We start from the raw sequence: 132,579 nt of genomic DNA, 5'->3' as shown, positions 1-132,579 counted from the left end.
GCGGACAATCCCTTCTTATTGAATCTTTCTATTGGGCTGAGCGGCCTAGGGTCCAGCACTGTCTCTTGCAGTTGCAGTGGAGCGATGTACCCTTCTCTTTAACCTCCTTGGCGGTAACCCCGTGTGTGACACGGGGTAAGCCGCCGGAAGGTGCCGCTCAGGCCCTGCTGGGCCGATTTACATAATTTTTTCTTTGCTACACGCAGCTGCTTGTGCATAACAATCGCCACCGGTACCCGCCGATTCCCCGCGCCGCGCCGCGCCCCCAGACCCCTTTCGCTGCCTGGCCAATCAATGCCAAGAAGCGCTGAGGGGTGGATTGGAACACCCGCTTACGTCATGACGTCGGCGACGTCCTCGCGATCGCCGCCATGGCAACGGGGAAGCCCACACAGGGCTTTTTAAAGTGCTGCGCTGCCCCCCTGGCGGATTTATTGTACCGCCAGGGAGGTTAAACCAAACTGTATGTATACTGTATATATTGTGGTATGCACCAGCACTTTTGTTGCATTCATATGTAATCATGCATCTGTCTTCTACACTGATTGCGCAACAGATTTATTTATTGTCTTTTTTACGCATTAGCACTTTATCCCATCCAAGAGTTACTCCACTGAGTACTGTGATATTATGTAATATTATTTGTGATAGCGATTAAATACCCCGCTATTATGGTTCTGCATTTTTAATTGTTTGAATCTGTTTATGGTTTAATAAATGATTGCATCTACAGATAAATCTTGGTTTGGTGCGGTGATTTGAGGCTTAGCTTTTCCTGGTTTGACATGTCATTTTTATGCTGTTCTGTACATTCAGGGTATAATGAAATAGCAGCTGAATCGATATATTGGATGGTGCTTGTCCGTTGTGTATGTGGTTCCCTGTAACAGCAGGAACGCAATGGATCTGGAAAGTGGCGCCGCACGTTGCAGCTCATACAGTGAAGCATACAGTCAATGAAAAATATGCTTCACTATCACCTCTGCACCTGCCGCACTGTGAACGTCGCACAGGTGGTGCATTTGCAGCCACTACCCCGCACTGCACCACTGTGACTACAGCCTGAATCTGAGAGCAGAGCACAGAGAAAGTTTGGAGATTTGCAGATTATGCCTTCTCAAGGACAAACCACATCTTTAGGCCCCGTTCACACTGCGCATTTCGGGAACGTGTGCAGGAGGCAGACACGCACAACATCAGACAGTGCATAGACAGCACTGTCTGATGTTCACACCGCATGCGTTCCGGACCAGTGCGGTCTGGAAAGGCACGCTGCACACATTTATTGCTGAAACGCGCGGCTGACCCATTCACTGCAGGTGAATGGGATCAGCCATGCAACGCATAGAAACGTGGATGGCGTGCGTTTGTATGTGTTGCGTTCCGAACGCACGGCCATCCGCGTTTCATAATTTGAACGTGGCCTTAGAATTATAAATTACACATTCTAGTCTCATGTGATGCCCAATCCAATAAAGTTACGCGGAGTTCTTCTCAAAGTGTTTATTTATAAAATAAAGATTCAGACAGAATAATTGTTTTATTCAAAATGGTTTTTAATGCTTAGAAGATGACTTTTTAATATAAAGAACGCACATTAATAAATCAACCACTTTAGACCAGTCATAGTTTTAAAATGGAGTCACATTAGCAGCTGTCAGCTGTGCTTCTGTTTCTAAACAGTCTGTGTTTAGGCATGGATGATGTATGAGGAAGTAATCAGCATCTCATATGTGATATTTGGTGCCAGATGCTTTTAATCAGACCTGCAAGAACTCTGTTTAAAAACAAGACAGAATTAATTTATACAGACACACCCACACATTCACGGGTTAGGGCTATGCGCTTGGTTTCCTAGCGATAGGGCTTTCTTAACTCGAAATCGTACAACTCCACCCTATCTTAAGTAAAAGAAACAAATTTGTCTTTTTCGGAATCTAGACAAATGAGAGAGTGTATTTTTAGAAGCGCTGTGGCTATTTAGTGTTTCACGTCTCCATATGTTCTTTCCTGGTCAAAGTCAACTAAAGATGCCTTTCTTCATACATTTGCCAATCTTTCTCACCTCCGTACGCACATCCAACAAGCGCATAACAAGCACACAACCAACCGCACGACCTGACCAACCACACGACTTGTATGTCCACACGTCTAACTAACAAACTCATTTACATCCTGCGCATGCAAGTGGAATGATGGACTGCACGATATGGCCGTACAAGTACAAGTCGTTCAAACAACTGCACAATATCAGCCCAACAGTTGTGTGAGTTATATCCGATGGTGGGATCGGGCAAACGGCCTGTTATCAGTCACTCGCCTAGTTGTTTGCACTTGTACGCATGCCTGATTATTGCCCAACAGACTAAAGTTAGACGAAAATCAGGCAGCAGGTTGGTCCTTATGTACGAGGCTTAAAACATTTCACAATGGCCTCAGTTCACTAAGATCATGCTGGTGATAATAAGGCAAGAGAAAACTTACCACCACACATCGATCGGTATTTTCAGTGTTAATTCACTAAAGAAGCTTGCCTTATTAAGGTGTAGAGATACGTTTTCACAGTGAGAGAGTTATCTTATCACTTCAGTCCCTATTTCACATGCAGTTAAAGAGACTCTGAAGTCACTTAAAAAATGGGTTTTTACCTTTTATGTGGGTGAAGCATGTTTGCCCCTGCTAAAACGCCACTATCTGTGGCAGAACAAGGGTTTTTTACCCCCAAATCCTAGGGCAAAAATCCATGACTTTCCTGGTCGTGGATTTTGCTGCCCGGGGAGGCAGAGCTTTGGGCTGTAGTTCTGCCTCCATTCGGGACAATCTACCCGTGGATCTCCGCCTCTCCCCACCCCCTCAGTAAAAGAAGACTGAGAGGGGGTGGAGAGAGGCGGCGGTCAGCGCCTATTGGCGCGCATGGAGGCAGAGCTACAGTCCAAAGCTCTGCTTCTAAACGGAAGGTGCCCCGCAATGTGCCCCAGGGTATTCGGGGGGTAAAAAAACCCTTGTTCTGCCACAGGATAGCGGTGTTTTAGCAGGGGCAAACATGCATAACCTAAATAAAAGGTAAATACACGTTTTTTTAAGTGGCTTCAGAGTCTCTTTAACTAACAGCCTGTCTTTAACTTTAGAATTCTGTAGTTATTTTAAGGATTGAAACGTTAACGATCTCTCCTTAGCTTAAAGACAGAAGATTTAAGTTTAGGTTTGCCTGAGGTAAATTGTTAAGTGAATACTAAATGCCTCATCACCATGGTGATAACACTAGAAGCAGCTCAGAAACGTTATTAAAGACAGGAGTTAAGCTTAGTGAATTGAGACCAATGTATCTGTTTGCACAGGTGGAATATTTAGTGGGGAAGAACTGATTAGAAAAATAGAATTGCATTGTTATGCTGGGAATACACTGTTCGTTTTTGAGCCATTTAGATGGCTCGATAGATCATTTCCGACATGTCCGATCTCCCGCCGATTGTTTCGCTGCTTGATTCCGCATTGAACACAATGGAAAAATATAAGAAAAACAAGTGGAAGATAAGAGTAACGCCTGCGTAATTGAGCAGGGAATCGATCAAGAGGGAGAAACGATCGGTAAAATCGAACCGTGTTTGCCCAACATTATTCTTGGTACTCAAGGACCAGAGGTGCCTCCACAGTACCGTATACACTCTTCTTTTTGCGGTGATCCAAACATGCACTGCTGCCACGGATGGATCTATTCCTTTATCCCATAAACAGCATGAAAAGAATAGCGCAACGCTATGTAGATCACATATAAAAGCAATTTTCTCAAATAAAAGTGATCCACTTCAGAGTCCTTGCAATAGTGGCAATATCCACCTAAATGCACACTCACAGTGCCAAAAAAAGTAAAAGGATCCTCTCAGTGGTATCACTCCAAACAACTTTAATTAGTAATTAAAGTAGAACAGATACAATTGTACAAAGTTCACTTACAAGCTGAGGCTTCTAATCCACTTAGGACCCCCCTCAGTGGTCATGGCTTCCCACTCTATAGGGGCCCATACACCTAACGATTTTCCCGCCGATATACAGCCAATCCGATCACAGTGATCGAATCGGCTGTGAAATCGCCGCGCACACCGCTGACAGAACGATCAATTTCCGTCCGAAATCGATCGTTCCCGTCAATTCCCGTTGATCCGTCCGTGCGGAAGATTTTTCTCGATCGCCGGCGGGTCGGGAGTGCGTCAATAGCGGCGTTCGAATGCCTGACGACCGACGCAATACAGCGGGTATACATTACCTGCTCCGGCCGGCGCGAGTCCCCTGGTCTCTGCTGTCTCCTTCTCCGCTCCGGACCGTTCCTGCAGCTACACAGAACTTCCTGTCCCGGAAGGAAGTTTAAACAGTAGAGCGCCCTCTACTGTTTAAACTTCCCCTGGACAGGAAGTTCAGTAGCTGCAGGAACGGTCCGGAGCGGAGAAGAAGACAGCGGACCAGGGGACTCGCGCCGGCCGGAACAGGTAATGTATGCGGGGTCGGGCAGGTGTGTGGCAGCAGCGGCAGCTCCACAGATTGTGAACGGTTTCAGGCTGAAATCGATTCACAATCTGTTTGCAGTAAAGGTGGCCATACGATCCCTCTCTGATCAGATTCGATCAGAGAGGGATCTAACTGTTGGTCGAATCTGATGGCAAATCGACCAGTGTATGGCCACCTTATGGTCTCTATTCACTAAGCTTTATCAAACACTTTATCAGAAGTTTGATAATTTACTTTCATGGGTAAAATCTAATTTTGAATTCACTAAGGTGTTTATATATTTATCAAATGTTTTATCGATAAAACTTTAATTAAATCTATAACACTTTAGTGAATTCAAAATTAGATATTACTCATGAGGTAAATTATCAAACGTTCGATAAAGTGTTGGATAAAGCTTAGTGAATTGAGACCAATGTTGTGGTACTCTGAACCCTCTGTACCCACTCTGGGAAGTATGCAGAAGGCTCAAACTATTACCAGCCAGGAAGTCAGCCAAATTTTCACACAAACATCACAGTGGTTTGGCTTGATTGCTCTTGAAAGAAATGGGAAATAACTTTCCCATGAACCCCACCACTAGTTGTGACCGATGTTCTATATAGTACATGTAACAAGTAAAGCTGCTGCTCTGACTTGCTGGTTCATTCTCCTCTGTTCTTCAGCAACATCGTTTTTCTCTCCAACAAGCTCTTTATTCAACAGCCATTTGTCAGAAATAATTGTCTTTTTTTCCAGTTTCTTTCCTGCTGCAAGCTAACAAAACTTTAATAAATTGTTTCCTATAGACAGCAAAAGCCGACTCGGAGTGGTAAAGTCTATAGCATTAAATTGGACCATTTAGTCAAAAAACAAGTTCCTGGCAGTTTAGCGAACAATTTGTTCACACCTTTGTTAACAGCCAAGCAATGAGCTAGTAGAAAGCTATAAAGTAAGAAAGTGATATAAATATATACTGTAGTTAGGCAGCAAACTGTAGCGAGTTATACGGTGGTATGAAAAGGCACTTGTCTGTTGTCTCCTTTTCTGATTTCAGTTATTACTACATATATTTCATTTGGAATAGTTTATGTTTCCCAAACTAAATGTCACACGCAAGACACACATTTCTTTAAAAAAAAAAAAAGTAGAATGCCAGAAATATTTTTTCTTTATGACATCCCCAGCGGGTTAGTTCATCTTTGAATTAACCTTTAGAGGACCCAGGACCGCCTAACACCGATCGGCGTGCAGTCCTGTGGGCGGAGTTTGCCAGAGATTGTGTGCGCCAATGTGTGCGCATCCCCACTTGAATGACGGAGCTCTGCTCCGTTATCAGCCTCCTAGCGGCGATCGCCATCTAATAACCGTGTGCATCACTGCGATCTAAGGCAGCGTTGTACTGGGGACAGCCATGTGACACAGCTGTGCCCCTGGGAGACACTACAGTGGTCGGCTGTTATAGGCTGAAGCCTATCTAGTTAACCACTTAAGCCCACAGGGTTGAAATTTTTTTTAAATCCGAGCAATTTTCACCTCCCATTCATTTGCCAATAACTTTATCACTACTCATCACAATGAATTGATCTATATCTTGTTTTTTCCGCCACCAATTAGGCTTTCTGTGGGTGGTAAAAACGGAAAAAAATAATTATTTCTCAGTTTTCAGCCATTATAGTTTTAAAATAATACATGTCTCCATAATTAAAACTCACGTATTGTATTTGCCCATATGCCCCGGGCATTACACTGTTAAAATTATGTCCCTATCACAATGTATGGCGACAATATTTTATTTGGAAATAAAGGTGCATTTTTTCAATTTGCGTCCATCACTATTTAGAAGCCCATAATTTATTAAATCATATTGATATACTCCTTTGACATGCATATTTAAAAAGTTCAGACCCTTAGGTAACTATTTATGGTTTTTTTTTTTTTTTATTATTGTAATTTTTTTTTAAATTTTTTTATTTAAACTTGTATGTGGGTATTTTTTGGTGTGGGAGGTAAACAGGGAATTGTAAATGTTTGTAAATGTATTTTATTCAGTGTAAAGTGTTTTTGGCATAGTTAGCTATTTGGCCACAAGATGGCCACAATCAAAAAGTCCTGGGAGCGATCGATCTCGCTCCCAGGCAGATGAAAGGAGACCAGAGCTCAGAAAAGCCGCAGCGTCTGAAGAGATGCTGTCGGCTTTTCTCCGGGGGGGGGGGGGGGGGGGGGGGTCCGATCAGCGAAAGGGATTTATAATCCCTTTCACTGATCGGTGGGCTAGCGGCCAGCAGCGGGGGCGTGCACGGGGGGGCCCGCGGGAGCGCGCGCGACCCGCGGGAGTGCGCGCAGCCTAACTGGACGAAAATTTTTGTCCAGTTAGGCTTAAGTGGTTAACCAACGTTGCTGCACCAATGGGCCTGATGTGCAGGGATCACCCCTGGAGTCACAGGGAATCTTCAGCAATCATGAAAGGTCCGCACCATCCAGCGTTCAAATTTCTTTATTATTAGCTCTGTAGATTAAAAGACATCAGTAAAAACAGGTCTGCATGATCATCATGCAGACCTGTTTTTACTGATGTCTTTTAATCTAAAGAGCTATTTAGGCCCCATTCACACTTGCGTTTTGCCTTGCAAACGGACCGGATCCTGTTTGGATCCTGATCGGATCAGGACCTGATCCTGATCGGAACCGTACGGTTCCGATCAGGATCCGGTCCGTTTGCATCAGGCATGCATCAGGCTGCCATCAGGATCCGTGGGCAAAAAATAGCGAAATTAAATAAAAAAATGTTGGGGTCAGCAGAAGGTGCACCTGGTGCACCTGTAGAATCAGGTTCCTCCGCTGTAGGCCTCACCTCCACCTCCGACATTCTGCCAAAACAGCTCCAGCACGTCTGTCACTGCTGCTTCACTCCAGACATGCTTGGCCCATGTGTCCCCATCCGAAATGGCCGTTTGGATACGCATAGGAAGTGGGGTAGAATGTCAGGTTTTTGTAGGCAGTGTGTTCTGTGCCTTCCGTTCCCCATTGGTTTCTGTGTGCCTGATGGTGCTGTCAGGCTCCGGTCAGGCTCCGGTCAGGATGCGTGGGCCGGAGATCCCGACCCAAAAAATAGCGCATGTTGGAAAAGAGTCCGGAGTCCGGATCTGATCCGGCTCCGGTACGTACGGAACGGACGCATGTGAACGTCCGCATAGACATTACATTGCTATGCGGAACGTACGTTCCGTTTGTACAGTATGCGTTCCGGATCCGATCAGGAAAATCCTGATAGCGAACGCTAATGTGAACCGGGCCTAATAAAGAAATTTGAACGCTGGATGGTGCGGACCTTTGATGATAGGCTGAAGCCTATGACAGCTGATTACGGTGATTGGCTGGCGGGGGGAGGGAGGGAGTGCTGGTGAAAAAAAGGTAAAAAAAAAAAAAAAAGTAAAATGTATTTATAAAATAATGAAATAAATAAAAAATAAAATCCATTTATAAAAAAAAAACAACAACATTGGGGGAGCGATCAGACCCCACCAGCAGAAAGCTCTGTTGGTGGGGAGAAAAAGGGAGGGGGAATCACTTGTGTGCTGAGTTGGATGGCCATGCAGCGAGGCCTTAAAGCTGCAGTGGCCTATTTAATGATAAATGGCCTGGTCTTTAGGGGGGTTTAAGCCCGTGGTCCTCAAGTGGTTACAGCTAAAGTGAGTCACATCAGCCACATCCATATGCACTAAACACCTTCCCACAGTCACTATCCAATCAACATTTTCACATGTACATGTAAATAAGGCGCCTCGGATATTTGGTTGCAGGGTAAGGCCAAAAAACGGCTCGCCTTTTTCCTGCAAAAGTCCCGGCAGCGTTCATTACTATTCCCCCTCTAGTCCGCCGTGGACTCTGGGCTATTGCTGCCAGCCGAATTATGTCGTTTTTATATAGTAACTTGGGCTTCATCTTTTGACAACGCTCAAATTACTGACCGAGCACCGCTATAGCCGTAATTCATCTCATTCACCTAATTCAATTTATGGTCCATGGTGGTGACTGGTGCACCCAAATTTCCTGCACCGTTTTTGCCTGTCTTGCTTTTTTACACCCCACAGACTGACCAACCACACAGCATCTTCAAATGTTTTACAACCCTCTCTACTCTTACTTACAGCATCCACTCAACATCTTTTCCTGTATGGTTAGACAGAAAAACAGTGTTGTCCTATACACAGCAAAAAGTACGTTATTCCCTGAGGAAGTGGATCACATATGGGAAAAGCATCTAGGAGGTCAGATAACAAGTCCAAAAATGCATACCTACCAACCTTTTGAAATAAGAAAGAGGGACACTTAAGCTACACCCCTGCCACACTCCTACACATACCATACAGATTTAAATAGAACCCAAGGTGGATCCTTGGGGGCAGATGGGACACAGAGGCATGTTCTCTGCCTCCTGACATGCCTCTGTGTCCCCACACTGCCGCTCCCTGACCTATAGCCCCCCGAGATTAGCGACAATATTTGTCCCTATCTCGGAGGAAAACATTGAGGAGAGGAATTCCCTGTTTAAAAACACCCGCCAGGGTTTAAAGAGCTGCCATTGGGCAGCTCTCTCTCCTTAGCCACTCCCTCGCCTCCCTGCACGCTATGAGAGACACACAGTCTCTCAGTGCAGCACCGTGACCCAGAGGTCATGCAAGTGAAAGTGGTCCATTGTGGCCCAAAGGAGCGGCGGGCATCAGCGGTTTTTGTGGCTACCTAATCTGCTCAGCCCTGCGGATCAGGTAGCCTTCTTTTTTCTTTTCTTTTTTTTTTTGAGCCCACCTTTAATTAATTTAATTTTGAGCTCCCTTTTATAGGAAGAATGATTTTTTTTATAATTTAAACCCCACTGGTCCTTTCTATCTTGGTTCATTTTCCTTCATATTAACATTTGAAAATAAGAAATATATACATTTAAAGGCTGGGAATAAAGTTTAGAGTGAATTTACAGTAGAAAAAATCCATATATTAACATGATAAAAGATCTGTACATCAGTCCTGAAAGAGGGACAAACAAGGAAGAAAGAGGGACAGGATTCCCATGTAGGGACTGTCCCTCCAAAAGAAGGACACTTGGGAGCTATGAAAATGCACTTCTGACAGAGGGAAAAGCCATAGCTGTACACAGAGGAGTAGCAACAGGCAGAGGTTGTGACCACACCGGGGTCTTGGACCAGAGGGGCCCATTGCCCTTTACTCACATGCTTTACTAAGGCACTGTACAGTTACCTATACAATTACACCTTCACTGTACATATGTGCTATACACACACACACACACTACAGATACGCACACAATGTACTAGCCTCCAACTTACACCGTTCCCACTTGTCACTAATTTGCTAGTTGTGGTCCTTATAGCATAGATCAATATTCAGTCATCTGGAAATGATTGTAAAATTTAATTTGGAAAGTCGGTAAATATATATATTTTTTCCTACGTAGATGAATGTTAGATAACTGCTCCTTACATAAAGAAAATAAATGTGTATTCCATGGCATCCTTCTCTTTAGGGCCTTTCTAAGTATTAGAAGACAGACCAAACTCTGCACTTTGTGTTGTGGAAGATGTTGGTGCTACAGTAAATGCACAATGCTAATGCGCAGTAATAATAATGGCCTTGCCACCCTGTCTGCTGGATCTACTGCTGCAGTTTATATTTTTATCATTTTTCATTTTCATGGACTGCCAGAGACAGTCTCGGACTCTCCCATTCATAGTCCTTGCCTTTTATTCTAAACAGATCTGGTAAGGCAGGGAGCAGCCTCGCTGGTTTCCTATGCTTAGTTGCAGGTCAATGCTCAGTGCCTGTGGTGTAAAGGTCTCTGACCAGCTCAGTTTTTCTGCTCTTTCACCGATACACAACCCTGGGCTCCATCATTACTGTGGGATACAGTGTGATTCCGCTGTGGATAACTCAGTTAAGGTACACATACTGGGCTACATTTCATCCTTACTAGCCTGTAATTATAGTGGAATAAGCCTTACTCTGTGTTTGCTTTCAGCTGCCTCCTAACGAGTTGACAAACTACCAAAAGAGATCTGCAGGCCTCAAAATGTTTTAATAGGTTAGGGTGAGTATTATTGTTAAAAAAAGTGTGCCATGAGGACTTTTTGGTCCCCATTTTCCCTTTATTATATCTTTCAGTACTTTTGACAGTTGTTCTTGTGCAGGAGGCAGGGCCGGCGCTACCATAGAGCCAAAGGGGGCAATTGCCCCAAGGCCCTGTAAGGGCCCCCAAGGCATCTCCCTCCCTTCTTAACTGTTGCTCCTTGGGGCCTCTGCAGAGTCTTTGGCAGAGTAGCATCTCACCTGTGCTCGGGGGCAGGTGAGAAGCTACACTGCCAAAGACTCTGAAGGGGCCCCGGGGAGCAACAGTTAAGTTGGGTGGTGATTGGAAGGGAGGGTGAGTAGCCAGCTCAGGGGCCAAGGAGGGACATTTCTTGCAAAAAAAATGGCTCCTAAAGCTGCTTTTTGGTCTATTGGGGGGCCCCCGGATTTTTGTTCTGCCCCAGGGCCCCACTGTTACTAGAACCGGACCTGGCAGGAAGGAATGGAAGTCCTGCCTCATCCAGGACAACTCATGATGCGGATCAAGGGCTTTCCAAATAACTAAGAGAACTGCTATCCCTGTACTGCGGGACATGCCAAGCTTAGTCATTACCTGGACGGTAAGCAACCATCATATAGTTACATTCTTTAAAGCAGCTATAAAGCTAGAAAACCACTGCCCTTCCAGCTGTGAAGGAGGAAATATTGAGGACTGGAAAGCACCATGGATGGAAGCACACAGGGGCGTCATCCAGGGGCGCCTCTAGCCATTTCACTCCAGGCAACTAAAACCTGTAGCGCCCCCCCCCCCCCTCCACCGCCCCATGAATATAATTGTAATGCGGCAGCGTTTCACGAAAAAATAATCATAATGCGGCAGTGTTTCACCAGAAAATACACGTATTGTAGAAGCGTTTTACCAGAAAATAATCGTAATGTGGCAGCGTTTCACCAGAAAATCATCGTAATGTGGCAATGTTTCACCAGAAAATAACCATAATGCTGCAATGTTTCACCAGAAAATAATCATAATGCGGCAGCATTTCACCAGAAAATACACGTAAATGTGGCAGCGTTTCACCATAAAATACGCAATGTGGGCAGCGTTTCACCAGTAAATACCCGTAATGTGGGCAGAAAAGGCACAGAGGAACACAGCAGCAGCTGCCTGCAACTTACACTAAGCAGATGCAGCAGAAGCAAGTAATAGAACACCCACGGGGCGGGAGTTAGTTCAGGGGCTGGGCTTAATCCAGCAACATGGCACCCCCAGAACCAATGGCAATCCAGGCAATGGCCTCGCCTGTACTGCTTATGCCTAAAAGCAGCCCTGGCTGCATCAAGGGGGAGTTAACCAACCCCCTCTCCTTCTTAGTCATGGTCCGCTGTGCTTGAAATTCAAGTTCTGTTCTGAATCATTCCAAGCAGCATTCTGATTTAGAACACTCATCGTGTAGCTGAAGGCTGTCCAACTCCACTCCTTGAGGGCCATGTCAGTGTTTAGGTTGGACTGAGAAATAGAGAAATATGGGATGAAACTTTCCTGATTCAGTCCCATTAATTAACCTGTGCTGTGCCAAAAATGTGTGACAACCTTGGTCCTTGAGGACTGGAGTTGGACAGCCGAGCACCTTAGCTGCAAGCTAATTTATCATTGATAATGTTAATTTCTTCCTCTTCCTGAGCATTAGCATACTAGAGAATTATTTGCCCCTCACTGTTTCAGACTATTCAGCAAACCCTCTTGCTGCCCGTTACAATGGTACCATTGCCTTTGCACCACAGCAGAGAAGCCTATGTGACATGGTTGAGGGAGGTAGTCGCTGGTGTGGGTGAGCTACTTTATTAGAAACTCCAGACAGCTTGGAGGACCCCTGCTGGGGCGTGGGAGAGATCTGTTTAGCTGTGGTAATATTGACAGACTGGTAAAGATGCACAGTATACAGTCACGGCCAACATTTTTGAGAATGGCAAAAATATGGCACAAATACAGGTTTTCACAGAGTTTTCTGCTTCAGTTTTTATGGTGATAGTAGGCATATTCTCCAGAATTGTATAAACAGTGATCAGAGGAATTGAAAAGTTCTTCTTGGATTGGATAATAAACTTATTCCCAGAATCCCCATTTACACTGCATGTAGCCCTTCTGCAAAAAGACCTGCTGAGATCATTTCTGTAATCGTCACGTTAACATAGGTAAGAGTGTTGACAAGTATAAGGCTGGAGCTCGTTCTGTCATGCTGATTGAGTTAGAATAGCAGACTGGGCCCATATCTAATTCACTTTTTCTCCTAGAAAATAAAATGTGGACTTTCCTAGGGCTTCATTTAGCCCCCAGTGTCCTCCTGGTCCCCCAGATTCCTCCTGGGTCCAGCTCTGGTAATCCGGCTGCTTTGGCTGAAGTCGCCCGTGCACGTCCCGGCGGCTGTCGTAAGAGTCTCTTTTGCAGGCCGGCTTGATGGCGCGCAGCATGCGTGGCTGGGGCACGTACAGGTGACTTCAGGATCACGGAAGGGACCAGGAGGACGTTGCGGGACCTTGCGGGCTACGGGGGGCTGGATGAAGTCCAAATTTCATTTTTATGTAGGGTCCCTTAAAAGACCAAATAGGTGTCTCTTGTGGCCTCAGATTGTATGAACATGAAGCTTCATGGCATCAGAATTATGAGCATTAAGTACTTTGAAGGAATTTGTATTGCATCCATCATTTCACCTGCCTTAAAACGTAGAATAGTTCCATCCATCAAGTGATGAATCTAGGAAGCACATTACACTCTCAAGAATGTAGTGTTTTACCAATATCTGAGAAATCTCTCAGGGCTTAAGTATGTCCTTGATCCTTCACAATGATAATCAGTTCTTCTACATTTTAAAGAGCAGAATGTTTTGAAAGGTTGGAAAAACAGCACAAATCCATAAAAGCATTTAAAAGGATGAGGTTACTTTTGAAGATTTCTTCACAAAGTGCTTGAAATGTAGCCCATGGTGAATATAAGCACACACTGCATTATTCATCGTGCTTTGAGAAGTGAATAGGGCAAGACCACAGCTCTCCTTGATCTGCATACAGCTTGTGCATAGTGGCCTTTGCTGCATGCTCAGCCCCTGCCCTACAGACACCACACTAAAGTTGGCCATACAAGCATCGATTTTTTTACCAGCAGATTTAACAACTACAATTGATTCTTCCGGTTATCTGGTAGTCATAGCCGTGAGGCTATGCTTTGTTTCACTTGACATTATTAATGTTTTTTATATATTGTTTATGCACTATTAGCCCTGTTGGCCTTTGTATGTCCCCTGACAAAGCCCCCTAAGTGTACGGGGGTGAAACATGTTGGTTTAGGTGTTGGGTGGTTTATGTTTTTTTTCAAACAATCATTCATAAAGAGGGGGGTACGGAGCAGGGGCGTAGCAATAGGGGGTGCAGAGGTAGCGACTGCATCGGGGCCCTTGGGCCAGAGGGGCCCCGAAGGGCCCTCCCTCAACTACATTATTAGCTCTCTATTGGTCCTGTGCTCATAATAATCACTTTTATAGATAGTGGTAGTCATTACCAAACTGTTCCCCATCCCCTTCTTGTACCTCTGACACTGTAGTTACCATTGGAAGATGTTGGTATGCCGTATCAATTGTTATGTATAGAGTGCTTGGGGGGCCCCATTGTAAAACTTGCATCGGGGCCCACAGCTCCTTAGCTACGCCACTGGTACGGAGGTAACAACCCTGTGATTCATAATAGACCTATTGGTTATTACAGGGGCTATCTAAAACGTGAATATCCTTCATCCCTCAATGTTGTCTTTGTCATATATAAGCAGTACAAAGAGCACTGCTCTTAAAGTGGTTTAAAACTTTGACATAACATTCAATAAGAATGTGTTTTCCTACTTTTTATTACTCATACAGTTATCATATTTGCTTTTGTGCACTCGTAATACTGTCTGTTTACAAATTACAAGTTTCCAAAGTGTAGTTTTTCTTACCATGAAAGCTGGCATTGCATTTTATTATTTTTCTATTATAACTGCTTTTTATTATATATTAAAATCTTCTAATGAGCTATTCTGAACACTGTGTGTGCCTGAAGCAGAGACAGTTTCTCTGAGAGCGTTTGTTTACATTCCAGTGTTGATACATTTGTGTTTAACAAGTAAAAAAAGATACTGTTCTCTCCAGTTTGGATGCGGATTTGAAGCTGAATAGCAGGAGAAAGTGCTTTGTTGAACATTTCAGTGATGTTCTGCTAGAATTTTTTTTTGGGATAGTAGCTTTCAAGCTGTGTCTTTCAGACCACTTTAAATATTTATATTAAATGTAATGTTTTATATAGTGTCTCTTGTAAAAAGCATAAAAATGTGTTGGGATATCTTTGACACAATGAGACGCATCAATCGTAATTTCGATTGGTTTGCCAAAATTGATCAGAATTACAATTGTACTGGATGGTATATTTTGGTCGATCAGATACGGTGGTCGATCGATGGGCCATAGCGTTACATTGTATTGAACAGTGCAATGCTCTCAGTTTGAAATATTTTCAATACATTTCACGGTACTATCTATTGAAAATCTGTGTGAATTTAATGGGGGGACTCGATCTGTCTCTGATAAGGTTCAATTTAGAGAGGGATTGATGTGTTTGCCACATTGGGCAAAAATCTATGAATGTATGGCCACCTTAATTGTAAATGTCTTGTAAAATATAAAGACTGAGAGCCATGCTTCAGGTTTAAACAGGTTGGGTAGCTATAGACATGCGTGTCTTACTCCCACATGTCCAATCAGGATGTGCTTGTCCTTGATGGCAGAAGAAACCTATTTGACTGTTACGAGTTGAATAGGTACACAGGGATCCTGTGCCGGAATGGTGAGCTGTGGTGGAATTTAGGGCATCCATGCAGCAAAGACATCTGGAAAAAAGGGTGCAGGGGATTGCCTCTAGTAATATATCAGTATATTTAACTACTCTCACACAGAACCCACCCTCTACCAATACCTAACCCTTAACCCCCCCCACCGGTGGTACCTAACCCTTTACCTATCCCCTGTCCGTGTCACCTAAACCTTTCCACTACACACAGATTCTAGATGCAGAAAAACTAAATCCAATGAATGTCTGTGTGCACGCAATTTTTCTGATGCAGATTTCCCATAGGAATTCAATGGAGTCCGTTTTCTGCATCCAGAATCCGCTTGTAGTGGAAATAGGCCCTAAATGTCCCAAAAAATTATAGGCGCCCAAATTTCTGCACATTGCCGCAGTGCCCTTCTTTCCAAGGCACCTGCAAGGCTCTTTTTTTCCGGCTTTGGAATCTGGGAAGCCTCTGGACCATTCAGAGGCTTTCCACTACTGAGGTAAGGATCTAACTTTTTTTCCAGGTCAAGTGGGATTAGAGGGGGTGGGAGAAATCTTGGTCAACACTACTGAGCAACATGTGCATTTGCCCATGCTGATTGAATCAGCTATTGTAATAGCACCCTCACCGCGATGTATGGGATGTTTGGTTACCATGGTTGCAGATGATCCTGCCATGCGGTCTATATAGACCAATCAGTACAAGGCTTGTGCTGGCACCTGGGCTAGTGCCTGCCCATCATTACGTTTAAGAGAAAAGTGCCGTCACTGCGATGTGCGAGCAGCGCAGCAGTTGCTAGGGTGACCCAGTCATGTGGTCTTTGCAGACCAATGAACACATGTCTCTGTCTGGTTGCTGGGGTAACACCTGCCCTCTGCCACTTGGGTTACCCGCACCAGGAAGAGTAGGATGCCGCATTTACAGGCACCAGCATATCAGAGATGGCTCAAACCTTAGATTTTGAGTCCGTGGACCACGGACGCGAACTTACGCAAAAGTCAGCGGACCGGCGAACTTGGGCGAACCGCAATAGACTTCAATGGGCGGGCGAACTTTAAAAACTACAAACACTGTTTCTTGCTACAAAAGTGATGGAAAAGATGTTTCAAGGGGTCTAAAACCTGGAAAGGGGCATAATGGAGTGGGATACATGCAAAAAGTCCCTGGGAAAATTACGGATTTGACGCAGGCAGGGTTATAATCCCTATAGGGCGGAAATCACATTGCATTCCTAAATTGGAGGCATAAAGTGCTTGAAAACATCTTGCGTGTGTATACATGGGTCAGGTACTGTAAGTAGTGTACTGCTTCACACTGACAGACCAAACTCACTGTTTAACACACTGCCACAAAGCGTTGTGATTAGTTGACAATCCCAGGACATACACTGTCAGTCCTCTCGGCAGCAATGTTTGTGTAGTGATGGCCGTCCAGAAGTACTACAAGGTAAAGTATGCGCTGTTCCCATTCAGACAGTTACAGGCTTAAATAGTGGCCAGCATAAATTCATTCTGATGACCCGCTGCTACTTAGTAGCATTTCAGCTTCCACACCAGAAGATTATGGATGGATGGAAGCTGTACCTTATGACATATCTCTCCACTAGGTACCCGCTGCTACTTAGTGGTCTTTCAGGTCCACACCAGGAGAGTATGGATGGATGGAAGCTGTACCTTATGGCATCTCTCTCCACTAGTTTCACTAGGTACCCGCTGCTACTTGTTAGTAGCCTTTCAGCTTCCACACCAGGAGATTATGGATGGATGGAAGCTGTACCTTATGGCATCTCTCTCCACTAGTTCCACTAGGTACCCGCTGCAACTTAATAGTGCTGCCAGAGAAGATTGTGCTGTACAGAGATCATGGAGTGTCAGATGGACAGCTCAGCACATTTCAGAATTATGAGATCCCGCAGTTACAGATCTGCTTTGGTACTTCTGAAAATGATTCCCCTTGCATAATTGTCATCGTACTGCAGAAAAGGATCAGCACCAATCTGTACTGCTCCGTGTCCGGAGCATTTGTCAAAGGGCAGAAATAACATTGCATTCCTAAACTGGAGGCATAAAGTGCTTTAAAACATCTTGCGTGTGTATACATGGATCAGGTAGTGTAAGTAGTGTACTGCTTCACACTGACAGACCAAACTCACTGTTTTTAACGCGCCGTCGCAAACAGCTGTTTGTGTAGTGATGGCCATGCTGGTGCGCACGTTGGCGAGAGTGCAGGCAATGGCGGTTTTCCAGCCCATATGGTGGATCATGAAGGGGAATTGACACATGTACATGCCTTTTGTTTTGTTGTTACAGCCACAGTGCTCAAGTAAACGGACCAGTGTAGCGTCATGATGTCACGTGAAACAAAGGCCTAGATGGGATGGGAAGTTAATTATAGAACTTTATGATGGTAGCAAGCAGACTGGCTCACTGTACTGCCTATGATTTTCTTTTTGTTTTTCTTAAAGCATGTTTGTCAAATTTATCAAAAATTATTTCTAACGTTATTATATTTGTGTGCTGCTTTTATTAATGTGTGCATACCATTGGTGTTTGTGTTTTGCGATTAGGTGCCTTCGCAAAGCAGTTGTCCCTAGTTGGGTGTTGGGCTTCCTATGACTCAGTCTCTTTTGGTAGAGGTTGCAGATGGCATTACTGGTATCAGAGGCACACAAACAAAAATAATGCCACACTGGTGAGCTTTGGAATGTCGGCGTTCGGGTGGTGGCAACAGCAGGCATTGAAGGGCGTTGGCTGGATGACCCCAAGTGTATCACTAAATGCATCATGTGTGAATAACTCCTCTGACATATCAAGTGGAGCAGCTGTGTTGCTAGTGGTAGTGTTAAGTTTTTGTGGGAAATCAGAAGCAGAGCAGGAGGAGGACGGTGCGTCACGGAGGTTCTGAGCGGAAGCTGTAGAACAGGGGTCTCAAACTCGCAGCCCGCGGGCCATTTGCGGCCCTCGATACAATATTTTGTGGCCCTCCTTATAGTTCGCTTTAGTGCTCCCAAGTAATCCGCCGCATCCCCACCGCTAAACGAGTGCTGCAGAGCCCCCAAATCGCCTGGGGGGCAATCCGCCGGCATTTCCTGGAAGGGGTAGAGCTTTCAGCTTCAGCTCTGCCCCTCCTGACGGCAATCGCCGCACAGATCGCCGCCTCTCCCCGCCCCTCTCTGTGAAGGAAGAGTGAGAGGGGCGGGCAGAGGCGGCGATGCGCCGCGATTGTGAAATTCCATATGCGGCCCAGCCTCATCCTGACTTTGCCTCCTGCGGCCCCCAGGTAAATTGAGTTTGAGACCCCTGCTGTAGAAGATGTGGTGCACTGTTTAAGCCAGCCAACAACGTCCTCAGAATTTTGGGGGTTGAAGGTATGTGCCTTCTGTACACTGTACTTTGGTCGAGGGCCGCTCGAAATCACGCCAGCACGACCTCAAAAATACCTGCACGATGGCCTGCCTCTGCCTGTTATTTTTCCCATATTGGGGGTATGCAGTACTACTAACAATATTCAATAGTGCTATACAGTGTGTGTAATCACAAAGAGGCACACACAGTGTCAAATACACTTGGGGTGGTTTCAGCAATAAAAAACAGCCTAGCTAACTGTCCCTGTCTCTCTGTGGGCTGTATGCAGTGTCAACCACAAAGGGAGCTATGGTTTAATACGTTCAATCACAGATACAGTGAAAAGGTATGCACTGGTATAATGGAGTGTGCTGTCACACAGGTACAATGGGAAGGTACACACTGGTATAATAGAGTGTGCTGTCACACAGGTACAATGGGAAGGTATGCACTGGTATGATAAAGTGTGCTGTCACACAGGTATAGAGGAAAGGTATGCACTGGTATAATAGAGTGTGCTGTCACACAGGTACAGAGGAAAGGTATGCACTGGTATAATAGAGTGTGCTGTCACACAGGTACAGAGGAAAGGTATGCACTGGTATAATAGAGTGTGCTGTCACACAGGTACAGAGGAAAGGTATGCACTGGTATAACAGAGTGTGCTGCCAGTGGTGGGACTACAAATCCCAGCTAGCCTGGCAGGCAACTGTCTATGGGCTCTATCTATGCAGTGTCACCCACAAAGAAAGCTATGCTTTAGTAAGTTAAATCACAAATGCAGTGAAAAGATATGCAATGGTATGGTAATAATACAGTGTGCTGCCAGTGTGGGACTACAAATCCAAGCTGGCCTGGCAACTGTCTGTGGGCTCTATCTATGCAGTGTCACCCACAGACAGCTATGCTTTAGTAAGTTAAATCACAAATGCAGTGAAAAGATATGCAATAATACAGAGTGTGCTGAGCCTGGCTGGCACAGTACAGTCAGCAAATAGGCCCAGCTATGACAGGGCTGTATCTATGCCTGTCTGTGGTCACACACACAAAAAAACACAGATCATAAGAATATTAGCTCTCAAAAGAGCTTTTTGTGGGGTGCTTTCATCAACAACATTGAGCGAGGAGCAAGCTAACAAGAGCCTAACTAACGCTTTCCCTATCTGCAAATGTCTCTCCCTTCCTCTCACTATAGCAAGATCAGCAGAGTATAAACATGGCCGACGCTGCAGCATTTTTATAGGGGGGGGGGGGGTCCGTCGGTGATTGGCTGCCATGTGTCTGACTGTGATGTAGAGGGTCAAAGTTTAGCCCAATGACGAGGTATAGGAGGCGGGTTGAATGCGCTATGTGTCCGTTACCCGCCGCGGGTGCGGGCAGCTGATATCCACGCATTCTACCCGCCGGGCAAACCGTTCGGGCCATCTCTACAACATATGTGGCCTGCCCTCAATATATATATTAGTCTACTAACCAGGAGTTCCACTTCAAAATTACTCGCAGCAGTAACCTTGCAACAGGAGATAATATCTGTACAAGTATTTATATTCTTGGAAGTGTACTAACCATAACTTGATTTCCAAATTGCAGGAAAAATATTCATGTCATCTTCATTTTGATAATTCATGCAGATTTATTGTCTCAAATGGAATTTCACATAGTAGGATGCACTGAATTACCGATACTCTTTATTCCCTGTTTTTTTATCCTAATTACCTGTCACAGCACTGTAGAGCAGAAGAGCTTCTGCCACACATGGTTAGGCTCCTCCATTCTCTGCCAGACACAAAGGTACATTTTTAAATTAACACTGTCATCCGTTCCCTTCTGGACTGATGCCCCAAAGCTCAGCTACGTTTCATTAACCAGCTCTGCAACTTCCACCTTCCTACAAAAACATGTATCCGTTTCCTCAGAAACCTCGAGTAAAAAGTATAAAACAGGAAACACACAAATTAGGCCTCATTCATGCGGTTGTGGGCACTTTAGTGCGCACTTCAGTGTGCTTTTTTAAGCATGTTTTGCTTATTGTAGCAGTTGTCAATAAAGCTTTGTTTTCATATGTAAATGTATTTTTTTTCCAAATAGGGGTAAAAACCGCATGCGCTTCTGTGTGCTAAAAAGCGCACCCTGTCACTTGCATTGATGTGCGCTTTACAGCTCAACGCACAGAAATGCATGCAACACCACGTTTTTGTAACGCAGCTCAGCGCAGCGCATAGATGTGAACCAGGCACATTTAATTACATGGGAAAATCAATACCTTGCAGAACGCAAGGGCCAATGCGCTATGAAAAGTGCACAGAACCGACCCTGATGTGAATGAGACCTTACAATAGTGCCAGTTTTGCCGCATACCGCAAACGCATGCTTCCGCACTGGCCAGCGTAGTTAATGGCTCAATAGAGAACTGCACATCATTCGCATTTATTTGTGTGTGCATTTTTTGCCACGATTTTAAATGGCACAACAGTTTGCTTCTTCTTGCATGACGCGAGCCTCCCCACACTCAATACATTGGGGCGCAATCTGAAAAACTGCAAATAATCATAGAAATCTCAAGTGGAAACTGTGGTCCCAGAGCATCGAAAACCACAAAATTGGAGACGCAAGTGTGCACTCAGCCTTAAACTAAGCCTAGGGTGAAAACAAGCCTTAAAGGAAAACTGAGGAGATAAACCATTGAATCTATCCTCCTCCTCCTAAAAAATACTTTTTTTTTTTTTTTAGAATCCCCAGTTTTATTTCCTGTTTATAATGTACGTATTTCAGGTGTACTATTTGGATAACTAGTTAGATACTTAGTTCAGTAGAGGGAAGCCAATGCTACTCACAGCCCAAACACTCGCATTCATCATTTTTGCAACCAGGCTGTACTGACACTTAACTGAATAAAGGACAACTGAAGTGAGAGGTATATGGAGGCTGCCATATTTATTTCCTTGTAGGCAATGCCAGTTGCCTGGCTGTCCTGCTTATCCCCCGCCTCTTCTACCTTTAGCCATAGACCCTGAACAAGCATATTCAGATCAAGTGTTTCTGACATTATTGCCGGATCTGACAAGATTAGCTGCATGGTTGCTTCAGGTGTTATTCAGACACTACTGCAGCCAAATAGATTAGCAGGGTTGCAGGGTTAACTGGTATTGTTCAAAAGGAAATAAAAATGGCAACTTCCATATTCTTCTCACTTCAGTTGTCCTTTAAAGGGCACTGATCACCATAGATTTTTTTTTTTTACAATGAACTGTAACATTGAGGGGGCGGAGGATGGGATGAGCCTCACTACTTACTTACTGGGTGCTGCTTCTCTGGTCCCCAGCCAGTACAAGATGCACCATCTTTTCCTTGGATCTGATGCATTTGGCACATTTTGTAGTTCTCGACAGTGTCTCTCTCTCTCTCACGCGCGTGAAGGAATCTATGCTTGGAGATGTAGTACATTGATGCATTGGCTTGAAAAAGACACTGCTGGTTAGTACAAAGTCCGGCAAATGTGGCCAATCCAGGCAAATAATGGCGCATCCTGTACAAGGCGGGGACCAGAGGAGCAGTATCCTGTAGGTAAACAGTGAGGATCACCCAGACCCCCCTCCTCCTACGGCACACTTATTTACAAACCTCCCTTATGGGGAGGTTTAGGCTGTATTCACAGTGGGACGTTGCATCTTAATGTGACGTTAAAGTCACAACGTGTCTGCGTTAAGAGGTAACACACTGCAAGCAGTGAGTTACCACAATGCAACATTTTTTAACACAACTTTAACCACTTTGTCCTCCTTGACGTAGAACTACGTCAAGGCCATGTGCGCTCCCGTGGCCGATCGCGCACGTGCGCTCCCGGCCACGGATTGTTATCCCAGGAATCAATGAATCGGGCCATGGCGCCCGATCACTGATTCCTCTCCCCCGCAGAAAATGCAACAGCTTCTCTCGGAAGAGTCTCTTTTTCTGCCTCCTATGTCCCTCTAAGCGTACATTGTACGCTTAGAGTGACGTCATGTAAACAAACTCAAGGTTTGGCCAAAAAGTAAAACTACATCTAAATGTTAAAAAAAAAAAATGCACATATATTTACCCAAAACAAATACTATTTACACCCCACCCTACCAAAAATACCCACATAAAATGTTTAATAATAATAATAATAATAATAAAAAACATTACAATAAAAAAAAAAAAAAATATTTACCTAAGGGTCTAAACTTTTTAAAAATCTATGTAAAGATGAAATATTTCTATTTTTTTTATTTTTTACAAGCTTGTAAATAGTGATGGATGCAAAACGGAAAAAATGCTTTTATTTCTAAATAAAATATTGTCGCCATACATTGTGATAGGGACATAATTTAAACGGTGAAATAACCAGAACAAATGGGCAAATACAATACGTGGGTTTTAATTATGGAGGCATTATTTTAAAACTATAATGGCCGGAAACTGAGAAATAATGAATTTTTCATTAAAATGCATTTACAGTAAGGTAGCTCTTAGCAAAATGTACCACCCAAAGAAAGCCTAATTGGTGGCGGAAAAAACAAGATATAGATCAGTTCATTGTGATAGCGATAAAGTTATAGGCTAATGAATGGGAGGTGAACATTGCTCGGATGCATAAAGTGAAAACGACCGAGGGCTTAAGTGGTTAACGTTGCACTGTGAATGGCACATAGGATTAGTATTGCAGTGCGTTTAGCTACGTAACACGCGACCACAACGTACCACTGTGAATTGTTAAAAAATATTTTTATGGTGCTCAGTGACCTTTAAGTTTGCACCAAGGCAAACAACTCAGTGCATATTTTTTTCATACTGACAAACCTAACTTTTTGAGATAAGAAAGAGGGACACTTAAGCCATGCCCCTGACACACCCCTAATCACACCTCTGCACACTCCTAGTCATCAGAAAATAAAGCCAGCGCTCACCACATGGGCTGCATTTGAATGACTTCTCACCTCATGTGCACCACTTATACAGCTCAAATACACACTCAGTAATCAAACAGATGCAAAACATATGCATAACTAAATACTTACCATGAAAACAGGAAAGCACAATGGGAGCTGCTATCCTGGTAGTTACAAAATTATGGAAACAAAATATGGGTAAAAGGCTGCGCATCCCTGACCTAATACTACAGTTGAATGGTTAATTGCTGTGGCGTACACCGCCCCTCCTGGACTAAAATGCACGCCCGCATCCAAACAATGCAATACTGGTTTATGGAGAAAGTTTAGCTTCGATTATTGTTTGCATAAACCAGTATTGCATTGTTTGGATGCGGGCGTGCATTTTAGTCCAGGAAGGGCGGTGTACGCCACAGCGATTAACTATTCAACTGTAGTATTAGGTCAGGGATGCACAGCCTTTTCCCCATATTATGCTTACATTCCTAGTCATGCTTACCATAAAGATGTCATGAGAAAAATATGTTGTTTTATAATTCAAACCACACTGGTCCTTTCTAGCCTAGTTCACTTTCCTTCACATTAACATTTGAAAAGAAGAAATATATCAATTTAAAGAGAACCCGAGGTGGGTTTGAAGAATGTTATCTGCATACAGAGGCTGGATCTGCTTATACAGCCCAGCCTCTGTTGCTATCCCAAACCCCCCTAAGGCCCCCCTGCACTCTGCAATCCCTCATAAATCACAGCCACGCTGCTGACAAACAGCTTGTCAGAGCTGGCTGTGTTTATCTCTATAGTGTCAGTCTGCTGCTCTCCCCGCCTCCTGCAGAACTCCAGTCCCCGCCTGCATCCCTTCCCTCCCTGCTGATTGGAAAGAAGGGATGGGGGCAGGGACCGGAGCTATGCAGGAGGCGGGGGAGCAGCTGAGACTGACACTACAGATGTAAACACAGCCTCACAGCACAGCTGTGATTTATGAGGGATTGCAAAGTGCAGGGGGACCTTAGTGGGGTTTGGGATAGCAACAGAGGCTGGGCTGTGTAGGCAGATCCAGCCTCTGTATGCTGATAACATTCTTTAAACACACCTCGGGTTCTCTTTAAAGGGAAGGTTCAGGGAGGGTGGGTAAAAAATAAAAATCAAATTCCACTTACCTGGGGCTTCCTCCAGCCCGTGGCAGGCAGGAGGTGCCCTCGCCGCCGCTCCGCAGGCTCCCGGTGGCGCGCCCGACCTGGCCAGGCCGGCTGCCAGGTCGGGCTCTTCTGCGCTCCAAGGCCCGGAACTTCTGCGTCTCACGCCGGCGCTCTGACGTCATCGGACGTCCACCGGGCTCTACTGCGCATGCGCAGAACTACTGCGCATGCGCAGTAGAGCACGGAGGACGTCCGATGACGTCAGAGCGCCGGCGTGGGACGCAGAAGTTCCGGGCCTTGGAGCGCAGAAGAGCCCGACCTGGCAGCCGGCCTGGCCAGGTCGGGCGCGCCACCGGAGACCACCGGGAGCCTGCGGAGCGGCGGCGAGGGCACCTCCTGCCTGCGGAGCGGCGGCGAGGGCACCTCCTGCCTGCCACGGGCTGGAGGAAGCCCCAGGTACCGGTAAGTGGAATTTGATTTTTATTTTTTGCCCACCCTCCCTGAACCTTTCCTTTAAGGATGAGAATAAAGTTTAGAGTCACTTAACCACTTGAGGACCGCAGTGTCAAACCCCCCTAAGGACCAGGCAATTTTTCTGAAATTGGGCCACTGCAGCTTTAAGGCTAGGTTCACAGCGCTCAGTTGCGTTGCAGAAAAATTCTGCATATCAACTTACTGCCCATACGATTCCATGGGGCTGTTCACAGTAATTTATCGCGTTATTCTAACTTGCTGCATGCAGGTTTTGCATTAAAGTCTATGTCCAGTCTCAGTTGCAGTTCACACACATTTTAACACATGCGTTATACAACTGACCACTGTGAATCCAGCCTAAGGCCTTGCTGCAGGGCCACACAACTCAGCACACAAGTGATTTACCCCCTCCTTTTCTCCCCACCAACAGAGATTTCAGTTGGTGGGATCTGATCGCTCCCCCAGTTTTTTTTGTCAATATTTAACTATTAAATTTTACTATTTTTTTATTTTTATGTGTCCCCCCTCCCCCCACCAGCATGAAACGGCTGTCAAAGGCTTTAGCTTATGACAGCCGTTTACTTCCCTGCCTCTGGAGTGTCCCCAGTACAGCGCTGCCTTAGATCGCAGCGCTGTACAGGGTAATTAGACGGCGATCGCTGCTGGGAGACTGAAGGCGGAGCAGAGCTCCACCATCCAAGCAGGGATGTGCGCGCATCGACGCGCGCAATCTCCTGCAAACCACGCCCCAAGGACCTTCCGCCGATCTGCATTAGGTGGTCCTGGGGCTGCTGCCGCATCCACACCCATCGGCGTGACGCGATCGGCAAGTGGTTAAACACATTTTTCAGTAGATGAATTACATAGATTTACATAGATCTGTACATGAGTCCTGAAAGAGGGAAAAATGAGGGAGAAAGAGGGACAGGGTTCCCAAATAGGGACTGTCCCTCCAAAAGAGGGACAGTTGGTTGCTACATACTGATAGTTTGTTTTGGAGTGATTGAGCAGCAGGATCACTCACTAAGTTCCGTTGTAACCGCATGTATAGCTAAATACACAGATGCGAGTGCTGTCCTCTGGCAGGGATCTGGAATTGATTCCTTGGGTGACAGTTCGGGACCGACACTGTACCTGTGCCCCCAGATGCACTCTGTTGCTATGGAGATGGTTAGAGGGATGAGCAGTGGCACATGAAGGAGCAGGATGGGTAAGAATGGAGGCCAATGGTGTTGGGCAGCGTTCAGCTGAGATTATACCACATGCCAAATTTTTCGCTGACGCATCATGAAGGATCGGGAGCCGCTGTACACACTAAAGTTTCTCGGCAGAGTTATGTTATGCTAACATCTGCCTGAAATATGCCTGAAGAAGGGGACTAGATCCCATATAATTTAACTTCATCAGTTAGCAATTAAAAGGTATTACTTTTACAAGACTGTTTTTTTCTGCCTACTGTGTGTATGAATTTTAAGGGTTAATTCACACTGTATGTAATTATTAGCATGTAATGGGTTCGTATGAGAAGCAAAATGCTAGAATAATGTACATTGTGTTATTCGCCGTCTAACAGTCTCCCAGTTGCGGCAATTGCAACTGGGAGACTGATGGCAAAGCGGGGCTTCGTCATTCCAGCGAGGATGTGCGCATGTCCCCACCCCTAGCACGCCGATTGGCGTGGAGTGGTCCTGGGGCTGCCGCTGCGTTCACGCCAATTGGTGTGGAGCGGTCGGCCAGGGGTTAAGCGTGGCAACCGCCTGAGGAAAGAAGCTGTTTGTGTACCTGGAAGTATTTGTTACAACTGACCAGTATCTTACCCCTGTAGGCAGAAGCTGGAAGATGGCAAGAATAGAGTATTAGAAGTATCAGAGGCAATCTTGGTGACTCATTCTGCAGCTGCCACCTTAAAGGACCTGCACAGAAGGCAAGCTACAGCCAATTATTGTTTCTGCTGTCGCACCTTCTATCATATGGAGATGGATTCGATGATTATAGTAAAAAAATGCACCATTACTTTCTGTGGTAGGCCAAACTGGTTCAACTGCTGTAGGTGGTACATCATCTGTTGGTTTTTTTGATGATGGTAAGTGTCACAGGAGCCCTAGTGGTCGGAACGCAAATTGCCTTCCAATCGGTTTCAGCACACGGCTCATGCAAGCTGTAGTCGCACGAAAATCGACAGAACTTAAGCAGCAGCCCGACTAGAAGGGAGCCTGTGAGGTATGGTAATTACAACTTACACACTATTTCAGGGTATCTGCCACCACCACTGGTATGGGCCAGTGGACCCAACTGACTGACTAGTCCTGCAAATAAAAACGGTTAAACACGCTTTATTCTGTCTGGCTAGTAACATCAGTAGCGTCTCTTCAGAAGTCTGAGTTCAGTTTCTGTGTATGCTGAATAATAGGGTAGCGGAACAGTGAATGACTTTGATAAAGTCTTTTATTCACGGGCAATATAAATAATTAATATATACAGACAATTATTAAAATCAACAATTATTGAAACAGTAATAGCCAGTATGGAAAATAAAAGAAAGGGAGAAAAAATACTTAGTTTCATGAAAAGATGTCCTTTTGTGGGACGAATCGTAAAGTCCTTGGTAAAATCCTTTGTTTCAGCTCAATTTAAAATCCAAGCAAAATGGTTTCAAGTTCCGCAAAGTTCTTTGTTTCAGAGCAAAATTCAAAGTTCAGCAAGATGGCCGCCAACCATGTGTCCTCTGGCTGGCAGCAGACCGTTCTCATATAGATGAAATTTGGAGGACTGAGGGAAGGGCCCCTCGCAGATACTTTTGATGAAGCTGGTTTGGGGGTGTGGCAATGCCGGCCCCCTCTGAATTACCAACCAATGACAGGTCATTTCCTCTGAGAGATTTTAGGTTTTAAACTTACAAACTGCCGTAACTCACAAACGATACACGTCATATTTAGGGGGATAACAGATTCATACTTGTCGGAAAATACAGATTAATATGACATCAGACATGGCTAGTGCAGCGGACCCAGTTCTTGAGAAGGGTCATACCTCAATAACCGGACGGGCTATCACAATGAATTTCATATCAGCAAGATGGCCAAATTTTACCGAATAAGACTATATGAATTTCATAGCTGTGCGATGTATGGTTGCCATATAATCGACAAGAAACCATACCTCATATACATTCAGATGAGCCGTGGTGACGGATAGTCTGGAGTGAAAGCAGGTTTTGAATAGCCCCCTGCTGGGATTAGCTTCCTTGGCTCTGAAAAGACTCCTGGTTTGTTAATTAACATCTGAGTGTTACACCTCTGGCTTAATTAGCAAGTCACAGGGCCAGACTTCCTGCCAGCTGGTAAAGGGGGGGGGGGGAAACTGCCTTTTTTAAAAAACCAGTAATGTCAGTCTCTGATTGCTTGCCCGACTACAATAAATGGCAATCGGCGCAATAAACCGATTGCGTTCTCGTTTATCACGGCTGTTCCGTGACAGCAAGTGTTGTTATTCAATTTTAGGTTGTTAAAGATGGACCCACAGGAATTTTAGTAATTCTACTTGGGTCACAAAAGATCCATTTATGATTAGGAGGAGTTCTCCTAAAACCTATCATCATCGCCATGGTCTTAAGGTTATTAAAGGACACTTGATCGAGAGGTATATGGAGGCTGCCACCTTTATTTCCTTTTAAAGATTACCAGTTGCCTGGCTATCCTGCTGATCCTCTGTCTAACATAGCCATCATTGTCAGATCTGACAAGATTAGCTGCATGCTTGTTTCTGGTGTGATTCAGACACTACTGCAGCCAAACAGAACAGTAGGATAGCCAGGCAACTGGTATAGTTTAAAAGGAAATAAATATGGCAGCCTCCATATTATTCTCACTTCAGTTGTCCTTTATGTTAGGTTATTGCACCAGTAGGAATGCTGTCCCACTACATGCCTATATACAGACATATCCCAATTACTGTTGAGTCATCTGCAAACTTTAGAACTCCAATAAAAATGTTTTTGTTTTATGGATTGGTTGTACTGTATACATTTTTTTAACAACATATCAGATATTTTATGTTACCATCTAATAAGAAGATGTCTGTATGTAAAGTGCCATCATGCTACAGTTTTTTATGTAACTCTGTTCAAGCATGTCTGTAGAATTTGCCGAGATAAACTTTTTTTTTTTTTTTTTTTTTGTTGCAAAGCAAACACATTTAATTATTCTGGTATTTATATCTTGGAACGAAATAAAAGTTAGAGATTTTATTGGATTTTCCCAAGCAGCTCAGTGCTTTGACATCTTCTTCCCACTTGAATGAATTATTGTTTACAATGTAAACAGTATAACACGTAGCATAATGAAGTTAGGCGTAATTACACTTTTTGTTTAAATAACATTTTAAACAGATCTCAGTACTACTATACATGTCGGAGTCTGGTGCAAAAGCTGATCCACTGCAATTAATGTCAGTTTGGGATTAGTGACCATTAGCCGCATAGGTCACACACTGACCCCGATTCAATTAACCTTTCTCTTGAGTTTTCTCCCAGGAGATCATTTTTCATATGACTTACAAAATAACTTTACAGCCCCTAGCAATTGAAAAAGTTCTCAGAAATTATGTAAATATAGTATCAATAAACACATTTTAAGCCCCCAAACATCTGCAAAGATCCCCAGGGGAAAAGTTTACTGAGTTAGGGCAACTGACCTGTTAACTAACTTAAAGCGGTATTGTCACCATAAAAATCAAATTTCAGCAGCAACTGGTCTGAGTGTATTAAGTGATAAAGATGCTAATCCTGCATTCAAAACTTGCAAAACTTTTTCTGCTGTTATGGTTTGAAGTTGTCACATACTTTAGGAGCACTGGCCCTAGTGCCAAAAAGTTGAATGCTGGGAGTTCTTTTTGTCTATAATATATTCCTCCTCTTCCATTTATTTCCCTGCCTAGCTGATCACTTGTGTTTACAAGCAAGGCTGAGGTGACTCAGTGATTGGATGTGTAAATAAAAAAAGAGACTCTGGGAGGAGGGCAGCTAATGAATACACAATGCGCAAGAGAAGGGAGGGGGGAAAACAAGAGTCAAGGAGGATATGATGTCAGCATTAGCTTGGCAAGATGGCCACTGCCTAGGATAGGATTTTCTGCTTTTACTTTGTAAAATTCACAGGAATCATTACGTGGATAGCACAATACATCTGTTATGTAAGTAGAAGTAGTATTTATATACTTCTATAGGTGTTTTTTATTTCTAGGTTAGCATGGGTGTCGCTTGCTCTTTATCTTCTTTAAGGAGTTATGGGGCTTCTACCAGCCACATGCAGCCATCCTGTGCCCTCGTAGTCACTCACTGCGGCTCCAGTCCCCCTCCGCCAGCTAGTTTTGTTTTTGCCGACCCCGATTGCGTACATTTTTACACATTCCCCCGCTGATGCAGGAACAGCAACACATACATTTTTACGCGTTGGTGGTTCAATGCGTAAAAATTTACCCATTGAACCACTAACGCGTAAAAATGTATAGGTTGATGTTCCTGCATCAGCGGGAATGCGTAAATATGTACGCACTGCGGCCCGCGGACCCCAAGGTCGGCAAAAACGAAACTAGCTGGAGGCAGGGGACTGGATCAGCAGCGAGTGACTATGAGGGCACAGGATGGCTGCATGGGGGCCGGTAGAAGCCCCAGGTAAGTGAAACTCTTTTTCTTGCCTGATAACTAGGAGTGCAATTTTGTCTTAGGACAAAGGGAAATGGCCTAAGGTAGCGCATACGCTTGTCGGAACAAGTGTGTTTTTAGAGAGCTTTTAAAGGTAACAAAGGTTGGCGAGTGACGGATGTGTTGTAGGAGGGCATTCCAGAGGAGGGGTGAAGCGCTTACGAAGTCTTGTAAACGTGAATGTGAGGAGTTGATTCTAGAGCAGGACAACAGAAGATCATGTGCCGATCTGAGATTGTGATTGGGTTTGTATCTGGAAATTAGTGAGGATATGTAGCGGGGAGAGAGATTGTGGAGAATATATATATATATATACACTTTTTTTCAGCTGGTAATTTTTTTTTTTTTTTTTTTAGAGATTTTGTGATGGAATACTATTTAGTGGGAATAATATGTTTTTATTCACTTGATATGAGTGCACTGGAAACCCCAAATTGGAGTGGATTTTTTTGCTATTGTTACACATTCATGTCAGAGTTAGTTCTCGGTTTCCTTTTTTTTAAAAAAAACTAAACTCTCCAACTGATGTAATGAACATCAAGGCCCCTTTGCATGAGACACTGGCAAAAAAAACAACAAAAACCTGGAGAGGAAATAAGGCACCTCAGCATAAGGAAGAGTGCATTGGACTGCCAGCAGTATAACTCATATATATTTAGTCCTCAACTTTAAAAGTAATATAATAACTGTATTAAATAGGGTATGCTAGGAAACACTTTAAGCCAATAAAAGCTGAAAGAATATACATGAAATAAATGCAATATAAATGTTGGCAAGGCAGATGGTAGTGATTAGTGCATGATTAAGTTCTCTAAACACAAAAATGATTGTCAGATTTTTAAATCTAATAAACAGCCAAAGAAAAGCAGGTTTCCTGCTTAGAACGGATGATAGATACACAAGATAATCTGAACAGTGCACAGGCCAATAGATGCAGCACATGGGGAATGTGATAAAGAGGCAGCATTGTTTTAGCAAAACATTTGAAAATTTAATAATTCATTTATGTGATATTTATCAAAGGGCTTTACTGCAGAAAAGATACAATAAATCCTGGAATGAGAAAACAGTACATCTCGTGGAGCCATTACAATAAATCCTACCAATCCACATCAGGCAGCTGATTAGAGATCATTTCATGCAATGAAGGGGCCTGTATAGAGAGGGATTTGGAGGTTGCCATTTGATAAAAGGATCTGAGCACTGAATTACAAAAATATATAAAAGAAATCTTCTCCCAATCGATGCTTGTAAACACTGTGGGCTGTTGGGGTGCATGAGGTGACCAAATACAGACTCATCTGTACTTGGACTGATGGTGAGCCCCAGGGACACGACACACCAGTACACTTCCTGTGGTGCTCCTTCACAACTTGGATTTACTTATGCGTGAGGTGACATTACTTACCTTCAGCGTGCTGCTTCCTAGCTCCCATCTGTATGTGCTACCGCCATCTTCTTCAGCCAGCTCCCATGACAGGACGTGTGTTCCTTCCTGCCCCGGTGCAATGCTAGGAGATGTAGTACTTCAATGCGAGTAACTACAAGTACTACTACTGTAAATACATTTTAACAGTAAGAATAAGGAAAAAAAACTGAAAAAATTTATTTCTCAGTTTTTGGCCATTATAGTTTTAAAATAATACATGGCTCCATAATTAAAACCCACGTATTGTATTTGCCCATTTGTCCCGGTTATTTCACCATTTAAATTATGTCCCTATCACAATGTATGGCGACAATATTTTATTTGGAAATAAAAGTGCATTTTTTTCCGTTTTGCATCCATCACTATTTACAAGCTTATAAAAAAAATAAAAATAGAAATATTTAATCTTTACATACATATTTAAAAAGTTTAGACCTTTAGGTAAATATTTATGTTTTTTTTTTTATTAAACATTTTATGATAGTATTTTTGGGAGGGTGGGATGTAAATAGTATTTGTTTGGGGTAAATATATGTGTATTTTTTTTTTTACATTTAGAAGTTTTACTTTTTGGCCACAAGATGGCAACCTTGAGTTTGTTTACATGACGTCACTCTAAGCGTACAATGTACGCTTAGAGGGACATAGGAGTCAGAAAAAGCGAAGCTTCCGAGAGATGCTGCCGCTTTTTCTGCGGGGGGGGGGGGGGGGGGGAGAGGAATCAGTGATAGGGCACCATGGCCTGATTCATTGATTCCTGGGCTAACGAACCGCGGGCCGGGAGCACGCGCGCGATCGGCCACGGGAGCGCACATGTCCTTGACGTATAACTACGTCAAGGAGGACAAAGTGGTTAAAGCAGAAGGCTCTTAGGTAAGTTTAATCCCCCCCCCCCCCCCCCCGCTATTTATCACTGCTCTATATATGCATTACTCTACTAAAAAGTCCTTATTTGACTTTAAATGCAATTTCTATCCTTTAAGGCCTCTTTCACAGTGGGACGTTAAAGACGCACAGCAATACAAAGTCTGTGCGACATTCACAGTGCACACGTTGCGTTGTGTGTAACGTGTAGCAATATTTAGAAAGTGCTGCATGCTGTGCGTTTAGCAATACATTTGCTGCGTTATGTGTGTTGCACATGCTCAGTCATTTTTTTTTTTGTTTAAATGTAACGCATGCGCCGTTTTCGTTCCATCAGTATGCAACGAAAACGGTGCATCAAGAGACAACGCAGTGCAAAATAACGTCCAATTTCATAACCTACATGTGCTGCATTAGGGGCATATTGTGTGACTAACGTTGCATCAAACGCAAGGCCCCACTGTGAAAGTTTAAATTGATGTATTGCATGATTTCATTTAACTTCTCTTTAACTTGAAAATGTATTTTCCTCAAATTTCTTTGTTGTATGCGTGAGCAGGGGCTGTGACTGGCGCTGTGTCTAAGGTTGGGTGCACACATAGCAGAAACGCTAGCGTTGCGGAAAACGCTGCGTTTTTGCCACTAATGGAAGTCTATGGGACGCAGGAAAAACTCATGTGTTTTCTACCTGAGTTTTAAACCTGCGGTTTGTTTTTTTTTTAAACGCTGGTTTTGTTGCTTATTATGCAGGAACACTGCCAAAATGCACATAATGAAAGTCTATGGTAACGCAAATGCATAGCTGTGTGTGTGTGTATATTTTTTATTTTTTTTTGCTGTATTTCTGCTTACAGTTGTCTTCCACATGATTTGCATAAATGGAGAGCAAACTGGAAATATTTGTTTAAAGTATTGGGCCAGAGTGCGAGGATCACGTTCTTTACAGTGATTGGACTTGAAGGGGCTCAGGGTGGGAGGAGAAGAGGGCTTATTTGCAGGGAGGCAGCGCAAGCTACTAGCGCTCGCTATGCTACACAACCCGCAGCATAGCCTGAGCTCCTGTGATTACACGCACTATGCAGCCAGTAGCACGCAGCCCATTATATTTAAGGCATGCTGTGGAAATAGGAAGTTACTCGCACTATTTTATTTAGTGAATCAACCCCATTGTGAGGTGTCCTTTAGGAACCCAGCTATATTTTATTCCTGTTATAAAGATATAGATCAATATTCTCAAATGCAAACCAAGCAAAGTAAACCTCCAGCTGAGTGCGTTTTAAAGTTTGCTCCTGCCTTCAACCCATTCTTGTGACAGGAGATAAAGTTTACTTCTCAGGATGAAATGATTAGATGCTGCCATCTTGTGGTAACATTATTTATTACCTTTCTCTGAGCAGCGTTTGTGTTTTGAATAAACCTGCCTTTTCAACAAGAGAGAAAAATTACATTACTTCATCTATTTTTACAAAGGTATGTCTTAGCAGCTCCATAGGAAAGCATTGTACAAGGAAATAAGAAAACTGCTTTGCACAGAAAATCACATTGCGAATCAAAGTCCGATGCAATTTTTGTGTAGACCATAGACTTACATTATATGCAAGTTTAGATGCGGTTTCTGTTATGTGGAAAAAATGCATGCGATTCTAATAAGTGTGCTCCCTGCCTGAGATGTGGGAGGTTTGTGATTCATCAGACCAGGCTGCTTCTTTCATTGCTCATTGAAGCAGTTCTTATGCTCAAACACATTCAGGATAGGGAATCTCACTGGCACTTGAGAAAGAACACAGGTGGAGATGATTAACAGTTTTGCAAAAAAAAAACTCACGCTGATATGCTGCTCTCCATCTACCTGACACTTCCACTGCTTGTCATGTGACTGCAGAAGACCAATGACTGACTGTTCAGAATGAACATGACCCCGCTCCCCCCACTTGTATTGGCCTGAGGAAGTGCTAAATAAAGCTCTTCTCTTAAGAGCTTGTCATTGAGGTAAGCCCCCTCATTTCTTATGATTTTACTGTTTTTAACCTAGTTTTACTAATACCTGGGTGCCTCTTTACCCCTTTATAGTAGAAGTGAGAAGTGTGATTCTACTACAACAAAGAGAGAGATATATCAGTAAAATTACTGATATTTCACTATTGGGCACTGGCCAATACTGATAGAATATAATTATAAATGATAAATAGGAGCGCTGAGTACATAATTAACCACTTTACCCCCGCCCGTACGAATTTCTCCGTCCCTTTTTCTATCCTTTAACCCCCAGGGACAGAGAAATCCGTACTTTCCGCACTCCCGCAGCTGCCCGCGCTCGTAAACACGCCGCCCGCCGCTAATGAACACGCCGCCGCCCGCCCGGAGATCAATGAACGGGAAAATCCATTCCCGTTCGTTGATCTAAGCCCCGCAATGATCCGCTGCTCTCCTATGGGCAGCGCGATGATTGTAAAAAACAAACACTCACAGCCTCCTTGTACTTCCTGCGAGCGTCCAGAAGTTACTGTTGCCATCTTGTGGCCAAATAGTAAAACTACACCCTAAGCATTTTTTACATTGAAATAAATTAGTGTTACAGAAAAAATTAACTCATTACCTCCCACACTCCATTTTTTTAAATAAAAAAAATTAAAAAATTTACAATTAAAAAAAATACATAAATAGTTACCTTAGGGACTGAACTTTTTAAATATTTATGTCAAGAGGGTAGAACACTGTTACTTTATAAACTATGGGCTTGTAATTAGGGATGGACGCAAAACTGAAAAAAAATGCACCTTTATTTCCAAATAAAATATTGGCGCCAAACATTGTGATAGGGACATAATTTAAACGGTTTTATAACCGGGACAAAAGGGCAAATACATTTCATGGGTTTTAATTACAGTAGCATGCATTATTTAAAAACTATAATGGCCGAAAACTAGAAAATAATTTTTTTCCCACATTTTTCCTATTTTCCCATTAAAACACATTTAGAATAAAATAATTCTCGGCATAATATCCCACCTAAAGAAAGCCTAATTGGTGGCGGAAAAAACAAGATATAGTTCATTTCATTGCGATAAGTAATAATAAAGTTATAGACGAATGAATGGAAGGAGCGCTAAAAGGTGAAAGTTGCTCTGGTGCTCAGGGGGTAAAACCCCTCAGTGGTGAAGTGGTTAATGGACTGTTTATTTTTATTGTATATTAAAAAGAGGGACCATATAATGGTAATGCCACTTCTCTGCTAAACTAACAATCACACAGCACACACATACCTGAGTACACTGGTTCCTTAACCACTTCAGCCTTCAGTCATTTTCACTTTATGCATCCGACCAATGTTCACCTCCCATTAATTAGCCTATAACTTTATCACTACTTATTATTATTATTTAGTATTTATATAGCGCCAACATATTACGCAGCGCTGTACAGTGTATATATATATATATATATATATATATATATATATATATTGTCTTGTCACTAACTGTCCCTCAAAGGAGCTCACAATCGAATCCCTACCATTGCCATATGTCTATATTATGTAGTGTAAGTACTGTGGTCTAGGGCCAATTTTTAGGGGGCAGCCAATTAACTTATACTTATCACAATGAACTGATCTATATCTTGTTTTTTCCGCCGCCAATTAGGCTTTCTTTGGGGGGTACATTTTGCTAAGAGCCACTTTACTGTAAATGCATTTTAACAGGAAGAATAAGAAAAAAACGGAAAAAATGCATTATTTCTCAGTTTTCAGTCATTATAGTTTTAAAATAATACATGCCTCCATAATTAAAACTCACCTATTGTATTTGCCCATATGTCCCGTTTATTACACCGTTAAAATTATGTCCCTATAACGATGTATGACGACAATATTTTAATTGGAAATCAAGGTGCATTTTTTCCGTTTTGCATCTATCACTATTTACAAGTTTAGAATAAAAAAAATATAGAAATATTTCATCTTTACATTGATATTTAAAAAGTTTGGACCCTTAGGTAAATATTTACATGTTTTTTTTTATATTAAACATTTTATTTGGGTAGTTTTGGGAGGGTGGGATGTAAACAATGTGTTTATAATGTAAATGTGTGTTAATTTTTATTTTTTTTTAAATTTCAGATGTAGTATTACTTTTTGGCCATGAGTTTGTTTACATGACGTCACTCTAAGCGTAGCATACGCTTAGAGGGACGCACAGGAGACGCAACAGCCAGAAAAAGCGGAGCTTCTGAGAGAAGCTGTCGCTTTTTCTGCGGGGGAGAGGAATCAGTGATTGGGCAAAACAGCCCGATACACTGATTCGTGGGCTAACGATCCACGGCCGGGAGCGCGCGTGCACGCGCGCGATCGGCCGCGGGAGCGCGCGGACGCGCACATGGCCTCCTGGGCGTAGCTAGTACGTCCAGGAGGCCAAAGTAGTTAAAAAACATAAAAAGTGTGTATACACTATAGGTTATATAGTAGAATACTATAGAACAGCAATCTTATGCGGGTTTAAAGGAACAAACCCGAGGACTTTTCCATATATAACTTTTTTTCGCCCACATAAGGACTGTGGAGGACCTGTAGGAGAACCTTAATGAAATTATTTTATTTATAATCCCTAATTAGGATCTATTTAATCTTGATGGTTTATTTTATCCCATCATTTTTATCTCAAATATATATATTTTTTACTAATTGTATTCTACTACATAACCTATAGTGTATACCCACTTTTTATGTTTTTAAGGAACCAGTGTACTCAGGTATGTGTGTGCTGTGTGATTGTTAGTTAAGCAGAGAAGTGGCATTACCATTATATGGTCCCTCTTTTTAATATACAATAAAAATAAACGGTCAATTAATTATATACTCAGCGCTCCTATTTATCATTTATAATTGATTTGTTTTAAAGGAGGGATACAGGGGACATCCCACCAGATTAGGAAGCATCGGGTGGAAGTTATTGACCCCTTTCTTGATATTAGGCTGATCGAGGTGTGTTAATTGAACCCTCAGTTTAAGTATATTGCAGTAGCAGCGCCCCTTGTTGTATTATTACTGATAGAATAGAAGATCAGTAATTTTACTGATCGTCTACTGTCCCTTTACCTAACCCACTTTTAACACTAACTCCCCACCCTCTATCTACTCCTAACCCTAACCTATCACCCCCCCCCCAATCTGTGACGCAATCTCTACCCTTTTGTCGCTATTAGTCAACAGGAAGTATTGCTCGCCACCGCAGCCAATTGCAAGATAGAAAGCCCGATCACAAAACCTGCTCCTGCTGGCCACTGCTTTCACAAAGACAACTATGATTAAGATGCTAGCTTTCTTGCCTTGCAGCAACCGAGTGTCAAAGTTTGAATCATCGTTTAGAACACCATCTACGTAGAGGTATGTTCTATATGTTTCCATATGTTTTTGCTGGGTGCTCTGAATCCAACAATCTTTAAAACCTACCAACAGACCAATTGGTTATGTTGGGGACTAAATATTTTGAGTCTCTCAAAGAAAATAAATTATTTTATATTTACCTGTAGAACAATTGAGACATACACAAGATAAATGCACAAAATAGATCACATTCCCTTGATACAGCCCCATGTTTTATGCATTTGAAATAAGAAAAACAATACAAAAATTGTGCAAACTCGTCAGCGTTTTATTGAAATTGCTTCGATTGAAAACAAAATTGCACAACAAAAAAGAAAAAACAAAGAACAAATGACATAGGAAGATCTTACACCAACAAGAAAAAAAGGGTTTCAGAAGCACAAATGCGAGGTTTTGGTGTAACTCTATGTTTGACCACATCTCTCTGATGTAGCAGGCAGTATCCACATCTAATCCTGGAGCACGCGTACAGATTGCTGATAAATGGGTACACATGCATCAAGAGGGGGTGATCATATCTCTCCAGCAGTGCAAAATATTATAATACGATTGTACTACTTGTAAAAATAATCTGAATTGGATTTCTCATACATATAGATATGTAATATGAAGTATAGTATATGATCACTAATATGTCAGTTCTCCGGTTAACTGAAAAACTGTCAAGGCAAGCTTGGCCAAATGCAAAAAAACAAAAACAGAAGGAACAAAAAACCCTACAACACTGAACATTTGCCTTCGTTAAACATGAAATCAAAACTCCATCCGCCCTGAATCCCTCTCTAGGAGAGCCTCAATTATCACATGCTCACTGTATGAGTTTTCTGAGCCTCCAGATGTCACACCCAGCAAAGCTATTCCTAGTGATGTGCAGATTGCCCTCACCCTGCAAAACGTATACTACTCTAGCTACAAATGCAGGGGTCTAAGCTGGTACACACAAGGCAATTTTCCTATCAGATTGATGGGTGGATCGATAATTCCTGGCGTGTCTGCTCCCAATCAGGATCAATTTCAGATAAGAACTGCACAAAATCGATCCTGTTCCCAATCAGGAGCACATTAGACATGCTGGAAATTATCGCTCGACTTGTTGGTCTGACTGGAAAATTACATAGTGTGTACCAGGCAGGCATTGTCCAATCCAAGCGTAGTCACATGGAGTCAAATGCAAACTTAAAAATGCAGAGGTTTCTGGATAGGAGAGTCTAAGCACCCCAAGTATTTGACACAGACTACAACACTGGGTAAGAGCATGGCTAGGTGAGGTCAGGAGTCAAAGCAAGTCTTAAAACTTTAGTAGCAGGATCTGTAATCCAAGATCTGGAGGTTGCTGGAGTGACTTATCTGGAGCAAAAGGCACCTGAAACACACGAGACCTCGTGGTGTCTGCTGTGTATTGGGAGATGTGAGCTTTCCTTTGAATCCTCAATTTAACAGGCAATAAACAAATATATGGGAACTACATCAGTGGAAAACAAGAATGCTACTAGACACTTGTCTAAGCTGCTAGAGAATGGTCATGTTGAAATGTTACAGCAATAGATGTACAGGTAATATGGCCCTAAATCTATGCAAACACACTACGTTTCTGTAGCCTGACAGGATCGTCCGTGATTGTAGAATGAGTGTCATCCAGTATGCTGATGGATTGTGCAAGACCGCACACATGCCAGTGTGGAAGCGCTAATAAAATAAAAGGACATCTTGATACAATGATATTGTATATAGTGCTGGGGCACAATGGATGTAGTGTGAAAGAAGCCTATTACTTTCAGCCACTGACCCTGAGGATGTATAAACATCAGGTGCCATGAAGTCTGGACATATTATCCACATGTTTGACCGCCAGGCAACTGGCATTTTTGGCAGACTCCATAATGCTCTCACTACAGTGTCCCTTTTACCCAACCAAACATCAGTAGAAACACTCTACACTGAATGTGTACACAGTGTGAAGGGCTCAGACCAGGCACTTTAAAATTAGCAGTTGGCAGCCATGAAAATAAAACTGTAAATGGATCTCCAAGTCTGAAGAAGCAAGAACAACAATGCAATCTCAGATTTGCCCAGCCCTAGAGGAACGGAGCTGCAGCACGGTCCATTTAAGAAAGAAAATAACCCTCTGGAAAAACGTGGATTCAATAGGACTGTTTTGTAGAATCTACTCTTGAAGCACAGCTGGGTACGGAGTAAAATCTGGACTGGAAGGAAAAACAAAATGCTGTATGAGACTGCAGGCTCATCTTTGCAGACAAAACTGACTAATTCACTTACTTGAATTTACATACAAAGGGGAAGGGTTGATTTGTCTATGCTCTAATCATGGTTTACTCATGTCAAAGACTTTCCTGCAGTTTCTGCCCCGAGCACTTTCAGCTGCGCTTTGGGATCTCTGGCGACCCCAAAAAGCACGATGCTGATGAAAGTCAATGGTGGTGACCACAAAGGACTGACTGTCTTGGCGGGTCCTATAGCATTTTCGGAGCAATTGTGCTCTAATGTATGAGATAGGAGCGCTGCAAAACCGCTTCTGAATCGCTTTACAAAAGAGATTTTGCAGTGATTTTGTAGGGGGACTTTTAAATAAAGTTGAAACCACTTACCAGGTTTCCCTGAGGTTCAGCTTCTGGTGCACAGCCCTGCCCCCTAAGACAAGAGGTCATCAGCGCTTCTCTATCTGGAGATAGAGAAGTCTATGACTTCTTGTGCAAGGGGGTGGGGCTACATGACAGAAGCTGTCGGAAACCGTCCTCGGGAGACCCGGTAAGTGTTTTAAACATTAACACAGGACACCAAATTAAAAACCAACAAAAAAAATGCAAATCAGAAGCACTGTACAATTGCCAGCAGTAGACCAACCATTGGAGAAATCGCCCCGTAATCACTGTAGCAAACGCTAGCAAAAAACGGTGGACATTTGGTATAGCGACTGGCGATCTGTAGTGGGCTCCAGGCATCTGCAATGTGCAGTCCTTCCCGTTCTACTCCTAGAATGCACAATAATCTCTATGGGATAAGCTGAGACTGTGTGTGTGCGCTGCATGATACGTTTAATATCTGGGCATGCATACCAGAGAGAAACAGACATACAAAACACGCTGCAATAAAATCTCCTCTAAAGGAATACAGGCAGCCAAAACCCACCAGCAATTCTTGCCCATCTCAATGATATCAAACTGAAATGCCAGCCAGGTTTTATAGCAACCCAACTTAATAAAGCATTTTCTGTAGAACAATTTACAATGTTTTTCCTCTCCCCTCTTCTATAGCTTTTCACAAGCAGTTCCATTGTTGTACTCTTCTAAGAGTGGATTTAGCATCTTTACACATGTCTGATGTAGGATGCGAGATACAATGCATAGTATTTCTCTCAGTCAAAAGGTTTATACTAGTATACTAATACACTAAAATCCAGTTATACTAAACTCACATACAGTAAGGCTATCAGTCCCCAGGTACGGTCCATGTGCCTGTATGACCATACAATGTACGGCCAATTCTGATATAGTACACTGCTTGGCAAGATCCCTTGAAGTTTACTATAAAAAATAATCAACTGTAGTACACAATTATACTCACTAGCCTCCCTCAGCACCCCAGTACCTGCTTCCACAAGCCCCATCAGCTACAATCATCATCGTCTAAGGCCTCCACTCTCACCTGCCGGCACGTCGTTGCGGCTGATGATCCGGAGCATGTGTTCCAGATCTGCCCCCACTGCGCCCCGAACCTAAGGGCACGTAGTGGCCATCGTGATGGCTGAAGCAGCAGCATCTGTGTCCTCTCTCTTCCCTCTCTCAGTGCCCCACTGTGTGTGTTTTATGCCTCTTTGTTTCCCTCTCTCTCTCTGCCCTCCCCCCTCTCTCTGTGCCCCATTGCGTGTGTATTTTGTGCCTCATCATTTGTGTTTTGTGCTTCTCTCTGGCCCATTATTGTTAGGTTACACCGTTGTTAAGTTCATGTAATTTGGTCCAACCAACTACCATGCCCACTACACACATGGCCATGCCCATTTTTATCGGTCTGGTGCCCATAGGTGCCCCGGATCTATTAAGAGGTAACAGGTGGACCAATTCCAATAGTTTCACATTATAAAGTACTAGTCTCTAGTTTAACCTCTTTGGGACCGGATGGCTCTGACCCCTCAAGGTCCAGATCAAGTCAATCAAGATGAATCCCTTTATGGACCAGAGCAGTTTTGAATGGTTTAGCTATGTCTATATTTAATCAACAATAACTTTATCCCCACTTATGACAACTAAATGATATATAGTTTGCTTCAAGACTAACTAGACTTTCATTGGGCAGTAGTTTTTCCTAACAATTTTGTTTTCTACACATTTTAATGGGAAAAAGGGAATAAAAATAGAAAAAAATACAATATTTCTCTGTTTTTACCAATTCCAGTTTTAAAATAAAAAGTGCACCTGTAGATAAAAACCACAAATTTTCTTTGGCTATTTCTCCCGTTTACCACAAAACTTAAATTATGTTTCTGTCACAATTTATGGCAATATTTGGTTCTGAAATAAAGGTGGATTGTTGTTACAGCGTGTATTATTCACGTAGAAATTAGAAAATATTACAAATATTTTTAATGGTAAAAAATTAGGGACAAAAGGTTAGTGGGGGAGGGTAATCAATCTTATTATGTAGAGAGTGTGGTCCAAAACATGGGTGTGGTCTTAAAGTGGGCCTGATCAAACTGTATATTTTATTGTAATAGATTTCACTGCATTCCCATTATTACGTTTTACCCTATAACATTTCCTTATTTGGAAAAATTGGAGCGCTGGATTCCAGGGAGATGTGTAAGTGCTGGGGTCTGAAACGTGCTGAAAAGACCCTAAGATCCAGAAATATTCATACCGCCAGGGAGGTTAAAGTAAACTTGAGACGAACCTTGGCCAACAAAAAAAAAACCATACTGTATATACTTAGGTAGAGGAAAGCCTCTGGATCCTCCAGAGGCTTCCAGTGTCCCCCCCCCCTCTCCCCCAAAGTTAAGAGGATAGCTGCAACAGGTGCCAAACAGGTATGTATAGCAAGCATACCTACAGTCGCCTCCACCCAAACTACCAAATGATGGATGGTAGAGCTGCTGAATGCAATTGGCATAAAAACCTGTAAACTGACAGTACTATACATTACCAGTAATGCTGAAGTATCATGCTGGTGGTGTGTCCTTTGAAGCCAGTAAAGACGATGTTAGCTTTATAATCTGTGGAATGGTCAAACCTCCGAAGGTGCCACCTCTGCGGATTCTAATTTTTTGCATAGCGTCAACTATTTGGTCTCTGAAAGACAAAAGAAAATCAAGAGTTTTGTGTGTGTGGAAAGTGTCTAATTCTGATACAAAGGTGACTGCAGGACATCAAGGATTCCAGTGAATCACTTCTCATTTCACAGTAGGCCATAGAAGGAGCACAAGTTTCTCAATGTCTTTTTCAAAGCTCCTTGTAGTATAACAACAGATCACAATACAGTATGCAACATTTATTATCTAATCTGCTAGCTGCGTTTTAGGTATGCTTATGGTATAAATTCTGATTTCCGTGTAGAAGACAAGCTAAACAAACAGGGAATACAATTCATCTCTTCAAGTTACATAGTTACATAGTTATTTTGGTTGAAAAAAGACATACGTCCATCGAGTTCAACCAGTACAAAGTACAACTCCAGCCCGTCCCTCACATATCCCTGTTGATCCAGAGGAAGGCAAAAAAACCCTTACAAGGCATGGTCCAATTAGCCCCAAAAGGGAAAAATTCCTTCCCGACTCCAGATGGCAATCAGATAAAATCCCTGGATCAACATCATTAGGCATTACCTAGTAATTGTAGCCATGGATGTCATTCAACACAAGGAAAGCATCTAAGCCCCCTTTAAATGCAGGTATAGAGTCCGCCACAACGACCTCCTGTGGCAATGCATTCCACATCTTAATCACTCTTACTGTAAAGAACCCTTTCCTAAATGGCTAAAACGTTTTTCCTCCATGCGCAGATCATGTCCTCTAGTCCTTTGAGAAGGCCTAGGGACAAAAAGCTCATCCGCCAAGCTATTATATTGCCCTCTGATGTATTTATACATGTTAATTATATCTCCTCTAAGGTGTCTTTTCTCTAGACTAAATAAACCCAGTTTATCTAACCTTTCTTGGTAAGCGAGACCTTCCATCCCACGTATCAATTTTGTTGCTCGTCTCTGCACCTGCTCTAAAACTGCAATATCTTTTTTTGTAATGTGGTGCCCAAAACTGAATTCCATATTCCAGATGTGGCCTTACTAGAGAGTTAAACAGGGGCAATATTATGCTCGCATCTCGAGTTTTTATTTCCCTTTTAATGCATCCCAAAATTGTTAGCTTTAGCTGCAGCGGCTTGGCATGGAGTACGATTATTTAACTGGTTGTCGATGAGTACTCCTAAGTCCTTCTCCAAGTTTGATGTCCCCAACTGTCTTTTATTTTGTATGGTACGACCAAAATGCATGACTTTACATTTTTCAACATTGAATTTCATCTGCCATTTATGTGCCCATATAGCCATCCTATCCAGATCCTGTTGCAATATGACACTATCTTCCTGAGAATTGATGATTCTGCACAATTTTGTATCATCTGCAAAAATAGCAACATTGCTCACTACTGCATCTACTAGGTCATTAATAAATAAATTGAAGAGCACTGGACCCAGTACAGACCCCTGTGGGACCCCACTGCTAACAGTCTCCCATTTTGAGTACGATCCATTGACCACAACTCTTTGTTTTCTGTCCTTTAGCCAGTTCCCTATCCAAGCACACAGACTCTTCCCCAGTCCTTGCATCCTCAACTTTTGCACCAGACTTTTGTGGGGAACAGTGTCGAAGGCCTTAGCAAAGTCCAAGTATATCACATCTACAGCATTCCCAATATCCATATTAGCATTCACTACCTCATAAAAGCTGAGCATGTTAGTCAAACAGGACCTGTCTTTAGTAAACCCATGTTGATGCTGAGAAATAAGATTATTTTCTACTATGAAGTCATGTATATTATCTCTTAGTAACCCCTCAAATAGTTTGCATACAACTGATGTTAAGCTTACAGGTCTATAATTTCCTGGATCTGATTTTTTGCCCTTCTTAAATAATGGGAAAACGTGGACTGTACGCCAATCCACTGAGACTCTGCCAGTTGAAAGAGAGTCACAAAAGATAAGATAAAGGAGTTTATCTATAACTGAACTTAATTCCCTTAGGACCCGAGGATGCATGCCATCCGGGCCAGGTGCCTTGTCTATTTTTAAATTTATTTAGTCTTGCCTTTACTTCTTCCTGCGTTAAGTATTTAATATTACAGTTAGAAGATTGAGACTCTTCTGCCTCTATAATTTGCAACAGTGCTGTTTCCTTTGTGAAGACAGAAGCAAAGAAAGCATTTAATAACTCTGCCTTACCTTGGTCATCCACCATTGAGTTCCCACCCTCATCCTTTAGGAGTCCTATACAGTCAACCTTTCTTTTTTTTAGAGTTGATGTACTTGTAAAACTTTTTTGGGTTAGATTTGATATCCCTAGCGATTTGATTTTCAGCTTCGATCTTTGCCAGCCTAATTTCTTTTTTACAATTTTTATTGCACTCCTTATAATTGCTGAGTGCAGCCTCGGTCCCCTCCTGTTTTAGGACCTTATAGGCATTCTTTTTCTTCTTCATTTTATCTTTAACCTTTCTATTCATCCATAGAGGCCTTTTTTTTATTCCTAGACATTTTGTTTCCATATGGTATATGCATACTACAATATTGATTGAGAATATGTTTAAAAGCTTGCCATTTCCCTTCAGTGTCCTCCCCTTGTAGTACATTATCCCAGTTCACCAAACTTAGTGCCTGCCAAATTTGATTGAACTTTGCTTTTCTAAAATTCATAGTTTTAGTGGTCCCGCTGCCCCGTGGCCTATCAGTCACCAGATCAAACGTTATCATGTTGTCAAGTAAAGTGGAAGTCTATGTTATGATGTCCTGCCCCACTTTAGGTGGAAAGAAAGGGGTCACTTAAAATGCGAAGCTCCAGAAGACGACCCTGCACCTTGAAGACGCCCTTGGTTTAGATAATTTCTTGTCTTGGATTCTCTCTTCGAAACCTATGTGCGTCTTATTGGGTGAAAAATAGATCAATTGGGAGCAAGGCAGCTGGCCTCGGCACAGAGCTGTGGCGATTTTTTCGGCGCCAGAGCTGCATGCCTGATTTGGGTGCCTGGGATTTCAGCCTGACACCACACAAATTAGTAAAAAGAATAAAAAAAGGCAGAAGGAGGAATAATTAGCCCACTGGCAATAGCTTGTGCCTAAATTACGTGTCTCCCCAAGTTCCTACAACTCAAAGGTAAAATAGTAAACAGCGCAGGCCAGGAGTTTGTGCAGGAGCACGGAGAGCCTTTCTTTGCTTCACTCTGAGCCCACATGGCCCCATGCAGATAACAAATGAACTCACTGGGAGACCCAGCATAACTGAACTGCCTGCCGAGGATTCACACTGGTCTAGATACAATGAAACAATGGTAAATTTCATCACCAATTCAAATAAGTCTCACTAAGAATTCAGAATTTTCCCATCAACATAATTGGTCAAAAAAATACAAGGACCATAAGGTGCAGCAAAATTAAGTGAAACGCTCTCATGGAAATTCTGGATCTGCATACGCGATTGCCAGGATTTGGGACTTCTGGGAAGCTTTGACAGAAAACTAAGTCCACGAGGGATCCTTTAAGAAAAAAGGACTACAGTATGACGTATAAATGTTGGTCACAGGATCATTTTAAAGAGGAAAATCCTATTTCCCACGGGTCTGTGTTTATTAGGTAGTCTACATGCATTGGAACAATTCCAATATAATCATAAATGTGTCTGCTGTAAGGAATATTATCTTAGTCTCCCCTTGCTCTTTTCTCATACATTGCCGGAGAGGGAAGCTTTATAAATAAATAAATAAAAAAAGCCCTGTTATCTGCCATTTTTTCCCTCCCACATTCCTTCTCGCTGAGTGGCTGAGGAGAGTTCAGAGATTCAGGTTCAGGGAGATTGTGCGAGAACAGACTCGGAAGAAAAATAGAAGCTAAATCACCTCACCCCTTCGGAGAAGTTGCTGAAATCCATTGTAGGCTCTGCTCACGTATTTACAAAGAAAACTAGATATGACAATGCAGTTTTTAGTACAGAACTCAGTGGGAAGGCAGGCGGGCAATGCATATGTTACGGCCAGAACCCGAAGTCTGGCCACTTCGGGTTCTGGCCGGTCAAAACTAGAAGTGGCCGGCTGATTCGGCCAGTGTGCGAAATGAGGGTTGTTTGCGGACTTTGGCCGGCCAGAACGCATTCTGGCTAGATGTGGCCGGCCAAGTCCCGAAGTTCCCCGCCACCTCCTGTGTCCCGAAGTCCTGAGCAGCTAATCGCTTCCTGTCGCCTTCTACCCACCGCCTTCTTCTCCCCAAGCATATCACCGCTCCTCGCAGTCTTCCGTCTCAGGACCGATGGATGCCCTTCTTGCTGCCGGTCTTTCACCGAAATAGCACCGGAGCTGACTTCCCCGCCGCATTTCTTCTTCATCTTCTTCCTGCCAGCGTCCTTCTCTGCATTGTTCTGTCTTCTCTCCGCCGATCTCCTTCTCCGTATCTGTCTACCGCAGGACCCGGGGCTGCCCTTCATTACTGCCAGCTGCAGCTGCTTTCCCTATCTCAGCGCGAGTGATTGGCACATTGCACGGCTCAGAATGGCTACCAGGCATGGCTGTCACGCTCTACTCCGACTCCTGCAGATGCTGCTAACCTTCCATGGAGACTTGTGTCCAGAGAGCCGGTGCTCGACGGGTAGGTTATTTCATCAGCACATCTGCTAGCAAAGAGGCTGCCATTGCTGCATTACAAGATGGTCCAGTGCAAAACTGCACTAATTGACTATCGCTGTTGCCTAGTAAGTCAGGGACATGGAACAAGAGTGTAAGATTCCCAGTCCTCCCTTACTGTATGCTTGGTCCAGGGCAGTGACTAGTGACAGCAGGAGCAGCATGTCAGCTGAGCTTGGATGTTTAAGGATACTTAAAGTCTACCTGAATTCTTGCACAGAACAGAAGGAAAATGTAGAGAAATGCCCCATGTATGTATTTAGAGAGTTTAGCCTGTCTAATTCCCCCTCACAAATGGTAATTTGATCTCTTCCCTGTGTCACCTGACTGCCAAGGCAGATAAGCTCATTGGAAAGCACAGGATGTTAACACTGAAAGCAAGAAGTAGCCACACTGCAGATTTATTGCAGGATTTGTATCAGGTGTAACAAAAATGTTTTTCTTTAAAAATGATTATGCTGTTGTGTATCTTTCAGAGCAGAGAGGAAGTTTTGAGTACCTTTCATGCTGCCGGACAGGACCCAGGATGTACATTTTGGACTTTGGCTGACTGACTTTGGCCACTTTGCAAACTGGCCGGCCAATGTCAGAAATTCCCAGCATTTTGGACTTTGGCCGACGTCAAATCGGCCAGTTCTAGAAACGGCCGGCCAATTCTAGAATTGGCCGATTTCTGGTTTTGGCAGTAACACATACACCATTTCAGGCAGAGCAGGAAAAAAAAAAAGTGTAAACGAGGAATTGACATAAGGCTTGGCTTAAATCGGAGGCAGTAAAGATGGAAAAAGTCTGGAAAAGTTTTCTGTTTACTATATAGGATGTACTGAAATCAAAACTGACAGTATAATACATGTGTTATAGAAGTAGAACAAGTATTTATCTACTTATGTTTTTTTTTTTCTGGGATAGTATGGCTGTACCTCCTGCTTTACTGTCCGCTAAACTGTTCACAACATGCTTCCAAAAAACAAATCAGACTGATATAATACAGTGATTAAATTCAAGAGGACTAAATCTGATAAGACATTCAACCCTTACTTGGTACAGTTATGATGCTCCGACAGATATCTCACAACTCTTCTAAACTGGCTCAGATTCAGCTGGTTAGGAATAATAGTAGTAGGGTACTCCGTAGTTGGGTCAAGTTTAGGATAAACACCCCATTCCTAGATGCAAACAGATGGGAAAACACAAAATACTTATGCACATACAGTATATACAGTATGTACTTCATGCAAGATTTTAAGGGCAGACAGCACTATTATACACCTAAAAACATTCTGGGAGTTGCACCAGTCGCAGCAATAAATAGGTTTTACTACAAAGCAGCATGAAAAATAAAGCAGAAAAAACTGTTTTTGGCGCTAAGGCTGCTTTTCCACTTGTGATCAGAAAGTGATTTATTTGCAATGCAAATGCATTGATTTAGCTATTTTTTTCCCCGTATTCTAATTTGATCTGCATGCGTTTTGCATGTTTGTTAAAAGTAGTGTGTGTTTGTGGTTTTGTTGCTGTTTGAATTCTACTGGCTGTTAGAGATGCATTTTTTTCAGTGTGCCAAAGATTTCGATTGGACTAGAGAAAATAAAGCTGTTAAGCTCATCATTTGCATTCTATTTGCTGTAATAATTTTTTTTATATGTAAGATTTCAGTGCAAATGATTGAATAACCATTTAAAAAAAAAAAATAAGGTTCACCAGTATATAGTATCTCTGTGGGTATTTTTTTTTTGGTAAAAAGAGCTTCTGCGAGTAGTGTGTGTTGGAGAGTATTGCATTTAACCTGAGAAATTTTACCGAGATGAACAACTCTTAAAGTGAATGGGAACCGCATTTAAAAAAATGAGGCAGGTACTTACCCAAGGAGAGGGAAGGCTCTGGGTCCTATAAAGCCTTCCTGCTGGCTCGTCCGGTAGCAGTATTTGACTTAGTCAAATACTGCTTTACCCGGCCGAAGAAGGCTTCAGAAGTCTTCATTGAGCCCAAGTGCTCCTGAAGAAGGGCGGACCTGTACTGCGCCTGCGCAAGCACGCTCACGCCTGTGCAGTATGGGAGGACATCGCTCCCGAAGACTTCCAAATACCCTTTCAGCCGGGGATTGAAACGGGGGGGGGGGGGGGGAGAGCTAGTACAGGATAGAGAGCACCGAGAGAGGAGACGGAAGGCACTATACAACCCAGAGCCTTCCCTCTCAAGTATTTGCATCATTTTTTTTTTAATTGTGGTTCCCATTCACTTTAACTGAGAAGTCCTTAGACTCTTCCGAATTCATGATCCAGTACTAAATCATTTTAATCTGATTCACAACAGCAAAACATAGGCCATCATCTGCATTAACTAAGTGCATAGCTTGTATACCTGACCTAACCCTTATGGCTGGTTCAGACGGACGGTTGCCGAGCTTTTGCTCAGCGCCGCGTTCAAAAGCTGGCATTTAGACGCTAGCTTTTGAAGGCTTTTGGAAAGCCTTCAAGGCTAGCGGTTTGGGTCCCTACACTGGATTCCCGGCGTTTACCGCCTCTGAAAGTTGCATGTTGCTTTTGAGGTAAGGCGCCGGGATCTACCGCCAGGCTTTCATGAAAGCCTGCAAAAGCTTGTCCCAAACGTTCCCATTCACTTGAATGAGAGGGCGGTAGATCCCAGAAAAAGTCACGGCTAAAACGTTGCGGTTAACCTCGGGCCCTTAGGCTGGTTTCACACTGGCAACCGGTGTTGGGGGGAGTGTTGCGGTGAGACAATCGCAAACATAGCCTTTGTGAATTACCCCGGCAATCTCCCTTCTAGCTGCAAGCCAAGCAGGAAGTGAGGCATTAGCGCTCACTTCCTGAGTTTGAAAATCAAATTGTGCGGCAGTATATTAAAAAATACACTTCCGCACCACAACGAAAAGCAATTTGAAAAAAAAAAGATGCAACTCCATAGACTTACATGACTTCCGGTTCGCCAAGCATGTCGCCCGGCAACACGGCGAGTCAGACACTTCTGTCAGATCGCGTTGCACTGTGCCAGGTATAAAATGCAGCTATACTTTCATTGGCATAGTGTTACCCTGAGGCAAAACAGGGTAACGCCAGTGTGAAAGCGGCCTGAGGCCAAGTTCACAGTGAGCTATAGCGGCTGCATTGTAACGCAGAACATCAGACTGCAATGCAAATTGAATGCGATGTTCACAGTACGGCCATTGGAATGTATTGATTGAGCGCGGCATCCTAACGCCCTGCATGCAAGGCAACGCATAATGCCAGTGCTAACAGTACAGTGAAGCATACTTTTCATTAACTGTATGCTTCACTGTATGTAACCGAACTGCTCAGACCACGTGTGGTCACGTTTCCGTTGTTACAGGAAACACAACTCTCACTGTGAACCTAGCCTTAAAGGCATACAGTAGTGTTTGCAGGTAATGAGGTTTACCCTAACAATTTAGGGTAAATGCTTAGGTCACATCAGCTATCCTTGCTTAACTTTTCTGACACAATAAAAGAAAATATTTTGTTTTTATGGGTTAAGCATATCCTATAAATCAATTAGGTTATAACACTATAAAAACGGGGAAAATCCAAAATAAACCGAATATTCATGTAACACCTTGTAACTGGTTATACTAAGTCTGGCCTCCAGAACAGGCATCTCACCACTTTCCACAGAAATATATAAAAGTTTAAAATTGTGTAAGTATTAAAAAACAAACAAAAAAAAAAACAGTTCCCTGAGGGCTCTTTCACATCAGAGCTTGCGTTGGAGAACGCTCAAAGCATACGTTTTGTTGTATGCGTTTTAATGCATTTTGATATGCGTTGCACTGCAGTGAGTGTGCGATTTTAATCCGTTTTCAATGCGTTACAGGACATAGGAAAACGCAGATAATTTTTTTTTCTTTTAGTTTTCAACTTTCTACATTGTTCCTCTGTTGCATTCTGGGACTGATTGCCTGCGTTAACGGATTAAAAACGCGCATAGCGTGCGTTTTACATTGACTAACATTGTAACGCATAAAGCTAGCGTTGGCCAAAAAACTGCGCCTGGGTGCAGTGGAACGCAACGCACAAAAAGGCTGCGTTATATGTGAAAGCTAAAATGAAAGTCTATGGACTTTCATCTCACCTTGGGTAACGCAAACTTTATCCTTTGCGTTGAAACGCAGAAAATCTGCCCTAATGTGAAAGAGCCCTTAGTACCTGCTGTATTTGGCCTCTTAACCTTCCTGGCAGTAAGCACTTTGCTAGCTGCATGTACTGCCCGATCGCCGCTGCTTCATGCCGATTCGCTACCGCGCCGCCCCCCCCCCCCCAGGCGCTGCCTGGCCAATCAGTGCCAGGCAGCGCTGAGGGGTGGATCGGGACTCCCTTTGACGTCACGACGTCATCCCGCCCGTCGCCATGGCGACGGGGGAAGCCCTAATGGAAATCCCGTTTAGAATGGGATTTCCGGACGGGCTTGATCGCCGGAGGCGATCGAAGAGGGTGGGAGGATCCCGCTGCACAGCGGCTGTCATGTAGCTAGCGCTAGGCTAGCTACATGATTTAAAAAATAAAAATCCTTTAAAAGAGAACCAGAGATGAAGAAGATATAGATTTATACATACCTGAGGCTTCCTCCAGCTCCATAAGCCTGGATCGCTCCCACGCCGCCGTCCTCCGCTGCCTCTGTCCCGTACTTTCGGCCAGTCGACAAGCGCAGTGTGCTCCCTCCGTACTACGCAGGCGCACAAATCCGGAGGGAGCCCCATGCGCATGCGTACAGCTGGTCGTGTCCGGCGGAAGTGACGGGACCCAGTACCAACGATACAGGCAGCAGAGGATGGCGTCGTGGGAGCGATCCAGGCTTATGGAGCTAGAGGAAGCCCCAGGTATGTATAACATCTTTTACCATTTTTAGGCTTACTCTCGTCCCTGGTTCCCTTTAAGGACCAGAGACTTTTTTTCTAAAAAAAAAAACAAACAGCTGTGATCACTGTGATTGGCTCCTGGCCAAGATATGGAGCTCTGCTGTCACTGACACCAGAGTAAGTGGGCTGCAGCAGTCTTAAACCAAAACCGCGGTTCGATTTGGTGATCGTCAGTATCCGCGGTTTTCAGAGTGCCCGCTGTACGCTTGGTCGCATGGTCCGCCTACCGCTGTGCCGAGAAGATCCACTGATTGGCCAGAAGCAGTGCATATTTATGATGGTTAATGAGCTGGGCAGCGGATCCACTCGAGCGAGCGGCACACAGCTTCACCAATCGCTGGATAGCGATGGAATGACGGCAGCGGTAGGCGGAGCTGTACAGAGTGTACAGCTCTGCCTACCGATGCAGTCATTCCATCGCTATCCTGCGATTGGTGAAGTGGTGTGCCGCTTGCTCGAATGGATCCGCCCCCCGGCTCATTAACAATCAAATATGCACTGCTTATGGCCAATCAGTGGATCTCCTCGGCGCAGTGGTAGGCGGACCATGCAGCCAAGCGTACAGACAGCGGGTACTCTGAAAACTGCAGATAATACTGACGATCACCAGATAGTCTTCACATGAACCGCCCCCCCCCGCTGCCCGGCTCTTAAGCAATCGTCCGCCGCACATTGTTTATTGTTACGCCCCCAGCCCAGGGTCATCATAGAGGACTTAGTTCACAGCAGGCTAAATGTGCATTGCCTGAAATACAATGCACAGCTAAATGGTCTGACACAGAGCCTGCCACAGCTAGGCTCCACTCCCCTTCGCCGCCATCATACGCTCCAGATCATGTTGTTCAGCCCCCTGCCATCAACCTGACAGACCCTGACCCCACCCTCATACACAGGCCATGCATGCTAAAGCTGGTTTTGAAAAAATCTGTGAAAACAATTGAAATCGCAATTTGAGAGAAAAATCGCAATTTCAATTTTTCCCCAAAATCGTGCAGCCCTAGCTGCAGCACCCCATATTGGCACAAACAATGGGAGCGCACAAACACGAAAGGTGCAGTCTATGCCCTGGCAGGAATCAGCAGCCACAAACGGTGAAGATTTCAACTATGGCTGTTTGGAAGAAGTTAAATTAATACATGGTGGAGTTTTAGTGCTAACAAATAAATCAGGTTTCTATTCTTGCTAACAATAAACACATTTACTGTATGTAAGTATTACCAGGTCGTCTGGGATGGGATCTTTTTGCTGTGGATGTACATTAAAAGACTGGGTAACAGTGCTTCCATTGGCTGGCTTAGCTTCAGCTGTTGTGCTTCCCATTTCACAAGTGTCAGGAAGGTTCACGCTGTCTGGAAGGAACTTTGGAACTCTCAGAGGCGCTGAGGGTTTAAAGCTGGCTACTCCTGATGCACGTGCCTCGGTATCATGAATAGGCAAGATGTCAGTTGGAGCAGTCGCCTTACATGTAGCTGGTGCAGTCGCAGGCAAACAAGCTGCTAAAGGGGGAGTAGCAGTAAAAGCTGAACCAACTTGGATAGCATTTTTATCTTCACCGATTGTGGCCAAAGAGGAAGTGAGCTTCTTAGCAGGATGGGAAATGGCTTCTTTAACTGCATTGCTCACAGCACTGGCAATTTTATCTGGCACTTTTGTGCTGCCAATTGCGGACCTGGTGGTGTTGTGACTTAAATCTTTTGTAGGGTATTGAGGAGCTTGGGAGACTCCATCCTTACAAAAACTAAACAAAGGTTTAGTATTAATTGGCATAAACATAGCCGAATTCAAAGACGGCAAAGGTGCAGGAGAGAATGTTTGTAGAGGACGCGAGTATGGCACAAACACTGGATGTGGTATATTGCTGAATCTCTGTGGTGTGGAATAAGACAGATTGTGCAGCCACGGATATGCAGGCGGCATACAGCTATACAAGTTAGTATTGCATTGTGGGGCAGATGGAAATGATTGGTTGGCATAAACGAAAGGTGATCTCTTGTGAGGTGAACTTGTAGCAGAACCACCAATACTGTTGTCAACAGGTCCTCTGGGCGTTGCCTTGGGCTGCGCATCTTCAGGCAAAAGGTGTTGCTTTTTTGGTTGCAGTTGATAAGAAGACTCTGTAGCTTCACCACCGGCAATCTTTGCTTTGTCCTGCGGTGCAGAACACATTTTAATGACCTCGGAAGAGAGTTCATAACTGCGATTGGACACGCTGATGGCACGGACTTTTATTTTTTTCCCACAAATGTGCTTTCCATCCATTTCCCTTACAGCTGCTTGAGCCAGTTCTGAGGAGGTGAAGATCAGCACAGCATAACTTGATATGAAAAAGAAAGAAATTCTGATGACTGCATGGACACTCAAAACAAATAACACAAAGCATGTCCAGTAAACATCATGAACATGGTGGGGAAAAGGTAAGAGTACCTGTCAGGCTTTTCTACATTTGGGAAGAGGTTATAAGTATTCTCCATTCAACCAGGGATGGTCAGTGAGATGCACAATTTGTATACAAATTTACGCATCTTTAAAATCGTCCAGTAAAATGCTGCCACAGTAGAAAACCGTCTGTTTTCAAGCTGCATACATTTGTATACAAAATGTGTAAAAACTCCCGATTCAACTCAGATGTTCATTATTAGTTGCATTAATTTGAGTTTTTTAATGTCACATGGGCCTTCAGAGCAGAGGTCTCACCTTACTTTCATGTTTGGGTAACTTATTACTCAATGAGGGTAAGCTCAACACAAACAGGAGATCAAAACGGACAGGGGTTCCAACCCTTTAAAGGACAACTGCAGCGAGAGGGAGGCTGCCATATTTATTTCCTTTTGTTGCCTGGCTATCCTGCTGATCCTCTGCCTCTAATACTTTCAGCCATAGACCCTGAACAAGTATGCAGCAGATCAGGAGTTTCTGACATTGTCAGATCTGACGAGATTAGCTGCATGCATGTTTTTAGTGTGATTCAGACACTACTGCAGCCAAATAGCTCAGCATGGCTGCCAGACAACTGGTATTATTTAAAAAGGAAATATGGCAGCCTCCATATACTTCTCGGTTCAGTTGTCCTTTAAGGAAGGGGTCACATTTGAGAATAATTCAGTGCTTAGCAGCATACCAAAAATGTATTTGAAAATGCATCAAACAATTGACTATGGTGCAGGACATTTTCAGGTCTCTGCAATTCCACATTGCATTTAAACAACATACAACCTGCACTATTTTCCCACACAACACGCGAGTATTCTCACCAAAATCAATGGCTACTTTTAAAAACCACATCCCTTAAAAGGAATACTTTAGACTTTTGTAAGAAAGTAAAATTCTTTAACCAGTTCACCCCCTAAGGGCCCTTTTCCACCTGCAATCGCTAGCGTTCACGCTGAACGCTAGCGATTGCTGAATCGCAAAACCGGCGATTCCCCCGACGTTTGCGGCCGCGATTTTGCTATGCTATGCACTGCATAGCAAAATCGCGGCAATTATCGCTCCGCCGCGCGTTCGCGTTCCCGACAAAAGCGAATCGCGGTAGTGGAAATGACCTACCGCGATTCCTATGTTAAAAAGCAAACCGTAGCGATTGTAAAATCCCTAGCGGTTTGCGGTTTTGCGATTCAGCCAGCGCAAACGCGCTGGTGGAAAAGGGCCCTAAGGGTTTTTACCCTAACGGACCAGAGCAATTTTCACCTGTCCGTGCTCCTCGCTTTTATTCCCTAATAACTTTATTACTACTTATTACAAGAAAATGATCTATACCTCGTTTTTTCGTCACCAATTAGGCTTTCTGTGGGTAGTACATTTTGCTAAAAATTATTTTATTCTAAATGTGTTTTAATGGGAAAAATAATAAAATAATGGAAGATTTATTATTTCTCAGTTTTCGGCCGCTATAGTTTTACAATTAAACGTTCTCCTGTGGATAAAACAGACATTTTATTTGCCCAGTTGTCACGATTATTAAACCATTTAAATTATGTCCCTATCACAATGTATGGCAACAATATATTATTTTGAAATATAGGTGTTATTTTTCTGTTTTGTTTTTCATTTGTCCAGTCCATAATTAAAAGCACCTATGTAGTAAAGTAAAAGTAATTTTCCCTCATAAAATATAGATTAAAAAAAGCTGAGTCCCTAAGGCAACTATTTATGTATTTTTTTAACATTTTTTTTACGAGTGTTTTTTTTTTTATGGGGGGGGCGCTTTGGTAATGCAAGTTATTAATTTTATTAGTATTGGTTAAGTATGTACGGTATGTGTCTGTATGTGTAATTTTACTTTTTGGCCACAAGATGGCACTCATGAACACTTTCCCGCTATAGAAACTGTTCACTCCCCCCCCCCCCCACATTTAAATACAATGTGACGGCTTCCTGTTTTATGAATGGATGTGGCTGCTGGTCGAGGTCACGTCCATTCATTCCAGGCATTGCGATTCGGTAGAGGACCGCTCAACACGGAATCCTGACGGAAACGGAGGCGGGAGCGGCGCGCATACGTACGGAGCAGTGTCGGGAACGCGCAAAAGTATTAAAACGTCATGTTGCCGTTAACAGGCTAAAACATGACGTATTAATACATTAGAATGCCGGTAAATGGTTAATATACATGTCCCTTTTTAAGTGCACACACCCGTCCCTGCACTACTCCTATTCACTGCTTTCTCTCCAACGGTCCCGGTAATTATTTATCTAAGTCGAATAATTTTACTGGAAGAGGAGGCAGTGACTTAGAAGCCGATCCTTCCTGTTTCCACCCCTCTTGGGCTCATTGCCACCCCCTTCTTGCACGTCACCATTGAAGGCTTCTCTCTCTGCGCGTGCTCCTTCTGTACCCGACTTGTGACTGTGTGTCGTAGCGCAGACAGCACAGAGGGAGAGCTGCATCAGAGACACTGCGGGAGTTATCAGGGGAGATAAACAGTCACGGTCCATCGACTGCAGCGTCAACTGAGCCATGCACAAGAGCTCTGCACATGCGCATTTCTAATGAGCTCTCGTGCACACTGTATGTGCCCGCCACTGTGACTCGGAAGTAGCTCTGGGGTCGTGGCCATCTTAGGCAGAAGATGGAAAAAAATAAAAAAATTTTAACCACTACCCAGTGGTGGGGAGCTGCGTAAACCAGAAGGATGAAGAGGTGGCATAAGAAGAAATCAGATCTGTTTATTTTACTACTTTTTAGAGACATCACAGATCAGCTATAACACACAACTGTGCAGCAAAACACAGATTCCTGCAGATGCAAGTGTGATCCCTCCCCAACTAATAAATGGACAGAATTGATTCATCCACCAGTATGAATCTCATCTGCAGATGAGTGTCCGTATTTTCTGTTATGCTGATCACCGTTCCATCCTTTTGCTGCTCGATTTCTCATTGAAGTGAATTGAAAAAAAGATAAGAAAATCGAGCGGAAGATAAGAGAATTGAGTGGGCAAAACGATCGGGCGCAGAATCGAGCGCCAGAATCGACCCGTGTACTCCCAGCATTAGATATTCTGTTCGATTTACCTGCCAGATAGATAATTTCATGTTGGAAGTTATCTATCTAACCATCTATCTGCCTAGCAATTAGGCATTGTTCTACTCAGCAGGAGATAACCAGAAGACAATGCACCACAGAGAATGACCAGCCTCTACAGAAAATAGTATGGTGTGTCATGGGCGTCCACAGAAAATTTTCCAGGGGGAAGGGGGGTGCAAAAAGGGGTGGGGAAGAAGTGGTGCGGCGCACTACGCGCCAAAGATTTTGGGGAGGCAGTGCGCAGAAAAATAGAGGTTACGTTGTGCCGAAAAATGGGTGTGGCCATGGACCAGAATGTGGGTGTGGCCACGGGTGAAGACAAATTTACATGAATTTAGCAATGTGGGACATTAGATTAGGGCAGTGGTGGCGAAACTTTTGGAGGCCGAGTGCCCAAACTGCAACCCAAAAGTCACTTATCTATCGCAAAGTGGCAACAGCAATTTAAACTAAATAGAAACGTTTTAACTCATACATGAACATTATGGAAAATTCAAGTTGAAAATAAACTGTGAAGATAAACAATAATTTCATCCATCCTACTCCTGAAAAATGTATACTTTTTTTTTAGTACCTCCCAGTTTTAATTTTCGGTTTTAAAAAGCTAAAAAAGTAGGTTTAATGCTACTGTCTCATGATGATGATTCAGCCCATAGTCTCGCAGTTAGTAATCATGTGACCCCCAACAAGACAAATTCAGCAATCATGGGGCATCCAACAAATCATGAGTCCCCCAACAAGACAAATTCAGCAATCATGATGCCCCCAACAAATCAGGAGGCCCCCACCAACACAAATTCAGCAGTCATGAGGCACATAAATAGACAGCATTTAACATAAATAGGCAGAATGCTCCCTTAATATAGTAGACGCCTCTCACCTGGCTTCTCAATTCTCCTCTGCTGTGCCTGGCAATACTGTTTTTGGCTGGATTAAGGATGATATGTGGGCTGAAAGGCCTTGCGGTGATGCTGTGGTCGGGCTGGCTGGCGGTGACCTGGCTGACAGTGATGCTGGGCTGTGCTTGGCTAATTGAAGTAAATGCTGGCCTAACTGGTGCCGATGCTGTGGCCTTTTTGACAGTGATTCTGGGCTGGTTGGCAATTTTGCCGCCGCCGATTCCCTGCACGTTCCCCACGAGGGGACAATGGCAGGAAATCAAGCGGAAGATAAGCGGCGCGGTGACAAGGGCGAATCGAATTCGACGCACGCGCAGGCGAGCGGGCACGCGCGGGGATGCAGAAGAGGTGATCCAGCGGCTCGATTAGCCGCTGGATCACCTCTTCTGCATCCCCGCGCGTACCCGCTCGCCTGCGCGGGCGGCGAATTTGATCCGCCCTTGTCACCGCGCCGCTTATCTTCCGCTTGATTTCCTGCCATTGTCCCCTCGTGGGGAACGTGCAGGGAATCGGCTCGTGTAGATCCAGCTTAAGAAACATCTGTCTTTCAAACCTCCCTGACAAACCTATACAACAGTTTGTAAAGATTATTATCTGATGGGTGTACTCAGCTCAATAGAATAGACTGTGTAGGTATGCTCTCATAACACATGGAAGGTGGTAAAATTGGTCTGTGATCTTTCGTTTCCCAAAGACTTTTATCTCAGGTGTGTACTTATCTTTATCTGACTATATTGAAAAATTAAGCCTGATGCACACTTTCAATTATGATTGGCCAATCACTGACCAATTTGACCACCTCCATTTAGTATAAGGGTCCACAAGATTTAGAATACTATGAGCTGATTGTGCAGGTTACCCTTAGCACTACATGGAAGTGGTAAAATCAGTATTGTCAATCATAGTCGAAAGTGTGTACAAGGCTTTATTCAACGGGAAAAGGTTCATACACACTTTCAACTGAGGGTGCGTACACACATCAATTTTGATTGGCCAATCATTTTTCCAATTTTACCATCTCAACGTAGTATAAGAACTTACCTATACAAATTGTTCATAGCATTCAAATCTGTTGGCGCTATTACTACATGGCAGTAATAAACCTGGCAAATAAATTGAGTGAGTGTACTCAGCCTTAGGTTGCCTGACACCATTTTTATGTTTGCTTTGAAGGCCTTTTTAAAGAATGATAGGTTCTGGTGACCACCATTAAAAGTGTGAACTGGACAATCTGTCGTAACAGAAAGCTGGTAAAATATTGCCGTGTGTGGTTTGGGAATACTTACAGACTGTAGAATTTAATCCTGGAACTGGTAAGATTTTAGACACTGCAGATTTTGGAAGGTTCTCAGATTCACTGCAGCTAATGACAGAGCTTACATTTAAACACACTTCCAGATCGCTATCATCTTATACAAAGCACTTTGGAACTTTTGCTAACTGAAGTTTTTTGGCTTTGATTTTATTTTCTTAAAGTAATACTGAAGCATGAGAAGAAAATTTAGGTACTCGCCTCTGGAGAGGGAAGGTTCTGGATCCCACAGAGCCTAGTCCTCTCTCCATGTCCTCGTTACAGCGATGTCAACCCCGTTCAAATTTGCTGCACCGGAAGCTCTCGGAAGGCTTTCGAGAAGCACTAATGTCGCTGAGTGCTTCCGTAAATCCCTGAAGTTGGTTGAATACCTTCAATAGTGGGTGACTGGGCTGGAATGAGAGCATGGAGAGAGGACTGGGAAAGCTCTGTGGGAGCATACCTATGATTCAGCTGCCAGATTCAGCCGCAGGGTAAAGCAGATTAACAGCTCACCCTGCTCCTGCACGAGTCCCGGTGGCATTAATTACTATTCCCCCTCCAGGCTGCCTTGGATAGTGGAGGAAAGATGTAATAATGCTTCCAGCTATGGCTGTCAACCAAATGAGTGTTTTTCTAGTAATTTGTGCTTCATCTTTTGATGGCGTCCAAATTACACACTGAGCGCTGATATAGCCGTAATTCCTATTATGGCCTATGGCGGCGCCGGCTGCGCCCAAATCTCCTGCACTATTTTTACAGCGCTTATCTGTGGGATCTAGAGCCTTCTCTTTCCATATGTGAGTATCTGCTTCTTTTTTATGCTTCAGTGTTACTTTAAACTAACGGTTGTGGTCTCTTGAAAGTACAGGCCTTAAAGAGGAACTTCAGCCTAAACAAACATACTGTCATTAAGTAACATTAGTTATGTTAATTAAAATAGATAGGTAACATAATCTCTTACCCACCCTGTTTTAAAAGAACAGGCAAATGTTTGTGATTTCATGATGGCAGCCATCTTTTTGGTTGTAATGAGGTGACAGGGAGTATAATACACAGTTCCAACTGTCCTGTGTCCTGATCACCCCTCCAAGCTGCTAAGCAACGTGAACATCATAGCAAATCCCATCATGCTTTGCACAGCATCAGGGAAAAAACCCGGGCTTTTTGTCTTTGATGGGTGGAGCTTAGATACAAATACAGCAAAAAATGATGCTTTGGTAAGAAAAACAAAGTTCTTATGCTGTGAAACTGTTAAATAAATACCAAGCATTTTCAGTTTTGCTGAGTAGATTTTTAGTCCGGAGGTTCACTTTAATGCAGGTTATGGAAGGTGTGGGAAGCTTGCATCTTCCTGTCTAAAAAGTTACATCATGATGATAGGGGGTGGAGTATGAATAAGGAGAGGAATGGACAATGCAGAGGAATATGGATCCAGCATGAACCTCTGTGTTTACCTTAGGTAGCCTTGCCTTGGGTCGAGTATCCTTTAAGCCCCATCTACACAGTACAATTTTCAATGGATCTATTAGATAATTTCCGACTGGTCCGATCGATTTTGGGTACTTAACGCAAAAACGATCTGAAACAATTTGGACGTCTATACACAATGCACGTTCTTATCAGATCATTGGTTGATCTGATGGAAAATGTTACCGTGTAGATGGGGCTTTAAAAATGACTGAGGTTTTAGGTCTGTGGGAAGCTTCGCTGTTCAGTGCATGAGCACGTTACAGGCATCCTTTGCATAGCCAGATTTGTGTGTTCTATGTACATGCATTAACACATTTTAACCAATTAACCTTCCTCAACGTAAAAGTTACGTCCAGGAGGCCATGTGTGCTCCCGCAGCCGCTCGCACGCGCTCTTCCGGGCCGCAGTTCGTTAGCCAGGCAATCAGTGAATCGGGCTATGGTGCCCGATCACTGATTCCTCTCCCCCGCAGAAAAAGCGACAGCTTCTCTCGGAAGCTTCGCCTTTTCTGGCTCTAACGTCCTCCATGCGTCTCTCTAAGCGTATGTTACGCTTAGAGTGATGTCATGTAAACAAACTCATGGCCGCCATCTTGTGGCCAAAAAGTAAAACTACACCTAAATGTAAAAAAATAACAATAATCATAGATTTACATTTAAAAATGACAATTTACATCCCACCCTCCAAAAAAATACCCACATAAAAAAAAAAAAATTACCTAAGGGTCTAAACTTTTTAAATATCAATGTAAAGATGAAATATTTCTATTTTTTTTTTTATTATAAGCTTGTAAATAGTGATGGTTGCAAAACGGAAAAAATGCACTTATTTCCAAATAAAATATTGTCGCCATACATTGTGATAGGGACATAATTTAAATGGTGTAATAACCGGGACAAATAGGCAAACACAATACTAGGGTTTAAATTATGCAGGCATGTATTATTTTAAAACTATAATGGCCGAAAACTGAGAAAGCCCCAGCTGCTTACCTGTAGCCGTGTTTCGGCGAGTCCTCCAGGACGGCTGCTGCTGAGACATTGTTGTCTCCTGTCTCACTGGAAACACCTGAAATAAATTGTAAAGCCAATTAGGTCTGAGTCCATAAAGGACTCCTCCTCCCTCTCTCATTCAGTTAATCCCGAGTACCCATTCATACGTGTATACATATTTTATATATCATATATTTTTTTTTTTTTTTTTTTTTAGGGTTGGGAACTCAGGCAGCCGTCCTGGAGGACTCGCCGAAACACGGCTACAGGTAAGCAGCTGGGGCTTTCTCCCATCGTCCTCCAGGACGGCTGCTGCTGAGACCAGCGAGAATTTTTTTTACCTTAGGGAGGGATGATGGCCTGTAGAACCTTTCGTCCAAAACTTTGGTCCTGGCTTGAAAGCAGTTCCACTCTATAGTGTCTGATAAACGTAGTGTGAGAAGACCAGGTTGCGGCTTTGCAAATCTGCTCTAGGCTTGCCCCTGACCTTTCTGCCCACGATGCTGCCAAAGACCTAGTAGAGTGTGCTGTCACTTTAGTCGGAGCTGATGTATTTGAGGCTTTATAGGCTAATGTGATAACTTCCTTTACCCATCTGGAAATAGTGCTCTTGGATGCTTGTAAACCCTTTCCTGACCCTGCATGGGAAATTAACAGATGGCTCGACCTTCTCCAGTCAGCAGTGCGCTGAAGGTAAACTAAGACTGCTCTCCTAACGTCTAGTGTACTCCATTTCTTTTCTCGGTCATTGGTAGGATTTGAGGAAAAAGAAGGTAAAATTATTTCTTGCGACCTATGAAAGGCTGTGGCTACCTTAGGTAAATACGCTGGATCTGGTCTAAAAACTATCCTGTCTAGGTGTACCACCATATACGGATCTTTAATGGATAAAGCCTGAATGTCGCTAACTCTCCTAGCCGATGTGATAGCTATTAGAAAAGCTACCTTCAGGGACAAAAACTTTAGAGGTACTTCTGACAAAGGTTCAAATTTTTCCGAAGTCAAGAAATCTAGGACTAAGGATAAGTCCCAAGGCGGCACCAACTTTTCTGCAATTGGTTGAGACCTGGCTACCGAGGTGAGAAAGTTTTTAACAAAAATATTTTTTGACAACCGTCTATTTAGAAAAACTGAAAGTGCCGAAACGTGAACTCTTAGTGAACTAACTGCTAGACCCAAATCTACTCCACTTTGCAAAAACTCTAAAATAAATTTTAGGTCATTTGATCTGACCCCATTTTTTTCTTTCCAAAACAAATAAGCTTTCCAAATTTTTGCATACTTTTTCCTTGTAGAAGGTTTTCTACACTTCACTAAAGTGGAAATAACCTTTTTTGAAAACCCCTGTTGCTCTAGGATGCTTTCCTCAGCATCCACGCTGTGAGGTTCAACATTTGCGGATTTGGATGATACCGGCTTCCCTGTCTCAACAGATCTGCCCCGCTGCCCAAGTACCAAGGACCTTTGACTATCAAATGTTGGAGATTTGGGAACCAAACTCTCCTGGGCCAATTTGGACCTATGAAAATCACCGTGCAATCTGATATCTGAATCTTGCTGAGAACTCTGGGAATCAGTTTGAAGGGGGGAAAAGCATAGAGAAGACCTGTTGGCCAATCCACTACCAACGCATCCAGACGATTCTCCGGCACTGTTGGGTGTAGGGAACAGAAGTCTTTTACTTTTGCGTTTTGCGGCGTCGCAAATAGATCTATTATTGGGCATCCCCATTTCTGTATGATCTGCAAAAATATCTGCTGATTGAGTTGCCACTCTGCTTCCACTGTCATCCCCCTGCTGAGTGAATCTGCCCATCTGTTTTTGATTCCCTGAATGTGTACCGCATTCAGAGAAATCAGATTCCGTTCTGCCCAAGTCATTATAGTCAACGCGAGATCTCGCAGACTTTGAACTCTGGTTCCCCCTTGTTTCTTCAAGTAGGATACCGTGACAATATTGTCCGAGTATACTAGAACTTCTTTCCCCACTAGGTGCACTTGAAGTCCTAGGAGCCCCAGTTTTACAGCCATCAATTCCCGAAAATTTGATGAGCTTTCTATCATCTCCTGATCCCAATGGCCGCTGACCTGGAACTCTGAACAATGCGCCCCCCATCCTGATAAACTGGCGTCTGTGTAGACTCTCGCTGGGGATAACTGAAGCCATCGTCTCCCCAGCGACAAGTGATTTTGATAAGCCCACCACTGAAGGGACTGAAGAACTTGGTCCGGGCACTGAACATAGTTGTCCAAGGACCTCTGATTTCTGTCCCAAATCGAGAGAAACCATGTTTGGGTAACTCTTGAATGAGCTTGGGCCCACTCCACTGCTGGAAACGTTGAGGACATCTGTCCCAGTAGGGACATGATTCCTCTTAGCGATACTCTTTTTTTCTTTCCTGAAAAATTGCACCTTTTGTATTAATTTTTCCACCTTGTCTACTGGAAGGTAAACCCTCTGCGTTGTGGTGTCCCATAGCAACCCCAAGAACAATATCTTTTGGGATGGATTCGGCTGGGATTTTTCTTTGCTTACCATCCACCCCAGTTTTTCCAACCACTCTATTGAAAAATTTAGCTGCTTCCTTAAAACTTCCTCGGATTCTGCCAGAAACAGGAAGTCGTCCAGATACGGTAGAACCCTTACATTGTGGAGATGAAGGAAAGCGATTACCTCTGCTACCACTTTTGTGAAGATTCTCGGCGCGGACGTTATCCCGAACGGAAGGGCCCCATACTGGTAATGACATATTGATTCCCCGATCTGAATCGCAAACCTCAGAAACTTCTGACAAGCTGGGTGAATCGGTACGTGAAGATATGCATCTTCCAAATCCAAAGTTGCAAGGAACGCTCCCGGAAACATCGAGTTTTTTACAGAGGTAATGCTTTCCATACGGAACTTTTTCTCCACAATGTAAGGGTTCAGGGATTTCAAGTTCAAGATCATTCGGAATTTCCCCAATGGTTTGCGAACTAGAAAAACTTTTGAATAAAATCCCTGAAAATGTTCCTGCAGCGGGACTCTCCTGATCACATTTTTTTCCAGTAATGAAATTACTGAGTCTCTTAAGGCCTGTGTCCACTGAGGATCCCTCAGGACCCCTGTCACTAATCTGCTGGGAGGAGGAACTGCACTGAACTCGATTCGATAACCATACTGGATTAAACTCAAAACATAAGGACTTTTGGTTACCTCTTTCCATGCAGGAAGAAAATGTTCTAACTTCCCCCCTACAGGACCCTGATAGTCATTTTGCTGGTTTTGCGGCAGGGCCCTGGGTTTTGTTGAACAGAAAGGACCCTCTACCTCTGCCCGCATTATAAGACCACCTTTTCGACAGAAAAGCACCCCTAGTAGAGGATTCTCCCCTTATCGGGTTTCTTCTATTCATGAAGGGCTTTTTGGTAATTTTCTTCCTTTTGTCCGGAAACTTTTTCCCTTTGTCAGAAGATCTTTCTAATACTGCGTCAAGATCTTTCCCAAATAGCAATTCTCCTTGGAACTCCATGGAACATAGATTGTTTTTTGTACCAAACCCTTATAAATGTCATCACGAACAGAAGTAACCGGTACACCAGATTTAATCTGTTCGGAATCATATACTGCCTTTAGTATTTCCTCTGTGTCTTCTGCAGAAAATAAATAGCGAGTCGTTTTGACTGCTTTAGAAGTTTCAGAGATATCTGACTCTATGGCCTCCCCTTCCTCTCCTGAACCTTCAGAAGAGACCTGAACATTGGATACAGGGCCTTGCTGAGGAATTCCTGTTTGCTGATCTGAACGATCAGCAGTAGATTGATCTGCATTTGGGTCTCCCAGACGATCTACCCCCCCCTGGAATAGAAGCTGAGGACTGATCCTGGGTTACCGACAGTGCTGACCTAAAAGCAGTAAAGGTATTGGAGATTTCAGTCTTCACAGTCTGCATTAGATCTAATAATGCTAAAGTAGCCTGGGAGCTCTCTCCCCCTGGAGTAGGGGACTGTTTTGACCTTGAATGACAGTATTTGCATATATTTTTAGTTGCCCCTTCCTGAAGCCTAGCATTGCACACTCTACATCTTATTTTGAGCTTTGCTGTGGCTTTCTGTGGGGAGAAAACACAAGACAGAGAACATTCTATCAATGCAATGTTGCCTGTACTATATGTAAAAACAATCTCCTGCTCACCCACATACCCGCGGACTTGCGCCAGACTCCAGAGGTACCGCCGCCGGGGTGTCATCTGCTGCCGTATTGGAGGTCTGCAGCTGCTCCATATTGCAGCGAAATGCGGCGTTACATGTGCGCCCAAGCGTGGCTTGTATAGCCACACTTCCTGGTTCCGGACGCCGCCCCGCCCGTCCTTTCCCAGAAACCGGAAGCAGAAGTGACGCCATACCTACGGCGTACTCCCGCGAGATTAGCACTCGGCAACTTCGATCCGGCTGCGCACAATCACGCCCATGCAAGGCGGCCATGGTGGCTTCTCATACCATCGAGAGTGAAGGAGACCAGGTAAAACACATTCCCCTACCGTCTCCCACCAGGGCCGAAACTTCCGTTACCAGCCCCCAACCACCACAAGGCAATAGAGCCTATCTATAACATGGGTGCCCCAGGCAACCCCCATGCCAGACAAAATAAAGGAGCTCACTAATCAGGCGTCCAGTGTGAATGGGAAACAACAAAAAACTGAATGAGAGAGGGAGGAGGAGTCCTTTATGGACTCAGACCTAATTGGCTTTACAATTTATTTCAGGTGTTTCCAGTGAGACAGGAGACAACAATGTCTCAGCAGCAGCCGTCCTGGAGGACGATGGGAGAAATAATGAATTTTTTTCAGTTTTTTCTTATTCTTCCTGTTAAAATGCATTTACAGTAAAGTGGCTTTTAGCAAAATGTACCCCCCAAAGAAAGCCTAATTGGTGGCGGAAAAAACAAGATATAGATCAGTTCATTGTGCTAAGTAGTGATAAAGTTATAGGCTAATGAATGGGAGGTGAACATTGCTCGGATGCATAAAGTGAAAACGACTGAATGCGAAGTGGTTAATACAGGCTTGCTTCAAAGCTGTATCAAATGGTGCATGTTTAAACCTCTGGATGCACAAAAGACTACCAGCAGCTCAAATAAAGGGTTTCAAATTAGAAGCTTTTTTAATGGAATAAAATATACCTTTTATCTAAAGAAGCAGTGTGGTAATAAATAAATGTACAGTAGTTCAGAGATAAATGTAGGACACCAATAACAATTACCTGCTAGTAAGAGATGATACTTCAAGGAAAACCTCACTCAGCAGGAACTTGCCAAAGGCAACTCTCAAATCCACCTGTATCATTTTGGGTACAGAAGAAGTGAGTGCTATAACTTATATCAGAAATAAATTAGAAGGCAAAAAGGTGAATTCTGATCAATGTTATGCATAAAACCCTAAACCAAATCCCACCCATCATAAGATTTGACTATTATTCCTTCTTTCATACCGGAAGATCTGTCCTTTCCGCAGATGAGGGACAATTTGGGGGTCAGGGGTAGCACTATTAACCTTTTCCCTCCCCCAGCCTAATGCAGAGCGGTGCAGGGAGCGCATGATATTTACCTGATCCAGGCACAGGTTTGGCTCTCGACTTCCCAATAACAAGATATGACATGTGATCAGGACCCGAAGGAGGAAATCAGCATTACAGCACCACTTTGTGGTGATAGAGGAGAGCTGATCCTGTAACGCGGACATCTTCCTTCGGGTCCCGATCACTTTACACATCATGTGATATGGGGCCTGGAGGATGTGAGCATTACAGAGCCCCTCAATGGAGAAAGAGGAGAGCAGATCCTGTAACGCGGACATCTTCCTTCGGGTCCCGATCACGTTACACATCATGTAATATGGGACCTGGAGGATGTCAGCGTTACAGCGCCCCACCGTGGTGGAAGAGGAGAGCAGATCCTGTAACGCGGACATCTTCCTTCGGGTCCCAATCACGTTGCACATCATGTGATATGGGACTTGGAGGATGTCAGCGTTACAGAGCCCCTCAATGAAGAAAGAGGAGAGCAGATCCTGCGACTGGATCAGGTAAATATCAAGTGCTCCCTGCGCTGCTCTGCATTAGGCTTAGAGGGGCTCCCGAGTATAGCCGGATGCAGCATCTCTGCCCTAGGTTATCGAAAACTAGATGACTTGGGACAGGCAGTTAAAAGGTTAAAGTAAAAGATTCAGCAAACGCAGCTGTTACATGCAAAAAATTATTTGCCAATCCCCTCGAGAGGCAATGGCTGAAAGCAGTGTTGAAGATGGTCTGTAGATTAAGAATTGTTTTCCAAAATAGGACTTAGCATACAATAAACTGGGATGAGGTGAATAGAATGATTCTCCCTCAGCCTGTCTCTCCCATTGTGTCACTATATCTATACTTAGGTGTCTCTTCTATTGCTGGGCATACACGGCTCGATTTTGCCTCTCAATTATCCCACTCGATTCTCTTATCTTTCGCTAGTTTTTCTTATCTTTTTGCATGGTCTTCAATGCAGAATCAAGCGGCGAAACGATCTGGCCGGAGATCGGACATGTCGGAAATTATCTATCGAGCCATCTAAATTGGCTCAGTCAGAATCGAGCCGTGTATTCCCAGCATATAGGAACATTTTACAGGGTGAACCATGTATTATCTGCACTGCCCTTGTACTGAACCATAGAAGGCGGTGTTTTTTAAAGGACAACTCTAACCTAGTAAAACAAAAACGTTAGATACGTGAGAGGAGGGAAGACTCTGCATCCTTTAGGGACTTCCAGTTCCACTGGGAACGAGTAGGCTCTAAGGGATCACACCCATAGCAATACATTGGCAAGAGATTTTAAAAACACAAGCACTTAGAAAAAGCTCTTGTAGTGTGAACCAGCCCTCAAAGTTATATATCTTACAAGACAACTGGGAAAACAAAAAAGTATCACACGTTTTGTAGAGTAAAAGTATAAAGTGAAATGAAGCATACCTCTGTTACGACTGGGGCTAGGTTTCCCACATGGACATAATATTTGTGTGGCTCTGCTGAAAGAGGTTTACATACCGTGCCTTCAAAGACAAAAAAATAAAATATCAGAAAGCCCCAAAAGTAATCAAAAAAAAATAAATGAAGCTACTTGTAGAGACTCTAGCTCTATCAGCATAAAAGTGCCAGGTTTACCAGTTACTGTACTGTGCACTGACAGCCTCTTTACCTGCTCATGCCTCCTAAACTGAATTATACACCCAGGATAATTTTCCACATTTGTTTTAATAGGCAACACTAAGATTTACTTGGAACAAACCAAGAATCTGTATGCAAAATTTGGATGTTCCCACTCAGATCATGCATAATCAGACTTGCAGCAATGAGGTTGTGAATGAGGTGTGCCTTTGCAGAACTGCACACACACAAGATAGAGGAATAAACATGAAGTTAAAGTGTACTTGAGATGAGTGAATTAAACAGTTTTATACAAGTGCATCAGGGGAGTCAGTGGCTCAGTATGGAGGGGCTGTCGCCGGGAGCAATGGGTCTATAAGCTGGGAACCTAGAGCACCTGAGTGGCAGGTAGAGGTAATGTTACTGATAACCCCTCTGAGCTAAAGTCTACTGGAGTTGACCAGTGTTTTTTTGTTTGTCTAGAAGATACACAGTGCAGTGAGGAATTTCTTTGTCGTGAACGGAGTATTGTACTGTGCACTGCCACTCACTTTATTGCAAGGGGGAGGGGGGGGGGGGAAATCGGTGGAACAGACATCGGGAGCACACCAAGATGATAAGTACAGGATTCTGCTTCAAGATCTGTGATACACCCCACTGCCGACTCCATCCATTCTGCTCCAGAGTAATTACCTCACACACTGCAAGATCCATTCCTCATACCTGGGGGGACTACATCTGGCTATATGGAGGACTGCCTAACACTGGAGGGCACATCAGGCTATTTATACATTGTATGGGAATGCTTTATATTGGGAGGGATCTGGCTATTTAGACTAAGGAGTAGGCTAATTTGGGGAGGTGGCATATACACAAGTCAATAACTTTTTATTGGTTTTATTGGTTTCTAAGGGGAACGTGAGTTCCTCAGCTTATACAGTCCAACAAAGGTAGCCTTTCAATTTTTTTGCAAACAGAAATCAGTAAGGCCATGCAGTGTGATCAGTATTACACAGTCACGTGAAGTTCACATAGCTAAACAGATACAGGAGGAGAAACTGTGGCACTGCAAATACTGATGAGATCTTGCAGCCATAAGTTTGAGAGATAAAACATTTCCACCAACCTCTGACTTCTTCATGTGGAGACTTAGATGTGTTAGGAACGAATGTACTTGAAAAAATCTAACAGACAAAGAATATGCAAGTTCACAAAACAAATCAAGGTTCCAAAAGACAATAGTTTAACAGGATATATATATATATATATATATATATATATATATATATATATATATATATATCTATATCTATCTATCTATATATAGATATATATATATATATATATATATACAGGGGCGTAACTACAAATCACTGGGCCCCCCTGCAAAATTTTGGATGGGACCCCCTCCAGCCAATCCCCCAAACTCCCTAACGCCGCACTCTCTTTACAGGTAAACTGAGAAACCAATGTTATTCAGTTGGCTAGTGCACACTTGAATGTGATTTCCCCTTGCAGATAAAAACAGACAGCAGTGAAGCACTACGGGCATTTTCTCTATCAATTACATTAGCTTCTGTGATAAAACGTGCATGTTTTCACTCATAGAGACACACGTGGTGTGCAGACAACACATACCAAAAACAGACGAGTGTGCTCCCAGCCTCAGCTTATTACACTGATTCACACTGCGATTTTTGACGGCGTTTTGCGGGAGTGATTTTTCCGCGATTTCACACGGAAAAATCACTGGACAGTGCAGCGATTTCTCCGCAATCGCGTTTAGCGCTCCTATACCACTGAAATGGGATCGCCGGGAAATCGCCTGAAAATAGTGCAGGCTGCGCGTTTTTGGGCAATTTGTGGCGATTAAGCGCAAATCGCCCAAGTAAGAATGGCCCATTGGGTTTTATTACACTAGTGCTTTCAAAAGCGCTAGTGTTTGAGCGTTTTGCCGAAATCACCGGCAAAACGCTCAAGTTTTAATGGGGCCTAACTCTGTCCACCTCTGATGGAGCAGAATTGGCTCTGCAGACTTCTCCAGCATCACTACAGTACACAGCACTTGGGGAGGGGTAGAGAGGTTGGGGCTGGGCGCTGTACACAAGAGCCTGCTGCACACTATATAGGGATATACTACACATGTTTTTCTGCAAAACTTTGTATTATTATTATTTATTTATAAAGCGCCAACATATTCCGTGGCGCTGTACAATGTAAGAAAACAAACAAGGGATACATAATGATACAGACAATGATATACATCAAATATGAACACTGATACAAAATACAGCACTGCTGATTACAATTTGATTTAACATGATGACTAAAATGTATAAATGTCTAACAGTGTGCAAGAAATTAAATTAATAACAGTCCATGACACAAAACGATGAGAGCCCTGCCCTTGCGAGCTTACAATCTAAAGGAATGGGGTGGAAACAAGAGGTGGGGATGTATACAGTATATGTACAGGCAGTGCGCAATTAGGTTATTTAGTGGGTGCATGGCCTAAGCTAGAGAATATGCTTGTCGGAAAAGGTGGGTTTTGAGGGAGCGTTTAAAAATTTCAAAGGTGGGAGAGTGGCGAATGTGTTGTGGAATCCTTATCCCTGGCTGAGCAGATGCAATCATTAGAACAATTATGCAGAGAGCAGAACGTTTGTTTTTTTTTGTCTCCGTGCCGTTAGTTGCCAGTCTCTCAGGACAGGGAAAAGAAACCTCCCTCCATGGGGCCCCCTGCGGCTTCTGGGCCCCCTGCGGCTGCATCCCTTGCAGGGTCTATTGTTACGCCCCTGTGTATATATGTGTATGTGTATGTGTATGTGTATATATATATATATATATATATATATATATATATATATATATATATATATATATATTTTTTTTTTTTATTTATTTATTTCTTGGTTCTTTACATTTTCACCAGATCTGGACTCCATCTCCTTGAGTTTATCAGCTTCTTTCAGTCCGCTGCTAGTCTGAAAATTCTCCATAAAGCACGGATGTAGCAAGTTACTGTAAAATAGAATCATTATTTATCACTCACTTTGGATAAAAACACATTACCCCACAGGCCATGGCAAGTGGGAGATCTTCAATACACACAATCAGGATTTTGTGTTGTGCCTACACTGGGGAGAATTCAGTGCATTTTCCATTTTGAAATAGCACTGGGCAGAAAGTGACGTGAATTCTGAAATGCTCCAGCGGTCAGTGGTGCGTGACGTGGAAATACAAGGATGAGGATCTATATCATGAGGCTATAGATTTGTAAACAACTGGGATTTCATTTGCCTTTGATTTCATTTTTTCCATTTTCTTGTTCTGTCTTTGGCACAGGGAATGTTGTAACATATTTCTAATGGGAACACAGACAGTAGAAAAAGCAGCAAAGCCAGCCAGCTAGCTAGCATTGTTTAAAGGTAAAAAATATGGCAGCCTCCATATCCCTCTCACTAAAGTGTAACTTAAACTACCCATATAAAACAAAAAAAGGTACATGCTCATCTAAGAGGAGAGAAGACTGGATCCTATAAAACCTTCCCAGTCCTGTCGGTCTCCTCATTCCACTGCTGGACCCCGTTGAAATCTGCCACTGGCTGCATCTTCGCGTCTCCTGGGAAGGCCTTGGAATTACTCAGGTCTCTGAGTGCTTCCAAAAGACGAGCAGCTCCGTACTACACGAGCACAGTACAGAGCCCAAGTACTTCCAAAACCTTCCGAGTAGGCCCGAAGGCTTCCTCAACATTAAAGTCTGATTGCTGCAACGGGGGCCCAGCAGTGAAATGAGGGGACACAGAGAGGACTGGGAAGGCTCTATAAGGCCCTAGTGCATGCCCCTTAGGTGACTTTTTTCTTTAAAAAAAAACAAAAAACAAATTCCTCCTCTCTGTACAGGGCATTTATTCTCTCATTGTATACCCATTCGCACCAAAGCTTCCTTAAAGGGACACTTCAGCCAGTAATGAATACAAAAAAAAAAATAATCCGTTTTACTTTTCTGGGGCTTCCACCAGCCCCCTCCAGCCATCCCGTGCCCTCGCAGTCACTCACAGAGCCTCTGGTCCCCCGCTGCCAGCTAGTTTTGTTTTCGCTGACAGGCCTGGCCAGGCATATCTTTCTTTGCGTTGCCTTCCGCAATAGCGTCCTGCACCCGTGCAGGACGCTATTGAGGATGGGAACATGAAGGATACACGTGACCAGTTTATGTGCAGGCGCAGAAAGCCCGCCGACTCCCTCTCAGCTAAAATGAAACTAGCTGGCGTCGGGGGGACTGGAGGCTCCGTGAGTGACTGCAAGGGGCTGGTAGAAGCCCCAGGCAAGTAAGACTGATTTTTAATTCCTGACTTAAGTGTCCTTTTAAAGAGACTCTGTAACAAAAATTTAATCCGGTTTTCTTCCATCCTACAATTTCCAAGATCTATTCTAATGTGCTCTGGCTTACTGCAGCACGTTCTACTATCACCATCTCTGTAATAAATCAACTTATCTCTCTCTTGTCAGACTTGTCGGCCTGTGTCTGGAAGGCTGCCAAGTTCTTCAGTGTTGTGGTTCTGTGATGCATCTCCCCCCTTCAGGCCCCTCTCTGCACACTGCTGTGTGTTATTTAGATTAGTGCAGCTTCTCTCTGCTCTATTATCTTTTACAAGCTGGATAAATCCTCCTCTGAGCTGGCTGGGCTTTCACATACTGAGGAATTACATACAGGCAGAGCTGTCTGCACTCTGCAGGAAGAAACAGCCTGACACTTCAGTGGAAGATAGCTGCAGGGGGAAAGAAACACACAAATGATCTCTTGAGATTAAAAAGGAAGGCTGTATACAGCCTGCTTGTGTATGGATGTATTTTCTATGTGTGGACATACTGTACATCAACCTACTTCCTGTTTTGGTGGCCATTTTGTTTGTTTATAAACAAACTTTTTAAAACTGTTTTTAACCACTTTTAATGCGGCGGGGAGCGGCGAAATTGTGACAGAGGGTAATAGGAGATGTCCCCTAACGCACTGGTATGTTTACTTTTGTGCGATTTTAACAATACAGATTCTCTTTAAAAGCAGAACTAATCTCAAAATTCATGTAACATACACGTGTTACCCGGTATAGATGTAATAAAAAATATCGATAAATGAATTAGTTCACCTGACCTACATCCCCATTTCTATTTGTGCTGTCCAGTTTACTGTACTTCCATATTGTACATGGCAGGTGTGCACTGTCATCAAGCTCCCCCCCCCCCCCCCCCTAATATTAGATCAGCTCAAACCTTCTTCCACCTCTAGCATCTCCTTTTAAGTGCGGCGCTGCTCTTTGATACTTGAACCTCAGCAAAGTTCAGACAGAGCTAACAGCCCTAATTAACACTTAGGGCTCTTTTCCACTATAAAATGCGATCGCGATTGCGATTCTGATCGCGATCTCGTTTCAATTTCCACCATGCGATTGCGATTGAGCTACTATACTCATTATAGTCCAGCTCAATCGCATACAAAACGCGGCAGGACGACGATTGCGCTTTGACCAAAATCGCATCGCAATCGGATCGCACTAATGGAAATTGCTGCTGCAGTTTCCATTAGTTTAATGTACCTTGCGATTTCCGATCAGAAGCAAATCGCAAATCGCAGGCTAGTGGAAAAAGGCCCTTACAGATAAGAGGAAATTAAAGTGACCATACACTTATAGATTTGCAGCAGATTCGACCATAAGATAGATTTCTGGCAGATGCCTGTCAAGTCCAATCTGACAGGAATCTATCTGATGTGTGCCACACACTAGGAACAGATTTCCAATAGATTTCAGAATGAAATCTATTAGAAATCGATCTAAATGCATTATTGGACTATTAGATCGAATGCAACTCTATGGGCCATCGATCTGCTGCCAGCAGCAGATCAACCTAGATCTTCCATCGTCAGATCAAAATAGAAATCGGCCACAAACCGTTCGAATGGGGAATTTGATAGGATTTCTGATCAATCGATCAATCGCTGAAATCGACCAATGTATGGGCCCCTTTAGACAGGCTGTTCTCTGTAAACACACATGGGGTGGATTTCTCTGTTTTCCTTGTCTCCTGTGCAAGAGGTCAGGTCTGCTTTAATTTACCGTGATCGTGTGTGTAACCTCCATTGCCATAAACACTTCCCAAGTGAACAGAAAGTAATTGTTTAAAAGAACATTTAGATACTTACTCAGATGGAATTTCCACTTTTGTAAGCTTAAAATAAAAAGATAAAACAATGTCAATCAAATTTAGTATGCTTAAACATGGAAACGTCTCACAAAACATTAACACATTTCAGCATCATAAGAGATTAGCAGTGCTTTGACAATGGTGGTTCATGTTAAGAACTGGTATGTTTTTACAGCACCCCGTCCCTACTGGAGATTTAAAGAGAACCTGTAACTCACCTCTGGAGGGGGAAGCCTCAGGGTCCCACTGTGGCTTCCCACTCCCCTGTAGCTAAAGGCAATCAAGCACTGGCTCCCCCGAAGTGTCCCGGGAATCCTCCCTCGACAAGCCTGACAAGCGCAGATTTATTTACCTTTCCTGGCTCCAGCGGGGCGCAGTTGCGGCTCTCCGCACGGAGATAGGCGAAAATAGACGATCTCCGTCGGGTCCGCTCTACTGCGCAGGCGACTTGGGCCTGCGCAGTAGAGCGGGCCGACAGCGATCGGCTATTTCCCCCTTTCTCCAAGCGGAGAGCCGATACTGCACCTGCACTGGAGCCAGGAAGGTAATTATTTACATCCCCGCTTTTCGGGGAGCATTATCGCTGCCGCCGCGGGACTGAGGAGGACGGGGGAAGCCTCAATAGGATCTGGAGGCTTCCCCCGCCCCAGGTGAGTACCCCCCAGGGGAGGTTTTTCTCAGAGGTTTTCTTTAATATTCATTGAACTTATGCCTGCTACACACAATGCAATTTTCCCATCATATTGATGGGAAAATTTCCCAATGGTCAATGATTTACAACATGTTTGATCTGTTTCTGAACAAGAAAGGGATCAATTTTGAGATCTGTACTGCAATAAATCAATCCTGGAAATGTTGGAAATAACCAAATAACGTGAAATATCCCCAGCAATCTGATGGGAAAATGTGGAAGGAATGTGGTTTGACACAGAGGACATTACAATGAAATATATGTAAAATAATAAAAAACAGGCAGTAAGGGTGCTGGGAACAGGTGTATGGTATGTCATGCCAGACTGCAGTTTTGCTTTTAGTTTATTCCAAGGGGACCCAACATCTGCAAGGAGTTTGTATGTCCTCTGTGTCTGCATGGGTTTCCCCCCACATACCAAAAACATACCGATAAGTTAATTGGCTTCCCCTAAATTGGCCCTAAACTATGAAACATGCACTACGATTCATACATAGACATATGACTATGGTAGGGAGTTGATTGTGAGCCCCTCTGTGGGACAGTTAATTGACAAGACTATATACTCTGCACAGAACTACGTAATAGGTCGGTGCTATATTTATACTTAAATCTATATGCCAAAAAAATCTCATGGTGTATTCCCAGCATTATGCTTTTAGCCACAGACCCTGAACAAGCATGCAGATCAGATTTTTGGCTTGACTTTTGACTGGATTTGAAGCATGCTTGTTACAGGTGTGTGAGGCAGATGCTACTGAGGCATGAAAATCACCAGGACTGCCAAAAAATAACTGGTCCTGTTTTAACAAGAAAGAAATATGGCAGCCACCATTATTTCTCTCACTTCAGGTGTCCTTAGTTTTTACATGATTGAACACAGTCATCAAGGTAAAGCCTGGCAAGCATTGGTTGTTAGCTGCCCCAGCTGGCAAATGATCAGCTGGGGAATCGAGTTAATCAATGAGATGAAAATTGCGTCCAGCATATCAAAAATTTATGAAACTTGTATCCAGAGTGAACATGTCCAATAAAATGAACTGTTTATTTTTATTGGCTGTATACAATCTGCTGCATGCAGGGAAAAATTATTTGCATCTACACTGGGGAGTAACGATTTGTTGCAACCTTGCCCTGCTCGGTTTTGATCAGGTTGCAACAGAAATCTGATTATGAATGGACTGAAGTGCTAGCGTTGTACCACTTACCACCACCAGAAGCTCTCCTGTCATCAGTCCCCTGATGTCCTCCCTCCACACAATCCAATTACCCCCAAGATAGGGGGCAAGAACTACTACAGACCCAATAAGCGCTCAAGAGCGATTTTGTATACTTTTAGGTTGGAAACACACAAAGGAAGAAAGTAAAAGTCCATCCTTACTTGCATACTTAAAGGAACCAAGTTATCAAGGGGCACTCCAGACTGAATCTGTGTCTTCATTTCCAAATACTTTTCTTCCACTTCAGCAAGAGCTGACAACATATTAAAGGGAATACCAGACTGGGAGCGTTCAGCTGATGGAGATTCATTCACAGTGCGTTGCTCATGAGTTTTCCAACACACTTGCCTACACATCCAGCGCTGCACATTTATAAGCTGCAGTTCTGCCTTTACTGCCCTTTGCCTCAGCGCCTCGCTGGATGGGGATAACGCACTGTCTCTATTGCTTTCCAGTTGAAAAAAAAAACAACAACAAAAAAAACACACGTTAAAATAAACAGCGTTTATATCATAATTCTAAAGCAGACAGTTCTCACCGGCATGATTATTTAAAGAAAACCTGAACTGAAAATTAAAAGTCAAAATAAACATACACAAGTCATACTATCTCCCGTGTAGTCTACTCCTCAATCTCTTTTTCCTCTCCTGCATCCTGTTTGTTCACTGTGATCAATGGAATTCTCCGTCCTCTATTTTGAAAATGGCCATTAGCCCATAACAGCTTTCTGGTCAGCACACAGTTAAACTGTAACATTGCCCACTTGAGCCATAGGGAAACATGGACACATCAGTTCTCCTCTCAGCTGTACCTGACAGCAACTGATATATTTCAGTTCTGACAAAATGTTGTCAGAACTGGAAGGGATCACTGTAAGAAGAAAATGGTGAGCTTCTAAAAAGGAACTGATGGTGAGGCAACTATGTAATGTTAATTTGAAGTTACCTCATGTGTTTATTTTAAATAATTTTACTCAGTACAGGTTCTCTTTAAAGAACCACAGCTAACATTTAAATGAAGAGATATGGACCAGACTCCTCTGAACCTAGATGCATGAATCCCCATAGGATGCAAGTGACAACTTGGTCAGTATGTACCAAAGATGTTCCAAGGAAGAGCAGTCACATGACATGGGAACAGTCATGGGTATTCATTATCTGATGCACATGGGGAAGAATGGCTAGCCTACAGTGGAGGAAATAATTATTTGACCCCTCACTGATTTTGTAAGTTTGTCCAATGACAAAGAAATGAAAAGTCTCAGAACAGTATTATTTCAATGGTAGGTTTATTTTAACAGTGGCAGATAGCACATCAAAAGGAAAATCGAAAAAATAACCTTAAATAAAAGATAGCAACTGATTTGCATTTCATTGAGTGAAATAAGTTTTTGAACCCTCTAACAATAAAAGACTTAATACTTAGTGGAAAAACCCTTGTTTGCAAGCACAGAGGTCAAACGTTTCTTGTAATTGATGACCAAGTTTGCACACATTTTAGGAGGAATGTTGGTCCACTCCTCTTTGCAGATCATCTCTAAATCTCTAATGTTTCGAGGCTGTCTCTGTGCATCTCTGAGCTTGAGCTCCCTCCATAGGTTTTCTATTGGATTAAGGTCCGGAGACTGACTAGGCCACTCCATGACCTTAATGTGCTTCTTCTTGAGCCACTCCTTTGTTGCCTTTGCTGTATGTTTTGGGTCATTGTCGTGCTGGAACACCCATCCACGACCCATTTTCAGTTTCCTGGCAGAGGGAAGGAGGTTGTCGTTCAGGATTTCACGATACATGGCTCCGTCCATTTTCCCGTTAATGCGATTACGTTGTCCAGTACCCTTAGCAGAAAAACACCCCCAAAGCAAAATGTTTCCACCCCCATGCTTGACGGTGGGGACGGTGTGTTGGGGGTCATAGGCAGCATTTTTCTTCCTCCAAACACAGCAAGTTGAGTTAATGCCAAAGAGCTCTATTTTGGTCTCATCAGACCACAGCACCTTCTCCCAGTCACTCACAGAATCATTCAGGTGTTCATTGGCAAACTTCAGACGGGCCTGCACATGTGCCTTCTTGAGCAGGGGGACCTTGCGAGCCCTGCAGGATTTTTATCCATTGCGGTGTAATGTGTTTCCAATGGTTTTCTTGGTGACTGTGGTCCCTGCTAATTTGAGGTCATTCACTAACTCCTCCCGTGTAGTTCTAGGATGCTTTTTCACCTTTCTCAGAACCATTGACACCCCACGAGGTGAGATCTTGCGTGGAGCCCCAGAGCGAGGTCGATTGATGGTCATTTTGTGCTCCTTCCATTTTCGAACAATCGCACCAACAGTTGTCACCTTCTCTCCCAGCTTCTTGCTAATGGTTTTGTAGCCCATTCCAGCCTTGTGCAGGTCTACAATTTTGTCTCTGACATCCTTGGACAGCTCTTTGGTCTTTCCCAGGTTGGAGAGTTTGGAGTCTGCTTGATTGATTGATTCTGTGGACAGGTGTCTTTTATACAGGTGACTAGTTAAGACAGGTGTCCTTAATGAGGGTGCCTAATTGAGTAGAAGTGTCTAACCACTCTGTGGGAGCCAGAACTCTTAATGGTTGGTAAGGGTTCATAAACCTATTTCACTCAATGAAATGCAAATCAGTTGCTATCTTTTATTTAAGGTTATTTTTTCGATTTTCCTTTTGATGTGCTATCTGCCACTGTTAAAATAAACCTACCATTGAAATGATACTGTTCTGAGACTTTTCATTTCTTTGTCATTGGACAAACTTACAAAATCAGTGAGAGGGTCAAATAATTATTTCCTCCACTGTATCTGACCTATCTCCACGCAGAGAGCGGATACTGCGCCTGCGCTGGAGCCAAGAGGTAAATATTTACATCACCGCCGCTCCGGGAGGATTTTTTTCACCGCCGCCATGGGACCAACGAGGACGGGGGAAGCCTCAATAGGATCCGGAGTCTTCCCCCACCCATTGTGAGTACCCCCCAGGGGAGGTTTTTTCATTACAGATTTTATTTAAAGAGTAACTGTTAGCCCCCAAAGTGAAATTTAAATCTCTACAGCAATGTTTTATTTAGTATTAAAGTGATCCAAAAAGCCAATGCAGAACTTAAAAATCAATATAATTTTGTTACTATGTAGCCTTTTGCCCAAGCTAAGGACGCAAAGCCGCATATCAGATACTGATGAGCATGCAGAGCATGCCTATGTCTGCCCGACCCCCCTCTCCTCCCCAGGACCAGGTGCCGATCTATTCACACCACAAACAGCTGACCGCTCTGACAGGGAGAGAGAGCGGCAGCACTTCCAGCGCAGCCACGGCAGAGCAGCTGCCGCCGTGCATCTCTCTCACATGTGACTCGGCGGCGGCTGCTCTGTGTGGCTGCGTTGGAAGTGCTGCCGCGCTCTCTCCCTGTCAGAGCGGTCAGCTGTTTGTGGTGCGAATAGATCGGCACCTGGTCCTGGGGGGAGAGGGGGGGGGGGTCGGGCAGACATAGGCATGCTCTGCATGCTCATCAGTATCTGATATGCGGCTTTGCGTCCTTAGCTTGGGCAAAAGGCTACATAGTAACACAATTATATTGATTTTTAAGTTCTGCATTGGCTTTTTGGATCACTTTAATACTAAATAAAACATTGCTGTAGAGATTTAAATTTCACTTTGGGGGCTAACAGTTACTCTTTAAGGGACCCTGATCACTCACTAAAAATGAAATAGTGACTTGAGGCTTCCGACCAGCCCACCGTAGGCTGCAAGGTCCCCTGGCGCCCTCCTGGCTACTCTCCCGGTTCCGGCTGGCGGCTCAGTCATGAGACGACTTCTGCCTGAAGCAGTCAGGGCTGCTTCCTCAATTTGCGATATCACGCTGGCTGACTGCGCATCATCACGCCAGCCAGCGTGAGTCCTGCGCATGCACGGTTCTCTAATATTGAACTGCGCATGCACAGGACTTCCACGCCGGCCTGATGTCACGAATTCAGGAAGGGGGAAGCAGCCCTGACGACTTCAGGCAGAAGTCGTCCCATGACGGAGCTGCCAGACAGGACCAGGAGAGGAGTCAGGAGGACGCCGGGGGACCTTGTGGCCTACGGTGGGCTGGAGAAAGCCCCAAGCCACCATTTTATTTTTAGTCAGTGCTCAGGATCCCTTGAAAGCACAGGAGTCGACCTCCAGGCCTGGAGGGCCAGATCCACACCAGTGTTTAGGATGGACTGAGAAAGAGGAATGTGTTCTACCTGATGGACCACACCTTTCCTGATTCAGACCCATCAATTAATTTGAGCTGTGTCAAAAATGTATGAGGACCTCAGCCCTTGAAGGAACCGTTTGACATCCCTGCTTTAAAGTGTACCTGAAGTGTAAAAATTAAAAACTAAGATACTTACCTCTGTACAGGGAAGCCTCTGGATATTCCAGAGGCTTCCTCCGCCCCTGTCAAGCTTGCCATTTCAGCGCTGAGACCCTCTGAACCTAACAAAGTTAGTACGTTTGCGCTCCCAAGGAGGGCCTTTGAAGTAGCATGGAGCCACTTGTACAGGGCTTTTTTCGTTGGGTCTGCACAGTGCGGCCACATTCGTACATGGACAGGAGCAGTGTTCTCCCCAAGCCCTATCAGCTGGGCGCTCTGCCCAGATAGCTCTGCTGAGCTTACTCCCCTCCTACCAGAACCAGCCCGACAATGCTGCCAATCTGAATGTTATTCAGGCAGCATCCTCTAGGGGGCAGCAGCGCTGTACACTGGAACAGCAGACAATCTTCCTCACTCTTTGCTGCTGACACTATGAGAAAGCTGCTAGCGTACGTCTCATCAATATACACTGCCGTCCCAGGTGGCCTCACGTGCTGCTGCAGTGCCGTAAGCTTTTTCTGTCTGAGAAAAACCTACTGTGCAATGTGTGTATGTATGTAGTGTTTTACTGTGTGTAGGATGTTCTTTCTGTGCGAGTACTGTGCAAATTGTTTGTGCCCCCTGTCTGATGGCTCTGGGGCAAATTCCCAGATTGCCCTTATGGAAGCACCAGACCTGCCTTTCCTTGTCCCACTCCAACCAACCAGCCCATGATTTCAATGGGTTGTAATTCCACAGCCAAAATTTAAGGAAATGAAAAGGAAGAACACCAATGGAAGTTGGGAAGTGATACGGCCTCCTGTACAAACTACCCATTGGCTACGACTAAAAAGAGGAGGGGGGCAGAAGCAAGAGGTACAGCAATATGCACATGCATGTGTTCCTCATGTCTTTTCACGTGTGTGCCTCTAAGTTGTTAGTAAAACATACCCATTATGAGTTTCAAGGCCTTTGCACTGCTCAGCTGCTATAGTTGCTGTACCCTGTTAAGGAAACAATACAAGAAATAAATATGGAACAATTGAAAAATTCCATACGCAAGTGTAAAACTCATCCAGTTAAGCTAGTTAAGAGCAGAGAAACATGGATTCCATTTATAAAATCCAGATTGCATGACAGTTACCTGAATTACTGGAAACATTCCAGCTGAAGTCACATCAGTATTCACACCCATTTCCCGCAAGGCCACTTTGGGAGTCTGCGTTTCCTTATCATCCTGATAGTTTAGCAACCAGGAAAGTTCAGTATTGCAAGCCATATTCCTCTGGAGGTTGGCTTCCTGCACAGCAGTATCTCTGCTGTCACCACTTCCCATGTGTGACCAATGTCTACTCTCCAAGTCTGGGAGCAAAGCCCCATATATCTGATTGCCGCAGGTGGATCTGCTGACCAAACCATCAGAATTGCTAATGGGTTGGTACATACAATAAATGGGGAAATCATCGAAAGCATCATCAAAAATACAAGACTCTGTGTCGGTGTGTTCATCAAAGGAAAGAGGAGAGTTTGATCGACTTCCGCTTCCACTTTTGATAGAAAGGAATGTTTCCTCATCCCATTTATCGCTGGCTACAGATTCTTGGTCTACAGGTTTATCCCACCTGTCAATGAGGTATTTCTGCAAGGGAAGTACATTTTCTGTTTTTTCTTCTGGCACAACTTGTTCAGGCTCTGAACTGTCCAAACAATTGCCCTTGTGTTCAGTGAACAGGCCTTCCTTAACAAATCTGGAGCGGTCAGGAGACTCGAGTATTTCCCCCATGTTTTCTACACAATTGTGTGAGGTTTCCTCAGGCTGCATGGAACTAAATGGCATGGGATCTGGGCATCTGATGGATGGAATCGGACAGGTGTCATTCTCTTCTGCATTAGTGGCATCAGACTGAACCTTTGAAACATTCACAACAGCCTCGTGATACAAAGTGCTAGCTGAGCTAAGTAGAGACAAAGAAGAAAATGCATCAACCAGCATTCCCTCTGCACTCAATGCTTCTGTTTCAGTGGATGTGAAAGGGCACTCTGCGTCCACAGAAGCCTGTGATGTACGCTGCTGCACATAAATGTTACAGTCAGACGCATTCTCAGCTATTTTTTCTGCATGCTCCATCAAACACCCACTTGTATCTTCATGGATTTGTACTTCAGAGGAAGACCCGGTGGCCCCTGAACAGTATGTGTATTCCTTGCTCTTGGAAATATCCATAGGGAACCTGTGACCTCCAGTGGAATTAGCTAATTTCTTTAAAGCACTTTCACCTATTAAAAACAAACAAAAATGGTGGTAAAAAAAATGGTTATCTGATTATTAGTAACATTTATCTTAATGTTTCAAAAGATAAAAAATGATCCTTGTTACAACAGCTTAGCCTGTGTTTTCTTTTTGCAACAAGCACTAATCGTCTACAAATATCTGGACACTTACATAGCTTGGATTGAAAAAAGAAAAAAAAGAAAAAAAGGTTTAACCAGCAAAAAAAAAAAAAAAAAAAAATATAACTAAAGAGGGTCATCAAAAAATGTATAAATATTTAAAAAAAAAAAAAATAAAAAAAAAAAAAAGTTGGACATTACTATCCTGGTCCCACACATATCCCAATTGATCCAGAAGGCAAAAACCCCATAGGGCTGGGACCCACTGACGATTTTAGCGTTATTGGATCGTTGACAATCCCAAAAAACGCTTTGCCAATGTATCTAAATGGTGAGGAACCCACTAGTGTGATTGCGATTAGGGTAAAGCTGGCCATACACTAGGCCGATTCCCGCCAGATCGACCGCAGATTCGATCACTGGGATCGAATTTGCTGTCACATCGTTCCCGCAACACGCCAAATTTCGATACATTTTGTCCGATCCCGTCGATCGCTCTGTGCGGAAAATTACCGTCGATCGCGCGCGGGTAGGGAGCGCGTCACTAGGGGCGTTCGAGTACCCGACGACCGCCGCAATAGTCCGCATACATTACCTGCTCCGCCGGCACGATTGCCCCCGGTCACCGCTGCTCCGTCTCCGCGCTGGTCTGGTCTCCGGCATGCTTCACTTCTTCTAGCCCAGCAGGAAGTTTAAACAGTAGAGGGTGCTCTACATGTTTAAACTTCCTGCCGGGCAGGAAGAAGTAAAATGCCGGACCTGGAGACCAGAGCGGAGACAGAGCAGCGGTGACCGGGGGCAGTCGCGCCGGCAGAGCAGGTAATGTATGCGGCGGGGGGGAGAGGCGGCAGCAGCACCACCACAACAGATTGTGAACGGTTTCAGGCTGAAATCGGTTCACAATCTGTTTGCAGTAAAGGTAGCCATACGATCCCTATCTGATCAGATTCGATCAGAGAGGGATCTATCTGTTGGTCGAATCTGATGGCAAATCGACCAGTGTATGGCCACCTTTAATCACAACTGCAGGACATGAAGCAGTTTGGGTGTGTTTGCGCTCAATGCTACTGTATGTACAGAAGAGTTTGTGGCCGCGCGGTTTGATTTTTAAATAAAGTTAATTATACTTACCGAGTGTTCCAATGTCTGGCTTCCCTCCGTAGCCCCGCCCTCTAGCAGAAGAGGGGTCGCAGGCGCTTCTCTGAGAAGCACCATGACCTCTTCCATTAGGGGGTGGGGCTACAGACGGAAGTCCGACATTGGGACACCTAATAAATATAATAAAGTTTATATAAAAAAGAAAAAAGGCAGTAATCAGAAGCGCTTAGTTTGCTTAAAATCAGAAGCAAAGGCGATCACAATCGGCCTAGGAATCACTGCGCACAGCGCCTGCGTGAGTTAAAGGCTCTCCAGCGATTCCTAGTTGGTCCAAGCCCTTAGAAAGCTTGGCTCAACTAGCCTGCTGATAGCACAAATGAAACAGATCTATAGCATGTAGAAAACATTCAAAGATGATTGACAGGTTTACTTAGATTTAACACTTTCCAGCAGTGCATACAGTGATTTATCTCTGTACCTACCTTTCAGCTTTACCCAGTCGTTGTCTATAAGCAAAGATGGATTGCTCTTGAGAAATTCAGGTAAATTCCCGTACTCTAAATTCAAAGAATGTACATTATTTGTTCACCTTTGTTGCTTATTAACAATGTTTGTTTTTTTAAAAGCAAATTTGTGAAACACACACACACAACACGATACCTTTAATGATGTTTCTGTTATGAGCAGAAAGTAACATATACCAGCCTAAAATCTCCTTTCCTGTTACCTCAATAGCACCGTATTTCTTCACCAATTCACACACCTGCCTGCAGACAAAACAAAGGGATTTATCATTCCACGCACTTGCTCTTTTCCTGCAAAATAGCTGTTGTGATTAGAAAGTAATTAGTCACTACTATCACCAATGCAATATCTCCAGCCTCCCCCTCCATGCAATGGGAATACACAATGATGTTTTTTTTGGCAGATTTACTTGCCGATCGATTTCCATTCACTTCTAGGAAAAAAAAAAAATCAAACGATCAAAATAAAATGTATCCTTTCGGAAATTCTATTGAGCTATCTAGCTGCCAAAGAACCTCACGGTGTATTCCCAGCATTATATACAGGTACAGCACTCCTCTGAAAGAGAGGCACTCCACAGGCGGAACCCTGTGCTTCAAATCTGCTATACAAATTGAAGCTATGGGATTGTTGAACTCTTAACCGGTTCAGCCTACAGGTGTTTTCACCTCAAGGACGGAAGAAATTTTCCCGTCAGTGCTCCTCCCATTCATATGCCAATAACTTTATCACTACTCATCACACGTAAATGATCTAGATTTTTTTTCGCCACAAATTAAGCTTTCAGTAGGAGATACTTGTTTTCACTAATTATTTTATATGCAACCCCCCCCCCTCCCCCTCCCAAAAAAAAAACAAAAAACGAAATACTTTCTCCAATTCCACCCTCTAGAGTTTTAAAATAAGCAATGCAACTATAAATAAAACGCACCCATTTTATCTGCCCATTAGTCCCGGCTATCGCAACACTTAAATTACCGTATATACTCGCATACAAACCGAATTTTTGACCCCCAAAAAGGGGGTCAAAAGTTAGGGGTCGGCTTGTATGCGAGTCTTTCCTGGTGGTCTAGTGGTCCGCGCCCCGCGGCTATTACCTGCTTAGGCAGCGCTTCCTCTAATCCGGGTTCCCGTCTCATGTTCCGTATAAGTGTATCACAGCAGCGCGCCCAGCGCTGCTGCTGTGACGATGCAGGGGGCAGGAAAGAGCGGTTCCCCTGGTAATGGTGATACAGATCGCCGCTACAGGGAGCCGTGCTCATTCCTGCCCCCTGCATCGTCATAGCAGTAGCACCGGGCGCGCTGCTGTTATACACTTATAGGGAACATGAGACGGGAACCCGGATTAGAGGAAGCCGCTGCCTAAAGCAGGTAATAGCAGCGGGTGGAGCGCTATAGTTAGGCACTATACTGGCTATACTTGGGCACTATACTAGCTATACTGGGCACTTTACTAGCTATACTGGGCACTTTACTAGCTATACTGGGCACTATACTGGACACTACCTACCTATACTGGGCACTATACTGGACACTACCTACCTATACTGGGCACTATACTGGCTAAACTGGGCACTTTACTAGCCATACTGGGGCACTATACTAGCCACACTGGGGTACTATACTAGCTAAACTGGGCACTTTACTAGCTATACTGGGCACTATACTAGCTATACTGGACACTACACTAGCTATACTGGGCACTACACTAGCTATACTGGGCACTACACTAGCTATACTGGGCACTACACTAGCTATACTGGGCACTATACTAGCTATACTGGGCACTATACTAGCTATACTGGGCACTATACTAGCTATACTGGGCACTATACTAGCTATACTGAGGCACTACCTACCCATACTGGGCACTATACTGGGACACACTGGGGGGCTTCACCAATCCAGCATTTCCTACCCCCGGCTTTTATGGGGGTCAATCGTTTTTCCCTTGTTTTTCAGGGAAAAGTTGGGGGGTCGGCTTATATGCGAGTATATACGGTATGTTCCTAGCACAATGTATGGCGTCAATATATTATATGGAGATTATATGGAGATAAAAAAAAAAAAGGAGATAAAAGAAGTAATTTTTCTTTTTAGGGGTTTTGAGTTCCGTCAATTGTAAGCCCTTATGTACTAAAATACCAGTAACCTACCCTCAACTATGGAATTTTTTTAAACATCTGCTTGGTAACTGGGGTAGGGGCTTTGAAAGGTATTATATTATTTTTATTTTATTAAAAATGTGGTGTGTATAATTTAACTTTTCGCCACTAGATGGCGATAGAAACACTCCCTGGATTACCAGGAAGTGTTTTTTTGTTTGTTTATTTTTACATTTTCATTTACGATCTTTACTATGAATGGACATGGCCTCTGAATGGGGTCATGTTTGGTACAGGGAAGCCGTGCTTCTCTTCCCCAACCACTAACACGGAAAACCGCCAGGGTGCGCAGGGCCGCAGCCCCACAGTGACAAGCGCTCAAACACTGGATGCGGATACGCGTCCAGATAGACTTGAGCGGAGCACATCTGGACGAGAATACTCATCCAGATAGACTGAGCTGGTTAAGCAATTAATGCCATAGGTTGCAGGGCTCAAATGCGCGTACAAACATGCAGTTTAGAATAGGACTGCAAAAACAGACCGTTTAAAAACATCCCTATTGCAGGAAGTGGTTAAAGTACCCATGAGTGTTCCCCAACCCTGTCCTCAAGGCCCACCAACAGTGCATGTTTTGTGGAAATCCACAGAGGTAGTTAATCAGCTCTGCTGAGACACTAATTACCTTGCCTGTGCATGTTTGTGGTTTTCTGCAAAACATGTACTGTTGGTGGGCTTTGAGGACAGGGTTGGGGAACTCTGCATTAAAGGACCACTATCTCAAAATGTATAAAAATTAAAACCCGAGGTGAAGCTTATCTTCCTTCTCCTAAAAATGACTTAAGATTTTTATTTTATGTTTAAATCTACTAAGTTTTAACTGGTTTGTTTTTGCTCAATGACACATTCATTGAAGTATGCCAGAGCTAAAATTTAATTAACTATTGACCTCTATTTAGCTCTTTCCTGCAGTCAGAAGCCATTTTCTTCTAGGAATGGGTTTTATAGTTGTGAGGGTCACACTGTAGTCCCTTCCTGTCTGAGTCAGCCACTTACATACCTGATATTTAACGCTTTCAGGTAGAGAAAGATAAAAAGGAACCCAGCAGTTATTTATGTGCTAGACACTGTACATACACATGTCTATCCCATCATGTATCCTTTAAGAATTAGTTAAAAAATAAATCACCATGCTGTTTACACATTCATGACAGCGTGACTGTGAGAGGACCCTACTTACGGGTTATGGGAGACTGATCTGCAGGCTGCTAGCTGTTCAAAGGCATTTCAGCTAGCAATAAAACGGTCTCATAATTTTAGACAGGCAGATACATGCAGCCTGGACTACAGCCTCCTTTGGTAGGGCCCTCTCACATTCACCAATCATGAATGTGTAAACAGCAGGGTGATTTATTTTTTAACTAATTCTTAACCCTTCACTATCCCTTCTACTAGCAATCAGAATAAATCTTCTTTAGTTTTTTTATTTTTTATACATTTTGCGATAGTGGTCCTTAAAAGGACAACTGAAGTGAGAGGAATATGGAGGTTACCATATTTATCTTCTTTTAAACATTCTGATGATCTTTCATGCATCAGTTGTGTCTGAATCACACACCTGTAAACGGCATGCAGCTAATCCAGTCAGACTTCAGTCAGAGTACCTGATATGCATGCTTGCTCAGGGTCTATGGCCAAAAGAGGCTTCGGATGAGCAGGACAGATCTGGAAATATACATGGCAGCCTCCATATCCCTACCACTTCAGTTGTCCTTTAATGGTTCAATTTTAGGGAATAATCAAGCTTTCTATCAGATATTTGCAAATAGAAGGAAATTATCATCGATCCAGACCATAAATTGGACTGAAGATATAAACTATTTGAGAATTAATTTTGCAAAGTTACACAAGAATTATTAATTAATTAAATTATTTTGCAGAGTTCAGGTATTCAAACTTGAGTGAGAAAATATTTTTGCGCAAATGCACTGAATTTTCTGGGCATGCAATTTTCCATCGTAATTGTAAAATTTTTGCTGAAAACGTTATACATGTGGAATTTGTTCTTATCACTAGTCACAGTACGGGTGAAATTTGACCTCTCCCGTCCACCCATAGAAGTAGTGGTATCAAAATGACTATCTGGACTATCTGTGATATAGTAGCTCTGACAAGAGTTTTGTATACCTGTTGAGAGTTTCTTCAGTTTCTCTTTTGCACTTCTTGCAGTTACACTCGCAGTTACTTTCACTTGATAGCTCTTAAGAGAAAAAAAACAAAAAAAAAAAAACCACAAAATAGCATGTGAAGGACAATTTGCACAATGTCACACTATATTTTATACATAATTGCCCTTGTTCCTAACAGGGCTGTGGAGTCGGAGTCGAGGCAATTTTGGGCACCCGGAGTCGTGGTTTCAAAAACTGAGGAGTCGGAGCCGGGAGTCGGAGTCGCATGATTTCTGTACAAAATTCACAGTCCTGTTAAGTATTAGACTAAGGAGTAGGAGTCCGAGTCTGAGCAATTTTGGGTACCCGGAGTCGTGGTTTCAGAAACTGAGGAGTCGGAGTTGGAGTCGGAAGATTTTTGTACCGACTCCACAGCCCTGGTTCCTAAACTGAACCAAGTGTTTAACACTTACTTTTCTAAACATGCAAACCATGTTAAAGGGAACCCGGCCTATCGATTAGCCCAACCCCAAAGTGCACCCTTGCCCCACATGCAGGGCATGCATTTGAAGTATGCTGCAGCATGCATATCTACCTGTCCTCACTACAGCTCACACATTCAGAAGTGTCCACTAGAGCTCCAAGTTCAATGACTTGTGACCGCAGTCAGCCTTGAGCTCTAGTGGCCTTCATACGGGGGTCACACACTCGTATCTGCATTACATACGTGGCTAAGCCCCACACACAAAAACACTTTACACCCAAAATGTGGGTGTCAAAAAGTCGATGAATTCCCAGTGATATATATATATATATATATATATATATATATATATATATATAATAAACCACCTGCAAATCCATGCTGGGAGCGGCAGCAGCAGGACACAGAGGCAAGTCATTGTGCAGAGAACATGCCTCTGTGTCCTATTAAGATTTTTAAAAAATCCACCTCAGGTTCTCTTGAAACACAGACAGTCAATTATAGAAGCTGCAGTACAAGCAATCAAAGGCATCAATTATTGAGTTTGAACATCAACACACCAATATAAATAAATGGTGAGGAAGCACCATGAAGCTTGAATACATCAATAAGAGGAGGCAGAAGCTGGAAATGCGGGTGCCTCTGAAACTTGGGCAACGGCACAGAGAGAGGATTCTGTGCGAGTATTGGGTTAGGTTTTGCTGTACTAAAATATCAGTAAATTTTACCAATATTTTATTAATGAAAAACAGCACTAAAATTTGTACAATATTGGTAAAATACTGATATTCTACTATTCTATATGGATATTCTACTATTGGCTATCCGTAGATGCCCAAATTTCATAGCGCCTCCATTTCATGCACGGGTGATGGCAATGTGACTGTGAAACTCTGTAGCTAGCATATGACTACCATCACATTCCAAGGGTGGCTTGTCCTTCCAGCCCTCCAGCAACTAAGTCAGGAATAATGCAGCCTGCCATGTCCCCAAAGTTGTACAGTACTAATCTACAGTGTTTCCCCGAAAATAAGACACTGTCTTATATTAATTTTTCATTCAAAATATGTGCTAGGGCTTATTTTCGGGGAGGTCTTATATTTTGTGGGGGTAGCTAGATCCCCTTTTAGTATTTAGTCAAATTCCCTCCGTATACAGGCAGATCCCTCGGTATATAGACAGGTTCCCCCTGTATATGGCCAGATCCCCCCTGTATATAGGCAGATCCCCCCGTATATAGGCAGATCCCCCCTGTAAATTGCCAGATCCCCCCTGTATAAAGGCAGATTTCCTCCCTCACCTGCCCACTTGCTTTACCACTTCTGTGCATGGCTCCTGGCCCCTCCGTTACAAAGCTCGGATCCCTCCGCTGTTCATCCCTGGCATAATTCAAACCGCTGATCAGCGGTGAAGGCGGCTAATGCAGTCCGGTAAGCACTGCCGTATACAGGAAGTCATCTTTGTTTACTTCCTGTAGAGGGCGGCGCTGTTACTGGACTGCAGTATCTGCCTTTTACCGCTGATCAGCGGTTTGAATTATGCAAGGGATGAGCAGCGGAGGGATCCGAGCTTTGTAACGGAGGGGCCAGGAGCCATGCACGGATGTGGTAAAGCGGGCGGGGTGAAGTGAGCAGGACCCCAGCACAGATACCCAGATGTGGTAAAGCGGGCGGGATGGAGGAGATCGGGCGGGCGGGTTCGGGTAGAAGTGGGCAGAACGCCAGCGCCCATGTCGCCACCTGGTCCACAGCCACTAGGGTTTATTTACGGGGGATGTCTTATATTTCGAGGACACTCGAAATAGAAGCTAGGTCTTATTTTCAGAGGATGATTTATATTCGGGGAAACACGGTATGTAATCAGCCTAGTACTGGGAAATACTGTAACGATACATAGCAAGTTCATTCATTTCTGAGCCAATTTTTCAGTAGAAATAAGCTTTAATATAATTATACAGCTGGTCGTTGTCATTGAAGAACTAAAATTAGCTTCCTCCAGCTGGGCACAAAGGAAATGAACGCAAGGAGCCCCTTATATATTCATCAACATGTCACCCCCAACACGATACACCCATCCATACACTCACCTGCCATTTACTGACAAGATTGTCAATAAAATGTTAAATGCGTCATTTTGAGTTGACACAATCTAATGTAAATTTATGCACATTGTAATTGGGCCAGTCAAATGCAGATGCTACAGATTTTCACTGGTCCAATTTCAAGCTGCATAACTTAACATACATATCTGCATCAAGTCGAAATTATTACCATCTCATTGAGCATGTCTATACCTAAGCCTGAGTTAATTCACAACTTTTAGAACAGAGCTAAAGTCAAACTTCCCCTTCTGCTTATGCTGGGTACACACAATGCGATTTCCCGCTCGATCGGTGGGATCGATTGATTATTTCCAACATGTTCGATTGGGTTTTGATCGATACAGTCGTTGATTTTGCATACTTAACATGAGAAAATCAATGTTACAATGGCTCGATTGAACATGTCGGAAATAATCGATCGACCTGGCGATCGAGCGGGAAATCGCATCCTGTGTACCTAGCATTAGCCAGAGCTGCTGTGAGCTCTCCAGGCTTCTAGGACACTATTCTTTTATCTGAAACAGCAGAAGGTAAGGATCATCTATTGTGGTGAGCTTTTGTGTTCACATTGAGGCTCAGGCACGATTACAGCATAGCCATTCAGGACACGCGGTGTTCAGTCGTGTGTATTGTTCACAATACCTTCTATTGTACATCCAGTGCGCTTGCGTCGCCACCCATCAGCTTCAGCTGCCACAGTCCACTGCTGCTGCAGATACCTCTGCTTGGGTCCACTGCAGGGGAGAAGCAGCAGTATACAGATCATAGACCCAGGCAGAAGCATCAAGCACCCATTGGATTGCAAAAGACCAATGGGAATTCTCCCCGAGCACTGGGGAAAATTCTCATTGGTCCACCACTCAGTGATTTTCTCAGCAATCGCTTTGTTGGCAATCTGTGTATACAAAAATCAAGCAGGTCGGAACTTGTGTTGCGGTAAGCAGATCAGAACAAATTTAAATGGTTCCCATAGTTAATGTACAAACTGTTTGCATGGCTGCTCCTCCGCTGATGCCCGGTCCAGAAAACATTGCTGTTTTAACCGAAGTGTGAACAGAGCCTTAGACTTGTGCACATGCTAGATGGTTCTTGGCTGAGAATCTAAGGCGTGTACAGTGCCCCCCACTCACCCCCCAACCCACAAAGTCTGTGATCCATTCCTCTCCTTCCCGCTCCGTTGTGTGCCACACATTGGCTTGCTGCCCACTCCATAGCAACATAACACATTGATATCCTGGAGGCTGCAGACTTGTCTGTACAGCACTGGATCAGCATCTTAACACCAACTGCAATAAAATATATCTGGCTGTAAAGCTTTCTAATTAAACTGAATATTTCATTACCATGCAAGATGGTTGCTTTCAAAACTAGCTGCTGTGAGGGATCCATTAACAGACCACAGACTGCACACCGCTTTCCATTATATTTTAGCATGAAATCTACCTAGTGCCACTGCCACCTCCCCCAGCCAGCCCCCCCCAATGTAATGTCCCCACCAGGCCCCTGGTAAGTATGGTATCGGTTGAGCTCACCCATCCGCCGATGTATGCGTCCCGTGAGCTCACCGCACATGCGGCATGGACACATGGTACAGGTGCCAGGCAGCAATGGAGAAAAATGTGTAACACAGGAAGAGGACAGCCAGCGGACAGGTGAGCCTGCACCACTAGCCATGGGTGCTGCATATTTTACATGGGGGGAGACCAATCAGGGTCCACTGATATTCAGGAAATCAACCACCACTAACCACTGTACACCCCGACCGAGCCATTGTGACCGAGTTGTTTGCGGCATCGATGAAAAACGTTTGATCAGGCAGCCACGTTCGACATTGATCTCTGACAGATTTGATCATGATCGAATTGGCTGGATATCGTTGCCGCAAATCAAGTAATGTATGGGCACCTGTGCCATTTCCAACACTTTTAGAATTAGCAAGTGCAAATTGTGTTATCACATCTGCAACCTTACAGTGCTCACTCTATACAGTGGCATAAGAAAGTACTCAGACCGCCTTCACCCTTTTCAGTTATGTTGCATCCTGATGCTACAGTCATTTAAATTCCCTTTTCTCATTTATCTAAACTCAGAACCACATAATGACAACATTAAAACAGTGTGTGACAATTCTGTAAATTTATTAAAAAGAAAGAACTGAAATATCACATTCACGTAAGCATGGAGACCCTTGACATATTTGAAGCACTTCTGTCTTAAATTCCAGCCTAATGACTTTTTGGGTATGATGCAACAAGGTAGAATGGGGGATGCTCTGTCAGTTCTTCTTTGCAAATCCTCATTAGCTCATTCGGGTTGGTTGAGAGCTGTTAGTGGACAACCATTCTGAGGTCTATCCAGATAAGTTCAATATGGTTCAAAGCAAGACTTTGGCTGGACCCCTCTAGGAAAGAAATTAAACATCTGTACAATCAGGCTGTAACACGACAAATCTCCCAAGAATAAAGAAATCATGGGGGTCTGAATACTTTGACATTTTGGAGTGAAAAAACTAAATAAAAATACTGTTAAAATATATTGCTGCAGCTTTTTAAGGCTTGATTCCCACTTGCAAAAGTCCATTCGGTTCAGAGCGGAGTGAACCAGTTCAGTGTCTGCTCTGCTTTCGCATCGGTTTCACCATGGTGCTCTACAGGAAACGCATTAGCCATACAGAAAAATGCAGCAGGTCAGGACTCAGTCAGTATCAGTTAAGAAATAGCAAGTGGAAGCACAAGCTATTTTAGCATTAGTTTTGTTTGCATGTTTGTTGCTGCACTGCAGAAATGTACCTAACGGGAACTAAGCCCATGTTTTACATAACCCCTTTAGCTCATCTAGACCATTTAAAAATATACAGGGTTATTTTTTAGTCAGCAGGTCTGGCTATATAGCACATGCTGAAAACACTCACCTGCACCGTTATACAAAGAGGGTTGTTGTTGATAAAAGTTCACTTTGGCTTCTGTTTGACAGGGAAAAGCTGGAAATGTCATAGAGTATCGCACTGTAGTGTATCCATAAGGTGCAAGCATACCATTCTGGTTGAAGGGTAACATGTCTTCTGTGTTACAACGAATAATAGAGCCCTACTATTTGAAAACTTTGTTCAAGAAAAAAAAAATAACCCCTTTCACATGGCTCCTGCAAATCAAAGAAATAAGCAAATATATTAAAGTCATACAATAAATGCAAAATACAAGTATCTAGCACCAACATCTTCCGCAGCACTGCACATAGTACAAAACAAATATTGGGGAACATATACATGAGAAGTTGATGACACTGTACAGTCATGACATCCATAAATACAAGTACAAATACATACATACAGTGGAGGAAATAATTATTTGACCTCTCACTGATTTTGTAAGTTTGTCCAATGACAAAGAAATGAAAAGTCTCAGAACAGTATCATTTCAATGGTAGGTTTATTTCAACAGTGGCAGATAGCACATCAAAAGGAAAATCGAAAAAATAACCTTAAATAAAAGATAGCAACTGATTTGCATTTCATTGAGTGAAATAAGTTTTTGAACCCTCTAACAATAAAAGACTTAATACTTAGTGGAAAAACCCTTGTTTGCAAGCACAGAGGTCAAACGTTTCTTGTAATTGATGACCAAGTTTGCACACATTTTAGGAGGAAGGTTTCGATGCTGTCTCTGTGCAACTCTGAGCTTGAGCTCCCTCCATATGTTTTCTATTGGATTAAGGTCCGGAGACTGACTAGGCCACTCCATGACCTTAATGTGCTTCTTCTTGAGCCACTCCTTTGTTGCCTTTGCTGTATGTTTTGGGTCATTGTCGTGCTGGAACACCCATCCACGACCCATTTTCAGTTTCCTGGCAGAGGGAAGGTGGTTGTCGTTCAGGATTTCACGATACATGGCTCCGTCCATTTTCCCGTTAATGCGATTAAGTTGTCCTGTGCCCTTAGCAGAAAAACACCCCCAAAGCAAAAGGTTTCCACCCCCATGCTTGACGGTGGGGACGGTGTTTTGGGGGTCATAGGCAGCATTTTTCTTCCTCCAAACACAGCAAGTTGAGTTAATGTCAAAGAGCTCTATTTTGGTCTCATCAGACCACAGCACCTTCTCCCAGTCACTCACAGAATCATTCAGGTGTTCATTGGCAAACTTCAGACGGGCCTGCACATGTGCCTTCTTGAGCAGGGGGACCTTGCGAGCCCTGCAGGATTTTAATCCATTGCGGTGTAATGTGTTTCCAATGGTTTTCTTGGTGACTGTGGTCCCTGCTAATTTGAGGTCATTCACTAACTCCTCCCGTGTAGTTCTAGGATGCTTTTTCACCTCTCAGAACCATTGACATCCCACGAGGTGAGATCTTGCGTGGAGCCCCAGAGCGAGGTCGATTGATGGTCATTTTGTGCTCCTTCTATTTTCGAACAATCGCACCAACAGTTGTCACCTTCTCTCCCAGCTTTTTGCTAATGGTTTTGTAGCCCATTCCAGCCTTGTGCAGGTCTACAATTTTGTCTCTGACATCCTTGGACAGCCCTTTGGTCTTTCCAATGTTGGAGAGTTTGGAGTCTGCTTGATTGATTGATTCTGTGGACAGGTGTCTTTTATACAGGTGATGACTAAGTAGAAGTGTCTAACCACTCTGTGGGAGCCAGAACTCTTAATGGTTGGTAGGGGTTCAAAAACGTATTTCACTCAATGAAATGCAAATCAGTTGCTATCTTTTATTTAAGGTTATTTTTTCGATTTTCCTTTTGATGTGCTATCTGCCACTGTTAAAATAAACCTACCATTGAAATGATACTGTTCTGAGACTTTTCATTTCTTTGTCATTGGACAAACTTACAAAATCAGTGAGGGGTCAAATAATTATTTCCTTCACTGTAGTTAATGTGTGGTTAGCGATATCACTAAAATCGGTACAGGTTCATATGACAAATTACAGCAAAATAAAACAATACTTCTAAGAGAGAGGTTTGAGGTGAGTGCACACCTTACATAAATTGCATCAGTAATAGTCATAGATAGTGGTGGTGCAACATCCAGAGAATCAGCATAATCAATGAGTTCAAAGAGCGGAAAAGAAAGCTCCAGGAGCAGCTCGCCATAGCCTTAAAAACTTTCAACTTTTAAAGGTTTCCTTTTAAAAACACTGTATGCAATAGAAAACAACAATTATAGTAATACTTATCATGAGTAGTTGAGGTGCAGAGGTAGGTCGACGGCCCTTTCGCCCCTTAATCAGGGCTTTCTCGCGACCGAATCAAAATAAAACAATAGGAGGCGGTCCCTGCCCTTGCGAGCTTACAATCTAGAATCAGAATCAATTTTATTTCGGCAAGTTTGCACCTACAAGGAATTTGTCTTGACAGTTGCTTAACAAACACAAACAAAAACAATGCAAGGACAGACAGTGTGTATATTACAAGTCAAGGACATTATGCAAGTATAGTGGCAGTAAGCAATGTGAGAATTGTTCATTTACAGTTCTGTGCTGATTACTTTCAAGTCCTAGCAGCTCTAGCGGAGTTCTGTATTTAGTATGGCTACCGCTTGAGGAAAAAAGCTGTTCCTGTGTCTAGAGGTTTTGGTAGCGATTGACCGGAATCTTACTCCTGAAGGCAAGAGCTGGAAGATGGAGTGAGCTGGGTGAGAGGGGTCAGAGGCAATTTTGGTTGCTCTCTTTCTGCACCTGCTAGCGTAAATATCCTGCAGGGAAGGGAAGCTACAGCCAATTATCCTTTCCGCTGTTCGGATGATGCGCTGCACCCTCACCTTTTCTAATGTTGAGCAGGAGCCGAACCATACAGTCATAGATGATGTTATGGTGGATTCGATTATTGCAGTGTAGAACTGCACCATTAAATGCTTAGGTAGGCCAAACTTTTTCAGCTGCCGTAGATGGTACATCCTCTGTTGCGCTTTCTTGACAATAGTGGCAGTGGTGTTGTCCCATTTTAGGTTGTGTGAGATTGTGGACCCAAGAAGCTTGAATGACTCTGCCTGGGTTATTTTGTGGATCCATTTATGGATAAGGGGAGGTGCTGGGGGTGGAAATAGGGGTAGGAGACACAGGGGTTAATGGATGAGGCAGTGAATCTCGTAGGCTTGCCTGAAAAGGTGTTTTGAGAGTACGTTTGAAGATTTCTAGGCTTGGAGCATGACGAATAGGCTGTGGCAAAGCATTCCAAAGGAGAGGGGACATTTGTGAGAGGTCCTGGAGGTGAGAGGAGGTGACCAAGCTACAGAACAAAAGGGTCCCATGTGAGAAGCAAAAGTTTCATGGGAATAATCTGGAGATTAACCACTTGAGGACCGTGGGCTTTACCCCCCTTAAAGACCGGCCACTTTTTTTCCATTCAGACCACTGCAGCTTTCACGGTTTATTGCTCGCTCATACAACCTACCACCTAAATGAATTTTGGCTCCTTTTCTTGTCACTAATAAAGCTTTCTTTTGGTGCTATTTGATGGCTGCTGCGAATTTTACTTTTTATTATATTCATCAAAAAAGACATGAATTTTGGCAAAAATTTTTTTTTTTTTTTTTTACTTTCTGTGCTGACATTTTTCAAATAAAGTAAAATTTCTGTATACATGCAGCGCGAAAAATGTGGACAAACATGTTTTTGATTAAAAAAAACCCCATTCAGTGTATATTTATTGGTTTGGGTAAAAGTTATAGCGTTTACAAACTATGGTGCAAAAAGTGAATTTTCCCATTTTCAAGCATCTATGACTTTTCTGACCCCCTGTCATGTTTCATGAGGGGCTAGAATTCCAGATTAGTATAAATACCCCCCAAATGACCCCATTTTGGAAAGAAGACATCCCAAAGTATTCACTGAGAGGCATAGTGAGTTCATAGAAGATATTTTTTGTCACAAGTAAGCGGAAAATGACACTTTGTGACAAAAAAAAAAAAAAAAAGGTTTCCATTTCTTCTAACTTGCGACAAAAAAAATAAAATCTGCCATGGACTCACCATGCCCCTCTCTAAATACCTTGAAGTGTCTACTTTCCAAAATGGGGTCATTTGTGGGGTGTGTTTACTGTCCTGGCATTTTGGGGGGTGCCTAATTGTAAGCACCCCTGTAAAGCCTAGAGGTGCTCATTGGACTTTGGACCCCTTAGCGCAGTTAGGCTGCAAAAAAATGCCACACATGTGGTATTGCCGTACTCAGGAGAAGTAGTACAATGTGTTTTGAGGTGTATTTTTACACATACCCATGCTGGGTGGGAGAAATATCTCTGTAAATGACAATTTTTGGATTTTTTTTTACACACAATTGTCCATTTACAGAGAGATTTCTCCCACCCAGCATGGGTATGTGTAAAAATACACCCCAAAACACATTGTACTACTTCTCCCGAGTACGGCGATACCACGTGTGGCACTTTTTTGCACCCTAACTGTGCTAAGGGGCCCAAAGTCCAATGAGTACCTTTAGGATTTCACAGGTCATTTTGCGGAATTTGATTTCCAGACTACTCCTCACGGTTTAGGGCCCCTAAAACGCCAGGGCAGTATAGGAACCCTGCAAATGACCCCATTTTAGAAAGAAGACACCCCAAGGTATTCCATTAGGAGTATGGTGAGTTCATAGAAGATTTTATTTTTTGTCACAAGTTAGCGGAAATTGATTTGGTATTGTTTTTTTTCACAAAGTGTCACTTTAGGGGCCCTAAACCGTGAGGAGTAGTCTGGAAATCAAATTCCGCAAAATGACCTGTGAAATCCTAAAGGTACTCATTGGACTTTGGGCCCCTTAGCACAGTTAGGGTGTAAAAAAAGTGCCACACATGTGGTACCGCCGTACTCAGGATAAGTAGTATAATGTGTTTTGTGGTGTATTTTTACTCATACCCATGCTGTGTGGGAGAAATATCTCTGTAAATGACAATCTTGATTTTTTTACACACAATTGTCCATTTACAGAGAGATTTCTCCCACCCAGCATGGGTATGTGTAAAAATACACCCCAAAACACATTATACTACTTGTCCTGAGTACGGCGATACCATATGTGTGACACTTTTTTGCAGCCTAGGTGTGCTAAGGGGCCCAACGTCCTATTCACAGGTCATTTCGAGGCATTTGTTTTGTAGACTACTCCTCACGGTTTAGGGCCCCTAAAATGCCAGGGCAGTATAGGAACCCCACAAGTGACCCCATTTTAGAAAGAAGACACCCCAAGGTATTCCGTTAGGAGTATGGTAAGTTCATAGAAGATTTTATTTTTTGTCACAAGTTAGTGAAAATGACACTTTGTGAAAAAAAACAATAAAAATCCAATTTCCGCTAACTTTTGACAAAAAATAAAATCTTCTATGAACTCGTCATACACCTAACAGAATACCTTGGGGTGTCTTTTTCTAAAATGGGGTCACTTGTGGGGTTCCTATACCACCCTGGCATTTTACGGGCCCAAAACCGTGAGTAGTCTGGAAACCAAATGTCTCAAAATGACTGTTCAGGGGTATAAGCATCTGAAAATTTTGATGACAGGTGGTCTATGAGGGGGCGAATTTTGTGGAACCGGTCATAAGCAGGGTGGCCTTTTAGATGACAGGTTGTATTGGGCCTGATCTGATGGATAGGAGTGCTAGGGGGTGACAGGAGGTGATTGATAGGTGTCTCAGGGGGTGGTATGAGAGGAAAATAGATGCAATGAATGCACTGGGGAGGTGATCGGAAGGGGGTCTGAGGGGGATCTGAGGGTTTGGCCGAGTGATCAGGAGCCCACACGGGGCAAATTAGGGCCTGATCTGATGGGTAGGTGTGCTAGGGGGTGACAGGAGGTGATTGATGGGTATCTCAAGGTGTGATTAGAGGGGGGAATAGATGCAAGCAATGCACTGGCAAAGTGATCAGGGCTGGGGTCTGAGGGCATTCTGAGGGTATGGGCGGGTGATTGAGTGCCCTAGGGGCAGATAGGGGTCTAATCTGATGGGTAGCAGTGACAGGGGGTGATTGATGGGTAATTAGTGGGTGTTTGGAGGAGAGAACAGATGTAAACACTGCACTTGGGAGGTGATCTGATGTCGGATCTGCGGGCGATCCATTGGTGTGGGTGGGTGATCAGATTGCCCGCAAGGGGCAGGTTAGGGGCTGATTGATGGGTGGCAGTGACAGGGGGTGATTGATGGGTGGCAGTGACAGGGGGTGATTGATGGGTGATTGACAGGTGATCAGTGGGTTATTACAGGGAAGGACAGATGTAAATAATGCCCTGGCGAATTGATAAGGGGGGGTCTGAGGGCAATCTGAGCGTGTAGGCGGGTGATTGGGTGCCCGCAAGGGGCAGATTAGGGTCTGATCTGATGGCTAACAGTGACAGGTGGTGATAGGGGGTGATTGATGGGTAATTAGTGGGTGTTTAGAGGAGAGAATAGATGTAAACACTGCGCTTGGGTGGTGATCTGATGTCGGATCTGCGGGCGATCTATTGGTGTGGGTGGGTGATCAGATTGCCCGCAAGGGGCAGGTTAGGGGCTGATTGATGGGTGGCAGTGACAGGGGGTGATTGATGGGTGATTGACAGGTGATCAGGGGGGATAGATGCATACAGTACATGGGGGGGGGGTCAGGGGAGAATCTGAGGGGTGGGGGGTGATCAGGAGGGGGCGGGGGATAAAAAAAAATAATAGCATTGACAGATAGTGACAGGGAGTGATTGATGGGTGATTAGGGGGTTGATTGGGTGTAAACATGGGTCTGGGGGTGGGCAGGGGGGGGGGGGGGGGTCTGAGGGGTGCTGTGGGCGATCAGGGGGCGGGGGAAAAAAATCGGTGTGCTTGGTGCAGACTAGGGTGGCTGCAGCCTGCCCTGGTGGTCCCTCGGACACTGGGACCACCAGGGCAGGAGGCAGCCTGTATAATACACTTTGTAAACATTACAAAGTGTATTATACACTTTGTATGCGGCGATCGTCGGTTTAACATCCCGCCGGCGCGATGTTGCGGCGGGTGAGCGGCGTCAGGAGCCGGCGGAAGATCGCGTCACGGATGACGCGATCGCTCCGCCCATGCCCTTACAAGGACCGCCGCCTCTGTGGGTGAGCCGGTCCTTGCAGGGTACACTTCCCGGCCGCCGCTGTGCGTTAGGCGGTCGGGAAGTGGTTAATAAGGAAATGTATGGAGGTGACACTTTGTATGATAGCGTGAGGAGTTTAACCTATTTTGGTTCCCGGACGTAGAAACTACGTCCAGGAACCATGCGCGCTCCCGGCCCGCGGTTCGTTAGCCAGGCAATCAGTGAATCGGGCTATGGTGCCCGATCACTGATTCCTCTCCCCCGCTGAAAAAGCGACAGCTTCTCTCTGAAGCTGCGCCTTTTCTGGTTGTTACCTCCTCCATGCGTCGCTCTAAGCGTATGTTACGCTTAGAGTGACGTCATGTAAACAAACTCATGGCCGCCATCTTGTGGCCAAAAAGTAATACTACAACTAAAAGTAAAAAAAAAAAAAAAAAAATGAACACACATTTACATTATAAACCTATTGTTTACATCCCACCCTCCCAAAACTACCCAAATAAAATGTTTAATATAAAAAAAAAAATTACAAAAAAAACCCCCACAAAAAACATGTAAATATTTACCTAAGGGTCTAAACTTTTATGGAGGCATGTATTATTTTAAAACTTTAATGGCTGAAAACTGAGAAATAATGATTTTTTCCGTTTTTTTCTTATTCTTCCTGTTAAAATGCATTTACAGTAAAGTGGCTCTTAGCAAAATGTACCCCCCAAAGAAAGCCTGGCGGAAAAAACAAGATATAGATCAGTTCATTGTGATAAGTAGTGATAAAGTTATAGGCTAATGAATGGGAGGTGAACATTTCTCAAGTGAAAACGACGGAACGCGAATGGGTTAAACTGGATCCATTGGGTAATTGGTGACCAATTGAGAAATTGGCAGACGGGCTGGAGGAGGGGTGGATGAGATGAACAGCCACATTATCCAGCACTCTGGGGAGTTTAGAGGATTGGTACCAGTACCAGAGTGAATGGGATATGTGTGGGTGTGCTGAGCAGTATAGTGTTAATTAGTCTGAGACAGGGGCTGCCTCAGAGGAGCAGGAGGAGGGGTGGATGAGATGAGCAGCAGTACTTAGTAGGGACTACAGAGGTGCCAGACTGCAGAGAGTAGGATGTTACAGTAATAAAGACGGGATATGATTAGAGTATGTAAAAGCATTTTGGTTGCCTCCTGTGAAAGGAAGGGATGCATTCTGGAAATGTTTTTTAAGATGGAAATAACAGGAGGTAGTTAGGCTTTGTTCACATTAGTGGCTCGATTCACTAAAGCAGCGTTTTTCAACCGGTGTGCCGCGGCACACTAGTGTGCCGCGGGATGTTGCCTGGTGTGCCGTACAGGTCTGGCCTCTCGCCAGACCTGTACCTACTGTAGGGCGCAGGAGGGGGGAAGAAGCGCTAGAAGGAGGGGCAGTGGAGGCAGCGGTGGGAAGGGGGGAAATATCCCCCCTCCCTCACCTGGGACCCCTCCTTCTGCCTCTCTCCCCCCTCCATTTAGCGGTGGCAAGTGCGGCTCGGCGGCGGGGAGGCATGAGGAGAATTACTCACCACTTCCGCGCTCCAAGCGCCGGCAGTGTCATGTCGTCAGATCTCCGCCTTCAATGCCGCCCACTGTGCTTCCTGATTAGCGGAAGCACAGTGGGCGGCATTGAAGGCGGAGATGTGTGACGACATGACGTTGCCGGCGCTTAGAACGTGGAAGTGGTGAGTAATTCTCCGCATGCCTCCTCGCCGCACTTGCCACCGCTAAATGGAGGGGGAGAGAGGCAGAAGGAGGGGTCCCAGGTGAGAGGGGGGGGGATATTTACCCCCCTCCCCACCGCTGCCTCCACTGCCCCTCCTAGCGCTGCTGCCCCCCTTCTGGGCATCTATACTGGGGGGAACTGTACTAGCTATACTGGGGGCAATTAAACTAGCTATACTGGGGGCAATTAAACTACCTACACTGGGGGCAACTATACTAGCTATACTGGGCACTATACTGGGGCACTACCTACCTATACTGGGCACTGTGCTAGCTATACTGGGCACTGTGCTAGCTATACTGGGCACTGTGCTAGCTATACTGGGCACTGTGCTAGCTATACTGGGCACTGTGCTAGCTATACTGGGCACTGTGCTAGCTATACTGGGCACTGTGCTAGCTATACTGGGCACTGTTCTAGCTATACTGGGCACTGTGCTAGCTATCCTGGGCACTGTGCTAGCTATCCTGGGCACTGTGCTAGCTATCCTGGGCACTGTGCTAGCTATCCTGGGCACTGTGCTAGCTATACTGGGCACTGTGCTAGCTATACTGGGCACTATACTAGCTATACTGGGGCACTATACCTATACTGGGGTAACTATACTAACCATACTGGGGCAACTATGCTAGCTATGCAGCCGCACCCCAGGCCCCCCCCCCCCCCATAGCACGGCACTGTCCACTAGGTCGCGCATAGGACTCAAAGCGCATATAGACTTTAACTACTTAAGGACCACCTCACACCAATGGGCGTGACCACGGCGGCAGCCCCAAGACCGCCTAACGCCAATGGGCGTCAAGTCCTGGGGCTGCAGTTTCCCAGGGAATAGGCCGTGCGCATGCACAATCGTTCCCTGCCGCTTCACGGAAGGGAGTTCCGTGATTAGCCTGCTAGCCGCCGATTGTGGCTAGCAGGCTGCTTGTAAACGTAAGGGGAAAGAAATCCCCTTTGTTTACAAGCGTACAGCGCTGCCAGGGGGCCGCAGCGCTGTACGAGATTGGCGATCCCCGGCCTCTGATTGGCCGGGGAGCACCCTCTTCTCATAGGCTAATGCCTATAAGAGGCGGAACAGGACGGATTGCCGTCCTGTTCCAAATTAGATGACGGAGGGGAGGGAGGAAGGGGGACGGGGAGAGAGAGCCTCAGAGGCTGTGAAAAAAAATAAAAATAAACAAAGCCTGCAGCGATCGGACCCCTCCATCGGCATGTCCCCCTATGGACAAAAAAAAGGAGGAGAGTCCAATCGCTGGGCACCTAAGCTGGGCTGTGCAGGAGGCTGAAAAGCCTGCACAGCCCAGCACTGCAAAAATGAGCCTGGTCTTGGGGGGGGGGGGGGGTTTACCACTGCGATCGTCAAGTGGTTAAAACTAAAAAAAGAGTTAGGCTGGGTTCACACTACTTGTCAGCTGCGCGAAAAACAAAAGAACAATACAGTGGATTATACTGTATGTACAGGCTCCAGCGAGAAGCCACGGAAGGAGGGGGCAGTGGAGGCAGCGGTGGGAAGGGGGGAAATATCCCCCCCCCCTCCCTCACCTGGGACCCCTCCTTCTGCCTCTCTCCCCCTCCATTTAGCGGTGGCAAGTGTGGCTCGGCGGCGGGGAGGCATGAGGAGAATTACTCAACACTTCCGCGCTCCAAGCGCCGGCAGCGTCATGTCGTCAGATCTCCGCCTTCAATGCCGCCCACTGTGCTTCCTGATTAGCGGAAGCACAGTGGGCGGCATTGAAGGCGGAGATGTGTGACGACATGACGTTGCCGGCGCTTGAAACGTGGAAGTGGTGAGTAATTCTCCGCATGCCTCCTCGCCGCACTTGCCACCGCTAAATGGAGGGGGAGAGAGGCAGAAGGAGGGGTCCCAGGTGAGAGGGGGGGGGGGGGGGATATTTACCCCCCTCCCCACCGCTGCCTCCACTGCCCCTCCTAGCGCTGCTGCCCCCCTTCTGGGCATCTATACTGGGGGGGAACTGTACTAGCTATACTGGGGGCAATTAAACTACCTACACTGGGGGCAATTAAACTACCTACACTGGGGGCAACTAAACTAGCTATACTGGGGGCAACTATACTAGCTATACTGGGCACTATACTGGGGCACTACCTACCTATACTGGGCACTATGCTAGGTATACTGGGCACTGTGCTAGCTATACTGGGCACTGTGCTAGCTATACTGGGCACTGTGCTAGCTATACTGGGCACTGTGCTAGCTATACTGGGCACTGTGCTAGCTATACTGGGCACTGTGCTAGCTATACTGGGCACTGTGCTAGCTATACTGGGCACTGTGCTAGCTATACTGGGCACTGTGCTAGCTATACTGGGCACTGTGCTAGCTATACTGGGCACTGTGCTAGCTATACTGGGCACTGTGCTAGCTATACTGGGCACTGTGCTAGATATACTGGGCACTGTGCCAATGGGCGTCAAGTCCCGGGGCTGCAGTTTCCCAGGGAATAGGCCGTGCGCATGCACAATCGTTCCCTGCCGCTTCACGGAAGGGAGTTCCGTGATTAGCCTGCTAGCCGCCGATTGTGGCTAGCAGGCTGCTTGTAAACGTAAGGGGAAAGAAATCCCCTTTGTTTACAAGCGTACAGCGCTGCCAGGGGGCCGCAGCGCTGTACGAGATTGGCGATCGCAGGTCTCTGATTGGCCGGGGAGAGTCCTCCTCTCATAGGCTAATGCCTATAAGAGGCGGAACAGGACGGATTGCCGTCCTGTTCCAAATTAGATGACGGAGGGGAGGGAGGAAGGGGGACGGGGAGAGAGAGCCTCAGAGGCTGTGAAAAAAAAACAAAAAAAACAAAGCCTGCAGCGATCGGACCCCTACGTCGGCATGTCCCCCTATGGACAAAAAAAAGGAGGAGAGTCCAATCGCTGGGCACCTAGGCCTGAACGATTTATCGTTTTTGTATCGAAATCGCGATCACGGAAGTGACGATTCCATGATCGCCAAAGTGTCGATTTTTGCCGATATTTGCTGTACTGCGCCCTCTTGCTGTACAGTAGCAGCAGCGCGGCATGTACAAATGTCTGTGTACAAAAAGCGGCGGCTCTCACTCCCCGCGGCAGCTCAGTCAGTATCTCTATACTTCTTCCTAGTTAGTGCCACCTTCTCCTACTCCTCCCCGTCATCAGCAGACCCAGCGGCAGGCTCTTGCTCTCTGTCACTCCTCCTAGCTTCATCGTCAGCTGCACGGGCGGCAGACTCCGCCCACAGTCTCTCGCTCCTTCTTCTGTGAAGCTGATAGGCACTAAAACTAATAGCCACTCATTTGCTCCACTGATTGTTTAAAGGTGTGCAGACCACAGCGAGACAAAAGCTATTGTCTGGTCTGACTTTTCCTCCGCAATACAAAGCAGCTCAGCGTGTAGCAGAGAAGGAATTCCCTCCCTCCTCCCCCCTTCCAGAAGTTGTCATGAAGCGCAGGAGAGAGCACGTGGATCTATCTGCACAGCATGGGGGAGATGGAGCTGCAGCAGGCAAGACTGAAGTGCTTGACTGTTTGTGTCTTTCAGTCAGTGTGTGTGGATAAGTATGTGTGTGTGCATTTCAATGTGTGCTGCAGGATGTGTGTGTATCAGTGAGTGGATAAGTGTGTGTAACTATCAGTGAGTGCTGCAAGATGAGGTGTGTGTATTAGTGAGTGTGGATAACTGTGTATCTGTGAGTACTGCAAGATAAAGTGTGTGTGCGCATCAGTGAGTGCTCTGAGATGGAGAATGAAGTGTGTGCGTGTGACGTGTGTATCAGCGTAACACCCCTCCCACCCCCACTGCTTACCTTTACCATACCTACCCCATTCCTAATATTAATTGTCCCGACCGCCTCTGTGACATGACTCATACCCCCCCATAATAAGTGCCGCAAGGGGAAACAAGGGATAGGCGACATGATAATCTCCCCGCCGCCCCTCGTTGACTGTTGCCTTGGTCTGGTTGGTCTAAAGCTTGATTTGAATAAAATCGTGAATCGAAATCGCAATTTCTGACAGAAATCGTGCAATTCAATCTTTTCCTAAAATCGTTCAGGCCTATGGGCACCTAAGCTGGGCTGTGCAGGAGGCTGAAAAGCCTGCACAGCCCAGCACTGCAAAAATGAGCCTGGTCTTGGGGGGGGGGGGGGGGGGGGGGGTTTACCACTGCGATCGTCAAGTGGTTGAAACTAAAAAGAGTTAGGCTGGGTTCACACTACTTGTCAGCTGCGCGAAAAACAAAAGAACAATACAGTGGATTATACTGTATGTACAGGCTCCAGCGAGAAGCCACGGAAATGTACGATCGATTTAGGGATCGCGGGACACGAGGCATTGTGCTCTGGCGCAGAAAGGGCCCTCAGGACTCCACGTGCTGAATTGCTTAAAAACTACGAAAAAAGCCAGACAAAGGTCAGACGGGAAAAAGTTTCCTGTCCTAGTTTCATTTCCTCTTATAATTCCAACTGGTCTCGTATACGTGATATATTGAGTCGGCATTGGTCGGTTTTGCAGGTCGATCCGGTGCTGGGGCCCATTGTCGGTGAGAGACCATCTTTAGAGGCCCGACGTGCGCCCAGCTTGCGGGACCGACTAGTGCACTCCGACCTATTGCCACAGTCAAATTGGCTAACAGAATTTAATATCAAAGGAATGTATAGGTGTGGTGCGTGTTCAGCGTATGAATATGTGGACGTTCCGGGCACCGAGTAAAAAGAAAGAATGGAAGATTCAGTTTTTCATTAATTGTAATTCTGAGTGGACAGTATATGTTATACAGTGCCCGAGCCCTATGTTATACGTTGGCATGACAACCAGGAAATTAAAAAAGAGGATCTCTGAACATCCCAGCGCTGCATAATATGTTGGGGCTTTATAAATACAATAAATAAATAAAATAAATCTCAGCAATATAAATTGTGGTAGAAAACCTAATGGGGAATACCGTACTTCAGTAGCTGAACATTTCTGTGTGATCCATGGTGGCCTAAGAAACGGATTTTGGTTTAAGAGTATATACAAACTTCAAAGCAACAGAAGAGGAGGTGACAGAGAAAAGTGGCTTTTGCAACAAGAGGCAAAATGGATTTACCCATTAGACTCCTTGGCACCGGCAGGGCTGAATCAAGAATTGAACTTTGCCCCCTTTCTATGAATATAAATAAGTGATGGTGAACTTTATGCACAGTTTAAAAATATGGCTATCTTGCTCTCTGTGTGTAGTGAATACATCAAAGGGTAGTGTATTGGAAATGATATGATTACGAAATGTAGCTGTTACAAACAGCAAGAATGCTGGTAGCTCAGCTGGATTACTATCGAGTGAGAACTAGTGGATGAAGTTCTCTATCCGTATGCTGAAGCCGAAGTGATGAAAGGGGAGAAGTTCCGGAGTCTAATCTAGTAACTATGGTTGCCAATGACGTCGCTAGGAACGCCCCTTGAATGCGTACACAATGACGCATAAATCACCGCCCTGCCCGCCGCGTCACACATCCTGACTAAGCTTGCAGTGGGCGGGCGCAACGCGTTGATGGGCAGGGCTTTATCGCGACATGCGTCCTGAGCGCTCCCTCTAGCCGGCCGGCCGAGCTGTAACAAACTGAACTCCGGTCCTTCGTTGCTCCCTGTCAATACCCGCTACCCAGGGTAGAGCTAACAGCCATAGGCTCCCCGCTGAGGTGTGGGCTGAGTTGAGCCGAAGATAAAAAGGAGGAACCCAACGGGATCACAGCAAGAAAAGACTAACGGACGATTCAATCTGTCGGTGGGGTGGTAAGAGCCAGTTGCCCTGCGGTGTGTATCTCATGTAACTGGGAGGAACTGGCCTGAGCCTTGTCACGGCTTATGATCACTATTCATGCCTATGCAGCAGCCACATTATCCAGCACTCTGGGGAGTTTAGAGGATTGGTACCGGTACCAGAGTGAATGGGATGTGTGTGGGTGTGCTGAGCAGTATGGTGTTAATTGTTCTGAGACAGGGGCTGCCTCAGAGGAGCAGGAGGAGGAGTGGATGAGATGAGCAGCAGAACTTAGTTGGGACTACAGAGGTGCCAGACTGCAGAGAGTAGGATGTTACAGTAGTCAAGACGGGATATGATTAGAGTATGTAAAAGCATTTTGGTTGCCTCCTGTGAAAGGAAGGGATGCATTCTGGAAATGTTTTTTAAGATGGAAATAACAGGAGGTAGTTAGGCTTTGTTCACATTAGGGGCTCGATTCACTAAAGTGTGATAACTGCTATCAAAGCAGTTATCACGCAAGCTGCCGTGCGCAAAGTTTAGTGTGCGAACAGCGTTACTTTATGTGATAAGCGAAGGTTTGCGCGCGATCATGTGTGCTTTTTATTGGGCTCTGATTGGCCGGGGAGAGCCCTCCTCTCATAGGCTAATGCCTATAAGAGGCGGAACAGGACGGATTGCCGTCCTGTTCCAAATTAGATGACGGAGGGGAGGGAGGAAGGGGGACGGGGAGAGAGAGCCTCAGAGGCAGTGAAAAAAAATAAAATAAAGCCTGCAGCGATCGGACCCCTCCGTCGGCATGACGACAAAAAAGGAGGGGAGTCCAATCGCTGGGCACCTAAGCTGGGCTGTGCAGGAGGCTGAAAAGCCTGCACAGCCCAGCACTGCAAAAATGAGCCTGGTCTTTGGGGGAGGGGGGGGTTACCACTGCGGTCATCAAGTGGTTAAAACTAGAAGGGGTTAGGCTGGGTTCATACTACTTGTCAGCTGTGCCAAAAACAATACAATGGATTATACTGTGTGTACAGGCTGCTTTGACAGTCCCAGTTATCACTGGTTTTGTAATGGACAGTTCATAGCCTGAGTTTATTTCAGTGTACTGAAATCACCCTTTACAGGGATGTGATAACAGAAGTCTATTACGTCATGACATTGAAGTGGGTAAGTGAATCTTTAGGACGGTCAATAAAAGACAGTAGCAAAGAAATGAACAGCGCTACTTAAAAACAGATGAATGCTTACCTGCAAAAAAGTGCAGACCCCACTCATGGGATACAAATACACAATGAGCACACATACAACCTGTCTACCACTTGGAGGATGTTAGTTTCCACTAACAGCTTGCATGCAATTTGTTAGGTACTCGTCCCTCCCACTGTCGAAGAAGTCCTTCCTCCATGGGAGGGACGAGTACCTAACAAATTGCATGCAAGCTGTTAGTGGAAACTAACATCCTCCAAGTGGTAGACAGGTTGTATGTGTGCTCATTGTGTATTTGTATCCCATGAGTGGGGTCTGCACTTTTTTGCAGGTAAGCATTCATCTGTTTTTAAGTAGCGCTGTTCATTTCTTTGCTATGTTTGATTTAATTCTGGTCAGCTGCTCCCACTTGTTAGTTTTTCTTTGGTGTATATGCAGAGCCTCTGTTTGGGTTCAAGGTGCGTTTGTAGTTTCTGGGGGGGCTCAGCGCATCTCTGAGCTGAGGCCATTCAGAGGCGGCCTGGTGATGCGCTGATCCCACTTTTTCTGCGCAATAAAAGATAGTGTTCCCAGTTACAAATTTGTCCCAGGATGAAGACGCAAAATCAGATATCAAGAACATATGTGATCTGCAGGGATAGTCAATCAGATGCAAATAATCAGGAGGTTATGCAGGATTATGCAAATATTGTATACAAATTTATGTAGGTTAAAAATGGACCAATTAAATGTCACCTTGGTTTTAATGTAGCTTCAAAATGGACCAATCAAATTCAACCTTGGTATTTACTGACTTAAGGCTGGTTTCACAGTGGGAAGTTAAAGTCCCACGTTACAGCAGCCAGTAACGCAGCCTAACTCACAGCACTGTAAAATCAATTGTGCTGTTCACAGTGCCCATGTTGCGTTACATAGTAACGCAGCACATTTAAACAAAGTGCTGCATGCTGTACGTTACACTGGGCTAAGCAGTGTTAGACTGCTTGCACATGCTCAGTAATGTTGGAGGAGGAGCTCTCCCCTCCTCCTCTGCGGCCAGCCACATGGCTAAATAATATTATTCACTGCACTGCAGAGACTCGTGGTAGGACTGTAGTGTTGTCCGGATCATGAATGAATCGTTCATTTGATCCGGATCTTTTTTGTGAGTCGAATCATCCGGATCATCACAATGAAAGATTCAGTTCACAGTGGATGTCTGTCTGGAAGAAACAGGAACATACAGAATGTACAGTGCAGGGAAAGTCCTGTCCTGCTTGTCATTTCACCCAGTCTGCTTCCCTAGTAAAATGATTCGATTCAAAGATCCGGATCTTTTCAATGATCCGATTCAAATGATCCGAATCCTTAAAAAGATCCAGACTTCCCATCACTATCCTGGAGCGGCTTCTTTGAGAGCTGCATAACGCTGCTCAATCTGATGTCCAACTTCAACACCACCATACGTTGCGTTAGGGGTACGTTATGCAATCAACGTCTTGGTGTGTAAGTAGCCTAAGTCAGGAATTGAAAACAAATCAAAGGGAAGTAAACAAACAACATTTTCCCTTTCCTGTCTATATACAGTAAAACCTCCATTTACTGGCATTCAAGCAACCAAAGCTCACATGAAATCTTCAGCACTGTAACAGAGGAAGTGCTGAAACCGCTGGATTCCGTGAATCCCCACGAACTGGGCCACAGTTACAACGCTCAGGCAAGGGTTCCACAGGGCAAAATTGTATTATGTGTGCAGCCAGTAACCTGTGCCAGGCAGGCACCATCCCCGGTCGCCCACGGCTACTTGAGGCCCTGGTTTCCTAATCAAGATTAGGCCGCATGCAGCCGAAACAATTTGTCAGGACTCCACACTGCACAACGCTTCCATTCTCCTGGGGTATTTCCTTTTTCATATATGCCTTTGAGGGGCTGAAAGAGTTGCTGACTGAATTGTTAAAAGTTGCTGTACAGAGGACACTTGAGAGATCAGTTTTTAGCATGGCTACAGAGAAGAATGTTTTGCCTAAGTACTTCAATAGACGAGAGCATCTGTACTGCGCATGCGCGAGCCCAAACTTACAGATGCACTCTTCTTCGAACCCACTAGCAGTGCTTTTCTAGGTATTGAAAGTATAGCCGATAAAGCTAGTAAAAACGGGGAACAGACAGACAAATAATGAAGCAGCGGTTCAGACTGCTGCTTCTATACAGAATGTTCCTGTCCAGACATTGCCACCTAAGGGGAAAGTACAAAAACCACAGGATGTAAGGTCAGGGGGTACAGATGGGGTCCATCCAGGACCTTATAGGGGGAGGGGAGGTTTCCAGAACAATAGAAACCCCCAGTGGAGTAGAAGACAGGAGTCACAACCCTATCAGTATCCAGTCCATACTCAGAACAGATATCAACCACTCACGGACGAGAGGAATTTTGGACAACCGCATTTTTTAGCCCCACGCCCCCGGTATTGGAGAGCAGGTTGGGAGGAGGAAGAATACCTAGGAGGGCAGTCAATGACACCAAGAAAAAGAGGCACAGAAGGGGGAGGAGAGCAGGTAGAAGGGAACAAAAGAAGAAGGCAATAATAGGAGCAGGTATTTACAATTTGAGTGGTGTTCCTTTGGATAAACAAGAAGTTAGACTACTGGATCGCGGGTTGAAGTATGCCCCAAAAAAAAACAAAACACAAAAAACAACAATTGAATAAATTCAATACCTTTATTGATATACATCGGTACACACGGAAGTTAAATATTAAAAAGTATTTTATTCAGAAGGAGGGGCCTACCAGCAGGGTGAATTTTGTCGGGGAGACCCCCCGTGTGACCTTCAAAAATGCTTCTACTTTTAATCCTCAAGATACTTCAACCCTTAATGCAGTTGAAAACTTCAAAGAGCATGTTATTAAAGGGGCACTATGGCTAAATTCTTCTTATATTCTCATTTAATATAAAATATGTGCAATTGTAGCAATGTGTCAGGGCTCATTTCCACTATCGCGAATTCGCATGCGTTTTTCGCATGCAAATTCGCATAGCAATACAAGTGAATGGGACTGTTTCCACTTGTCAGGATTCCTTTGCGTTTTTCTGTGCAGAAAAAATTCGCATGGCAGAGCCATCAGAATTCGCATACCGCATACCGCTATGCGAATCGCATACAATGTATTTAATAGGAAATTCGCATGAGGTTTGGGTATGCGAATTTTCATGCGAATTCGCATAAAAACAATGGAAAAGCACACCAGCACTGCCATGGTTAAATTCGCATGCATCGTCATCCATACGAATTCGCGTGCGAATTCGCATGAAAATTCGCATGGACCCGCATGCGAATTTCGCATCCGTATGCGAATTTTTACCGCGGCGATTCGCACCGCACAAGTGGAAATGCAGCCTCAGACTTGTATTGTGGCTGAATAAAACTCTGCTTCAATATTGCTTTACCCTAAATCAGTGCTGGAGTCCCGTCGCCAGAGAAAGCTAAGCGATGCTGAACCAGCACATTCCATTCTGCAGGAGGAGGCTGCCTTATCAGTCGTTTCATCTGAAGTTGTAATCTCCCCCTTTGATGTATCGGGAGAGGTTTCACCCAACGTCTAACTGCACATTAGTGCTGTTACAGCTCCTCTGATCTGCCATACGTCTCAGGACAATGACTTACGGCTCTGATGAAAAAAATGCTCCCAGCTGAGGCCCCCCTTCAGAGAAGCTGGCACAGGCAGGGACACCACTTGTTGTCAGTTGCCATGGAGACCAGCTTCTCTTATGCACAGGATTCCAGCGTCTTGATTCAGCACACGCAAGTGCTGTGTAGCCAGTGTCCTGCTTGTGTCTCTGAAGGGGGGCCGCAGCGGGGAGCATTTTTTTCATCAGAGCCGTAAGTCATTGTCCTGAGACGTACGGCAGATCAGAGGAGCTGTAACAGCACTAATGTGCAGTTAGACGTTGGGTGAAACCTCTCCCGATACATCAAAGGGGGAGATAACAACTTCAGGTGAAACGACTGATAAGGCAGCCTCCTCCTGCAGAATGGAATGTGCTGGTTCAGCGTCGCTTAGCTTTCTCTGGCGACGGGACTCCAGCACTGATTTAGGGTAAAGCAATATTGAAGCAGAGTTTTATTCAGCCACAATACAAGTCTTACACATTGCTACAATTGCACATATTTTATATTAAATGAGAATATAAGAAGAATTTAGCCATAGTGCCCCTTTAAGGATCTTAAGAAACTTGATGTTCAACATAGGAAAACTGATGAGAAAACTATAGATAGTCTGCTAAAGGAGAAAGATCTGGTTGTGCGATCTGCTGATAAGGGGGAAGGAGTGGTGGTGCTAAGGAAAGATCAATACTTTGAAGAGCTGGACAAATTGATCTACGATGAGAATACATATCAGAGGTTACCAGGAGATCCCACTTTGAAGTTTAAACGGGAATTGAGCCTTCTGTTGGATGAAGGTTTAATGATGAATTTGATAGATAAGAAAAAATGTGACTTCCTGGTACCATCAGCACCACGTTTACCTATCATGTATCAATTGCCAAAAATCCACAAAAGCACTACTAATCCCCCTGGCAGACCCATTCTGAGTGGAGTGGGTTCCATTACACATAGGGTTGGTCAGTTCATAGACAGTTACAACCCATTGTTCCCAATTTGCCCAATGTACTATTGGATACTAAAGATACTGTACTGGACGGACTGAGGCTTGATGGAGATATCCTGCTGGCAACGGGGGTTCATTATATACTTATTCACACCATGATGAGAGTATTGAAGCGGCGAGGACGGTTTTACACCAGTTGAGTGACCTGCAGGGAATTCAAATTGAATTCATCCTTTCGTTGTTAGATTTTTCTCTAAAACGGAACTATTTTTGGCACAAGCATCAGTTCTTCAGACAGGTGTATGGCTGTGCCATGGGAGCTTTGTTCGCCCCGAGTCTAGCAAATATTTATATGGCACTATGGGAAGAAGAGGCCATTCGTAGAGGAGGATCCAGGTTAGTACTCTGGAAAAGGTACATTGATGACCTGTTGATCTTCTGGAGAGGTGATGAGGTAAGTTTTAGAGCTTTTATTGAGGAGATCAACAGTATTAGGGACAATATCCAGCTCACAGTCGAATGTAATGGAGAATCTATTCACTTTTTGGATCTAGAAATTATAAGGGTGGGGGATGGTTTTTCAACAAAGTGTTTCTTTAAACCCACTGATCGTAATGCCTATATTGATATCACGAGCTGTCATCACCCGCAGTGGCTCAAAGGGATCCCAAAGGGGCAATTTACCAGAGTCCGCAGGAATTGCTCCAACTTGCAAGATTATTTTGTACAATCTGATTTTTTGAAAACTAAATTTGATGAAAGGATATAATGAATCTTGGCTAGATGAGGTACAGAAAGAAGTGGGCAGAAAAGAGAGAGACGTTGGTAAGGGCAAGAAGGGATGAATCAGTGGGTAATCCTAAGATTTTTTCATTTCTGAACGATTTTTCAACACAGTATAAACAGATTGAGAAGATTTTTTATCGACACTGGAATGTGTTGCAGAGTGACCATGTATTACAAAGTGTTTTACCCCCAAAACCCAGTTTTGTGTATCGTAGGGCCCCTAATTTAAAAAATCAGATAGCACCAAGTTGTGTTGCCCCCCCAGAACAACAACATGTGTTGGGATGGCAAGCTTCGGGCTTTTTTCCTTGTAGGGGCTGTAAGTGTGCAGAGAGGCGATTGGACATAGGACTAGTGAAATAGTGTCAGGATCCAATGGCAATACATTTAAGAGCAGACAGTTTATGTGTTGTGCTACAGCTTTTGTGGTCTGGTGTGATTGCGGCCTGCAATATGTGGGCCGCACCACCAGACCACTAAAAGAAAGAATAGGAGAACATATTAATAACATTAGTAGGGGATTTGAGCAACATAGTCTTTCCTCTCACTTTAAATTGAAGCATCAGTATGATCCAAGCGCAATGCATTTTTGCGCAATAGAAAAGTTGGTACCAAATTGGAGGGGATGCAATAGGGTAAGGGAACTTTCAAAAAAAAGAGACCAAATGGATCTTTAATTTAGATACCGCTAGTCCTGTTGGACTAAATGTTGACTTGGACATAAATTGTTTTATAAATAATAGTTAACTTTTGTGTAAACAGATCCCTACACCCCCTGACTCTAGTCTATAAACAGCGGCACTGTTTGGTGTACGTTAGTATCTCCTTAAATACGCACCGGCTAGCTGAGTTTTTTTTGACAATTCTGCCAGGTTGGTGATTGGATGCGGTTTGATTGTATATATAGGTGCTATGGCACTTATTTCAGTTTTACACGTGAGGGGATCTGATTACAATGTGTAGTTGCTGTTTTCTGTTTAAATTTTGTCTAAAAATTATTTCCATATGTATTTTTATGATATTAGTATAATGATAATGGTGTCCGTGATGTTTTATATTCCTTTTTTGCTTTGCACGGATATTATCTTTCGCATTGTATGTCCTATGGGTAAGCGCTCAGACAGAAATGTGCGGAGGACTTAATTTTAATATGAGGCGGGGTTTGGGGAATGTGGGCGCTTGTGGGGATATAGAAGCCGGTATGCCTAGTGTGACGTATGCCCCTGATGAGTCAATTCCTTGACGAAATGCATAGGGCGGAGCTACGTCACGTGACCGGCAGTACGAGGAAGCAGCAGGTCGTGAGGGTCTGAGGTGGCGTATGTGTGAGTGGCTACCCGGGACCGCAGACTACGCATGTACTATACGCTATATGACCATCTACGCTTGTGAGTGCAAAACTCTTGTTTTAAAGATATTAAAAGGGTTTACACCATCTGGCGCTTTTTAAGTTTTAGATTATCGTGTAAGTGGAAGTGAGATTTGCCACATCCCCTGTCTATGCCTTATATCCAGACCTCCGGATTGGCTGGAGGTTGACAGGGTGAGTGCGGGAGCATGGGGGGGGGGGGGGGAATGGAGTGTGATCCTGCACGAGGTGGTATTCAAAGTCACTTTGAATGGTGATGGGCAATATATGAGTACTGGATTAGGCTATGTGCTAGGCCTGAACGATTTTAGGAAAAAATTGAATTGAGCGATTTCTGTCCAAAATTGCGATTTCGATTCGATTCTCGATTTTCTTCAAATCAAGCTTTGTGCCCCGTCTGTGCCTGTTTGTTGCCCCTCTGTCCCCCTGTCTCTCTTCCAACACGATGCCATCGATGCCCGTCTAAGCACTTTGCCTCCTGCAGGCTCTAATGCACGAAATACTTCCTGTATGTCACGTGACATACAGAAACCCGGAGCTTTGCCAAGCACAAGAGTTGGAGGACGGACAGCGTTGGACTCGTGCGGATATCCTATGCTGCGGGCCTCAAGCACCGGGACTTTTGGGTAAGTTTGAAGCCGCTTCTTCAAACTTCCCCATGTGGAAATTACGTGATCACGATAATTGCCGCTTTGACGATTCTGAAATTGTGATGTTGGTGATTCGGTTTAAATTCGATTTATCTTTCAGGCCTACTATGTGCCCTTTCTCTTTATATTTTATGTGACGTGTTGGCCAAGCTACCAAGGTATCGGTTACAGCTCTGGGATGCTCAGTCGGTTGTTCTGAACTTCTGGATGGTGACTCTTTGATAAACTGAACTTTGTGTTGTTTTGAGCCGTGAGCGCTTCTGAACTTTTATGCATAGTTATTGAATCTGCCAGGGATTATTGCATAGTGTATGGGCACCTTTAGGGAGACACGTCATGTCTATATAGATAGGTGGCACACTAAATATGCTGATGCGGACTCGGTCTGTTCCTATGTAAGGTGAACCTCAGCTAAAAAAGCAATTACTTACCTACACAAAGGGAAGCCTGGATAATATAGGTTTCCCATGCTGTCCTCCGCTGCTGCCTGGAATCCTCCTGCACAACACGAGCATGTACCTCTTCTGAGGCCCAGTGCACACCTAAACCGCTAGCAGATCCGCAATATGCTAGCGGTTTTTGGAACTGATTTCAGAGAGATTCTAGGTATGTTTAGAGAGGTTTTCTAAACATACCTAGCGGATTTGGGTGCGTTTTTGTGTAGCAGATTACACATTTTGTTACAGTAAAAGCTGTTACTGAACAGCTTCTGTAACAAAACCGCCTGGCAAACCGCTCTGAAGTAGCGTTTTTCAGAGCGGTTTGCGTTTTTCCTATACTTTACATTGAGGACAAAACGCTTCAGAAAACTCTCCTGCTGCACGTTTGCGGCTGGGCAAAAACCTCAAACCGCCGGTGTGCACCATCCCATTGCAATACATTAGCCAAGCGTTTTTACAGGGGGATGCGGCCGGCAGATCGCTCCAAAAACCGCTCGGTGTGCACTAGGCCTTACACAAGTGTGGCTGATCTGCACCCGCACAAGCATGGCCACGCCTGCACAGTAGCATTGAGCCACTCCGGCTTACTGCACAGCTTGCTTGAGCAGGCGCAGTATTGCCGGACTTGTGCCTGAGGATGAGCGCACTCCCGATCCCCTTTCCAAAAAGCCCTTGCCGAGAACGTACAGCTGCACGCATTAATCTCACTGCGCTAGCATCCCGCAGCTAGGGAAATAGTACTGCGCCTGCGTTATTAAAGAGGTTCCGGGTCGCTGGGGAGCCCGACCTCGAGGTCAGGTCCCCGACCGGAGCATATTACGGAAAATAGATACATTTGACAAGGGAACAGAGGACGCGATCGAGCAGTAAAAAAGGTTAGTTACACGCAGGCATGCGTGTTTTACATAAGTAACTTTGCCTGATCACTCCTTTAAAAATGGACTGAGTATATTGCTGTGCAGTATGTAGTTTGTTTTCATGTATGTTATAGTCTACGTCCCGGCGACAGATAGTGGACTAGTTAAAGGACCACTATCATGAAAATGCTTAGAATTTTCCATTTCGCGACCATGGTCCTTTAACTGTAACAGGTGATTCCGCTTTTTGAGAAACAGAGTGGATTATTCTACATTCAGGCTCCCCCACACCAGAGTGTGTTATTAAGCATGTGACCTGCCGCAGTAAAATAGTGTGATAAGTGAGAGACAACCTATTCCTATTCTGCCTGGCCAATAGTTTGAAAGATTAGCAAGAGTGTCTCTCCCTCCTTTCGATCTTGATCTGCCACAACAAACAAGAGAGCCAAAGGAGGGCGGAGGAGTTCCGTTCAGCCTGTTGTGGAAACCTCTACACAGAGACTGCCAGCTGCTGCGCGTCGCCTACAATGAAAGTTATTCTAATCACTCAGCCAGCAGAACGTAGTGCACCTAAACATACTCACCATTCTCTAGATTTACCTGTATTCTCCTCTGTGCTCCTTAGCTTTGGCGTAGGGATCGCCATAGCTGGCATAGCGTTGCTATGGGGCCCTTGGGGCTGGAAGCCATTAGGGGGCCCGTCAGTTCTAGCTGCCTGTGTATTTTTTTCCCCCTTAAGTGCAGCCACTAGGCTGCAATTTCCATATGTGAAAAACCACAAAGATAGAGGCAGGCAGATGGGTGAAAAGGGACTATTTCACCTTCCGCCTCTCTGAGATCCCTGCTCCCAGCCGGCAATTAGTTTATAGTTCCGGCTGGAAACAGAATAGCACTGCACAGGACGTGGCTCCGCCCCCTCCCCCTCCTCTCCACAGCAGAGTCTGGACGGAGGTGCAGAGGAGAATGCAGAGTGGGGGAGTTTGTTTCCTAGAAGAAGCCCCGCCCCCCACGTGCATAGGAGGAAGTTGCCCAGTGCCCAGCTCTGAGGAGAGAGCTGCACCAGCCCGCGTGGTTTAAATCAGCTGGTAGAGTCACGTTACTGGTCCAGCAGGTCCACCTCCTTCATAGACTGCCACTGCCTGCAGGTAATCTGATATCTCCCTCCCTCTGGCTCTCTCGTTTCTTTCTGTCCCTTTTCCTTCGGTCAGCTTGTATTGCACACACTACTCTTTCCCCCTCCACTCTGTGCTCACACTGTCCTGTCGCCCCCTCCCAGCAGTGTCCTGTGTCCCCCTCCCTGCGGCGGCCTTTTTTCCCCTTCCCTGCAGTGTCCTGTGTCCCCCTGCTTGCAGTGTCCTGTGTCCCCCTGCCTGCAGTATCCTGTGTCCCCCTGCCTGCAGTATCCTGTGTCCCCCTGCCTGCGGTGTCCTGTGTCCCCCTCCCAGGAGTGTCCTGTCCCCCCCCCCTCCCTGTGGTGTCCTGTGTCCCCCTCCCAGCAGTGTCCTGTGGTGTCCTGTGTCCCCCTCCCAGCAGTGTCCTGTGGTGTCCTGTGTCCCCCTCCCAGCAGTGTCCTGTGGTGTCCTGTGTCCCCCTCCCAGCAGTGTCCTGTGTCCCCCTGCCTGCAGTATCCTGTGTCCCTCTGCCTGCGGTGTCCTTCCCCCCCCCCCCTCCCTGCGGTGTCCTGTGTCCCCCTCCCAGCAGTGTCCTGTGTCCCCCTCCCAGCAGTGTCCTGTGTCCCCCTCCCAGCAGTGTCCTGTGTCCCCCTCCCAGCAGTGTCCTGTGTCCCCCTCCCAGCAGTGTCCTGTGTCCCCCTCCCAGCAGTGTCCTGTGTCCCCCTCCCAGCAGTGTCCTGTGTCCCCCTCCCAGCAGTGTCCTGTGTCCCCCTCCCAGCAGTGTCCTGTGTCCCCCTCCCAGCAGTGTCCTGTGTCCCCCTCCCAGCAGTGTCCTGTGTCCCCCTCCCAGCAGTGTCCTGTGTCCCCCTCCCAGCAGTGTCCTGTGTCCCCCTCCCAGCAGTGTCCTGTGTCCCCCTCCCAGCAGTGTCCTGTGTCCCCCTCCCAGCAGCGTCCTGTGCCCCCCTCCCAGCAGCGTCCTGTGCCCCCCTCCCAGCAGCGTCCTGTGCCCCCCTGCCTGCAGCGTCCTGTGCCCCCCTGCCTGCAGCGTCCTGTGCCCCCCTGCCTGCAGCGTCCTGTGCCCCCCTGCCTGCAGCGTCCTGTGCCCCCCTCCCTGCAGCGTCCTGTGTCCCCCTCCCTGCAGCGTCCTGTGTCCCCCTCCCTGCAGCGTCCTGTGTCCCCCTCCCTGCAGCGTCCTGTGTCCCCCTCCCTGCAGCGTCCTGTGTCCCCCTCCCTGCAGCGTCCTGTGTCCCCCTCCCTGCAGCGTCCTGTGTCCCCCTCCCTGCAGCGTCCTGTGTCCCCCTGCCTGCAGCGTCCTGTGTCCCCCTGCCTGCAGCGTCCTGTGTCCCCCTGCCTGCAGCGTCCTGTGTCCCCCTGCCTGCAGCGTCCTGTGTCCCCCTGCCTGCAGCGTCCTGTGTCCCCCTGCCTGCAGCGTCCTGTGTCCCCCTGCCTGCAGCGTCCTGTGTCCCCCTGCCTGCAGCGTCCTGTGTCCCCCTGCCTGCAGCGTCCTGTGTCCCCCTGCCTGCAGCGTCCTGTGTCCCCCTGCCTGCAGCGTCCTGTGTCCCCCTGCCTGCAGCGTCCTGTGTCCCCCTGCCTGCAGCGTCCTGTGTCCCCCTGCCTGCAGCGTCCTGTGTCCCCCTGCCTGCAGCGTCCTGTGTCCCCCTGCCTGCAGCGTCCTGTGTCCCCCTGCCTGCAGCGTCCTGTGTCCCCCTGCCTGCAGCGTCCTGTGTCCCTCTGCCTGCAGCGTACTGTGTCCCCCTCCCAGCAGTGTCCTGTGTCCCCCTCCCAGCAGTGTCCTGTGTCCCCCTCCCAGCAGTGTCCTGTGTCCCCCTCCCAGCAGTGTCCTGTGTCCCTCTGCCTGCAGTATCCTGTGTCCCTCTGCCTGCAGTATCCTGTGTCCCCCTCCCAGGTGTGTCCTTTCTCCCCCTCCCTGTAGTGTCCTGATTTTCAAAGTAATGCCCTTGTTTCCCAATGGCTCAGTTCACGCAATATGCCTTTTAAAGAGACTCGGAGATGAGTGTTCCTGCTGTTTTTTTTTACTTACCCAGGGCTTCCTCCAGCCCCATAAGAATGGATGTGTCCTTCACCGTCCTCCTCAGTGCCTCCGTTCAGCCACAATCTTCCCCGGTAAGTGGCTTAGTGATGTCAGCAGTGTACAGTGCAGAAGGCCCCGATTGATGTCACTGAGTCGACTGCAGCTGAATCGAGGAGCTGAGGAAGACGGTGAGGGACACATCCATGCTTATGGGGCTGGAGGAAGCCCCGGGTAAGTAAAAAAAAAAAAAGCAGTTGACTCAGCTCTGAGTCTCTTTAATTGAAATATTTTTCATAATGCACTGCAATGGAAAAGAAAAACTGATTAAAGGGAACATTAACCTAGAGGGATATAAATGTTTCCTTTTATACAATACTAGTTGCTTGGCAGTCCTGCTGTTCTGTTTGGCTGCAGTAGTGGCTGAATCACACCTGAAACAAGCATGCGGCTAATCCAGTCGGACTTCAGTCAGAGCACCTCATCTGCATGCTTGTTCAGGGGCTGTGGCTAAAAGTATTAGAGACACAGCAGGATCAGCAGGAGAGTCAGGCAACTAGTATTATTTTAAAAGGAAAAATCCATATCCTTCGCAGTTTAGGTTCCCTTTAAGTGTAAATGGGGCATTAGTCTTATATGCGCCTCTTCTCTCTGCCCTGCTGCCACTGTGAGTGTAGTAGTAAGTAGTTATAGTGTAATATGCACACTAAGGTACCTTATATTTTTTTTAAGGGGGGGCCCCAACCAAAACTTTGCTATGGGACCCCAGGGTTTCTAGCTACGCCCCTGCTCCTTAGGCATCCGTGCTGCCTTGCCTCATCTTCTCCTCTGTGTTCTCTCTCCTCCTCTCATACTGCAGCTGGTCAATTTATATGCACTGTGCATAAGCTCAATAAGAGGGCTTGGTGATGCGCCACGGATTGGATTAACATCAGAGATAGTGGGACTACTTTGACCCACTAAAAAGGAGGAATAAAGACTATATTGTACCACAGAAGTGGCAAAATATTGCAGAACCCATTAAGGGCTAGGGTTCCCTGGAACCCCGGTTGAGAATGGCCCCTGGGGGGAGGTAACTGCGAACACAGCTGACATAAGCAAATTCGCATATCACCCAAGCGAACAAAATGCGCAGTGCAGTATGTCCGGGTCAGAGGGCACCAACCAGGAAATACACAACTTGGATATTTACTGGAAAATGGAGAATGACGCTGGGGCACAGGAGGTATCTGCACAACTCCCCCCCACACTAGATGTACTTTTTGAAAAATATTTAATTTATTGCTAAGGTGTCCTGCAGTGATCCGTGCTGCGTGGGCTCTCCAGCCCGCATCACCGATTAGGAGTGAGCCTTGGGGATTAGACTTCCCCCCTTTTTTCCCCACTAGGGGGATGTCCTGTTGGGGGGGTCTGATTGCCGCCGGCTGTTTGTGATCTGCGGGGGGGGGGGGGGGGCTCTTCAAAGCCCCCCTCCGCAGCGTTTTCGGCGCTCCCTCCTTCCCCTTACCTCCCTCTCCCTCCACGGGCTGCGCAGGACGGATTTCCGTCCTGCGCATTGAAGGATAGGCTTCATCATATGCCAGTCATAGGCCAGAGGCCGGGGATCGCCGATCTACGTCACGGCGCTAATGCGCAGCAGCGCCGTGTGATATAAACAGCGGGGATTTCTTCCCCGCCTGTTTACAGTTCGCTGGCGAGCCGCGATCGGCGGCTCTCCGGCTGTTCACGGAGACAGCCTCAATGAACTGGCATGGAAAGGCCGCTCGATCGAGCGGCCGTTTCCATGCTATACCACTAACGACCCGCCGACGCCTATGGGCGTTAGGCGGTCCTTAAGTGGTTAAGTAACAGTGCAGGTAGCCTATGATATGCACACACACCATTGACTTATCAAGGTTTGATCACCCGTGGAGGAAGATCATTTTATTAGTGCAGGTCCACTTTAATAACTCTCCAATCTCAGCAACTGGTCAATTGAATTTCAGATCACACATCGAATATATAACCACCTTACAATAACGGTATCTAGGCCTGATCACAACTAAAAACAGTCACCCAACCTTGTCAACATTGTGCATCTAAACAATCATTTTAATGCGTCTTCTTGTTTAGCTAAATCCACACAACCAACATGACGTCACATCTCATAACACAACTACAGCTCTGCGCGTGTCTCCATATCAGTCACTATAACGTCACCAGGCCCCCAGACAAAACACGGGACGCTCCACGCAAATATCTAAATAAACGTTGCCGCCCAATGAGCATTAAAATCCCCCTGCGCCATGACACCGGCTCATATACCTGTAAATCTCGTTACAGCACCGAATCCCCCGGAACGCCGCGACCCCACGGACGTCTACTATGGCGGACAGCGCGCTCAGCCACGCACAACGCGACCAGCCCATTGGCCCGCCCAAGAGAAACAGACCTCAGCTAAACCAATCAGCTGCTTCCGCAGGCTCCCTGCTGCTCCATGCACCTGTCCTATTGGTGAAAAGCGATGTTTCACGTTGTCCGGGAGGAGTAATGAGGAAAGGAAGGTGGCGCGATTGCCGCTGCCCATCAATTTTTGCTGCCGGGCATGCGCAGTACAGCCAGGGCGGAACCCGCAAAAGTTTCATAGATTAGTGTAGTAATCAGTAGTTTCCACTCTCCACTAAAATTACTGTGAACACTGTTGTGATAGCATCACCTCTATAACCCATAATCACTTTTATTTAGGAGTACTGTATAGTTAAGTACAAGTGGTTTAAATGAACCTTTACTGAAAAGTGAAACAAACGTTTCACTTACCTGGGACTCCTACTAGTCCCCCTGTGCCCTTTCCATCCTGGAACAATGCTCCTGTCCCGGCTAAGTTTCATTTTCATCAACTGGTCAGTCGCTGGGCCACTGCATCTGCATGGCGGTGCCCTCACTTGTGCTCGTCACCCTCCCATGCATGCACAGTACAAGATTTTCTCATATTGTGCATGCGCCGAATATTGACGTGAGCAAAGATGCACACGGTCACGCAGTCGCAGTGAACCAGCAACGGGCCAGTTGCCAAAAAAAGAAACAGCTGCAGCGGGGGACCGGAGCATCGTTCCAGGATGGAGAAGGCACAAGGGGGATTGGTAGAACCCCAGGTAAGTGAAACACTTTTTTTTCTTTTCAGTTAGGCCCGGTTCACATAATACTTTCACTTACCTGGGGCTTCTACCAGCCAACCTGTGCCCAAACCGTCCTGGACCGATTCTCTGTTCCCTCGCTCACTTTTCTTCATGCACTGCAGTGGAAGTCGATTTCTAAGTCAACCTCCACTGCACCCTTGCCACGCGTAGCGTCATATGCGTTCCCGTAGCCAGGAGCGTCATGCGCTGACGCAGTACGAGAAAATCTCTACTGAGCGAGGACACGCACAGTGAACTCCAACTGCACAAAGTGACACTGAGCTGCGGCGGAAGACCGGATCATCGGTGAGTGGCTGCGCGGGCACAGATCGGCTACAGTGGGCTGGCAGAAGCCCCATGTAAGTGAAACTCTTATTTTTTAAGTTTATTTCCTAAGAAGAGGGAAACTTCTGGTTCCTGCAGAGGTTTCCCTCATATGCTCCTGGCACCCAACTTTGCCAGGCATGGGCCCCCGAAATGTATCCAACAAGAGCTTGTCGGATAGGTTATGTGGCCATGATCCTCTTCATGCACAAGAGAGGCCACACTACACCTGCAATGGCTGTGCTTTTTGAGTAAGCTGGCAAAGCAGGTAACTTGGCGCACAACGCTCAGCACCGAGCACCAAAGCTGGGCACAACTTGGAGGGGCAATAGTATTTAACGCAGCCGTGGAGTCATTCAGCTCATCTTGCGCCCAAGTCTCCGTACTACATGTATGCAATGCCGGAGCCAATTGTCCACAAGCAGCTCCAGGCTGCTGCGCAGGTGCAGCTGTGCTTGCATGGGTTCTGCATGGCCACGCTTGTGCATGAGGAGGAGCCCGGACTCACTCTTCAAGAGGGTCCTGGGCAGTGGCGGTGGGCTGGAGGAGGACATGGTCGCCTGGAGGATCAAGAGGCTTCCCTCTTCTTAGGCAAGTATCTGGGTTATTTTGGATACTGAAATAATTCTGCGCTCCTCACTGATCTCTCCACAATAGTAAGCTATCTTTGTTGGATCGCTGTGCAAATAGTGCGTGTCACACTCACATAAATAATATTATCAAAACAGCAGAGCGCTCAACAACTCTTAGATCTATTACAATATTCAAGTCCTTTTCAAGCTAACAGCCAAAAAGTCCTCCCACAAATGCAGATCACTTCTATGTCTTCCACAGTCTTCATGCAATCCGATATTCCATCACTTATAAATAATATACGCTCACCAGAATAAATGGCCAATCAATCAAGATCAGCAAAACACGTGTTTGGCCCAGCCTGTGATCACTCTTCTATCTGTTGTCGCTCTTCTTATACTCAGTAGTCATGTAGGGAAAATAAACTTCAATAGTGTGATACTGTTAAGAACATAGGCATCTGCTTTTCACCAGTGCTCCCCTATTGACCAAAACTGTCACCAGCGTGTCTCCACCACCTTAGTAGGTAAGCCTCTCACCAGACTCTGTGGCCGACCCCTCACAGACCAGCAATTCAGCGTGTGTGTTACAAGTCTTTGCCTCCAGCATCAAGTTTTCTAAAACTCAAACAACGCTTGACATAGCATAATTCCGTTTATTCATAAAAAGCATTAAAAAGTAGTGCACTCACATGTGTTCCATAAAATATGCGCATGTAAAAAGTATCTTTCCCCTCGAGGTCTTAGCGTCTCACCGGCTCTCCAGGCCACGCCCAACTAGTTTCGTCATCCGACTCATCAGGGGCTTGGCCATTCAGAGCCGGCAGACGCCATAAATTCCCACCCATCGGTCACATGATCCCTTGTTACAATCAACGTCATTGGCCAGTTCTCTGCTCTGAATTTCTGTTGTGCCTCCTGATTGGTTATTGTCTTAGCCTGATGGATATATAGAGACTACACCTCCCAGAACTCCGCGCGAGCCGTCTAAAACAACAGTAGCCTCATTCCAAAAAACTAGTATCACACTATTGAAGTTTATTTTCCCTACATGACTACTGAGTATAAGAAGAGCGACAACAGATAGAAGAGTGATCACAGGCTGGGCCAAACACGTGTTTTGCTGATCTTGATTGATTGGCCATTTATTCTGGTGAGCGTATATTATTTATAAGTGATGGAATATCGGATTGCATGAAGACTGTGGAAGACATAGAAGTGATCTGCATTTGTGGGAGGACTTTTTGGCTGTTAGCTTGAAAAGGACTTGAATATTGTAATAGATCTAAGAGTTGTTGAGCGCTCTGCTGTTTTGATAATATTATCTGGGTTATTTATTTATTTTTTCGCACCTAACAGAATTCCTGTGCATTTTCCATTTTTTTTGCATATTCACATTCAGCACATTTAATGCAAGTCTATGGCACTCCGTTTGACTTGTGCAATTTTTTTCTGCAGGAAAAAAAAGGCCTATGTGTAAGCCTTTTTTCCAGATTGGAAATGCAAATCGCGTTTAATGTCAGTCATCTCTTGTATCCCCTAAAACCCCGCTTCAGAGACAGATCATTTGTTGTTTGTGCACTATAAGTTTACCAATAGACCCTTTTGTCTTCTAAAACTTCAGTTTATTGTTATTATTGGCTACGTACAAGTTTTAACCCCCTTGGCGGTCTGATTCTTTCCAGATTTTAGGGTCTGAGGGCTTGTACACACTAGGGGCGTTTTCCACCTTTTTTCAAGCGCAGGCGATTTTCAAAATCGCCCACAAAACGATTGTGCAATGATTTATTATGCAATGAGAGAATTCATAGCTGACCGGTTCGTTTATGATCCGCTCAACAAAGCCGTGCCTGTACCATATTTGGGGCGTTTTTGCTATAATAGAAGGTATAGGAAGAGCACTAAATGCTCACAAAATCACTTTATGTGGCAATTGCGTTTACATTTTTTTAAAGAGAACCTGAGGTGGGTTTGAAGAATTTTATCTGCATACAGAGGCTGGATCTGCCTATACAGCCCAGCCTCTGTTGTTATCCCAAACCCCCCTAAGGTCCCCCTGCACTCTGCAATCCCTTTATAAATCACAGCCACGCTGCTGACAAACAGCTTGTCAGAGCTGGCTGTGTTTATCTCTATAGTGTCAGTCTGCTGCTCTCCCCGCCTCCTGCAGAACTCCAGTCCCCGCCTGCATCCCTTCCCTCCCTGCTAATTGGAGGGAAGGGACGGGGGCAGGGACCGGAGCTATGCAGGAGGCGGAGGAGCAGCTGAGACTGACACTACAGATGTAAACACAGCCTCACAGCACGGCTGTGATTTATGAGGGATTGCAGAGTGCAGGGGGACCTTAGTGGGGTTTGGGATAGCAACAGAGGCTGGGCTGTATAGGCAGATCCAGCCTCTGTATGCAGATAACATTCTTTAAACACACCTCGGGTTCTCTTTAAGAATAAATACATTGTATTTATTCTTTTCCGGGTCAAAGAGTTCACTTCCTGACTTGCGTCAGGGAGTGAATGAGAAAACCGCTCTGAAAAAGCGCTTAGAAAATCGATTTTTAAAAAACGCAGCATGCAGTGGAGCGCCGGGAGGGGGAAAAATACATCGCACAAAAACGCAAAACGCTTATGTTTGTGTTTTTAGTTGTGAATGGGGCCTAAAAGCAGTGCAATTTTTTTGTATGCTTTTAGACCCTAAGGCATTGTTCACATTATAAATCGCCAGGGCTATCGCAAGTGCTGAGCGATTTATTGAGCTTTTTTTTAAAGCACTTTTCCCTGCACTTTGAGCTTAGAAAAGTGCTTTTGCTGAACGATTGAGATTTTTACCTCCTGACGTTAGTCAGGAAGTAAACTCGCTTTTAGGGAGCTTTCTAAAACGCTCATTGTGTGAACAAGCCCTAAAGCCTGAAAAAAAAAAAACGCAGAGAGATCTGCAGCAGCAGTGGCGTAGCTATGGCACTATGGGCCCCGGTGCGAGTTTTACATTGGACCCCCCAAGCACTCTATACGTAACACTTGATAAGGCGCAACAAAACCTGCCAAGGTCATCCACAGTATTCGAGATGCAAGTTGGGGATGGGGAATAGTTTTTTAATGATTACTACCATTCAAAGCATCTATAGAAGTGATTGCCAGCACAGGACCAATAAAGATCTAATATTGTGATTGAGGAAGAGCCCCATGGGGCCCCTCTGGCCCAAGGGCCCCGATGCGCTCACTACCTCTGCAATAGTGATGGGAATTCCAGCTCTTCTTGGAGAATCGGCTCTTCTGAATCGGCTCCCATTAAAGAGCCGGCTCTTACGGCTCTCAATCGGCTCTTCATTAAATATCACTAGACGCTACTCAGAATCGGAGTAAAAGCCCCGCCTCCGTCTCCATGACAACACCAGACTGCTTCTCTGGCTCCGGCAATCCCCCCTGCTACTGCTCTGCTCCGCCCCATACACTCCTACAAGCTGCACGAGGAGGACTACATCTCCCAGCATGCCTCAGCGCCCTTTATTACACAGCAAAGCAGAGCTGTGTGGGGCGGCTGAGGCATCGTCTCTTTCAAAACTGAGAGCCGGCTCTTGTCGTTCGCAGCAAAGAGCCGGCTCGTTCGCGAACGACCCATCACTACTCTGCAACCCCTATTGCTACACCACTGTGCAGCAGCTCCAGCACTCACTCACCTCCCTGGGATCCAGTGCTGCAGTTCTCCCTCTGTCCTCCGGGTGGCGCTGTAACACTATAGTGAAATTGCCGGTTGTCGTCATGACGACAGACAGTGATCTCACCAGGGGGAAGCAGAGCCTCAGAGAAGAGGAAGAAGAATGGTGGCCAACGTCCGGATCCCCTGGAAGGTGAGTAAAAAGGCCCATTTTGCTCTGCATAGACCTCCCAGCGGCTACCATGAGTTCAGCTCGGGATAACTGGTCCTAGCTTGTTTTTTCC

General features: G+C 44.8%; 1 protein-coding gene across 3 annotated transcripts; it reads right to left on the bottom strand.

Annotated features, from left to right (window-relative positions):
• Positions 1 to 38,906: 38,906 nt before the first annotated feature.
• On the bottom strand, positions 38,907 to 127,085 carry RBM44 (RNA binding motif protein 44). 3 transcript variants are annotated; one of them, XM_068245367.1, is made up of 17 exons: positions 127,025 to 127,085; positions 96,989 to 97,218; positions 91,512 to 91,584; positions 87,355 to 87,461; positions 87,177 to 87,251; positions 84,350 to 85,482; positions 84,157 to 84,209; positions 79,044 to 79,329; positions 76,970 to 76,995; positions 73,692 to 73,791; positions 71,897 to 71,954; positions 70,597 to 70,676; positions 68,859 to 68,932; positions 54,655 to 55,750; positions 49,587 to 49,714; positions 43,814 to 43,959; positions 38,907 to 40,863 (listed from the first exon to the last, which is right to left on the bottom strand). In XM_068245367.1, the coding sequence occupies exons 2-16, from the start codon at positions 97,131 to 97,133 to the stop codon at positions 43,830 to 43,832; spliced, it is 3,564 nt and encodes a 1,187-aa protein (XP_068101468.1). In that variant the 5' UTR covers positions 97,134 to 97,218; positions 127,025 to 127,085; the 3' UTR covers positions 38,907 to 40,863; positions 43,814 to 43,829. The 3 variants fall into 3 exon arrangements, with proteins under 3 accessions (XP_068101468.1, XP_068101467.1, XP_068101469.1); XM_068245366.1 differs by lacking the exon at positions 127,025 to 127,085 and adding an exon at positions 126,898 to 127,001; XM_068245368.1 differs by lacking the exons at positions 96,989 to 97,218; positions 127,025 to 127,085 and adding an exon at positions 126,898 to 126,996.
• Positions 127,086 to 132,579: the final 5,494 nt, after the last annotated feature.

Source organism: Hyperolius riggenbachi, chromosome 7, assembly GCF_040937935.1.
Source record: "Hyperolius riggenbachi isolate aHypRig1 chromosome 7, aHypRig1.pri, whole genome shotgun sequence".
NCBI classification, from domain to species: Eukaryota; Metazoa; Chordata; class Amphibia; order Anura; family Hyperoliidae; genus Hyperolius; species Hyperolius riggenbachi.
This window is presented reverse-complemented; position numbering and strand designations above follow the sequence as displayed.

Coding starts and splice junctions, on each gene's coding strand:
- RBM44 (XM_068245367.1), bottom strand. CDS start 97,133: ATGTTACCCTTCAACCAGAATGGTATGCTTGCACCTTATGGATACACT. Junction 87,252..87,354: donor TAACAGAAACATCATTAAAG/GTATCGTGTTGT, acceptor CTTTGAATTTAG/AGTACGGGAATTTACCTGAA. Junction 43,960..49,586: donor GAGCATCATAACTGTACCAA/GTAAGGGTTGAA, acceptor TTTGTCTTTCAG/AGACCAAATAGTTGACGCTA.